A 144,179-nucleotide genomic window follows, 5' to 3' on the forward strand; every position below is an offset into this window, starting at 1 on the left:
GTATCCTGTATCTTGCTGGACCTCTAGGGGATCAGTCGCTGCTCTGTGAGGTTTTATGATTGCTTTATATGTTTTAGCGGCCGGCCCCTGTGGTTGTAGGCCCATACTTGTAATGATATTGGTATTGCACAATAAAGTTTTAAAAAAAAACAAAAAAAAACAATGTGTTCACATGTATGTTGTCACATTGTACATGTTTTCATACAGACTACATGACTGTGTACATTGTGGCTGTTTGGGAGGAGCTGCCTATGTGATGGGGGATAGTGGACATTTCAACAACATAACGGATGTGTGTTTGTAATTGTACATTATCAACTCACATTTCCATGCAATGCCAAATATGATTTGCAAGTTTCTACACACAAGCGGCACCAGTTGTGTCCAGTGTTCTGTTGTGGATGTGTTGCTGTTTGTACCACATTGTTGTCAATGTTGATGTGGTCTGCATGTTATGTGTGCTGCATTTCAGGGGAGTCGCCCCTGCAGCTCTTATTTTGCTTATCCCTTTCATGCAGTGTGCCTTTGACTTCTTTGCTTCTACAGTGCTGAGATGTTGCAGACTTGGGTACAGTGGTCTCTTGGTGGGATTTGGGGGTCTGGGGCATGGTTTGTCCGCAGATGTGCTCTACTTCATTGTGCATGTGTGCCATTGTGCTCATTTCCCCCGGCCCTCCAGTCCCTGGTCGTTACCCACCCTGGTGCTGTTGTGTCTGGTCAAGTTGAGCAGTGTCGGGACCCCCAACTCCTGCCACCGTCTTCCCACTGATGACTGTTGACACCATTTCGTCCAGGTCCTCCTGTTGCACAGAACTCCCACCTCCAGTCTGCATTGCTGCTTTCCGGTTGTTTGCGAGTTTCTGCTTGGTTTTGCACTAGACATCATTCTAGCGCTTCTTGACCTCTTCCATTGTCCTCTTCAGGACTCCAACTGCATTCACCTTGTTCACGATGGACTGCGATAGTCCATTTTTTGTTGCTAATGACACAGTGGAGGTGACAAACAGTTGTTGATGGTGTTCTACCACCTCCATTATCAGGATTCTGTTTTCCTGTGGACTTAACCTCTTCTTCCTACTCTTTTTCTCCTTTCCCTTCCCTGGCCCCAAGGTCCCTGGCTGGTCCTACGGGGGGCTTGTCGGGTTCTGGTTGTCCTCCGTACTTGCTCCGGCAACATCCTTTGTGGTTCCCTCTTGTTTGCCATTCGTTTGTCTACTTTTTCTTCTTTTATGGTGATTTTTCTCGCCTGACGTGTGTGAATTTCAGGCCTGTCACTGGTTTTCACTGATTTTTGTATCGCGATTGTCCTTGTCACAATGTTTTTGTGTTTGTGTTTCGTAGTCTTTGCAGCGTCACGTTGACTTTATCGCGGACATTTGATGCATTGTCGTAGGCCTATCGCATGGTACCTCCGTGTTGTGAACACATGAGGCTGCCCTTGCTAATGTAGTAACATGAAAGAACAAGCATTGATACACAAACATCAGATTTCATAATGACAACAATTTCTAAATGGAGAATCTCTTCCAATTGAATATGTTGTCATTGATTTCACTGCAGTGATCACATTCAAAAAGTGTTAGAAAGATCCTGCTTCACGCCCCGTATCTTGCATCTATGGTACCAAGTGGGTGCTAAGAAAATTACTATCAATTGTATGGCTACCTATCTAAAGTCAACAACTATTTCATTTGTATTTGCAAGGAGTGACTCAAAGAGAAGCATTGTTAAGTGGCATTCAATGAATGCTGGCAAGGGAACAACCCCAGTGTTAGACCTGACATCATTGGCTTGAGTCTCTCCTCCATTTTTTCTGTTTGCCTCCACTGTTTTACGATGTTTTGCTGGTATATGCTTTGGGCGCTGTGCCACCGCTGATCCGTGCCACAGCGCAAGTGCTCCCTATGTTAAATTGATGTATCTATTGTATCCATGTTAGGCTTATTTGGTTTACTGTCAGTCCCTAGTCTAGTGCACCAGGAGTGCCGGGGCTTGTAAATACAAATGCCGCTCGAGGGCTTGCAGCACGTGTTGTGCCACCCACAGGAGCGGCCTCGTAAAAGAATGTCTACGGGTCGGTCATTGCGAGACCCACGTGCAGCCTAGTGCTGTCACGCAGGCTGCGCAAGTATACCTACTTGCCAGCCCCTCAAACCTTCCCTTGACTTCATGTTAGTCACCCCTATGGTAGGCCCACGGGCAGGGTGCATTGTAAGTATAAGGTAGGACACGCCTGACCAAGTTGGCATGTCCTGATAGTGAAGTACCGCCATCTTCGTTCTTCACTATTGCGAGGTAGCCTGCTCTCCATTAGTTAGAATGGGCCGCCGGGATTATTAATGCTATGATCCTAGCTGGCTCGGGGAGCATGGTGCAATGTCGAGTTTGGTATCCCTGAACTCGGGGTTTAATTACGCATCCGTTGGTGTGGATGGTTTTTGGACTCTCGGTTCGAAAATAGCACTTTTAGAAAGTGTCTATTTTCTTGTCTAACCATATCTGGTTTCTGCTGGTCTTGCGTGTGTGTGACAGGAGCTGGGTGGCTCCACAGGTCTGGATGAGTCAGTGTGGGATGAGTGGGACATTTGCGTTGAGAGTAGGGGGAGAGTAGTTGTTGATAGCCTGCCCTGCCTGGTACAATGCTGGCTCCACCTCCTGCCAAGCGGCTGATGGCTCTAAGACCTGCCGTGGACGATCCTAGCCCCACCTCCTGCCAGGAGGCCGATAGCTCTGCTCCTGCCAGTGTCAATGCTGGCTCCACCTCCTGCTGGGCGTCTGAGGACCCAGCCCTGCTCAGTGAATAGGCCAGGTGCTTCTGCCTGGCTCCACCCACAACAGACCCAGGATGTTGGGAAATCCCCGGCATGAACAAAGGGATCAAAGCCGGAAAGGGGTATAAGAGAAGGACCCCTGAACGAAGAATTTAGATCACTTCTGACAAGGAACCCTGTAACCAAGGACAAGAGGCCTGCTGATCTAAGGACTGCCTACCCCTTCTGCCAGTGTGCTGTTGTTGGGGGAATCCTGCAGTGCTTCTTTATTTTTGCCAAGGAAACCAGGAGAGAGGAACTAGGTGTGTACTCTCACGCTTGCTAAGAAAATCTCCAAGGATTGGAAGAGGGCCAGTCTCCTGCTGAAGTCACAGGGCTAAAGGACTTCATCTGCTAAAGTGCTATTTGCTGGAATCGTGAATCCAGCACCTCTGAAAGAACCAGCAATCTCGACGCCGACGGATGTCACTGAATCCAGCTCGACGCAGTGGGTAACGGCCCCAGTGTCCCGCTTCCTCGACGACCGGCCGCCGGGCCCGACCGACGCCAGCAGTAACGCCAGTGAGTGGGAGTACGGCTCTAGCTCCAGAGGACCTCGTGTCTGCACTGCTGCTGATCGCATCAACTGTGTGCCCCTTCGATGCCGTGAGCGCTGCTCACTCTGTGCAACCGCATCATCGACGACGCCTGCTGAGGCCTGATCGACACCGAAGACGCGATGCCGGATTGCTCGACGCCGCTGATCATCGTGTGCTTCATTTTCCTAAAGGTACTGTGTTGTTGGGGGTCCGTGTGACTCCGGGCTCGACGTAGCGCTCCTCGCGGTCGACGCCGAACCTTTGGAATAACTGTGCCTCGACATCGTGTAGCCCCCGGGTGGGTTACCCTGTTGCTAAGAACTGTATTGCCAAGAAGAAGATTGCTTGATACTAAAGACTTTTGTGCTAAAAAGAAGAACTTACCTTTGAATTATCCCTTTTCCCTTCCCAGAGTATTTATTACGATTGTGTACAGTTTTGCCGTTATTTGGTCTTGTGCTAAGCCTTATATAAAAATACTTATTTTTATAATACTACTGTGTCGTGTCCATTTGTAGTGTATTCACTTTATTACTGTATGTGGTCATAATTGCTTAACACACAGCCTCTGAGATAAGCCTGTTCTGCTCTGCCAAGCTACCGAGGGGGTGAGCAGGGGTTATCGAAGGGTGTGATCCCCTTGCCCTGACTAGAAAAGGTGTGTCCCTATTTGTCAGAAGTGTATACCTCTGCCAACTAGAGACAGCCGGTTCTAACATTGGATGCAGCGGTGAGGATTTGGACCTTGCATTTATGACCCATGTACAGTGATTAGTGTGCGCTACATAGCGAAAGCAGACCATAACGCAGTCACAATCTAATTTGGAAGGATCCTATTTTTTGTTCTCCGCTTTTCTGAAGCTTGATTTTCTGAACACTGCCAGTTTTGACCATGAGTGACAACGGAGTCACTGCCCCTGTTGTCGCTGTTGTGGAGGAGTTTGATAGGAAGAAAATGAAGAAATACAGGAAGAAGCAGCTGCAACACTTTTGCGAGCAGTTTCAAGTTCCTACAACAGGCCTCGAAAGGAAAGAAGATTTTCGCAAAGCTTTGGAGGCCTGGTTGGAGTCCAGAGATCCCTCTGATGCGGTGGTGGTACCCACAGAGGAAGGGGATGAGGAGGTGCCAGTGAATGGGCCTGTGTCCTCTCCCGGTAGCAGTGTTTCCTCCAAAGGTCTTTCCCCTGAAGAAAGAGAAGAAAGGGCAAAAGAGCGAGCTTACAACATGGAAATGGCAAGGCTAAAGATTAATGGGCAGTTGGAGTTAGAAAATGCAAGAGGTAGAAGAGAAGCTGATTTGGAGATCAAAAAGTTAGAGTTTGAAAGAGAGAAGTTAGCTTTGGAGCGTGAAGCCAGGTTGAGGGAGCTGGATATCCAAGCTACGAAGTTAGAATTGAATCCCTCTGGTGGCAGCATTCCATCTGGGCCTGCAGAAAGTAAGTTTTACTTTCCCAAAGATTTGCTAAAGGATTATCACAGAAACGAAGATATTGGTCAGTGGTTTAAGGCATATGAGCTAGCATTGTTGGCCCACCAGGTCCCTGAGAAGAATTGGGGAGCGGGGTTGTGGGGTCGCTTTGTGAATGAGGGGAGAGATACCCTGTTAGACCTGCCTGTTGCAGATAGGATGTCGTATGCTCATATGAAAGATGCTTTAATGTTGCGGTATGGCTTAACCCCCGAGAAGTACAGACAAGCTTTTAGAGAATGTAAGAAGTTGCCTGGTACGACGTGGGTCGAATATGTGTCTTATTTTTGCAGAGCCATGGATGGTTGGGTAAAGGCCAGCAAAGTGGAAAGTTATGAAGCTCTTTATGATTTGTTTGCTTGGGAGCATTTGTCGAATAACTGTTTTCCAGAGCTGCGCCAGCACCTGATTGATAGCAAGATATCTAACCCTAGAAAACTTGCTGAGGAGGCGGACCGCTGGGTCAGTACCAGGGTCCACAAGGGTCCAGTGGGAGGCTCAGCCAAAGGTGGGCAGGGTCCCCAGCAGAAGAGTGGGGGGGACAAGGGTAAACAGAAGGAGTCTCAGAAAGGGCCCCAAAGTAATCCCCAAGGGAACCAAGGGAAAGGTTCCCAGCCTCCCCCTGAGAAGAAGCCAGGGGCCCCGACGGGTAAACCTGTTCATAGGGGCCCCCTAACCTGCTACGGTTGTGGGCAGGTGGGACACCGGTTTTATGACCCCCAGTGTCCCAAAAAGGATTCGAATGCACCGCCGCGTGCACCCCCCGTCAGTTGGCGAGTGTAGCCTTGGGAGGGGAGGAGATGGTTGTCCATGGTGGGAGGGGTCCCGCAGAAATGTCCCTGGTCTCGCTAGGAGACATGCAAATGGTCCCTCCACCCCCTCTGCCTAGTAACACTAGTAAATATAGGCAGTGGGTGGCCATTAATGGCCATAGAGTGGAAGCTCTCAGAGACACCGGAACGAGTGTGACAGCTGTCAAGTGTCACTTGGTGTCCAGAGAGCAGGTGGTTCCCCACGCATTCTACCCTGTGATAGCTGCCGACAACTCCCAGAAAGAGTGTGAGGTAGCTCAGGTTTCCTTTGAATGGGGGGGAGTTTCAGGTACTCTTCAGGTTGCTGTGAGGCCCGCCATGCCTGTCGATTGTCTCCTGGGCAACGATTTAGAAGACTCCCCTTGGGCTAAGGTGGAGAGAGAGGCGCACTTGAAAATGTTGGGCGTGCCAGAGTGGGTGTGTGCAACCACTCGTTCGATGACAGCGAGTAAGGGTGTTGATGGGGTCCCGGAGCCTGAAAGTACGGCCCAGGACCCAGCTGTGAAGAGAAGAGGCAGGAGGCGCGGGAAACCGGCCTCCGTAGTTCCCGTGGTCCAGAAGGAGGGAGACCCTGAGGGGGATGCCCTGGAGCCCCCAGGGGAACAAATTGCCGAACTGGGAGATCTGCCCGAGCTGACCCATTGGCAGCAGGATGGTGGTCCCTCCAGGGAGGAATTCTGTGCGGAACAGAAAGTGTGCCCTTCTCTTGTGGGCATGAGGCAGCAGGCCTTAGCCCAATCCTCAGGTGATCAGTCAGGGTCGCATTTTGTGTACTGAGAGAACGACCTCCTGTATAGCGAGCCTAAGGCTGCTGAGCCTGGGTCAGCCCGTGTGCTGGTGGTACCCCAGCGCTTCAGAGCCTACCTACTGGGTTTGGCTCATGACGTTCCGTTAGCTGGACATCTGGGGCAGGACAAGACCTATGACAGGCTTGTCACCCATTTTTATTGGCCTCAGATGCGAAGGGGTGTAGACATCCATTGCAAGACTTGTCGCACTTGCCAGGCAAGTGGGAAAAGCGGAAGGAAGCAGAAGGCTCCCCTCCAACCTTTTCCAGTGGTCAGTACCCCCTTTGACCGGGTGGGCATTGACATTGTTGGGCCCCTGGACCCCAAGACAGCCCTAGGCAACAGGTTCATCCTGGTCTTGGTGGACCACGCCACACGGTACCCGGAAGCCATCCCTCTCAGAACAGTGACGGCCCCCGTGGTGGGACGGGCACTGATGGGTGTTTTCTCCCGGATGGGGTTCCCCAGAGAGGTGGTGTCCGACCGAGGCACCAACTTCATTTCGAACTATATGAAGTCTCTGTGGAAGGAGTGTGGGGTAACCTACAAGTTCACCACTCCTTACCACCCTCAAGGAAATGGGCTGGTTGAAAGATTCAACCGGACCCTGAAAGGCATGATAATGGGTCTTGAAGAACCGATGAGGCGGAAATGGGACGTCCTCTTGCCATGCCTGTTGTTTGCTTACCGAGAGGTGCCGCAGAAGTCTCTAGGGTTCAGCCCCTTTGAGCTCTTATACGGTCACCCGGTAAGAGGGCCTTTGAGTCTGGTCAAGGAAGGCTGGGAGCAATCTCCCAGGAAACCTCCCCAGGATGTATACAGCTACATGCTGGCCTTTCGGAACCAGACTCGGCGCTTCAGAGAACTTGCTCAGGCAAATCTGGAGGCCAGCCAGGAGGAGATGAAGCGTTGGTACGACCGGAATGCCACTCTGGTAGAGCTTCAGCCTGGACAGGAAGTGTGGGTCATGTCCCCTGTGGAACCTTGTGCGCTCAAGGACAGGTGGACTGGACCGTTTAAGGTTGTAGAGAAGAAGAGCGATGTCACCTACTTGGTGGACTTGAAATCTCCCAGGAACCCCTTGCGGGTCCTGCATGTCAACCGTTTGAAGCCCCACTTAGAAAGGTCCGAAGTGGGCATGCTCCTAGCTACAGATGATGGAACGGAAGAGGAGAGTGAGCCTCTTCCTGACCTCCTGTGTGCTAAAGAGCAAGACGGGTCAGTGGATGGTGTGGTCCTCTCTGACACACTGACCCTTGAACAGAAACAGGATTGTCGCCAACTGTTGGGACAATTCCCGGATCTGTTTTCCTTGGTTCCGGGTGTCACTCATTGGGGTGTCCATGACGTTGACACCGGAGACAGCCCTCCTGTGAAGCACAAGGCTTACAGGGTGACTGACAAGGTCAAAGCATACATTAAGGAGGAGGTCTCCAAAATGTTTGCGTTAGGGGTGGTTGAGTCCTCTAGCAGTCCTTGGGCCAGCCCAGTGGTCTTGGTCCCGAAGGCTGCAGCGCCTGGTGCTTCACCGGAACTCCGGTTCTGTGTGGATTACCGAGGACTCAATTCGGTCACGAAGACTGACGCGCACCCCATCCCCAGAGCTGATGAGCTCATCGATCGGTTGGGGGCTGCCCGGTACCTTAGTACGTTTGATCTGACGTCTGGGTACTGGCAGATCGCCTTGACTGAGGGGGCAAAGGAGAGGTCCGCATTCTCCACACCAGATGGGCTATACCAGTTCCGGGTGATGCCATTTGGGATGAAGAATGCCCCTGCCACCTTCCAGAGGTTGGTCAACCAGGTCTTGGCTGGACTGGAGGATTTCAGTGCCGCCTACCTGGACGACATCGCAGTGTTCAGCGCCAGCTGGGAGGAACACTTGCGCCACCTCCAGGAAGTGTTGTTGGCCCTGCGCGGAGCAGGCCTCACAATCAAAGCCAGTAAGTGCCAGATTGGGCAGGGTTCGGTGGTGTACTTGGGGCACCAAGTAGGGAGCGGCAAGGTTGCCCCCCTGCAACCCAAGATTGATACCATCCTGGCTTGGGCGCCGCCCAAAACCCAAACTCAGGTGAGAGCCTTCTTAGGACTCACGGGTTATTACAGGAGGTTTGTCAAGGATTATGGTAACATTGTGCACCCCTTGACTTCGCTGACTTCCAGGAAGCAGCCACGAAACGTGATCTGGACTGATGCCTGTCAAACGGCCTTTGACACCCTGAAAGCTGCAATGTGCACAGCACCTATACTCCAGGCACCCGACTTTTCAAAAGAATTTATTGTCCAGACGGACGCTTCAGAGCATGGCGTGGGGGCTGTTCTAGCTCAGGTGAATGAAGAGGGCCGAGACTTGCCTGTAGCCTTCATCAGTCGGAGGTTACTTCCCAGGGAAACGAGGTGGAGTGCTATAGAGAGGGAAGCATTTGCTGTGGTCTGGGCGCTGAAGAAGCTAAGACCCTACCTGTTTGGGACTCACTTCCGGGTTCAGACAGACCACAGGCCCCTCAGATGGTTGATGCAGATGAGGGGTGAGAATCCGAAACTGTTGAGGTGGTCCATTTCTCTACAGGGGATGGACTTTACGGTGGAACACCGCCCTGGTACAGATCACGCCAATGCTGATGGTCTGTCCAGATTTTTCCGCCTTAGTGAAGAGGACTCCCTAGGTCAAGGGTAGTTCTCCCCACATTTCAGCTGGAGGGGACACGTGTTAGACCTGACATCATTGGCTTGAGTCTCTCCTCCATTTTTTCTGTTTGCCTCCACTGTTTTACGATGTTTTGCTGGTATATGCTTTGGGCGCTGTGCCACGGCTGATCCGTGCCACAGCGCAAGTGCTCCCTATGTTAAATTGATGTATCTATTGTATCCATGTTTGGCTTATTTGGTTTACTGTCAGTCCCTAGTCTAGTGCACCAGGAGTGCTGGGGCTTGTAAATACAAATGCCGCTCGTTGGCTTGCAGCACGTGTTGTGCCACCCACAGGAGCGGCCTCGTAAAAGAATGTCTACGGGTCGGTCATTGCGAGACCCACGTGCAGCCTAGTGCTGTCACGCAGGCTGCGCAAGTATACCTACTTGCCAGCCCCTCAAACCTTCCCTTGACTTCATGTTAGTCACCCCTATGGTAGGCCCACGGGCAGGGTGCATTGTAAGTATAAGGTAGGACACGCCTGACCAAGTTGGCATGTCCTGATAGTGAAGTACCGCCATCTTCGTTCTTCACTATTGCGAGGTAGCCTGCTCTCCATTAGTTAGAATGGGCCGCCGGGATTATTAATGCTATGATCCTAGCTGGCTCAGGGAGCATGGTGCAATGTCGAGTTTGGTATCCCTAAACTCGGGGTTTAATTACGCATCCGTTGGTGTGGATGGTTTTTGGACTCTGGGTTCGAAAATAGCACTTTTAGAAAGTGTCTATTTTCTTGTCTAACCATATCTGGTTTCTGCTGGTCTTGCGTGTGTGTGACAGGAGCTGGGTGGCTCCACAGGTCTGGATGAGTCAGTGTGGGATGAGTGGGACATTTGCGTTGAGAGTAGGGGAGAGTAGTTGTTGATAGCCTGCCCTGCCTGGTACAATGCTGGCTCCACCTCCTGCCAAGCGGCTGATGGCTCTGTGCCTGCCATGGACGATCCTAGCCCCACCTCCTGCCAGGAGGCCGATAGCTCTGCTCCTGCCAGTGTCAATGCTGGCTCCACCTCCTGCTGGGCGTCTGAGGACCCAGCCCTGCTCAGTGAATAGGCCAGGTGCTTCTGCCTGGCTCCACCCACAACAGACTCAGGATGTTGGGAAATCCCCGGCATGGACAAAGGGATCAAAGCCGGAAAGGGGTATAAGAGAAGGACCCCTAAACGAAGAATTTAGATCACTTCTGACAAGGAACCCTGTAACCAAGGACAAGAGGCCTGCTGATCTAAGGACTGCCTACCCCTTCTGCCGGTGTGCTGTTGTTGGGGGAATCCTGCAGTGCTTCTTTATTTTTGCCAAGGAAACCAGGAGAGAGGAACTAGGTGTGTACTCTCACGCTTGCTAAGAAAATCTCCAAGGACTGGAAGAGTGCCAGTCTCCTGCTGAAGTCACAGGGCTAAAGGACTTCATCGGCTAAAGTGCTATTTGCTGGAATCGTGAATCCAGCACCTCTGAAAGAACCAGCAATCTCGACGCCGACGGACGTCGCCGAATCCAGCTCGACGCAGTGGGTAACGGCCCCAGTGTCCCGCTTCCTCGACGACCGGCCGCCGGGCCCGACCGATGCCAGCAGTAACGCCAGTGAGTGGGAGTACGGCTCTAGCTCCAGAGGACCTCGTGTCTGCACCGCTGCTGATCGCATCAACTGTGTGCCCCTTCGACGCCGTGAGCGCTGCTCACTCTGTGCAACCGCATCATCGACGACGCCTGCTGAGGCCTGATCGACACCGAAGACGCGATGCCGGATTGCTCGACGCCGCTGATCATCGTGTGCTTCATTTTCCTAAAGGTACTGTGTTGTTGGGGGTCCGTGTGACTCCGGGCTCGACGTAGCACTCCTCGCGGTCGACGCCGAACCTTTGGAATAACTTTGCCTCGACGTCGTGTAGCCCCCGGGTGGGTTACCCTGTTGCTAAGAACTGTATTGCCAAGAAGAAGATTGCTTGATACTAAAGACTTTTGTGCTAAAGAAGAACCTACCTTTGAATTATCCCTTTTCCCTTCCCAGAGTATTTATTACGATTGTGTACAGTTTTGCCGTTATTTGGTCTTGTGCTAAGCCTTATATAAAAATCCTTATTTTTATAATACTACTGTGTCGTGTCCATTTGTAGTGTATTCACTTTATTACTGTATGTGGTCATAATTGCTTAACACACAGCCTCTGAGATAAGCCTGTTCTGCTCTGCCAAGCTACCGAGGGGGTGAGCAGGGGTTATCGAAGGGTGTGATCCCCTTGCCCTGACTAGAAAAGGTGTGTCCCTATTTGTCAGAAGTGTATACCTCTGCCAACTAGAGACAGCCGGTTCTAACATTGGATGCAGCGGTGAGGATTTGGACCTTGCATTTATGACCCATGTACAGTGATTAGTGTGCGCTACATAGCGAAAGCAGACCATAACGCAGTCACAATCTAATTTGGAAGGATCCTATTTTTGGTTCTCCGCTTTTCTGAAGCTTGATTTTCTGAACACTGCCAGTTTTGACCATGAGTGACAACGGAGTCACTGCCCCTGTTGTCGCTGTTGTGGAGGAGTTTGATAGGAAGAAAATGAAGAAATACAGGAAGAAGCAGCTGCAACACTTTTGCGAGCAGTTTCAAGTTCCTACAACAGGCCTCGAAAGGAAAGAAGATTTTCGCAAAGCTTTGGAGGCCTGGTTGGAGTCCAGAGATCCCTCTGATGCGGTGGTGGTACCCACAGAGGAAGGGGATGAGGAGGTGCCAGTGAATGGGCCTGTGTCCTCTCCCGGTAGCAGTGTTTCCTCCAAAGGTCTTTCCCCTGAAGAAAGAGAAGAAAGGGCAAAAGAGCGAGCTTACAACATGGAAATGGCAAGGCTAAAGATAAATGGGCAGTTGGAGTTAGAAAATGCAAGAGGTAGAAGAGAAGCTGATTTGGAGATCAAAAAGTTAGAGTTTGAAAGAGAGAAGTTAGCTTTGGAGCGTGAAGCCAGGTTGAGGGAGCTGGATATCCAAGCTACGAAGTTAGAATTGAATCCCTCTGGTGGCAGCATTCCATCTGGGCCTGCAGAAAGTAAGTTTTACTTTCCCAAAGATTTGCTAAAGGATTATCACAGAAACGAAGATATTGGTCAGTGGTTTAAGGCATATGAGCTAGCATTGTTGGCCCACCAGGTCCCCGAGAAGAATTGGGGAGCGGGGTTGTGGGGTCGCTTTGTGAATGAGGGGAGAGATATCCTGTTAGACCTGCCTGTTGCAGATAGGATGTCGTATGCTCATATGAAAGATGCTTTAATGTTGCGGTATGGCTTAACCCCCGAGAAGTACAGACAAGCTTGTAGAGAATGTAAGAAGTTGCCTGGTACGACGTGGGTCGAATATGTGTCTTATTTTTGCAGAGCCATGGATGGTTGGGTAAAGGCCAGCAAAGTGGAAAGTTATGAAGCTCTTTATGATTTGTTTGCTTGGGAGCATTTGTCGAATAACTGTTTTCCAGAGCTGCGCCAGCACCTGATTGATAGCAAGATATCCAACCCTAGAAAACTTGCTGAGGAGGCGGACCGCTGGGTCAGTACCAGGGTCCACAAGGGTCCAGTGGGAGGCTCAGCCAAAGGTGGGCAGGGTCCCCAGCAGAAGAGTGGGGGGGACAAGGGTAAACAGAAGGAGTCTCAGAAAGGGCCCCAAAGTAATCCCCAAGGGAACCAAGGGAAAGGTTCCCAGCCTCCCCCTGAGAAGAAGCCAGGGGCCCCGACGGGTAAACCTGTTCATAGGGGCCCCCTAACCTGCTACGGTTGTGGGCAGGTGGGGCACCGGTTTTATGACCCCCAGTGTCCCAAAAAGGATTCGAATGCACCGCCGCGTGCACCCCCCGTCAGTTGGCGAGTGTAGCCTTGGGAGGGGAGGAGATGGTTGTCCATGGTGGGAGGGGTCCCGCAGAAATGTCCCTGGTCTCGCTAGGAGACATGCAAATGGTCCCTCCACCCCCTCTGCCTAGTAACACTAGTAAATATAGGCAGTGGGTGACCATTAATGGCCATAGAGTGGAAGCTCTCACAGACACCGGAGCGAGTGTGACAGCTGTCAAGTGTCACTTGGTGTCCAGAGAGCAGGTGGTTCCCCACCCATTCTACCCTGTGATAGCTGCCGACAACTCCCAGAAAGAGTGTGAGGTAGCTCAGGTTTCCTTTGAATGGGGGGGAGTTTCAGGTACTCTTCAGGTTGCTGTGAGGCCCGCCATGCCTGTTGATTGTCTCCTGGGCAACGATTTAGAAGACTCCCCTTGGGCTAAGGTGGAGAGAGAGGCGCACTTGAAAATGTTGGGCGTGCCAGAGTGGGTGTGTGCAACCACTCGTTCGATGACAGCGAGTAAGGGTGTTGATGGGGTCCCGGAGCCTGAAAGTACGGCCCAGGACCCAGCTGTGAAGAGAAGAGGCAGGAGGCGCGGGATACCGGCCTCCGTAGTTCCCGTGGTCCAGGAGGAGGGAGACCCTGAGGGGGATGCCCTGGAGCCCCCAGGGGAACAAATTGCCGAACTGGGAGATCTGCCCGAGCTGACCCATTGGCAGCAGGATGGTGGTCCCTCCAGGGAGGAATTCTGTGCGGAACAGAAAGTGTGCCCTTCTCTTGTGGGCATGAGGCAGCAGGCCTTAGCCCAATCCTCAGGTGATCAGTCAGGGTCGCATTTTGTGTACTGAGAGAACGACCTCCTGTATAGCGAGCCTAAGGCTGCTGAGCCTGGGTCAGCCCGTGTGCTGGTGGTACCCCAGCGCTTCAGAGCCTACCTACTGGGTTTGGCTCATGACGTTCCGTTAGCTGGACATCTGGGGCAGGACAAGACCTATGACAGGCTTGTCACCCATTTTTATTGGCCTCAGATGCGAAGGGGTGTAGACATCCATTGCAAGACTTGTCGCACTTGCCAGGCAAGTGGGAAAAGCGGAAGGAAGCAGAAGGCTCCCCTCCAACCTTTTCCAGTGGTCAGTACCCCCTTTGACCGGGTGGGCATTGACATTGTTGGGCCCCTGGACCCCAAGACAGCCCTAGGCAACAGGTTCATCCTGGTCTTGGTGGACCACGCCACACGGTACCCGGAAGCCATCCCTCTCAGAACAGTGACGGCCCCCGTGGTGGGACGGGCACTGATGGGTGTTTTCTCCCGGATGGGGTTCCCCAGAGAGGTGGTGTCCGACCGAGGCACCAACTTCATTTCGAACTATATGAAGTCTCTGTGGAAGGAGTGTGGGGTAACCTACACGTTCACCACTCCTTACCACCCTCAAGGAAATGGGCTGGTTGAAAGATTCAACCGGACCCTGAAAGGCATGATAATGGGTCTTGAAGAACCGATGAGGCGGAAATGGGACGTCCTCTTGCCATGCCTGTTGTTTGCTTACCGAGAGGTGCCGCAGAAGTCTCTAGGGTTCAGCCCCTTTGAGCTCTTATACGGTCACCCGGTAAGAGGGCCTTTGAGTCTGGTCAAGGAAGGCTGGGAGCAATCTCCCAGGAAACCTCCCCAGGATGTATACAGCTACATGCTGGCCTTTCGGAACCAGACTCGGCGCTTCAGAGAACTTGCTCAGGCAAATCTGGAGGCCAGCCAGGAGGAGATGAAGCGTTGGTACGACCGGAATGCCACTCTGGTAGAGCTTCAGCCTGGACAGGAAGTGTGGGTCATGTCCCCTGTGGAACCTTGTGCGCTCAAGGACAGGTGGACTGGACCGTTTAAGGTTGTAGAGAAGAAGAGCGATGTCACCTACTTGGTGGACTTGAAATCTCCCAGGAACCCCTTGCGGGTCCTGCATGTCAACCGTTTGAAGCCCCACTTAGAAAGGTCCGAAGTGGGCATGCTCCTAGCTACAGATGATGGAACGGAAGAGGAGAGTGAGCCTCTTCCTGACCTCCTGTGTGCTAAAGAGCAAGACGGGTCAGTGGATGGTGTGGTCCTCTCTGACACACTGACCCTTGAACAGAAACAGGATTGTCGCCAACTGTTGGGACAATTCCCGGATCTGTTTTCCTTGGTTCCGGGTGTCACTCATTGGGGTGTCCATGACGTTGACACCGGAGACAGCCCTCCTGTGAAGCACAAGGCTTACAGGGTGACTGACAAGGTCAAAGCATACATTAAGGAGGAGGTCTCCAAAATGTTTGCGTTAGGGGTGGTTGAGTCCTCTAGCAGTCCTTGGGCCAGCCCAGTGGTCTTGGTCCCGAAGGCTGCAGCGCCTGGTGCTTCACCGGAACTCCGGTTCTGTGTGGATTACCGAGGACTCAATTCGGTCACGAAGACTGACGCGCACCCCATCCCCAGAGCTGATGAGCTCATCGATCGGTTGGGGGCTGCCCGGTACCTTAGTACGTTTGATCTGACGTCTGGGTACTGGCAGATCGCCTTGACTGAGGGGGCAAAGGAGAGGTCCGCATTCTCCACACCAGATGGGCTATACCAGTTTCGGGTGATGCCATTTGGGATGAAGAATGCCCCTGCCACCTTCCAGAGGTTGGTCAACCAGGTCTTGGCTGGACTGGAGGATTTCAGTGCCGCCTACCTGGACGACATCGCAGTGTTCAGCGCCAGCTGGGAGGAACACTTGCGCCACCTCCAGGAAGTGTTGTTGGCCCTGCGCGGAGCAGGCCTCACAATCAAAGCCAGTAAGTGCCAGATTGGGCAGGGTTCGGTGGTGTACTTGGGGCACCAAGTAGGGAGCGGCAAGGTTGCCCCCCTGCAACCCAAGATTGATACCATCCTGGCTTGGGCGCCGCCCAAAACCCAAACTCAGGTGAGAGCCTTCTTAGGACTCACGGGTTATTACAGGAGGTTTGTCAAGGATTATGGTAACATTGTGCACCCCTTGACTTCGCTGACTTCCAGGAAGCAGCCACGAAACGTGATCTGGACTGATGCCTGTCAAACGGCCTTTGACACCCTGAAAGCTGCAATGTGCACAGCACCTATACTCCAGGCACCCGACTTTTCAAAAGAGTTTATTGTCCAGACGGACGCTTCAGAGCATGGCGTGGGGGCTGTTCTAGCTCAGGTGAATGAAGAGGGCCGAGACTTGCCTGTAGCCTTCATCAGTCGGAGGTTACTTCCCAGGGAAACGAGGTGGAGTGCTATAGAGAGGGAAGCATTTGCTGTGGTCTGGGCGCTGAAGAAGCTAAGACTCTACCTGTTTGGGACTCACTTCCGGGTTCAGACAGACCACAGGCCCCTCAGATGGTTGATGCAGATGAGGGGTGAGAATCCGAAACTGTTGAGGTGGTCCATTTCTCTACAGGGGATGGACTTTACGGTGGAACACCGCCCTGGTACAGATCACGCCAATGCTGATGGTCTGTCCAGATTTTTCCGCCTTAGTGAAGAGGACTCCCTAGGTCAAGGGTAGTTCTCCCCACATTTCAGCTGGAGGGGACACGTGTTAGACCTGACATCATTGGCTTGAGTCTCTCCTCCATTTTTTCTGTTTGCCTCCACTGTTTTACGATGTTTTGCTGGTATATGCTTTGGGCGCTGTGCCACGGCTGATCCGTGCCACAGCGCAAGTGCTCCCTATGTTAAATTGATGTATCTATTGTATCCATGTTTGGCTTATTTGGTTTACTGTCAGTCCCTAGTCTAGTGCACCAGGAGTGCTGGGGCTTGTAAATACAAATGCCGCTCGTTGGCTTGCAGCACGTGTTGTGCCACCCACAGGAGTGGCCTCGTAAAAGAATGTCTACGGGTCGGTCATTGCGAGACCCACGTGCAGCCTAGTGCTGTCACGCAGGCTGCGCAAGTATACCTACTTGCCAGCCCCTCAAACCTTCCCTTGACTTCATGTTAGTCACCCCTATGGTAGGCCCACGGGCAGGGTGCATTGTAAGTATAAGGTAGGACACGCCTGACCAAGTTGGCATGTCCTGATAGTGAAGTACCGCCATCTTCGTTCTTCACTATTGCGAGGTAGCCTGCTCTCCATTAGTTAGAATGGGCCACCGGGATTATTAATGCTATGATCCTAGCTGGCTCGGGGAGCATGGTGCAATGTCGAGTTTGGTATCCCTAAACTCGGGGTTTAATTACGCATCCGTTGGTGTGGATGGTTTTTGGACTCTGGGTTCGAAAATAGCACTTTTAGAAAGTGTCTATTTTCTTGTCTAACCATATCTGGTTTCTGCTGGTCTTGCGTGTGTGTGACAGGAGCTGGGTGGCTCCACAGGTCTGGATGAGTCAGTGTGGGATGAGTGGGACATTTGCGTTGAGAGTAGGGGAGAGTAGTTGTTGATAGCCTGCCCTGCCTGGTACAATGCTGGCTCCACCTCCTGCCAAGCGGCTGATGGCTCTGTGCCTGCCATGGACGATCCTAGCCCCACCTCCTGCCAGGAGGCCAATAGCTCTGCTCCTGCCAGTGTCAATGCTGGCTCCACCTCCTGCTGGGCGTCTGAGGACCCAGCCCTGCTCAGTGAATAGGCCAGGTGCTTCTGCCTGGCTCCACCCACAACAGACTCAGGATGTTGGGAAATCCCCGGCATGGACAAAGGGATCAAAGCCGGAAAGGGGTATAAGAGAAGGACCCCTGAACGAAGAATTTAGATCACTTCTGACAAGGAACCCTGTAACCAAGGACAAGAGGCCTGCTGATCTAAGGACTGCCTACCCCTTCTGCCGGTGTGCTGTTGTTGGGGGAATCCTGCAGTGCTTCTTTATTTTTGCCAAGGAAACCAGGAGAGAGGAACTAGGTGTGTACTCTCACGCTTGCTAAGAAAATCTCCAAGGACTGGAAGAGTGCCAGTCTCCTGCTGAAGTCACAGGGCTAAAGGACTTCATCGGCTAAAGTGCTATTTGCTGGAATCGTGAATCCAGCACCTCTGAAAGAACCAGCAATCTCGACGCCGACGGACGTCGCCGAATCCAGCTCGACGCAGTGGGTAACCGCCCCAGTGTCCCGCTTCCTCGACGACCGGCCGCCGGGCCCGACCGACGCCAGCAGTAACGCCAGTGAGTGGGAGTACGGCTCTAGCTCCAGAGGACCTCGTGTCTGCACCGCTGCTGATCGCATCAACTGTGTGCCCCTTCGACGCCGTGAGCGCTGCTCACTCTGTGCAACCGCATCATCGACGACGCCTGCTGAGGCCTGATCGACACCGAAGACGCGATGCCGGATTGCTCGACGCCGCTGATCATCGTGTGCTTCATTTTCCTAAAGGTACTGTGTTGTTGGGGGTCCGTGTGACTCCGGGCTCGACGTAGCGCTCCTCGCGGTCGACACCGAACCTTTGGAATAACTTTGCCTCAACGTCGTGTAGCCCCCGGGTGGGTTACCCTGTTGCTAAGAACTGTATTGCCAAGAAGAAGATTGCTTGATACTAAAGACTTTTGTGCTAAAGAAGAACCTACCTTTGAATTATCCCTTTTCCCTTCCTAGAGTATTTATTACGATTGTGTACAGTTTTGCCGTTATTTGGTCTTGTGCTAAGCCTTATATAAAAATACTTATTTTTATAATACTACTGTGTCGTGTCCATTTGTAGTGTATTCACTTTATTACTGTATGTGGTCATAATTGCTTAACACACAGCCTCTGAGATAAGCCTGTTCTGCTCTGCCAAGCTACCTAGGGGGTGAGCAGGGGTTATCGAAGGGTGTGATCCCCTTGCCCTGACTAGAAAAGGTGTGTCCCTATTTGTCAGAAGTGTATACCTCTGCCAACTAGAGACAGCCGGTTCTAACACCCAGTGTTTCCACTCCAAGACAAAAATAAGGAATGCATTACATTTTATTTATTTTACAGTTACAGAACTATTTAGTTGATTGGTTCTTTCCTGACAGCAGGATCAGCAGCACCTACTTTCTCTACTGACTCTTCGACTCTTCGAAATGGCAAACTATAATCTCCACTTGATGAAAAATCCATACTCCTGTATAGAATATTAAGTTAAAGTAGGCAATACATATATATATATATATATATATATATTCATTCCATCTGGTCCAAGTTCGAGGCTGCCGGGTGCTCTTGGGCGGTGCACGCGAGGCGCGGCAGGACCCGCCGCGAATAATATAAATTCAGCTTTTCTCCTTCCAGAGAAGTTGGTTCCTCGTGCACTCCCGTGTGTTTTTCAAATTACACCACACAGATTTTTAAGTCGATTGTAGGCTTTATTTTCAGCAACCAGCAACACCTTACGCGTTTCGGTCTCTACAGAGACCTTGCTCACAGGTTAACTGAGTCGACATATTTTTGCATTTAAATAAAGTGAAAAAAATGCTCCTGAAATTACATCACTTCCTGTTTATCGCACAGGCTTTGTGGGACATGCAGTTTTTAGTGATAATTTCTAAATTGCAGTACATCCTACCATATCATGAACCAACCATTATCACGCAATTCTACACATTTGTGCAAATTAATTCAATGATTTTAAACAAAAATTGAGCCCTCCAGTGGGCGTAAACAATCAACACATATGAGGCCCTCCACTCGGCTGATGTTTCTTGCTAAGTACGTAGGAATACTTCCATCTATGTTTATATGTGTCATTTTATCATGATTATTGTTGCATGTCCTTAAATTGAGGAAAAATAAAAAAAGGGGGGAAAGTTTTCTTTGTATAAATATAACAGTGCAGATTAAAAATTAATGTTTTACAGGGTTGGTATCCTTGTTACTGATCAGTTTTTAGTTAATTTTCTTCGAGTCAGTTTAAAGGTGGCAGTGTAATTCTTCATCCTGATTGTGCCCATAAGGGCTCAAAGTTCGGAAGTTCATAATGTGTTTCGATTCTTTTTGTCTCATCACTTTTTCACGGTCTCCACCTCTTTGATTGGGTCCGACACTTTCTATTCCATAAAAAGTTAGAGCTTTCCAATTTCCTTTGTGTTCCTTTTCCATATGTTTTGCCATTGCGTTGCTGCGGTCTGAGTTAATAGTAGCTCGAACATGCTCCAAAATGCGTAGTTTTAATTCTTTTTTTGTGCTTCCGATGTACTTCAAGGAGCACGGACATTCCAAAGCATATATAACAAATTGTGTTTTACAACTGATTAATTGATCAATTCTCCAAAGTTTTTTATTCGCCATCTCTAGTTCCTTGGTTGTTTTGGCAATACAACAAACTTTGCATCCAGAGCATTTGTAAAATCCTCTGGGTCTGCGCCATGCTTCTCGTTTTTTTTGTTCTTGAAAATGACTATGGATGAGTTTGTCTCTCAAGTTTTTGGCTCTTCGATAAGTCCCACAAAGCCTGTGCGATAAACAGGAAGTGATGTAATTTCAGGAGCATTTTTTCACTTTATTTAAATGCAAAAATATGTCGACTCAGTTAACCTGTGAGCAAGGTCTCCGTAGAGACCGAAACGCGTAAGGTGTTGCTGGTTGCTGAAAATAAAGCCTACAATCGACTTAAAAATCTGTGTGGTGTAATTTGAAAAACACACGGGAGTGCACGAGGAACCAACTTCTCTGGAAGGAGAAAAGCTGAATTTATATATATATATATATATATATATATATATATATATATATATATATATATATATATATATATATATATATATATATATATATATATATATATATATATATATATATATATATTGTAAGAAATGGGGGTTAACAAAATCTCCAAGGGGGTAGCATGGCATCAAGCGGGCAGGCCAAACTTCGAGGACATGTGAAGCATTCACGCAGTACCCACAGTCAACACACCAGGCACACCAAAAAAGAGGCAGGACACCAATTTGAGTTGGAAAAAGATATGTAGTTTAGTAGTGTTTCCAACCTGCAAGGCCAAAGAATGCAAAACAGTAGTGTCACAACCGGATGCCAATTGGCGCCAGAGCCAAGTGAATAAAGGGGGGAAATTATTTACATAGGAAGTAGTCCATGCTGAAAGGAAGAAAAATGATGGGATCAAAATGTCATTAGATCTAGGGCCAATCTGGCGGGGCCAACTCAGACTCTCATCCTAAAGGGAAGGCTGTAATTGCAAAATTCTACATTTGCATAGAGATACATCATGCACAATAACGCCAACCCAACTCCTGTTAGGGAAAAACATTAGGACATCACGGTACATTATAGACAGGAACAACTGTAATAAATCAGCCCGTCTGGCCCATTAACATGGGGCGTACCCCGACAATTCCTGACACAGGACTGGATATGCCAGTAAGGACCTAGGCAGGAATAAAATTACTTATACCAGGATAACACCTTTCCGTCAGTAGGAATAAGCGGTTCATTGCATGAGGACATAACACTCCTTTCAATGTAAGACATATCATTAGATGTAAACACTTTCCCAAATGACACACCTGTCAGTAGCTGCAGCATTAAGTTGGAATTACTCTTCCCTGGGTCAGGAGTAAAACATTTCAGCATTACATTCCCTTAGAGCAGAGTAAAGGGAGCAAGTCAACAATGCAACACATCTCAATAAAGAATTAGCCCTCCATTACCTTCTAATAAGTGTTTTAGTGCACAGAGACTAGCGTAGAACATTTCATCATTTACTGGTAGACACTTAACCTACATTTTACTATGGGGGAAGTAACCATCTCATTAGGCACAGGAGATAAGGCACCCGGTAAACACGTACTTCCCCTTAGGCCTATCACCCTTGGCTGTTGAATGTACAACTGTTCCTTGGGGGCCACGAGGACATCTTGTATTTCCCCCTTTCGCCTTCTTGGTAAGGAGGGGTCTCTGTAGGCAGTTCAAAAGGGCCTAACTGGAATCCTGGGATTGACTAGTCCCCCAGCAGTCACTAGCGGCTTTTACCCGGGCTCTGGGCACTCAGGCCCTTACAAGTTGACAGGGAGGGGGGCGGACACCGACCCTGTGTCCCGTTGCCCTCTCTACCCTCCCCACAGTTTGCTTGAGGCCTCACTCACCGGCTACTCCTGGTTTCTGGCTCCGGGCTCCATCCACACTGCTGGCCCCTTTGTCAAGGGGGGCCGATCAGGAGGCTCCACGCGGCCTTCTCCCGGGTCTCCCGAGATAAGGGGGGGGCAGGCACCGACAATGTGCCTCGAGGCCCCCCCTCTGTGCTCTTGCAACCAGCCGCGGGACTTGCGGCAACACTAGGGGCACTTCTTTACCGGCGGAGGCACTTGAGTTCCACCTCTGCAGGTGCCGGCTGATGGGGCTTGTGGCCTCCGTCTGGGCCCCCTCCCTGCTTCTCTCCCGGTCGCTTCCGCGAGGCTGCAGGCTCCTCAGCCGAGCGGGGCTCCCTACCCCCTCTCAGGCCTCTTCCTGCTCCGGCGGGGCTGGCACCGACAGTGTGCCCCGGCCCCGCCTCCTCCAGCGGCCCCTCACTTACGGCGGCCACAGACCGGCGGGGTGGGCTCCCGCCCCGGTCGTTCCTATCGGGGCTCCCCTTTGACCATGGGGGCCCCGCACTGATTCTTCACCTGGGTCCCCCTCCTTCACGGGGACCCAGGGATTCGGGTCGGCTCGTCCCTCCAGCGCGGGGGCACTCACCGGCGGGGTGGGCTCCCGCTCCGGTCGCTCTTGCTTCGGGGCTCCCCCTCGACCACGGGGGCCCCGCTCCGGCGCTTCACCCGGGTCCCCCTCCTACCTCACGGGGACCCGGGGCTTCGATTCCCCTTCTCCTGGCCTTCCCGGCCGACAGCCAATCCCTGCGCAGCCTTCAAAGGTCACGGCCGCGCAGGCCACTCAGTGCGCGGCGGGGGCAGGCCGATGACGCGGCCGGGCCCCGTCATGTGATGGGGGAACCTGACGACCTCAGGGCCTAGCGTGGCCCTCCCTGCACTTCGGCGGCCCTCTCCTGGTACCGGGGGCCGCCGCGACGATGCCCACAGTGGTGGGGGTCCCTTGGCGGCGCCGGGACGCGGCGGTGACGATGGCAACAATAAGGGGTAGGCTCCCTTTTAATTATTTCTTTAGATAGCGGCAAAAGCGCGCTTCCACAAACGGCGCTATTTACAAGATGCCACAGTCTCCTCAGGAAACAGCATTTCTCACAGCGCACTGCTCCTCAGAAAGCACAGAGGGGGCAGGAATTTAGCGCTTGACAGGCGGCTTTTCAGCACTAGGGGCCACAACAGTCCCAAGGCACAGCGCTTTCACAGGGCCTCACAGCACCTCAGCCAGCAGCATTTCTTTTGGGGGCACAATCTTCCCCATGGTGCCTCAAAGGGGCAGACAATCCCACAGCAATTCCTCAGGGGCACACTCCTCACCTCCTGGGCGCTTCTTCACACAGCGCTGGCGTGGTACCCGGTCAAATAGCGTCAATGACCTGGATAGGGGCCCTCCCTTGTCAGGGGCCCATGGGGACAGCAGAGGGGGGGTTTATAGGGGTGCAGGGCCCAGCTCACAGGACCATGTGGCGGTAGCACCTCACAGCAGGTCCCCTCTCTTCCTTGTCCCAGCGCTGACTGACTCTCTGGTGGCACTTCCCCCTTACTTATACCCTCCTCCCAGGCAGTGCCAGGACCTTCTAGAATGTTGGCAAAGCTGGCCTAAACTGGCTCTAGGGGAGGGGGTGAGCACCCTGGTTGCCAGGCTTTCCCTCCAAAAGCTAGGGGTAGCTGGGTAATATTATCTAGACCGCTGACCTATGGCAGTCCAGTGGCAAAACCCATGGCCATGGCATCCATTTTAAATACAATACATTTCAGTCAGGTGCAGTTTTAAAATGGGAAATTTTACAAGTGCTCACATTATTACATGTCATTACATTTTCAACCAGGTGTCTCACACCACTCATGGCCTATACAGGTTTAATCCCTTGGGGGAGACGTCCTAGATAAGGGGGTCAAAAGCGAAAAATTTTGGGGGGAAAAGCCAAGTCCAACATATATATATATATATATATATATATATATATATATATATATATATATATATATATATATATATATATATACATGTATATATATATATATATTCCAATCCAAAAATTGCTCGTAACCAGACGGGCACTCAGAATACAATAATGCCGCTCTTGGGAGGAGGAGCTTCGCCGGCGACCAAGATGGCCGCGTGAGCTCGGAGCTCCGAAGACCTCCCGATCCTCCGCAATAATCCTGCTACCCATCCTGTCCCACGACTGTGGGAATCGATTGCTGAGCCGGTCCTGAGGCGGCGCCCGCTTTCGGAATGAAAATCCGACATTCCTGGACTTAGTTAGCCCGACGGACCTCGGAGGCTCCGCCCGTGTCATTGACGATCGCTAAGGGGTACAGCGGTGTCCTCATATGGTGCCTCCCTGCCTGTGCTTCGTTTCCCTGGTGAATGCCTTTGGTGTCTGACCACTAATGCTACGCGGCCTCAGTGACGGACCTTGGAGTCTTCACTACTCATACTGCGCGCACGCCACAAGGCTTCTTGGCCCCCTTTGACCACCAAGCCCGAGCGTGCCAACATGGCGGGCAGAGGAGATTTGGACAAAGGCAAGTCTCAGCGAGTCAGCAGAAAACCGACCCAGTCCCAATCCACCATTCCGGAGCGATTCTCCCAGTCTAAGGGATCACCGGGACTGGCGGGCCGCACTAAAGACCCGAGAAGGGATGAATCCCCGGACGACTCCGAAATAACGCTTCGAGATGTTTTGGGAGCGGTTACGGGGGTGAAGACGGAGATGCACGCTCTCCGCGAGGAACTGTCCAGCAAGGTTGACTCTCTGAAGATCGATTTAAACCTCATCAGGACCGACCTCGGGAAAACTAATGACCGGGTGAAATCGCTGGATCTCAAGACCTCGAGCCTGGTCACTGATGTGTCCGACATCCAGACGGAGGTGCGCAACCTGAAGATGGCGAATGGGCTGCTGGCTCGCCGACTGGACGAGTTCGAAGGTCGTGCGCGGCGCCAAAACGTCCGCATCACCGGGGTACCGGAGAAGGCCGAGGAGGACTCAGCTGAACTCTTTGTCGAGGACCTGGTGGTTAAGAACTTGGCGCCGGGGGGCCTGAGTAAGTTCTTCTCAGTGGAAAGGGCCCACAGGGTACCGGGAGGGCCGCCGAAGTCGGGCGCTTCCCCTCGCCCTATCATCGCAAGACTTTTCAACTATAGGGACAGGGACGCTATCCTGCAGGCGTCGAGGACCGCAGGCCCGCTGCGCTTCCAGAATTCGGATGTGAACTTCTTCCCGCACTTCACTCAGGCAGTACAGAAAAGACGCCAGAGCTTTGCTGGGGTGAAAAGGAGATTAAGAGACTTGGGCCTGCGTTACTCTATGCTCTCTCCGGCCAAACTTCGCATCGAACATAACCACCGGACTTTGTTCTTCGACTTTCCGGACGAGGCAGGGCACTGGCTTGATACCCTGCCCCAAGAACGACATGAACCGACTGACCAGACGGAGGAGACCACCGGAGGCGCGGAAGCACAGGAATGATTGTTCAGTCAACTGACTTTCTGAAAGCTGAGTTGCCGCGAAGGGCATCGACTTAGGACATTGCTGCCATCGGTTTGAATCTTTTGTCAGTAATATGGAGGGTGACGGGGGGGGATAGGATGCCTCCTTTCTCCTCTGTGGGCTTCTTGTAGATTAGTTAAGGGGCGACAGGCACACTGCTCGTTGGGGTGGCTTATAGTCTAATGCAGGGGTGCAGGGTGGTGGGCAGTTGGGGTGTGTTTTTTCTATTTCTTTACTTGTTTCATTCTTTGTTCTGGCTGAGGATTCATTGGAACGCTATGATATCATTGTGGGCGCCATTGCGGGCGGGGGGGAGGGGGCGGAACGTCCTTGATGATGGGGGGTAAATCTCTTAACTTGTTGAGCTGGAACGTGAACGGGTTAGGGGACCGCATTAAAAGGGGGATTGTGTTGCAACTGCTTAAACGGTGTTCGCCAGATGTAGTTTTCCTGCAGGAGACCCATCTAGTGGGACAAGCGTGTAAAGCTTTGAATAGACGTGGGTACAAAATGGTGGCGCATTCGGGGTTCTCCTCGGGATCCAGGGGGGTGGGCATCATGGTGCGCATGTCCCTCCCGTTGGAGGTGGAGTCTATGCTTGTTGACGAGAGGGGCAGATATGTGGCGGTGGTGAGTAAATGGGAGGGCCGCACGTTAGTTTTGGTTTCGGTTTACATTCCCCCGGGGCTGCAGGAGACTACTTTCAGGGATCTGGGTGGCGCCATCTTAGGTCTCCCCGAGGGATTGTTAATCGTGGGTGGTGACTTCAATTCCGTAGTTTCAGGGGACTTGGACCGCTTCCCATCCAGAGACCTGCGTACTTCTCAGTCCTGGCTCCCAGATTTCCTGAGCTCCATGGGGATGGTTGATTGCTGGCGTTTGATGCACCCCACCCAGCGGCAGTACACCTTCCTCTCGGTTGCCCACGGCAGCCTTTCTCGAATAGACTACGTTCTCACCCCGGCGGCCCAGGCACAGTCTGTTTCCACCGCTCGTATCTTAGCCAGGGGCATTTCGGATCATTCCCCGGTTTGAGTTTCCTTCGACTTTCAGATACCCGCGACCTCGCGGGTGGCTCCCATAAATCCATGGTACTTTCGTGACCCGAAGACCAGGGCACTCCTGGCTAAAGCTATAGAACGGTACTTTGCTGAGAATACTGGCTCTGTTGACTCTGCCGTTTCCCTCTGGGAGGCTTTTAAAACCGTGCTTCGCGGTGAGGCCTTCTCTCTGATCGCTGAGGCCCGCCGACGGCGGGACGAGGACGTGGTGCGGCTGGAGTCCGACCTCGCCGACTTAAATTCTCAGCTAGCACTGGGTCCGTCTCCCGAATTACTGCACGCCCTCTCCCTTAAACAGTCTGAACTCCGGGCAACTGCCACTGACGCTGCAAAGGCCTTGAGCAGGGAGCAACAGGGCAGGATATACGACTCGGGAGACAAAGCTGGCAAGCTTTTGGCATGGCTGGACAGATGGGAGCTCGCGTCCCGGGTAGTCCCGGAGGTAATGAGTGAGGACGGTCTGTCTCTAACTGACCCGGCAGCCATAGTTGGGTCCTTTGCGGAGTACTTTGAGGAGGTCTACACCTCCGCCAATCCTCTACCGGAGTCTGCTTCGGCTTCCCTTCTAGAGGACATCGCACTTCCCTGCCTCTCAGATATCGAGCGGGATGACATGGATCGGGACTTGACCGTCGACGAGGTGGCATTGGCGATCCGATCGTTGCGCTCCGGCAAGGCGCCGGGGCCCAATGGCATTCCGGTGGAGCTTTATAAACTCAAGGCTGACACGCTTGCCGCACCCTTGCTGAGTATGTTCCTTGAGGCCCGCGAGGCCGGAGAGCTCCCTCTCGACCAACGACTCGCCACCATTGTGGTGATACATAAGGAGGGGAAACCACGTGATCTTTGCCGGTCGTACCGACCCATCTCACTTTTGAACGCCGAACCCAAGATTCTGGCCAAATTGTTGGCCAACCGGCTGGTGGGAGTGATCTCGGACTTGGTTCACCCGGACCAGTCTGGCTTCATACCGCACCGCAATACGGCGCTCAACTTGAGACGGCTTCACGCGGTCATGGCACGGGCTCACCTTCTTAGTGAACCCACAGTTCTCGCCTCGCTTGACGCCACTATGGCCTTCGACTCGTTGGAGTGGAATTACCTATGGGCTGCCCTGGCCAAGTTGGGGTTTGGACCCGCTTACATCGGCTGGGTCCAGCTCCTGTACTCTGCCCTGCTGGCTAACGTGGCTGTTAATGGTCGGTTGTCGGCTTCCTTTGCGTTACACAGAGGCACTAGACAGGGATGCCCACTTTCGCCGCTCCTGTTCGCCCTGGCACTTGAGCCCCTGGCGGCTTGGGTCAGGACGCACCCTGATATCACCGGGATAACGTGGTCTCCAGGATTCGAGGACCGCGTGTCGCTCTATGCGGACGATATCCTTCTGTACCTTACCTCCCCCTGTCGCTCGCTCATAGTAGTCTTTGACCTGTTGAGATCCTTCGGTGCCCACTCGGGCCTGGTGATCAACTGGTCCAAGTCCTCATTGTACACGCTGTGCGGAGACACTCCGCGCCTTCCCCGTGGGTGCTCAATACAGATTGCCCAACTGGGCTTTCGGTACTTGGGCATTTACGTGTCGCGGGACTCCCGAGCCCGATATTCACATAACTTGCTTCCGCCTCTGGCGCGGTTGCGCCGAGACGTTGAGGGCTGGAAAAAGCTACCGATCTCCCTGATGGGCAGGGCCGCGCTGTTCAAAATGATGGCGTTGCCACGCTTCCTTTATGCTTTACAGAATACCCAGGACCCTGTACCAGCTAAATACTTTGGGGAGATCGAATCCTTGCAGCGTGCGTTGTTGTGGGATGGTAGACCACGGATCTCGCTGGTCAAGTTGACCATACCGTGCTATGATGGGGGTATCGCCTTGCCTGATATACGGCGCTACTATTGGGCGTCTCAGCTCGCGGCGATCAACCATGGCCTCTATGGCCCGGCGATCAGCCCAGGCTATGCCATGGATCGGTGGCTCCTGGGTGACGGGAATTACTATAGAGCGCTCTATTCCAGGTCTCTGGATCGGAAGCTGACAGGTCCCACTAAGACGGTGGTACACTTATGGTGGGCAGTCACTAAAACTTTGGGCTGGCAAGATAAGGTTACCATGGCCACTCCACTGTATGACTCAGACATATTGGGGAAACTGTGGCATACCAAGGGCTTCGACAGATGGGACACTATTGGTATATCTAAGGTTGGGGACATGGTGGCCGGGGGAAGGATCAAGTCTTTTGAGGCATTACAATCTGAGTTCCAACTGGGGGCGACGGAATACTTCCGGCATGCCCAGCTTAGACATGCCCTCTCTTCCCACATTTCGGAGGGGGAGACGGTTCCTGAGTCATCGCCCCTGGAGGATCGGGTACTGGACGGTCACATGCCGGACAGCGCTATCTCCCTAACATACAAGAAGCTCATTAATGTGCGTGCTGATTTGCTGGTGCGATTGAGGGAGCTCTGGGTGACTGATGGCATAGAGGTGGACGATGAGGAGTGGCAGTCGGCAGTCTCCTCCCACCGGGAGGTGGCCATATCGGCGCGGCTCCGCCTAGTCCAGCTGAAGATACTGCACAGAGTGTATGTCACGGGCCCCAAACTTATACATATGGGGCTCTCATTGGATGGTATGTGCCGGAGAGGATGTGGTATGATTGCGACCTTCATGCACATTATATGGGAATGTCCTGGGGTCACTCGTTACTGGGCACGTGTGCATGACGTGATGAGGGAGGTGACTGGAGTGGCCCTACCAGCGGAGGCCCGGCGATGCCTCCTCAACATCTGGGGCCCAAATGATTACAGTGTTGCCCAGACCCGTTGGGTCACCCTGGGCAACATGGTGGCCAAGAGAGACATCGCTCAGAAGTGGGGTGCGCCGGCTCCTCCCTCGCTTAGCTTATGGGAAACCAACATGGACTGGTGCATGCTGCGGGAGAAGACGGTGTATGCAGCCAGGGGTAGACCTAGAATGTGGAGGTCTGTGTGGGGAGCTTGGAACTCGTATCGAGGTGATATTTGCGCACCCCCTGTGGAGATTGACTCTGATGCCCAGCTGTCCCCGTAGTGCCCCTTACCCGTGGTTCCGAACTGGTTATCCTGTTGCGACACTCCCCACACGGCCCACTGTTGCTGTTAGTATTGTGAGCTGCCTAGGGTGTGTAGCCCTCGACCTCTCCCCGCGACACAAGTCCACTGTCTCTGAACCGTCCTCAGCCTACTCTCTTCCTCTTTTCCTTTCCTTTCTTGTTTTACACGCATTTCTTTTTCTAGCCTTAGAGGCTTTCTTATTCCTTGGTTTATTTATTTCTAAGTTTTGCACTATTTGAAAATTAAACCTGATCGCTTCTGCAGACAGTTTTGTACACGAATTTACCTGCTGCCTCAATGCTGCCTGGCCTCCGGGATGTATGGCTGAACAGCGGTGTACTTTTTCTATAAATAAAGGTTTTCCAAAAAAAACCAAAAAAAAATAGTGATAGAATTAATTTTTTCAGGACGATCCAGGGAAATGGGATTATCAGTACCTGGTCTCAAACTATTTTAAATTTTCCCTGGTCTTTCCAACCTAGGATTTTATAACCTTTTTTAGAAACATAAATTTTAGTATCAATAGTTCTATCTTCAAAGGTAATGTTATCTAAAAAATATCCCATCATTTCAATTTCAATATCATTGAAGGCAACAGTGTGTATATCAGTTGGTAACAAATCAATCCCAACCCATTCTTTAAAGAAAAATACATCTGGTATAATGGTAACTGGAGAACCAGAATCAACTGTAACTTTGAGAGAAACTTTTCCTATGATGATATCACATACAGGATCACCACTATCTGAATCTTCTTGTGAATTAATCATTTCTACAGATAATAATATTTTGTTTACAGATTTGTCCTTAGTTATTAAATTTACTTCAGTGGTGGGATTATCTGTTATTACACACATGGTTTTAGCTTTAAACTTACAAACTGAATTAAAGTGACCAATTTTCTTACAATTAGTGCATTGTTTTTTTAAAGCTGGACAAGTTGGTGAATTAGCAAGATGAAATTTCGAACCACATCTAAAGCATTGAAGGGATTTATCAGATTTTTTCCATTCCGTCTTATTAGGGAGCTTATCTTTTTCATTTTGTGAAGAAGGTTGTGAACCTTGTTGAGAAATTGTATTAACTGTCTCTGAAATAGAGGGTTTGTTATTGCCAAGTTGTTTGGAAGCTGAAACAGATCTTTCTATACCTCTTGCAATTTCCAAAGTCTCAGTGAGTGAAGGATTTCTACAACAGAGGATTCTTTTTTGGACTTCGTTAGAATGACAATTGACAACTAGTTGATCTCTCAAATATTGGTCAATGGGACCTTCAAATTCACAGGAAGCTGCTAATACTCTCAATTCTGCTAAAAAGGTATCAATACTCTCATGTTCCCTTTGTTTCCGAGTGTAAAATTTGTGTCTTTCAACAATAATGCTTGGTTCATCAATAAAATATTTTTCCAACCTGAAAAAAAAAAAAATAATAATAATAATGCCGCTCTTTCTAGTGGTGTTTTCAATTTGCAAACCCAATACCTTCCCCGCCTGTGTTGGGCAGTTCCTGATGCAGTTTGTGATATTTCCCTGATCAGTGCATACACGGTTTCCAGACAGTTGTTGATATTTCTAATACCAATTGCTCGTATCTAATATTCTGTCCGTCCTGCTTCAGGCCTTCCCCTCAGTAAAACCCAATCTCCGGGATCCACCGCCCTCAAGAGAGAACCGGCGCACTACTGCACCGGCGTCTCCCCTGAGAAACAGTGGCTTTAAACGAAGAAGGTCTTACTGTCAGGGGTGAAGGCGGCGCACGTTTCCTGGTTTCTTCAGATTGTTTCTGCTATTCACACGACGGCGGGCACTTGATCCCTCTAAGTTCATTTTCAAGCCAGGAAGGGTCCTTCCGGGATCATCTCCCTCATCAGGTGGCACGTTGTTCGGCGGACCACATTGCAGATAAAGTTTAATTCCAGTCCAAAAACTGCTCGTAAGCAGACGCGCACTCAGAAGTTGGTTTTGCTGGAAGTATTTATTCTTGGGTAACGCTATGCGTTTCGACACTGACTTGTGTCTTGATCACACGATAACCACTCCGGCAGTGCCGGCATGTTAAATAAACAAACATAAACGAGGCAGAATGGTTTGAAGGTCACATGACCAGACGGATAGAATTGTCCGCCATTACTAAGTGGTAAAACAATGAACATAAAGTTACTACCAGGCTATATACATAGTTCATGTATTATTTAGACGAGGAATTAGCAACTCACCTACATGAATATTAGTAGCAAAATAGCTGGGTATTTGAACTAGAGATCTGATAATTGTAAAGAACTGGATACAAGTATCTGTAGAATGTATACTATTATTATTTTTCTGTTTTCCTTATGTTAGTTTTCGAAGTACTGCAACTATGTAAATAGGTTTCTACATTTTTATCTAAGGTTGATTTTAACAGTTTGTTTATATGTTGCTTTCAGGAGGAAAGGAAGGGAGACTTCAATTTTTTTGTGCACTTCACTGGTTCCCTACCCTTTTCTTCATTTGGATTAAAGACACCACCTCTCTGTAGTAAGATAAGAAATTTCCCTTTTTTGCAATAGTCTCCAACAGTTGCCGGCATATATACGAACGATATGGACATACCTCACAGGTTTTTTTCAGACAATGGCCTATGGTTTTCTACCGGTTACCACAGTGGCATGACTGAAGATGTTGTTGGTACATGAAGTTGTTATGGGTAGAAATAGAAGGATCGACTGAATCACTTTGAATTGTATCCGTTGACCCTTAACTTTTCATTTTTTTTGATCTACCTCATCTGCAACACTGGACACAGATGAACTATCTGTGGTCAAGACAGTTGCAATGGCTAATCGGGTACTAGACCAAGTGGATCTTTACCATGAGTTGTTTTTTCAACAATAGGGATTCTTATTTTACCCATTGACCAATATTTAAGTAACCGTCTACACTTTCACAAAGTGTTTGTTAATGCACGCAGAGAAACAGATTTTTTCTGATCAGTGACCCTGGGTTCTATCATTGTATATAACGGGGGTACCGAAGATAGAAGTGAAACACTGTTTTACAATATACACTGCGGTATAGGGCATCATTTTAAATTTGATCAATATGAAATTTATGTTGAAGTGCATGAACTGTGTATGTAGCCTGGTAGTAACTTTATGTTCATTGTTTTACCACTTAGTAATGGCGGACAATTCCATCCGTCTGGTCATGTGACCTTCAAACCATTCTGCCTCGTTTATGTGTGTTTATTCGACATGCCGGCACTGCAGGAGTGGTTATCGTGTGATCAAGACAAAGGTTAGTGTCGAAACGCGTAGCGTTACCAAAGAATAAATGCTTGCAGCAAAACCAACTTGTGAGTGCGTGTCTGCTTACGAGCAATTTTTTGATTGGAATTAAACTTTATCGGCAATGGGGTCCGCCGAACAACGTGCCACCTGACGACGGAGATGATCCCGGAAGGACCCTTCCTGGTTTGAAAAAAAAAAATACACACACACACACACATATATATATATATATATATATATATATTACCTACTGGCGGTCGCCAGTAGGTAGTTATAGTTAGGATAATTTTCAATGTTAAATCTCAACATTCTATTTTGAATAACTTTGGCGCCGGTTGACGAATCTGCCTGAAATTTTCAGGAAAATGGTCTCATGGCGGTCCGGTCCTTCCCTGAAAGTTTGGGGGGGATTCGTCAAGCGGGGGCCGAGATAAAAGGGGGGTCCCAAAACGCGTTTTCCCCATGTTAATTTCCATAGGGCGGTCGATTTCACTTTTAGCCCGAACGGCTGAATGGATTTCCACCAAACTTGGCAAAATTGTAGGGACTGGTAGCCCGATGTGCCTTTGCTATGTCTCAAGATATGTGCTCCAGTGGATTTTGAGTAATTTAGGTTCAAAAAAATATATATATCTATAGGCGCTCTCCCGTGCGCGCACCGGAGTGCGCTCCAGGCGCGACACGCGACTTGCGCGCAGGAAGCTGATTGGATCTCAGTTGTCTGTAAACATTCTAAACAGTGCGGAGCGGCCGCCATCTTGTGTCTCGGTAAAATCGAGACACAAGGGGTTTGAAAAAAAAAGGGGCAAATGACCATAAGGGGGAAGAGTAGACCCCCTCTGACCCCCTAGGTTTGATGTAGGGACTAAAATAGGGTCCTGCAGGGCATTAAAAATTTTTTTTCGTTTTGCGCGGGGGAAGCGCATGGTACGCGCACCGGCGAAGCACGGGGAAAATCCAGGACCATATTTATGAAGGCCTTGCGCTGTTAGTTTTGCGCTTCCTGTGCGTCAATTTTTGTGACGCACCAGCGGTGTAAAAAAATGCGCATTGTTATGCAATATTTAAAAAGTGACGCATCTATCTAGATGCGTCACTTTTTAAATATAGTGCAACGAGGTACATTTTATTACACTGCTGGTGTTATGCGTCACTTTTCTGTGCGCACTCCTTATGACATTCCAGATGTGTCATATTTAATGTATGACGAATCATGTTGCAGATACAATATGGCGCAGAGTTTTAAAAAGTGACCCATGTACCTAGATGCGTCACTTTTTAAAAATAGCGTCAGGTATAATGCATGCAGAGGGGGTGTTCTCCCGCAAAAAGCTTTGTAATAGCGACGCAGTGAAATCTTTGAGATTTCACTGCGTCAGTTTTAGGATGCTGTTGCGTCAAAATCTTGTGCCTGCTTTACAGCAGGTGTTAGACTGAGGCAAGACCTTTCATATGCTGCTTTCCCCATTTGAAAGGACACATTACTGGAGTTGCGTCACTTTTGTGACGCACTCCAGCAATGCGTTACTTGGAATGTCATAAGGAGTGCGCACAGAAAAGTGACGCATTGCACCAGTAGTGTAAAAAAATGTGTTGCGTTGCGTTATATTTAAAAAGTGAGGTATCTAGGTAGATGGGTCACTTTTTAAAATCAAGCGCCACATTATATCTGCGTGAGGTATAATGCATGCAGAGGGGGTGTTCTCCCACTAAAAGCTTTGTAATAGCGACGCAGTGAAATGTTTGAGATTTCACTGCGTCACTTTTAGGATGCTGTTGCATCCTTTAAATATAGTGCAACGAGGCACATTTTATTACACTGCTGGTGTGATGCGTCACTTTTCTGTCCACAGTCCTTATGACATTCCAGATGTGTCATATTTAATGTATGACGAATCATGTTGCAAGGAGTTACAGATACGTCAGTATTTCTGACATATGTGTAAACATAAAAGTGATGCGAGGCCGGCGCAAAATTTTGACGCAATAGCATCCTAAAAGTGACGCAGGGAAATCTCATAGATTTCAGTACGTTGTTATTACCAAGCTTTTTGCGAGGGATTGCCCCCTCTGCATACATTATACCTGATGCAGATACAATATGGCGCAGAGTTTTAAAAAGTGACCCATGTACCTAGATGCGTCACTTTTTAAAAAATAGTGTCAGGTATAATGCATGCAGAGGGGGTGTTCCTTGCAAAAAGCTTGGTAATAATGACGCAGTGCGTCACTTTTAGGATGCAGTTGCGCCAAAATCTTGCGCCTGCTTCACAGCAAACCTTTCACATGGTGCTTTTTCCATGTGAAAGGACACATTATTGGAGTTGCGTCACTTTTGTGACGCACTCCTGCAATGCGTTACTTTTGTGTTTACAGATATGTCAGAAATACTGACATATCTGTAACTCCTTGCGAATTGATTAGTCATATATTAAATATGACATATCTGGAATGTCATAAGGAGTGCGTCCAGAAAAGTGACGCATCGCTATTTTCACGTAGCGATGCGTCACTTTTCAGAAATGAGGCCTCCAGTTTATTCACTGTGTCATAACTTTCTTTTCTAACACTCACCTTCTTTCAGTCCTCCTACTTCACTTCCTTTCACCTCTCATACCTTTCTGTTCTTTCTTACTCATTCTCCTTTCAATTATCAATGCACTATATTTCACTTACTCTTCATTTTTTAAGATTATAGCTCTTTGATGAGAATTGGAGGTAGTTCTGAAAAGAACTTTTGGTTTTCTTCTTTTAACTGAAGAGGAACAAAAACAGGGAATAGAAACTGCTCAACAGGAGCAAAAAGAAAAGAAAAAAATTAGGGGTGGGAAGGGCAGTGATGGTTCTCCAATGCCCGAACCATGAGCAGGACACTTTGCTCCCCATAGGTGAGGAGTTGATTGCAGTATCTGCATTTGACGACCCCATGGTTAAATGCAGGTTGTATGTTTGCCACCTGCTCCTGCGATTGCTCTCTCCCAGAAGAAGTTGCTCCTCCTGTTGATGTAGAGGCCCCATCTCTGGGAACCTCCTGTGCCAGAGCCCTGACACTTTCCCGGGCAAAATTCTGGGGGTGCCTCCTCTCCACATGGCGAATCATGGTGAAGTTGCCAAAAGAGTATTTTTTTTGGGGGTTACCCCGTGACAGGACCTGTTTGCAGATCCTGCACTCTACTTTTGGTGCATTCACCTTCTTCTGGCCTTCTGGAAACTTAAAAAATTTCCAGATGAAATGTTCCTTCACCTTTGGGGTAGGAGGCTCTTCATCAATGAAATCATCTTCACTGCTGGATAGTCTGGCAGCCATGATGAATCCAGGAATATGGAGCAGCAAAAAAGGCAGGTCTTTCAGTCACAAAAGTGAAAGAAGAAGTGAAGGAAATGGGTGGGGATTTCATTCATTGTAAAAAAAACTGTTAGCAACCAATGAAAAGTGTTATTTTAGGGTCACATGACCCGATGCGTTTACGCTGCGCGCTCCGGAGCACTTCCGGGTGCGTTTACGCAGCGCGATCGTAGGCGCTTCCGGGTCGCAAACGTGGCGCGATCGTAGGCGCTTTTCCGTGCGTTTATGCGCCGCGCACGTATGCGCTTCCGAGGGCACTTACGTTGCGCGCCGAAGTGACGTCATCAATCTTTTATAGAAATGCATAATCATTTTCCATATTAAAAAAAACAAATTTTATTTGTATGGTACGAAATGTTTTGCATTATTATTAACTTTTCATTCATATTTTTTTTTCACGAACGACAGTTGCGCTCTGGGTGCGCTTTCAGATGAGCTCTCGGAGAAGCTTACAGGAGAGCTTAGCTGAAAGCTTCCCGGAGCGCGCACCCAGAGCGCAAAAGAAAAAAAATATAAAAAAAAATAAATACTTAAAAAAAAACAGCAAATTGTAAAAAAAAAAAAGGTTAGAAACTCGATATACAAAGGAATTAGCATTTAAAAAACTATGAAATTCACTGAAAAAACCATAGGTTTCACACCAGTTATAGTTAGGAATTAGCATTTAAAAAACCTATGAAATTCACTGAAAAAACCATAGGTTTCACACCAGTTATAGTTAGGAATTAGCATTTAAAAAACCTATTAAATTCACTGAAAAAACCATAGGTTTCACACCAGTTATAGTTAGCTGGAAATTTTACTGATATAAAACCATTGAAATTCCCACGTTATAGTTAGTTGGACTCACTATAACTTGCGCGCCTGCAATGCACTGCTGATGACGTCACATATTACATCACTCATGACATGGTCAGTGACATCACTCATGACATCACTGATGACACCATCCCTGTGACAGAGTGACTGACCTCCTTTCAGTGTAATGTAACCCCTGAAACACATATTCAAAAATAGAAACTAACATTTACAAAAAAGTGGCGATACCTATACCAGTTACAACAACCAATTCAGTAATTCAACCATTTATATACACATTTACTCATTCACCAACAGTTCTATATAGTCATTCATACATATACTCACTTATCATATGTAGTGAAACACCTTTACATCCGTTAACACACCGACAGTCTTCCAAAAGTTACTCACACATATACTCACACATGCAAAAAAACTATTGAACATCCATTTATTTGCATATACAGCTATACACACACTACCACCTTATTCCTAAGGAAACTTACACATACTTACTCTCTTAAACAATCACTTATAGAATCACATACTTATTTAAACAGGAACTCTTACAATCTCTCACTCTCACATTTACTCACTTATATAAATCAATACTCCATATACTAGAATAAAACATATGTATACACACTCATATATAAAACATATTTATTTTTTCAGAAAGACACACATTCTTTGGATGGTGTCATCAGTGATGTCATGAGTGATGTCACTGACCATGTCATGAGTGATGTAATATGTGACGTCATCAGCAGTGCATTGCAGGCGCGCAAGTTATAGTGAGTCCAACTAACTATAACGTGGGAATTTCAATGGTTTTATATCAGTAAAATTTCCAGCTAACTATAACTGGTGTGAAACCTATGGTTTTTTCAGTGAATTTAATAGGTTTTTTAAATGCTAATTCCTAACTATAACTGGTGTGAAACCTATGGTTTTTTCAGTGAATATATATATATATATATATATATATATATATATATATATATATATATATATATATATATATATATATATATATTTATCCAAGACTGCCTCTAATTCAAGGACGCTACTCCATTGGAAGGAGATTTACAAAACCTTTATTTTCTAAAGCTGCAAATCACGGCTGCCTTTTAAGTTCCCCAACGCGTTTCGGAGTCTCAAACTCCTTCCTCATGGGGCAGCAGATGGCAAAAAAATGGAAACGGCCACACCTTTAATTGTCCCATGCTGCATGCCTTCTCCAGTGAATCATGCTGGGAGATGTAGTCCCAATTCTCCGCGAAGGTCGGGTCCGTATTTGCCCAAATAAAGTTCAATTTCTGCATGTTTTTTTTACAGCCCTCCAGTGGGCCCCAGACGTGATGTGCAGCTTTCCAATGTGAAATCCTTCCTGCGCCGCTTTACGATTGTGCGATCACAACCATGCAGTCCTACCACCATATTTCAAGTAGGTGGTGCATCCTCCGCGGCTGAGGCCGCCGCGATTATATTTACCCAAATCACTGCATGCCTTCTCCAATGAATCATGCTGGGAGATGTAGTCCCAATTCTCCCCGAAGGTGGGGTCCGTATTTGCCCAAATAAACTGGGGAGACTACATCTCCCAGCATGATTCACTGGAGAAGGCATGCAGCATGGGACAATTAAAGGTGTGGCCGTTTCCGGTTTTTTGCCATCTGCTGCCCCATGAGGAAGGAGTTTGAGACTCCAAAACGCGTTGGGGAACTTAAAAGGCAGCCGTGATTTGCAGCTTTAGAAAATAAAGGTTTTGTAAATCTCCTTCCAATGGAGTAGCGTCCTTGAATTAGAGGCAGTCTTGGGTAAATATAATCGCGGCGGCCTCAGCCGCGGAGGATGCACCACCTACTTGAAATATGGTGGTAGGACTGCATGGTTGTGATCGCACAATCGTAAAGCGGCGCAGGAAGGATTTCACATTGGAAAGCTGCACATCACGTCTGGGGCCCACTGGAGGGCTGTAAAAAAACATGCAGAAATTGAACTTTATTTGGGCAAATACGGACCCGACCTTCGGGGAGAATTGGGACTACATCTCCCAGCATGATTCACTGGAGAAGGCATGCAGCATGGGACAATTAAGGGTGTGGCCGTTTCCGGTTTTTTGCCATCTGCTGCCCCATGAGGAAGGAGTTTGAGACTCCGAAACGCGTTGGGGAACTTAAAAGGCAGCCGTGATTTGCAGCTTTAGAAAATAAAGGTTTTGTAAATCTCCTTCCAATGGAGTAGCGTCCTTGAATTAGAGGCAGTCTTGGTTAAATATAATCGCGGCGGCCTCAGCCGCGGAGGATGCACTACCTAATTAAAATATGGTGGTAGGACTGCATGGTTGTGATCGCACAATCGTAAAGCGGCGCAGGAAGGATTTCACATTGGAAAGCTGCACATCACGTCTGGGGCCAACGGGAGGGCTGTAAAAAAACATGCAGAAATTGAACTTTATTTGGGCAAATTCGGACCCGACCTTCGGGGAGAATTGGGACTACATCTCCCAGCATGATTCACTGGAGAAGGCATGCAGCATGGGACAATTAAAGGTGTGGCCGTTTCCGTTTTTTTGCCATCTGCTGCCCCATGAGGAAGGAGTTTGAGACTCCGAAACGCGTTGGGGAACTTAAAAGGCAGCCGTGATTTGCAGCTTTAGAAAATAAAGGTTTTGTAAATCTCCTTCCAATGGAGTAGCGCCCTTGAATTAGAGGCAGTCTTGGGTAAATATAATCGCGGCGGCCTCAGCCGTGGAGGATGCACCACCTACTTGAAATAGGGTGGTAGGACTGCATGGTTGTGATCGCACAATCGTAAAGCGGCGCAGGAAGGATTTCACATTGGAAAGCTGCACATCACATCTGGGGCCCACTGGAGGGCTGTAAAAAAACATGCAGAAATTGAACTTTATTTGGGCAAATACGGACCCGACCTTCGTGGAGAATTGGGACTACATCTCCCAGCATGATTCACTGGAGAAGGCATGCAGCATGGGACAATTAAAGGTGTGGCCGTTTCCGTTTTTTTGCCATCTGCTGCCCCATGAGGAAGGAGTTTGAGACTCCGAAACGCGTTGGGGAACTTAAAAGGCAGCCGTGATTTGCAGCTTTAGAAAATAAAGGTTTTGTAAATCTCCTTCCAATGGAGTAGCGTCCTTGAATTAGAGGCAGTCTTGGGTAAATATATATATATATATATATATATATATATATATATATATATATATATATATATATATATATATATATATATATATGTATATACAAATCCGACTTGCCGAAAAGGTGTGCTTGTTTGCACAGACAGGTACGCAGACTCCAATAAACAGCCCGAGTCAGTCTTGGGTATATTCGTGAATTTTTTATTTTGTTGCGGTGCAAGCCATCAGACTCGTTTCGGACTTTACCTCCTTGCTCACATACATATATATATATATATATCTATATATATATATATATATATATATATATATATATATATATATATATTCACTAAAAAAACATAGGCTTCAGTGGCATTACAGTTAGTTGGACATTTTACTTGTACAAAACTATAGAAATTTCCTCGTTATAGTTAGTTCAGCTAACTATAACTTGCGCACCCGCAATGCACTGCTGATGACATAACATATTACATCACTCATGACATGGTCAGTGACATCACTCATGCCATCACTCATAACATCTCAAATGACATCACTGATGACATCATCCAGTGAATGTGTGTTTTTCTGAAAATTAAATATGTTTTATATATTAATATCTTAAGTTCTTTTGAAGAATAAATGGGTATACAAGTGATTTTTTTTTGTAAAATTGATTGTATAACTGACTGATTAAGTGTATCTTAGGGAATACATGGGTTAGCGAATAATGTTTAAATATGTAAATATCTGTATCAGTCTCTCACTTTGTGTATAAATGACTGCATGGCTTGGTGAGTAGCTACATGAGTGTCGATATGGGTTATTAGTTGTTTTTTTGAGTATCAGTATGAGTGTGTGAGTGTCTGTGTGGTTTGCTGGGGGGTATTACTTAGTGCATAGATGCATGAATGAGTGAGTCACTGTTTGTATGCGTTGAAGACAGTATGTATGCAGGACTGGATGGGTGGATGAGTGTGTGTATGGGTGTGTTTGTGAGTGGATGACTGTTTTAGTAGTGTCTTTATGAGTAACTACATATGTTTTAAACTAGTATATGTCAGTATTTGTGTATATAAGTGAGTATATGTGAGAGTGAGAGATTGGAAGAGTTCATGTATAAATAAGTTTGTGTTTTCATAAGTGATGGTTTAAGAGAGTAAGTATGTCTAAGTTTCTGTAGAAGTAAGTGTGGTGGTGTGTGTATAACTGTATATGCAAGTAAATGAATGTTTGATACTTTGTTTGCATGTGTGCCCATGTGTGTGACTAACTCTATGGAAGTGTCGGTGTGTAACAGGATGTATAAGTGTATGAGTACATATGATGAGTGAGTACATGTATGAGTGACTCTATATGACTGTTGGTGAATGAATTGATGTGTGTGTAGATCTTGGAATTACTGAATAGATGTGTTGTAACTGGTATTGGTATGTTCATTGTTTTGAAAATGTTAGTTTGTATTTTTAAGTGTGTGTATCAAAGGTTATATTAGGGTGACAGGAGGTCTGCCACTCTGTCACAAGGATGATGTCATCAGTGATGTCATCAGTGATGTCATTTGAGATCTCATCAGTGATGTCATGAGTGATGTCTCTAACCATGTCATGAGTGATGTAATATGTGATGTCATCAGCAGTGCATTGCGGGCGCGCGAGTTATAGACAGCTGAACTAACTATACCGGGGGAATTTCTATGGTTTTGTACGAGTGAAATATCCAACTAACTATAATGCCCCTGAAACCTATGGTTTTTTGAGTGAATTTCTTTTTTTGTTTTTCACAACCAATTTTATTGAGCAAATGAGCAATAAAAACGTGGCATCCCCAAGACCTAAGATCACCACGACAATATCGGTACAGTAGATCACATAGGCAGCAAATGTTTAAGCAGGTCTTAAGAATAGGCTCAGTATGAAAAACCCCCTCTAACCCACCCTACCCCTCAACCCCGACCCCTCCAACCCCAAACTCCCCCCCTACCCCCCCAACCACACGTGTACATATAGCAATAGAATAAAATGTGTAGGTGCAGCGCAACTGGAGCGTCGCTGCTTCGGGCCAACAAAGTCACTGCCTTCAAATGTCCTCCTCTCGCTCCGCTGGGGGATCCAGGGACAGACCCCGGTAGTCGGCCCATCGCTTCCAAATTTTGTAGTGTTTGCGCGGGCAACCCCTCGCCTCAAAGATCGGCCTTTCCAGGCCCATGAAATAATCCAGCCCAGCTTTCCACGCAGACAGGGGGGGGGGGCCCTCACCGCTTTCCACGCCCGGGCCAGATCCCGCTTGGCAACAACAAGCCCCAAGAGCAACAAATGGCGCTTATATATGTTCCCCCCAATCCCATCCATGATGTGCAATAATCCCAGCCGATGGGTACGGGGAAGGTCCCAGCCCAGGACCTCGGACAGGCAACTCCACACACCCCTCCAGAACCCAGACAACCGACCACACAGTATGTATCAGAGACCCAGGCACCGCCCCACAGCGCAAGCATTCCGGGGATGCAATCAACCCAGCTCTCCACAGCCGTTCACGAGTATAGTAGGCTCGATGCAAGTATTTAAATTGGATGAGTCGGAGCCGGACAGCGATGGCGGTTCCACGCGGGGATTCTAGCGCCTCCCTCCAATCGTCCTCATCGAGAGGGCCAACGTCCACCTCCCATGCCGCCCGAAGAGAGTGTAGGGTAGAGGAGCAATGAATGACCAGCGTCTGGTATATCCGGGAAACCTTTCTGTCCCCCAGATCCCCCATAAACACTTTTGCTTCAACCGGGCTGAATTCCGACAGGGAGTCTAGGTTAGCGATGCTCGGGGTGAGGGCATGGCGCAGCTGCAAGTAACGGAAAAACTGGGACTGAGGCATTTGGAACTCTGTACGGAGTTCCTCAAATGACTTAAGGGTGGCGCTGGACATGACCTGGCCCAGTAGCGTGATACCTATGGCTTCCCAGCCCTCAAAACCGGTCAGGGCCGCCAGCTCCGGGAGCAAACCATTGTGCCAAAGCGGCGTCTCGGCCGTTAACTTGCCCCACCAGCCCATGCGTCGTAGGGCCTGCCTCCACACAGCAAAGACCACTCTGGTAACCGACGGCAATACGCGGCGCAGGCGAGCTAAATACAGAAGGGTGTGGAGTGTATGATCACCCATGAGCGGCCGTTCCAAGGCATAAGCCGGATCCCCCCTATCACTGTACCACCATTCATTAAGAATAAGCAGTTGGGAAGCCTGGTAGTAGGAGAGGAGGTCCGAGGTGGCTAGGCCACCACAATACGTAGACAAAAAGCACGTCTTCAACGCCACCCTGGCCGCACCGCCAGCCCATAGGAATCGACCCAGCACAGAGTTAACTTGACGAAACCACTGTGGGCCACGAGCCCAAGCCACGACGCGTGACTCCGATAGGAAGATGCCTAGATACTTCAGACCATCCGTCGCCACCCGCAGTCCCTCAGCCCAGGGGCCAGTCACAACTCCGCCGCCCAGCATCCACAGGGTCGACTTATGAAGGTTGAGTCGAAGACCAGAGATCTCGCCAAAGACGCGCATGACCTCCAGAACCCGGGGACCCAAGCGTTGTAAGTCGGTGAGAAAGAAGAGGACATCGTCCGCATACAGTGCGATCCTATCCACCAGGCCGTCGTTCCAGACAAATCCGCGTAGCTGAGCATCCGCCCGCACCCGGGACGCCAGCGGCTCCATAGCAAGGGCGAACAGGTACGGGGATAGAGGGCAACCCTGCCGAGTGCCCCGACCAATGCGAAAGCGCCCGGAGGTGGACCCGGCCACTCGGACTGAGGCCGTGACGTTAGTGTAGAGCAAGCGTAGGTACGACAAGAACACTGGACCTAGGTTAAGGCGGGTCAATAGGGTAAACAGGTATGCCCAGCTCACAGAGTCAAAGGCCCTGTCCATATCTGCCAGTAGGAGTGCCGCCTGCTCATCTCGAGCGCCCATGGCGTCAACCGCCGCTTGCGCCCGCCGAATATTATGACGAGTGGCCCTACGGGGCATGAATCCGGCCTGGTCAGGATGGACCAGGTCAGTAATAGGGGGCAGCAGTCGGTTCGCCAAGGCCTTAGCCGGAATTTTGGCCTCGATATTTAAAAGAGAAATGGGCCGGTACGAGTCGTGTCTGTCCGGCGCCCTGCCCGGCTTCAAGAAAACCACGATTTCGGCATGGCGCCAGTCGGGCGGCAGTTCCCCTCTGGTCCGCGCTGCCTCCAGCGCGCGCCTATACTGAGGCCCCAGCTGGAGGTGGAACTTTTTATAGAATTCGCATGGGTAGCTGCTTGGGCCCGGCGCCTTCCCTGTATTTAGTTGTCCCAGGGCCTCCCCGAGTTCCTCAGCCGTGAGCGGGGCGTCTAGTGCAGCTCTGGTCTCATCTGAGACGGCCTGTGGCAGCAGGTTGTCAAGATAGGCGGAGATCTCCTCCGTCTCTAGGTGGTCTGGGGAGGCGTACTGCATCTCATAATAATGGGCAAAGCTAGCCGCGAGCATGTCTGGGTCTGTTATAACCGAACCGTCATCCGCCGTAAGACCCGGCAACGCGAGAGGCTGGAAGGTCGCCTGGCACAACCTGTGAAGCATTGTACAGGACTTGTCGCCCCACTGAAAAATCCTGATACGCGTGGCGAGCCACGCCTGTCTGGCCTCGTCATATAGGACCGAGGCGTACAATTGCTGGGCCTACAGGAGCTGCCGTATCGTGCCCTCGTCGCCCCCATCTCGGCCACGCTGTTCCAACTCCTCCACGCTGGTGGCGGCGGTCGCAATGGCCTCCCGATGCTTCCGCCGTGCAGCCACACACCAAGCAATATCAACACCCCGTATCGTGGGCTTCAGCGCTTCCCACACCACCATCGCATCCACATCCCCCACTAGGTTATCTCTCCAATAATTATCAATCGCCTCACGCAAGTGATGCACATACTCGGGCTGCTGCAAATGCCACGACGACATCCGCCATCGAAACGGCAGTCTCTTCGAGGGGAGGCCTATAGTAGCCACAACTGGGGAGTGATCAGACAGACCTCTGGGGAGTATCGCAGCGTCCCTGACACGGCTCAGACAGGCACCAGGCACAAACAGATAGTCAAGTCTCGAGAAGGAACCATGCACCGCCGACACATACGTGAATTCACGCGCAGCAGGATGAAAGTGGCGCCAAAAATCAACCCAGCCCAAGCTATCCACCGTTGCACGCAATCTAGTGTGGGCGGCTGCAGGGGGAGGATCCACAGCAACAGGCACCCGTCTCTGGCGGTCCAAGCCCACATCCATAACCTCGTTCCAATCACCCCCAACAACAGTCAACATATCCGGAATTTCGTCCCATAACGCAAACAGTCTCTCAGACAGGGCCCACTGCATGGGAGGGGGGGCATACACGCTACCAAAAACCACCTGCTCGGCGCCCAGCAGGCCCTTGATGAAGACATATCGGCCCTGAGGGTCAATCCATTGCTTTCCATGTACATACGCCACCCTGCGATGGACCAAGATAGCCACCCCTCGTGAGCCCCTCGTGAAGCCTGCATGGTACACTTGCTGGAAGCCGAATCTCTGGAGGCTAAGGACCTTGGAGCCCAACATATGGGTCTCCTGAAGCAACAGCACATCCACAGACTCCCTTTTCCCCCAGCGTAACACCGCCCCACGTTTGATTTTATCAAGGATCCCCCTCACATTCCACGTCACAACGCAAATGGCCTTATGAGGAGACACAGTCTTATGATCAGCCATCATCAAAACAGTTCCCTCCACCGGGCCCTCCGCGCCACCCCAGTGCACCCCACCATCCAATTGATCCAGCAGTAGTATACACGTGTGGTCCCACCCCCCCAGCCCTAATGCCCAGCAGTCCACCCCAGGCCCAAACCCCCCCAAACACCAACAACAGAACAACGCCCCCCCTCGCCCCACTCCCCCACCCCAATACCTCATAGAACATTGAAGTATCTGTCGCGGCATGGAGAGACCCGGGTCCAGAACAGAGGACCCAGGGCCCGCCATACCAATGGATCCCAACACCCCGATCATCACACACTCACCACCCTCCAATAACACCCACAACTCGTGAGGGTCTGAGGCCCATAGAAGCCGCCTCCCGAGCCCCACAGCGTTCCCACCCATAGTCTCAGAGTGTCTCAGACGTATACTGACTGGCATGAATAAAGTCTCAATAGAACAGTCTCACCAGCCGATCCACCGCGATGTAGGGCAACACATCACCCGGCAGAAATAAGGTCCAGTCTCCATCAGATTTCAGCTGCCATCATCGGAATGTTCCGAATCCCTTGCGCCCTCGGTCTGTGTTGCACTAGCGGAGGCTGACCGTTTCCGCGATCTAGACCTCCGGTGTCATCCTTTTCGGTTTGGGCGGTTCGTCCGCTCCGGCGACGATCCCTGGGACCTTCCTGGGTCCAGCCCCGGTTGGGCATGCGGCCTGAGTCTCACTGCTTCATCGGTCCAACGAAATACCTCCTCGGGCGTATCAAAGAAATGCGTACGGGACTGGTACACCACTCGCAGGCCGGCCGGGTACAGGAGGGAGTACTGGAGCTTCAGGCCCCGCAACTTGGCTTTGGCGGCTACAAAGGATTGTCTCTGCTGCTGCACCATTTTCGTATAATCCGGGAAGATCATGATGGAATGGTTTTCATAGGTGAGCGAGCCCTTGTTCCTCGCCTCCCGCAGTATGACATCGCGGTCGTGGTAGTTCAACAGCCGGGCAATAACAGGCCGAGGATGCTCACCCTCCGGCGGCTGCTGAGTCAGGGCCCTGTGCGCTCTCTCGATCACAAAGCACGCGGACAGTGTCCCTTAGGGGGGGCCAGCTCTCCAGCCACTGGGTCAGAAACTGCTCCATGCTATCCTTCTCGCACCGCTCCGGAAAACCGATGAAGCGGAGGTTGTTCCTCCGTGCGCGCCCTTCGGCATCCTCCACTCGGGCCGCGAGAGTCTTCTGGACACACTCCACCTCCGCCATTCTCTTCTTCAGTGCACCAATGTCCGTTTCGGTCACCGAGATTCGAGATTCGGTCTCGGTGATCCGCTCCACCGCATTGCGGAGGTCCTGGCGTAGCAGTGTAACGTCCGCTCCCACTGCCCCGATTTTAGCATCAAGCATGTCCCGAGATTGGGTGATGGCAGCAAGGATCGTTGCATTGTCCGGCCCAGACCCGCTACCGCCGCCAGATGCCCCGGAGCCACCGCTGGGCCCCGTAAATTTATCAATAGGGCCATGCTTAGGCGGGCCTCCTCCACCGGCCCTGGTCATGGCCGATCTCAGGCGCGACGGGACCTCACTCTGGACGGGGCGGGCACCACCCGCGACGAGTCTCGGTACCAAGTCCGCTGCTATGAGCACCGGAGGCCTCTGGCCCTGGAACAGGATGCCGGCGTTGGTGCCCTCTAAGGAAGAAGGGGCAGGCCAGTACAGTCCCGGTGTCGCGAAACTCGAGGCCCCGGCTTCACAAGGGCGGGACAGGCCTCCACCACGCCTCGTCGCCTGCAAATGTCCTCTCAAGGCGCAGGAATAAATGGCACCTCTGCGATCCGTGAGCAACTGAAGCTGCAGAGCCGGGTCGAGATCTGCGCCGTTGATGCCACCTCCAGCAGCGCGCTTGCAACCGTCACTGGGCGTCTCGAAACTCGAGGTCCCCGGTTCACAGCCAGTCACTAGGCCGCACGTCGTCGCCGCCGCCTCTGGGTCCCAGAAGAGATGAAATCGCAGGATCAAGACACCGGAGAAAGCAGGGCACTCTACTGAACCGATGCCACTCACCAGGTACCAACTGCGTGCTCGGGGGGCCAGGATAAATGAGCGGATTAAGTCCGGGCCGGCGGGAGCTCTACAAGGCTGCGACCGCCATCTTTGCCCGCCAAGCCACGCCCCCCCTTTGAGTGAATTTCTAAGATTTTTTAAATGCTAATTTCTAACTATAACATGCCTGAAACCTATATTTTTTTCAGCGAATTTCTAAGGTTTTTTAAATGCTAATTTCTAACTATAACGTGCTTGAAACCTATGGTTTTTTCAGTGAATTTCAAAGGTTTTTTAAATGCTAGTTTCTAACTATACCTACAGAGGTAGGACCTGTGAGGAAAGAAAAAACAGCGCACAGAAAGAAAAAAAAGAAATGCAGAAAGAAGCAACAGAAGTCCACAAAGACGATGAAAAGTGCAGGAAGAAGAAGAGATGTGCAGAAAGAACCAACAGAGGAGCAGAAAGTCCACCTGTGCCCACAACTTTTTCAGACGGGTACTGGTGGTAACTGAATCTGACCAACCAGGCCTAGAGCCAGTGCAATGCAAAAAGACACTTAGAAAACCGTGAAAACACCTACATACACTAGGGAACACTATGAGTTGGGGTACTCCTGTGATTAGCATGACCTCCTCTGTAAGACCCTAGTACATAATAGGGCAGGGGGATTAAAACTACCTCTTAAAACGCACCACAGGATGCGTTTGCACACTGATAAAGGGAGGGGGGCCTGAGGTGACATGTGTGCAAACACACCCTGTTGTCGTTTTAGGTTGGGGGATAAAGTCCCCTTGAACCCTGAGGGTCCCTTGGGTCCAACTATCCCACCAGGTATATACAGTAAGTGCACCAGAGCTGCGTTGCAGAGAGGTGTAAAAAGGGGCTAGTTGGACCCAAGGGGCCCTTAGGATTGAAGGGGACTTTATACCCCAACTGTGGATACATCGGGCGGCGTGGATGCAGAATTAGTATATTTCGAACTGAGGAAAAGGCGCAATTTGCAGCTTACATATCGGCACCACAAACTTTGAAGACTGCACTCTGCTGTTAAAGGATTATTATCATCATATGACATCATGTATTAAGAATTCTTGATTGTACATCGATCCGCCCTGAGTAGTTCAAGAAGATACTTATCATACCAATCTCGACCCAACAACAATTAAGTTATTGGTCCCCTGGTATTTGAAAGTGTGGAGTGGGTATCAGGATAGGTCCTGAGGAAGGTGGTTGTTATACTTCAATCCCACCGAAACACGCGTCGACCCTGCGTGGAACCTTGTGGAACATTCTGTGGTTCTAGTTGTGGCAGAAGTTCTCCCTGTCATACAATATACTCTACTGTGTACAGATACTGGATGTATTTGGTTGGTGTGAAAGTGAATGAATTAGAGTGATTGTAGTATGGAGGTATTTATTGTATTCCAAACCAGGGGCTTGTGTGTTTCCTTTTGAAAAATTATCTTGTTTTGCTATGTATTTTTTGTATTAAAAAAGTAGTAATGAATTAATGAATAGTTTATGTATCATTTGAAACTGAGATGAACCATGTACTAAATGCCAATATGAAGAATATGTTACATTTATAAAAAAACGAAAAGAAAAAAATAGTTTGCATAAAGAGATGAAAGAAAATGAAAAATAACAATCAGGTAGTCACATGTGTCACTGTTGTGTTTTGAAAGTTTATGAAATGGATATGAACAATGTTCAAATGTAAAAGTCATATAGGTTATGAGGGAATTATTTAGCGTTGCACTTACTGGAAGTACCTGGTGGGCTAGTTGGCCCCCAGGGACCTCCAGTATTCAATGGGAATTAGTTCCCCATCTTACAATGCGCCAGGGGGCACGTTTGCAGCGTATTGCAGGGAGGGGGCAGGGCCTCCAGCGCGATGCCGGTCTTTTAAAAAATATATATTTTAAGAAGGAGGGCTGTGCGGCCCCCCTTCCTTAACTTTTTTATTGGCCCTGGGGACCCCATCCCCCAGGGCCTGACCCCTCATTTTTTTTTTTTATAAAATGGAAGGAGTCCATCCCCCGGGGCATGGCCAGGTTTTTTTAATTTAATTATTGGAGGCGGGCTGTGTGGCCCCCCTCCTCAGGCCATCCCCCGGGGCCAGCCTTTCAGTTTTTTCTTTTTTAATACATTTTTTCATAATGGGGAGAGGGGCCACGTGGCCTCCCTCCATGGTCACTAATGGCCCGGGGACCCAATCTCCCGGGGCCTAGCCTTTTCTTAGGGACCGTGGGGGTCCCCAATTCCCCCACGGTCCCTCCGGCTCCCTGCCTCCTGCCGGAGCTGGCATTGCTTTTCCACACTGGGAGCTGCTAAGATGCCGGGGAAGTGGTGGTCCCCGGGGCTCAGGGGTCCGTAACCATCCCTCAAATTTGCATACTTAGTGCACCGGGGAGGTGGCTGTCCCCAGGGTGTGTGGTGAGGGCTCGAGCCTCCCACACAGGTTAGTTATTCTTTTTAAAAAACAAGCCCCGGGGGGTGGTGGTCCCCGGGGCTGTAGGGGGTCTTGGAGGCACCCACCTATTTAAAAAACAAGCCTCGGGTGGCAGTCTCCGGGGCTGCGGGGTCCCCCTGGGCCACCGTACATATATTTTTGAGATGCCCCCGGGACTAGGCCCACCCGGGGGCTAATTAATAACAAAGCTTGGGAGCCCGCGCTTTCTTTTTTTCATTTTTGTGGCTGGATCTGCGGATCCAGCGCGCATCCCGTGATTTAAAAAAAATAATGCTTTTTTTGGCCGTGGGGGACCTTGTGGAACCCCCTGAGCAGGCCTAGGGGGTCAGGGTGTTTCTACCCTGCCCATTTTTTGTGTTTTGCATCTTTGTTTTTCGCAAGGCACAAGATGGCTGCCAACACTTCCTTGTTTGAAGTGTTAACAGCCAATTAGCATGCAACTCGTGATCGTCAGGGTGTGCGGATCCTGCATGGCGCTATATATTGATATTTTTTTAATTTTGATTTTCTCAGCAACTTCTGAACGGATTTACACCGTTTAACAAAAAGAGTTCTTTCTGAACCAAGGGCTACCTTTTTGCCAAATTTGGTGTAATTCCGTTCAGCAGTTCGGGCTGTAGCCATGTCTAAATTTTCATATGGAAAGTAACATGGAGAAAACACGTTTGGAACCCCCTTGTTTCTCGGCCCCCGCTTGCCGAATAACCCCGAAACATTTAAGATAGGAGCAGACCGGAGCGCCCCACGAGTTATGAAAATTTCGCGAAGATTCGTTATTGGGAATAGAATGTTGCGATTTTCCTACGGTAACTAGGTCCTAACTATAACTACCTACTGGCGACTGCCAGTAGGTAATATAAATATAAATATATATATATATATATGTATAGATATATATATATTCACAGAAAAAAAACATAGGTTTCAGGGTTGTTATAGTTAGCTGGACATTTCACTCGTACAAAACCATAGAAATTCCTCTGTTATTGTTAGTTCTGCTAGCTATAACTTGCGCACCCGCAATGCACTGCTGATGTTGTCACATATTGCATCTTTCATGACATGGTCACTGACATCACTGATGACATCTCAAATGATATGTATGTAAGTGATATGTATGTGTCTTTAATATACATATTGGGGCAAGAGATTATCTAAGATATTCATAAAAATGATGTATTTGTACTTATAATTAACTTATATTATTTTTAGGTTTAAAGTATTTTTATTGGTGCAACACAATAAAACAAGCATCCATAGCATATAAAGTGTCAAGTCACCGCGGCTAGCGCCGCACTTCTGGTGTTAGATTCTCCAGAGGGCACCTCCACTGAGGGCTAGGCCGCCGCGACACATAAAAGTAGGCAGTGTTGCAATTAACATAACAATCCCCCCTCCAAACTTCCCCCCCAACACCCCAACCCCCTATCCCCTCCCCCCTCCCTCCCCATTGTCCAGTGCGCAGGTCTATCCCTTGCCATCTACCTCGGCCGCCCTTTAGTGTAGGAGTGTAGCCCAGCGTCCATTCAGGAAGTCGGTTCTGCGGGCGTCGTAAGCCTTAGGAGGCGAAGGTATCTTGGGCAGGTGATTTCTTTGAATTCAGTGAGTAGCAAGGACCGGAACGGCTGCCACAGGTCATCAAATTGTTCTATATCCCCTGCCACAGTGAGTGACAGTTTCTCCATTCCTAACACATGCCACAGTCTATGGAGCCAGCTGGTGATAGAGGGAAGCGTGGCAGTGCGCCTGTGTAGGAGAATGTTCTGTGTTGCTGAGCCCAATGCAATGGCTATCTGTCTGCCTCTGCGAGATCTAAGGGGATATCTCAGCCCATTCGGGAGCTCTAATAATGTGTATGCTGGGAAGCGTGGCAGTTCGGTGTCGAGGTTCTTTAAATTTAATTATTGGAGGCGGGCTGTGTGGCCCCCCTCCTCAGGCCATCCCCCGGGGCCAGCCTTTCTTTTTCTTTTTTAATACATTTTTTCATAATGGGGAGGGGGGCCACGTGGCCTCCCTCCATGGTCACTAATGGCCCGGGGACCCCATCTCCCGGGGCCTAGCCTTTTCTTAGGGACCGTGGGGGTTCCCAATTCCCCCACGGTCCCTCCGGCTCCCTGCCTCCTGCCGGAGCTGGCATTGCTTTTCCACACTGGGAGCTGCTAAGATGCAGCTCCCCGTGTGCAAAAGCAATCAGCTTTGGTTTTTGGAAGAGAGAGCAGGGTTCCTGTTCTCTCTTCCAAACACCAAAGCAGAGTTTGCAGTGACAGGGTGGAAGCCGCGAGGCTCCCACCCTGTCATTTCCAACAGCAGTGTCCCGGGTTGGGCCCCCCGGGACACTGCACGAGCTGGCCCTGGGAGTTGGTGGTCCCCAGGGCTATCACTGGCTCCAGGAGGGGGCCGCGTGGCCTCCCTCCCAACATTAGCAAAGCCCCCGGGGAAGTGGTGGTCCCCGGGGCTCAGGGGTCCGTAACCATCCCTCAAATTTGCATACTTAGTGCACCGGGGAGGTGGCGGTCCCCAGGGTGTGTGGTGAGGGCTCGAGCCTCCCACACAGGTTAGTTATTCTTTTTAAAAAACAAGCCCCGGGGGGTGGTGGTCCCCGGGGCTGTAGGGGGCCTTGGAGGCACCCACCTATTTAAAAAACAAGCCTCGGGGTGGCAGTCTCCGGGGCTGCGGGGTCCCCCTGGGCCACCGTACATATATTTTTGAGATGCCCCCGGGACTAGGCCCACCCGGGGGCTAATTAATAACAAAGCTTGGGAGCCCGCGCTTTCTTTTTTCATTTTTTTTTTAAATCACGGGATGCGCGCTGGATCCGCAGATCCAGCGCACATCCCGTGATTTAAAAAAAAATGCTTTTTTTGGCCCTGGGGGACCTTGTGGAACCCCCTGAGCAGGCCTAGGGGGTCAGGGTGTTTCTACCCTGCCCATTTTTTGTGTTTTGCATCTTTGTTTTTCGCAAGGCACAAGATGGCTGCCAACACTTCCTGGTTTGAAGTGTTAACAGCCAATTAGCATGCAACTCGTGATCGTCAGGGTGTGCAGTTCCTGCATGGCGCTATATATTGATATTTTTTTAATTTTGATTTTCTCAGCAACTTCTGAACGGATTTACACCGTTTAACAAAAAGAGTTCTTTCTGAACCAAGGGCTACCTTTTTGCCAAATTTGGTGTAATTCCGTTCAGCAGTTCGGGCTGTAGCCATGTCTAAATTTTCATATGGAAAGTAACATGGAGAAAACACGTTTGGGACCCCCTTGTTTCTCGGCCCCCGCTTGCCGAATAACCCCGAAACATTTAAGATAGGAGCAGACCGGAGCGCCCCACGAGTTATGAAAATTTCGCGAAGATTCGTTATTGGGAATAGAATGTTGCGATTTTCCTACGGTAACTAGGTCCTAACTATAACTACCTACTGGCGACTGCCAGTAGGTAATATAAATATAAATATATATATATATATATGTATAGATCACGTTCTCACTGCTGCTTGAACGACCCTCAACCAGGCAACGCTGATGCCGTCGGTAGCAGCAGCCGCTACCTGAATGCTGAAAGTACTGGGTCCCCCCAAATAGAAGGAAGCAGAGACGGCACACCAGGAAACCTTGCACAAAATCCCTTTATTGTGCACTCGTTAACCCAAGACTGGGTTAACGAGTGCACAATAAAGGGATTTTGTGCAAGGTTTCCTGGTGTGCCGTCTCTGCTTCCTTCTATTTGGGGGGACCCAGTACTTTCAATATATGTATAGATATATATATATTCACCTAAAAAAAACATAGGTTTCAGGGTTGTTATAGTTAGCTGGACATATCACTCGTACAAAACCATAGAAATTCCTCTGTTATTGTTAGTTCTGCTAGCTATAACTTGCGCACCCGCAATGCACTGCTGATGTTGTCACATATTGCATCTTTCATGACATGGTCACTGACATCACTGATGACATCTCAAATGATATGTATGTAAGTGATATGTATGTGTCTTTAATATACATATTGGGGCAAGAGATTATCTAAGATATTCATAAAAATGATGTATTTGTACTTATAATTAACTTATATTATTTTTAGGTTTAAAGTATTTTTATTGGTGCAACACAATTAAACAAGCATCCATAGCATATAAAGTGTCAAGTCACCGCGGCTAGCGCCGCACTTCTGGTGTTAGATTCTCCAGAGGGCACCTCCACTGAGGGCTAGGCCGCAGCGACACATAAAAGTAGGCAGTGTTGCAATTAACATAACAATCCCCCCTCCAAACTTCCCCCCCAACACCCCAACCCCCTATCCCCTCCCCCCTCCCTCCCCATTGTCCAGTGCGCAGGTCTATCCCTTGCCATCTACCTCGGCCGCCCTTTGGTGTAGGAGTGTAGCCCAGCGTCCATTCAGGAAGTCGGTTCTGCGGGCGTCGTAAGCCTTAGGAGGCGAAGGTATGTTGGGCAGGTGATTTCTTTGAATTCAGTGAGTAGCAAGGACCGGAACGGCTGCCACAGGTCATCAAATTGTTCTATATCCCCTGCCACAGTGAGTGACAGTTTCTCCATTCCTAACACATGCCACAGTCTATGGAGCCAGCTGGTGATAGAGGGAAGCGTGGCAGTGCGCCTGTGTAGGAGAATGTTCTGTGTTGCTGAGCCCAATGCAATGGCTATCTGTCTGCCTCTGCGAGATCTAAGGGGATATCTCAGCCCATTCGGGAGCTCTAATAATGTGTATGCTGGGAAGCGTGGCAGTTCGGTGTCGAAATGTGAGTCAATGTCATCTATCACTGCTTTCCAGTAAGATTCTAGGAGCGGACAGTCCCATAGAATATGTGTCAGTGTGCCCACCTGCCCGCATCCCCTCCAATAATTGCCATCCTTATTGTGGTCCATTTCATGTACACGTTCTGGGGTGTAATACCAGTAGGTTGAAAACTTGGTTAATGTTTCGGTGAATCCCACATGGTATGCCGAGTGCCTTGCCCTGTATGATATCTGCTCCCATTCCTCATGGCTCAGTGTCCTGCCTAACTCCCTCTCCCAACGCTCCCTTCCGGGATTGTAGAAGTGTGAAGAAGGCGGTTGCAATAGTGTATAAACGTCGGTAATCAGTTTCGCATCCGACGAGCGGGATAAGAGCCATCTCTCATATGGGAGCAGTCGCCTCTCGGCCGCCTCCCGCACCTGTGGGTGCAACCTGCATGTAGCGGAGCCTCTCGTCTCTGGGAATGAGTACTTCTGTTGAAAGCGTGGAAAGGGAATAACACCCTCCGTGTCATACACATGGCACAATGCCTGACACCCTGCCGCTCGCCAGTGGGCAAAGGCCCCTCTCTCCATCCCCGGAGTAAAATCCGGATTGTCGACCAGCGGTGTGAGTGGTGAGGGGAATGTAGTAAGGTTATGAACGGTGTTGGTGCCATCCCAAACCCTTAGGGGCACTCTGGTGACAAAAGAAGCATATAAATTCGTGGGGCGATGAGCTCGGCGCAGGAATGGCACCTCCTGCCCGCCACCGCCTGGTCCTGGAAGAGCCAGTGCTTGTCCGATTCCCACCTACTCCATTCCCACAGGTAAAGCAGCTGTGCTGCTTGAAAGTACTTGCGGAGATCCGGTATCCCCAGTCCCCCAGCCTCTGGGGCAAGCATAGAGAGCGTCCTCTTCATTCTGAGCTTCTTCCCTTGCCATATAAAACACGCGAGATCTGCCTGCATTTGTTGAATCCACCCCGTGGGCGGCTGGAGCGGCAAGGCCCCGAATAGGTACAAAATCTGGGGTACGACCGTCATTTTGACTGCAGCTATTCTACCCAACCAGGAAAGGGTGCTGCGAGTCCACCGTCCGATTTCCTCCCGGATCTTTTTGCTTAAGGTGGTGTAGTTAGCTGCCACCATAGCCGGCAGGGTGGGAGCCAGCTGGATCCCCAAATAGGGAACCAGGTCCGACGACCAGAGCATAGGGAACTAACCCTGTAGGTAAGATCTAGTGGCTGGCGCAAGTGACAAGTCTAAAGCCACCGATTTCCCCACGTTCATCTTAAAGCCTGCCACAGCGGTAAAGGAGTCTAGTTCCTCAATGCACGCCGGAAGGGAAGTCCTGGGGCCATCCAGCGACAATATAACGTCGTCCGCATAGAGGCTTATAGTGTGAGTGAAGCCCCCGAGTCTCACCCCTGTTGCTGCCGTGCTAGTACGTATCCGCTGGGCAAAGGGCTCCATATAAAGGGCGAATAGCAGGGGTGAAAGCGGGCAACCCTGCCTAGTGCCCCTTTCGATGACAAAACTCCGTGAGCTGCATCCATTCATGCGTACTATCGCCGTCAGGAACTTATAGCAATTAAAAATCATGGATCGGAACTTCTCGACTATACCCACTTTCAGCAGGACCTGTTCTAGATAAGGCCAGTGAACACGGTCGAACGCCTTTTCGGCATCCACCGCCAACATCATTCTCTCTCCGGGGATTCGGGAGGCCTTCTCTATGAGGTGGACGATCCTCTTAGTGTTATCCACCGTCTGCCGCCCGGGGACGAATCCCGCCTGATCCGGTTCCATAAGGCCCGGTAAATGGGGGGCCAATCGGGCCGCAAGAATCCCTGTGTACAGCTTAAGATCTACATTCAAGAGAGATATCGGCCTGTACGAGCCGCATTGAGTCGGGTCCTTCCCTGGTTTGAGAATGACCGTGAGAGAGGCCCACAAGAGGTCAGGGGGGATGGCACCGGGGTTAGCGAACGAGTTGAACAGACGGGTGAGGAGCGGAGCCAGCGACGTGCAAAATGTTTTATATAAAAGAGACGTGTACCCGTCCGGTCCCGGAGCCTTACCATGCTTAAGTTTGGCAATGGCGGCAATCACCTCCTCGACCCGGATATCTTTGTCCAGGTATTCTGCCTGCGAGGGAGCCAAAGAGGGGAGGGTGACCGAGGCCATGTACGCCGCCGTTGCCTGTTCATCCGGGGGATCCCCAGCGTAAAGGTCCGCATAAAATTTGCGAAAGGTTTCAGCAATGTGGGCATCCTACGTGACCAACGTCCCCGTGGGATCGGAGACCCCCTTCACCATCTGTCGTTGGTGCATCACCCTGAGCCGATTCGCCAACAGTCAGCCACAGTGGTCCCCCGTGTAGTAGGTATGGCACAGACGCAGTGCAGCGTACTCCGCGCGGTCCATATCCAGGGCCATCAGGAGTTTCCTCGCCCCTGTGAGCTGCCTCCAGATTCGAGGAGCCCCCGTCCGACGGTGTATGTGTTCAAGTTTGCGGACCCGTTGGGTGAGTTCATCCCTCTTACTCTTTCGTTCTTTATTTTCGTGGGAGTAATATGAATACCCCCTTTCATTGTGGTGCTCGCACCGCCAGAGATCATGGAGGTCCACCTCTGCCAGCTGTGCCTTACACCCGGCTGAGAACTCCCCGGCGTGCGTAAACCATTGTGCAGACCTGTCGAGGGACGAGTCAAAGACCATGTTGAAGTCACCACCAATGACAACATGTCGGTCCTGCGCGGCCATGATGTCTACTAGCGCCGACCGTCAGAAGCATTCCTGCTGTTCATTAGGGCTATACAGGGACCCAATCGTAAAGGCAATACCCCCAATCCTAAACCTATAAACCAGCAGCCTGCCTTTGTGTTCTGCGTGTTTGTGGAGGACCTCCCCCCTTAAATGCCGGGCCACCAGAATCGCCACCCGACAGTCTTAGTGTTGCTGGAAGAGAAAAAGTGTGTCGGGAATTTATGAGAGCGAAGCCTATGACAGTCGCGGGGCAGTAAGTGGTTTTCCTGAAGGAGACAAATATCCGCCTGGGTGCTCTCTAATAGGGACAACACCGCCCGTCTCTTGATCAGGTTATTGAGGCCCCTGACATTAAGAGTTACAATCCTAAGGGTTGTGGGTGGCATGTGGGATGGTGGAGATAAATACATAGAATTCCCACTTGAGCGGAGCAAGGCATGTGGGTGCTTCTCGGGTGGTTGAGACCTGTTTCGTGCACTGGACGACTCACTCTCCCCTCCCAGTTCCCCTGTCCCCAACCAGAACTCCCCGGCTTCCCCCCCAACCCTTCCCCTCCTGACCAAAACTCAGAACCACCCCAACACCCCCCCTCCCTCCCCCGAACCCTCAACAAGTTCCAGAACCTCATAGTCCCAGTCCGGTCCTCAGAGGACAAGTCTGTGGTAAGTTACTGAAGTGGACGTCCAGCCACTACGCTCCCGCCCCCCAGAACCCCCAAACCTGCATTGTGAAAAAAGGCTGTGTCGATCTCCCCCGGAGCCATCTTAGGCTGTCAGCGCGACGTCACTCGAGGCTGTGTTCCTGCCCGCCTCCCGCACAGCATCGTCCATTCCGGCTCGGATGGTAGGCGAATCCGGTGGTGCGGGAGAAGCAGAGGACCGGCATTCCGAGATCCTCTGCCAGCTGTCTCTGGTGGTGCGCCTTCGACGTGGTGTGGGCGTCTCTTCATCCGTCGCAGTGATTCCCAGCACCCCGCAGGTGTCCTGGAGGGAGCGAAGCTGGTGCAGGGTGCCGTTCCACCGGAAGATGAGATGGAAAGGGTGGCCCCAGGAGTATTGCGTTCCATGGTCTCTCAAAAAGTCAGTCGCTATTTTGAATGCTTTGCGTTTCTGGAGCGTGATTGCTGACAGATCCTGGAAGAGAGCAACTGGGTGCCCCCAGAAGCGCAACGACTGATGCTTTCGTGCCTCACGGATCCGTTCCTTCAACGGAAAGTCAGGCAGGAAGGCCAGGATATCAGGCGGTGGCGCTGAAGCCCGATGTGTCAGGCCCACTCTATGCGCTCTGTCAATTCTGATAGGGAAGTCCTCTGGCTCTCCTAGTACCTCCCTGAATAGGGCCTGCAGGTACCCACCAGTGTCCTCCCCTTCTTCTTTGGAAGGTACCCCCCGGACCCGGATATTGTTCCGGCGGGACCGGTTTTCGAGGTCTTCATTGTGCGCCTGAAGGTCAAGTTGTTGATCTCTTAAGCGTAGCACCTCCTGCTGCAGCTGCACGATTTCCTCATCCCTCGTATGCCCTGTCTCAGGCTCCACCTCTATCTCTTCGGAGCTGTGTTGCAAGACCTCTACCTCCCCTCGAAGAACCACCTCTACGTCCGAAATATACACAGACCATAAAAGCAATTCCCCCAGGGAAGGAAAGGAAGGGAGCAGCGGGAGGGAGAGCTGAAACGAGAAAGGAACAAACCATTAGAGGAGAAGCCCCCCCTTTCACCCACTGTTTTCGCACTCTTCTATCTAGACATGTAGGGTACTTGATTATCCTTCTTTCCTACCTGGAGAGGGGAAAGGTTGGGGATTATATGCAAGGAGACGAGACGTGAGGGAATACCAGGGCTACTGTTTTGCTGTAGGAAAAGGTAAAAAAAGGAACCAATATGAATCCCTGCACTTGAATACCAACACAATGCTCATTCACACCTAATTAGTAGGTAGTGTCCAAAACGGCTCACCTATCAGCACAGAACCCTTGCTTAATGTATCTCTCTCTCTGATTCTCCTGCACAGAAAATAAAGCAAACCAGGGTTGTGGAAATAAACAGGAAAGAACAGCAGTCAATGTTAATACGCCTTAACGTTTTCTGCTTTGCATTTCATCCCCAGTTCTTATTGTAAATATACAATGGTTCAAACAGGCTGTGGCTCCGCATACACTTTAGTTCTCAATGATTCTTGCAACCCACATCATAGTTCAACAGAGCCAAATGTTCGTGAACCCATAAAGTCCTTTCTCTCTCTTGAGAGATAAATGTCACAGAAGTGTTCACACGCAGTCCGCGCGTACACACAAAGCAAGATCAAAAGATAGTTGCAGCTCTTTCCAACACGCTGCTTGCGCGTCCTTTCCAACACGCTTAATCAAGAACAGAACAACACGCAGCTTGCGTGTTCTATACCAAGCACAAGACTCCGTCAAACACAATGAAGGATCCAGACCTCCTAGAACGGCTTACCGCTACCCATACGCCAGCAACAGACACTCCGTGTTCAGCTGAATAATCGGCACCGCCGCAGGTCTCCGACGTCTTTTTGTTTCCGGGTGTGCGCTTGCCTCTGCGTCACATGTGTGCCGCGCAACACGGCTTGCCGGGATGTGTAGTTCATTCCAAGCCGCTTCGGGACTCCGTAGTTCTGGTTTCTGCACCTACGGAGACGGTGACAGAGAGGAAGAAGGGGGAAAGGGGTTCGTGATCTGACAGTACTTCCCCCCTCCAAAAGGGTCCCGGACTCACACAGGACTATCCGGGTGAGCCGCATGGAATTTGGCCACCAGCCTAGGGGCATGCACCGCATCAGCAGGTTCCCATGAGTGTTCCTCCGGACCAAATCCTTTCCAAGCCAACAAGTAGTACAAACGCCCCCTCACCCGTTTGGAGTCCAAGACACTGTGCACTTCATACTCCTGGTCTTGCTGCACCCAAACAGGCAAGGGCGCCCGACGGCGGGGGCACAAGGATGGTTTCAACAAGGAAACATGAAACACCGGGTGAATCCTAAGGTGCTTCGGAAGGCACAAACGCACCGCCACCGGATTGACATGTTTCACAACCTTGTAGGGGCCTATGAATTTAGGATTAAACACGCTATGCTTTCGAAACCTGATGTGTTTCGTGGACAACCATACCAAATCACCACACTTATACACAGGGCTCGGTCTACGGTGTTTATCGGCATGTTTTTTGTACACCGATTTGGCCCGAATCAGATTCCTGCGGGTGGCGAGCAAGACCTTGCGTAGCCGCAACAGCCTGTGTTTTACCTCCGGAAGTGTGTTGCACGTACTGGGCAGTAGCAAAGGAGTGAACCTGGGGTGATGCCCATAGGTGCAGAAGAAAGGGGTATGTTGTGTGGATGAATGTACAGTGTTATTGTAGGCGATCTCTGCTACCCACAACCAGTCCACCCATGCATCCGAGTTGTTCCGTACATAACAACGCAAATACTGCTTAAGTGTCTGATTAAGCCTCTCTGTCTGCCCATCAGTTTGCGGATGGAAACTGGTGGACAGAGAGGACTTAATTTGCAGTTCTGCACACCAGGTCTTCCAGAAACGGGCCGTAAATTGGGCCCCTCTGTCGGACACTATATCGCGTGGGAGACCGTGTAGCCTTATAACATGAACCAAAAGAAGGTGAGCCAACTGACCAGCCGTAGGGACCTGCTTACATGCCACGAAGTGACCCATCTTCGTCAGGTAATCTATGACAACGATAATAACTGTGTTTCCTTGATCCTTGGGGAGCCCCACTATGAAGTCCACTGAAAACCGCTCCCAAGGTTGTTCCGGCGTGGGCATAGGCTGGAGTAGACCCTGAGGTTGTTGTCTGTCAGATTTCATTTGTGCACACGTCCTGCACTCACTCACCCACTTACGAACATCAGGTCTCACCGAAGGCCACCAGAACTGTCTCAACACCTTCTCCAGAGTCTTTACATATCCCATGTGTCCCGCACAAGGGGTGTCATGACACCAGGAATACGCCAGTTTTCGTAACGGAATCGTTGGGATTAATACCTGATTCCCTTTTACGGGCACTCCATCTTTCATTCTCCATTCAGGGTGATGGTGTAGCCAAGTCCTCCACACACACGTCTGTACTCCTTTACTCACTCCTGTGAGAAAGGCCTGTGATTCTGTTGCGCCGATCACTTGAGCAGGATGGATTATTGCTCGCTCAGGGGGTAAGGACTGTTGATTGGGAAGTTCTTGGCGAGTAAGCGCATCGGCTTTTTTGTTGCTTGAGCCTGGCCGAAAAGTTACCACAAACCTGTATTCTTCAAAAAACAACATCCATCGAAGTTGTCGTGGGGTAAGATGTCTTGCGTCCCGCATGAACTGCAGATTTCTGTGATCTGTATAAACAGTAACCAGCTGTTTAGCACCCAGCAACCAGTGTCTCCATTCCAGGAAGGCATCACGAATCGCCAACAGTTCCTTTTCGGCGATGGTATAGTTACCCTCAGCCACACTCAATTTCCGTGACATAAAAGCAATAGGGTGTAGCACACCAGTGTCTTCTCTCCGTTGTGAAAGGACGGCGCCAATAGCGTACTCTGAGGCGTCGGCTTCAACAACAAACGGTAATTCGGGGTTGGCATGTATCAAAATAGGCGCAGAGGAGAAAGAGGCTTTTAGCTGTGCAAACGACTGCTGTGCTTCCTGGTCCCACTCAAAGGGAACATCTTTTCTCGTCAGGCGGGTTAACGGGGTCACCAGTTTGGATAAATTTCTGATGAATCTCCTATAAAAATTGGCAAATCCCAGCAGGCACTGTATGTCCTTTACATTACAAGGTCGAGGCCAGTTCGCAATAGCCTTGACTTTCCTCTCAGCCATCACTTGTCCCGATGGAGTGAGCATGACACCGAGAAACTCCACTGTGGACACATGGAAGTCGCATTTTGTAATTTTACAGTATAAGTGGTGTGCTAGCAGTGCTCCCAACACTTGTTTTACATGTTCCTCATGTTCTTCCATGGAGTCGGAATAAATCAATATGTCGTCGATGTAGACTACTACATGGCGATCCAGGTATTCTCGTAGTACTTCATTTAAGAAGAATTGAAACGCCGTCGGGGCATTACATAATCCGAAGGGCATTACGAGGTATTCGTATAGCCCATACCTCGTTTTAAATGCGGTTTTCCACTCGTCCCCATGTCGGATTCTGACGAGGTGATATGCCCCTCTCAGGTCCAGTTTTGTGTACACAGTGGCTGAACGGACTTGTTCCAACAGGACCGGTATCAAGGGCAAGGGGTATTGGTTTTTCACTGTGATGGCATTTAAAGCACGGTAGTCTATACAACATCTTTTCTCACCGTTCACCTTCGGAATGAAAAATAGAGGCGACGCTGCTGGGGACCTGTAAGGCCTGATGAACCCAAGGTCCAAATATTTATCCAGGTAGGCACGTAGTACCTCGTTTTCCGGCAGTGTGAGGGCGTAAATCCTGCTATTGGGCACCACAGACCCGGGAAGAAGGTCGATCCGGCAATCATATGATCTATGGGGAGGGAGATTTTCCGCCTTCACATCGCTAAATACTTCCTCGTATGCCTTGTAGCAAGAGGGAAGAGTGACTTCTTTTTCTGCTGCGGTAGCAACATGTCTCACCAAAGCCAAGGCACATGAGGGGTTCAGCCTTTCCTGAAAACAATGTTCCTTACAGAAGATGGATCGGAAGGACACCTCGCCTGACGTCCAATGGATTTGAGGTTCATGCTTCTTCAACCACGGGAGTCCCAATATGATGCCGTATTGAGGCGCTTCGATAATGTTAAATGAAATCTCCTCATGATGACTTCCTTGATAGGACAAAACATAGTCCGGAGTGTGATACCGTATGGGTCCTGCTTCCAGCTCCTTGCCATCTACTGCATAAACCGTTTCTGGATGTTCTTTTGTGATCAACAGCACCCCGAGGTGCTCTGCTTCGGAGTAGTCCATAAAACATCCGGTAGCACCTGAGTCGATCATTGCTCTGATGCTCCGTTCCCTAGACGCAATCACCATAGACATATGCAGAAATAGATGCGTGTGGTCTGAGTTAGTTTCTGGGGTAATGGAAGGGATGGATATTTTGCTTGATGGTTCCCCTTCGCCCACCTTCAAGCTTTGCAGTTTTCCGGTTCCGTGTTAGAGGTTCCTGCTGCTACCGGTCCACCTCTTCCCCTGCCTGGTTTGGGTTTCACTGGACATTCCCTCAAAAAATGACCTTTTTTCCCGCAGTACAGGCAAAGACCCTGTTTCCGACGATAGTTCTTCTCACTAAGCGTTAATGAAGCACGGACTGCTCCAATATCCATTGCTTCCGAGGATGAGGCCGGTTTATCTCCATGCCCTGCATGTTCATAAGGTAACACGGTTTTGTCTTTGGTTTTATGTTCCCCTTTACGTTCTTTCAACCTGTGATCCAGGCGTAAGGTAAGTTCAATCAGGGAGGAGCATGTTCTAGGCTGGGGGTCTATTTGCGCCAAGACGTCTTTAAGGTCGTCATTCAGGCCTTGATAGAACAGGGCGGATTGTTTGTTTTCAGGCCACTCTGTTTCGGCCACAAGCCGGCGGAAGTTGTTCAGATAGGTCACTAGATCTGAACCGCCTTGTTTCAATTTAAGCAGGTCCCTATCAGCCGAAAAGGTCTCAGCCCTCCTATCAAAGGTTTTCTCAAATGCCTCACGGAAGTCATCCCATGCGTATAGTAATGGGTCATCCCTTCGTACTATGGGGACTGCCCATTGAGCGGCTTCACCCCCTAGATGTGAGATCAAAAACGCGACTCTCGCTTGGTTTGTGGCAAACATCTTCGGTTTGCACATGAAGTGTAACAACACTTGTGTAAGAAACACCTGTACCTTGCTGTTATCCCCGTGGAATCGCTCTTGTGGGGGCTAAGGGGAGTTGAGCCGGCATTTCTACTGTGACATTGGTTGACGGACCTTGACTCCCTCCTCCCACGGCCTGGGGTGTCAGGGTCCGATCCATTCTAGCTTTTAATTGGGCGTTCTCGGCTCGGGCAGCCGCCACCTCTCTATTAGAAGCTGTGAGTTCAGTTTGAACCTGCACTAGTGCAGCCATGACATCATCCAATGTTGTCATGGTGTCTTCCAACACAGCCGAGAAGAGAGAAACTACTTGGGCCGATTATTCTTTCAGGCTCCGCCTCTATCTCTTCGGAGCTGTGTTGCAAGACCTCTACCTCCCCTCGAAGAACCACCTCTACGTCCAAAATATACACAGACCATAAAAGCAATTCCCCCAGGGAAGGAAAGGAAGGGAGCAGCGGGGAGGGAGAGCTGAAACGAGAAAGGAACAAACCATTAGAGGAGAAGCCCCCCCCTTTCACCCACTGTTTTCGCACTCTTCTATCTAGACATGTAGGGTACTTGATTATCCTTCTTTCCTACCTGGAGAGGGGAAAGGTTGGGGATTATATGCAAGGAGACGAGACGTGAGGGAATACCAGGGCTACTGTTTTGCTGTAGGAAAAGTTAAAAAAAGGAACCAATATGAATCCCTGCACTTGAATTCCAACACAATGCTCATTCACACCTAATTAGTAGGTAGTGTCCAAAACGGCTCACCTATCAGCACAGAACCCTTGCTTAATGTATCTCTCTCTCTGATTCTCCTGCACAGAAAATAAAGCAAACCAGGGTTGTGGAAATAAACAGGAAAGAACAGCAGTCAATGTTAATACGCCTTAACGTTTTCTGCTTTGCATTTCATCCCCAGTTCTTATTGTAAATATACAATGGTTCAAACAGGCTGTGGCTCCGCATACACTTTAGTTGTCAATGATTCTTGCAACCCACATCATAGTTCAACAGAGCCAAATGTTCGTGAACCCATAAAGTCCTTTCTCTCTCTTGAGAGATAAATGTCACAGAAGTGTTCACACGCAGTCCGCACGTACACACAAAGCAAGATCAAAAGATAGTTGCAGCTCTTTCCAACACGCTGCTTGCGCGTCCTTTCCAACACGCTTAATCAAGAACAGAACAACACGCAGCTTGCATGTTCTATACCAAGCACAAGACTCCCTCAAACACAATGAAGGATCCAGACCTCCTAGAACGGCTTACCGCTACCCATACGCCAGCAACAGACACTCCGTGTTCAGCTGAATAATCGGCACCGCCGCAGGTCTCCGACGTCTTTTTGTTTCCGGGTGTGCGCTTGCCTCTGCGTCACATGTGCGCCGCGCAACACGGCTTGCCGGGATGTGTAGTTCATTCCAAGCCGCTTCGGGACTCCGTAGTTCTGGTTTCTGCACCTACGGAGACGGTGACAGAGAGGAAGAAGGGGGAAAGGGGTTCGAGATCTGACACCCTGCTCCGTGCATGGTAGCCACCCTTTCGCCAAGGCAATCGACTTCTCTCCGCACCTCCCGAACCTCTCCCCAGCCACCTCCTGCTTCAGCGTCTGGAAGTCATCCCGAAGAGAACTGAAAAGAGATACCAGGAAGGATCTGGTGACCGGTGGCTCCCCACCGCTCGCTTCCAGCGAGCCTCTCGAGGGGCCCGGTGATTGCTGCCCCTTGTCCTGTTTCGCTGGACCTCTATTCAGCATTTCCGGCAGCGTCCCTTCCCCTATAAGCGGGGATCTCTTGGCCAGAGTCCTGTTGCGCTATCAGCCAGCTTCAGTGGTCAGCAAATGTTCAGGGACAGCTACCTGTCCGGGGAGTCCACCCCTTATATCGCTAGGGCTTGGCCTACCTCCTTCGATGGGCAGTACTCTCCCCGTTCCCAATCACAGTTCGGTGGCTGGCACCAGCCCCAGGGTGGTCGCAGTAGAGCTCGTCCGGTTAGTGCGTACGTGTCTCACCACCGCTCTCCTAACAACTACCGCTGTCACTGTCTCATCGGGTACCGGGGACACCGGGTGTCTACCACTGTCGGGCAAGTTCCTTTCTGGCTCCAAAGGACTCACTGGCCCAACCACGATCTTTCTCTGGTCGTCCTTGCGGCCAATAGATCGTTAGGTGCCTAGTGGGTGTTTGGCGTTGTGGGCGTAAGAACCTCTTTTCTTTGACCAGCAGGCATCATTCCAACCAGCGCTAAGCTAAGTAACCTGTATCCCATTCCATTTGCTTAGTAGGTTTCTGTTCCTTTATTTACTTCCTTAGGGTGTGCCATTGTCGCCACCACCCCCCTCCCGATACCCATGAAGTGTGGATCTTTTAACATACAAGTGAGAATCTCGCCATTTTTACTTTATTTTAAGTTAATTTATTTGCTAAACATTCGGTTTGAACCATTAGGGTTCAACATAAACACTGGCCCTCCATTTGGGCACATTGATCACAACAGCACGAGTGGCATGACATCTAACTAGCGATCGCCTCATCTTCTCTAATATGCATGCCCCGAGACAGCCTGGCTCTCATCCACACAGTTCCAGGCTTAAAATACCTTTATTTTCCACCACGGGCACGCGACTTTTTCTTAGTCCAAGCACAGAACTTTGAGATCAGTGTTTGCAAAATACGCTCCAGTCCAATCATTAACATTATTTGTGTTGTCTTCCATGTGTGTTTGTCATTCCCTTTCAGACCACAGGTTCTCCATAATTGTTCAAACCATTTTTTCTGGTTTGTTTTTTTGCACCTACTTTTACACTTAATCTTTTTAACTGTCACGTCCTCAGGCAAGGGTGGGCCTTAGCGCGCCCATACCACCGAGGTACACAACCACATGGTCCTGACGAATGCCCAGTAATATCCATACACTTAAGGGCAGAAACATGTTGACCCCACTCTAAAGGGGAAAACACCCAACACATTAGTTGGTAAATTTCCCTGCACATACCTTTTAATCAATACCCAGCTAACCACGGAATAAAGTTTTTTGTTTGGTATAGCTGTTTGGTATTTTTTAACTCACTTTTTTTCGCACACTACTGTCACAAAAAATCCAGCTCCGCAGTAATCTGGCGTTGCAGCACACCAGGGAGGCATTCGGCTTCTCCTGGTGGGCCCGATGATGAAGCATGTCACCACCCAGGGTGGTGAGTGAGGGCTTCCTAAGAAATCCCTGATTGATTCTCGCTCAGGTTGATCTTACTTTCTTTTCAATTCTGTGCTGGATACAACTATCCCTATGTGGACACTCTTTTGTTGTTTATAACAATAGATTTGTAGGCCACCCTGGTCTGATCCGGGCCGCGGCCCCTCGGTTGGTAATGTCCGGTGTGCTCTCTCCAGGGCCTCAGGCTGCTTCGACAGACCTCCGTCGCACCCGTCCTCGACCAGGGGTTCTAGTCGGCTGTGTGGTGGCTCGGACTACACCCGGGCTCTTTGCTGCGAGGGCCGATCGCCCCCCGGGCCGTTTGCCGAAGGGGTCGTGTTCTCCCGGCAAGGCCGGTCCGGGCCCAATACCACTCTCCGGCGGTGCAGCGGTGCAGCGGTGCTTTCCCATAGATCTTACCCTCCGTTGCCGTCTCCCTTGTCGTTGGCGATTTGTCTTCACTTTTGCCCTCAGCGGGGCCCGCTGCCACTCAGCCCCCCGTCGGGACGTGGGCCGTTCTGCCGGTAGGCCGTGTCCCCGGCCTCGCGTAGGGGCACAATGCCACGTCACGTGCTCCAGCACCGCTACCCCTTCACTGCTCGGCCCTGCTTGGAGTTTCGGCAGGGCCTCACTTCTACTGCCGGGCGGTCTGCCCTGCACTATTCTGCCCCCGGCCCGGACTCGATGTCTCCGTCCTCTGTGTGGGCCCCGGTCCCGGCCTCACCTCTGCGCCGCTACTGTTTCTGGCCGCTTTCCCTGGGCCTGCCGCTGCGTATTCCGGGATCGTTCAATGTTCCAATATGGTCCGCTGGATGCTCCTATGCCTCCGATGCAAATCTCTGGCAGGCTGGGGGGAGATCTGCAAAAGTTCATGGGTCAGGGCCCCGTCGGCAGGCCGCATCCCCGGCCTTGCGTAGGGGCTCAATGCCGAGTCACGTGCTCCGACACCGCCGCCTCCTGTCTCCGGGTGCCCCCTCACTGCTGGGCTCCGCTTGGGATTTCGGCAGGGTCCCCCTCCCACTGCTAAGTGGTCTGCACTGCACTGTTCCGCACCAGGCCCGGACTTAATGTCTCCGTCTCCTTCGCAGGCCCTGGTTCCCGGCCTCTCCTCTGCGCCACCTCCGCCCTCGGCCGCTTTCCCGGGGCTTTGTCGCTGCGTATTCCGGGATCGTGCATTGCTTCGAGGTGGTCCGTCGGATGCTCCCCGACCCCCGATGTCAATATTCAGCAGGCTGGGGGGAGATCTGCAGGAATTTGTGCTTCAGGGACCTAGATTCGCTGGAGCTCGCGGAGAGTGCGACCGCTCACCTCACAATCTTGGCCACGCCCCCTTATATTATTTTTAAATATTTTTTCGCAAAGTTGTGTAGGGTGCGTACTTCGTGAGCGCAGAGTGTGCGGATCCCATGTGACCTAAAAAAAAAGATTTAATTGGTTCATAACATTTCCCACTGTAACCATTGAAGGACCCCACCTATTTTAACCCCTCCCCTGCTGATGACGGAACCGCTCCGTCATCAGCTACGGTTGGGCTGTGCTGATGACGGAGCGGTTCCGTCATGGCCCGGCCGCCGCACCTGCGCGGCGCTGATTTCGCGCCTGCGCGGCAGTTGTATTGAGCGGGGCGGGTCATGACGGAACCGCTCCATCACCAGCAAAGCTCAACCACGGCTGGTGACAGAGCGGTTCTGTCACCAGCATGCGGCTGCCGCGCGGCCGCCCTGCCCCGTTAGTGCTGCGGCGGAATAGCCGCCGCAGCGAAAGGGTTAAACATTCTTGTTGAAGCATCTTTAGAGAGCCATCTCTTTTCCTACAAGAACCCTTTTTGTTGCTTTTTTTGGTGTTTTTCAAAAAATATCAAACAAAATGGCATCTGGACAGCAGCAGCCACAGGAGGAAGTATATTCTGAAGAAGAATTCTTGCATGAGGCACCACGTCCACAGAGGCTGGAATCTGTTGTGTGGAAATTCTTCACTTTTCCACTTGGAGAGAAGAAAGTAAATGCGAGAAAGGTGACGTGCATAATTTGTGACCGAGTCCTGTCTAGAGGAAGTGAAAAAAATACTCTTGTGTCACTGCTTCTATGTACAAGCATCTCCAGACCACACATCCTCTCAATCTTGTTCGGGAGGAAATGAGGCGAGCTGCTTTGAACCCCTCACCTGCTGTGGCAAGTACGTCTGGAGCGTCCTCAGGAACACCTGCCCTGGACAATAGGCCAGAATTCGCCTTTCTCAAGCAACACAGTGTGAAGTGTAAGAAACAGATGCTTCGGGGAGCAGTCGGTGGATGCATTTTGTGCTGCACAACGCAACCATAGTTGTTAATTTTTTTGTTTGTTTGTTTTTGGAATGATAAGTAATTCGAAAAAGTTTCCGGTTTATTTGTTTTTTTATGTTAATTTTTTGAAAAAACACAAAAAAAGACAAAATTGTTCAAAAAAATAAAGAGCAAATACAAAAGAAAAAAGAAGAAAAAAAATTCTTATCAGAACTACCATATCTGGTTAAAGAAAGAACTATAATTGCAAGGTAATGTGTGAAAGTTTGGTTGAATATATGTATACAGCATGATTGACTGAAAGAATGCATTAGTAGAGTATGGTGAATTTATAGGTGAAGATTTATGAGGAAGAACTGCAGTGTGACACTGCAAGCTCTTTAGCTGCACTGCACTGTGGCACTTCCGAAGCACAGGGATGTGACATATGTACATGAATTTGTTGCAACTCTATGCTTTTCTCTGCACTGCTGCACAAACTGCAGCCATGCCGTGACACAGGCACCCTCGCACCATGGTGCAAGGATGTCTCTGTCATGCAGAGATTGTTCTTATTCAGGAAGAGACACCTTCCTGCACAAAAACAATCAGTTAAGGCATTTTTCTCTTTCAATGTATGCTGTGGAATGCAGGATGCATTGGAAGAGGGAAAAATTAGGAGAAATGAAAACAATTCTCCTCTGTGCGCCTTGTTGCACCAACTCTAGGATGGCGCAGCATTCACACACATCTCCAGATTTACGATTTCTCATAAATCTGGAGATGTGTCTTGTTCTATGGGTGTTCCGTGGGAACACCCACAGCAACACCTATGGAACGCTCCTTCAACGCAAAGTTCTGTGTATGAAGGAGTCGTATTTACAAGGAGAGGAAAAGCCACTCAGGGTGGCTTTTCCTCTCTTTGTAAATATGAAGGAGTGCCTGGTGCCATCACTACGTTACAAAAAGTGACGTAGTTGTGGTGCAGGGTGCTTGTAAATCTGCCCCATAAGTGCTTAGGTATTGGAAGACTGATACAATAAGAACATTGTACTGGATGGGTGATTGAAGAATTGCATGAGACTGACGCTGCAAGGGTACTACTTCAGTATTTAATGGAGTGGACCGATAGTATGTATCTGCATAGAGATTTGTAGGGATTATGCACAGACTATTTTATGTGTACTTGTGTTGATGCCTAGGTCCTTTTATAAGAATGCCACTAATAACTGGAATGATGACAGTGCTACAAACAGAGTGAACACTTAATGTATAAGTGCTTAAGTATTGGTGGAGTGATAGGCTAAGTAGATAGTGTAGATACGTGATTAAAGAAGTGCATGGGACAGAATGGAAGATTCATACACTGCATGAGTACTAACTGGGTATTTAGAAGAGTGTATCAATAGTTTTTAGCTAGTTACAGGTCTGCTTGGATAGTGCACAAAATATTATAGCTGTACTTGTTTTAGTAGCTAGGCCATTCCATAAGTCCATGACTAGTAACTAGAATAATTACAGTATTACAAACAGAGTGTATAGTGAATTTATATGTGCTTAGGTACTGGTGCAGTAATAGGATAAGTAGATAGTGCTGGATGGGTGATTGGAGAAATGCATGGGACAGAGAGGATTCCTACACTGCACAGGTACTAACTGGATATTAATAAAAGAGTGTATCAATACTATGTAGCTGTTAAAGGTCTGCATGCATATTGTACAAAATATTGTACCTGCACTTGTATTAGTGGCTAGGCCATTCTTTAAGTATATGACTAATAACTGGAGTAATTTTAGTGCTGCAAAGACAGTGCATTGCTCAATTTATAAATGCTTAAGTACTGGTGAAGTGATAGGATACGTAGATAGTGCTGGATGGATGAATGGAGAACTGCATGGGACAGACAGAAGGATTCCTAGACTGTACTAACTGAGTATTTAAAAGACTGCATCAATGCTATGTAGCTGATTAGAGGTCTGCATGCATAGTGCACAGAATATTGTAGCTGTACTAGTTTTTCTGACTAGGCTATTCCTTAGGTACATGACTAGTAAGTAGAATACTTTCAGTGTTGCAAAGAGAGTACATGTTGAATTTATAAGTGCTTAGGTATTGGCGGAGTGATAGGATATGTAGATAGTGCAAACAAGTGTTAATATGCACACAATGTCGTTTCAGCATATTTTGACCCGCGACAGCCATACCTGTATGTTCGTCAACTTGACTTATTCATAATAAACATACTTAGGATTGCAAACATCAACATAAACAATGGACTACACATTACTTTACAGTGAAAGGCTATTGGCCATATTAATCTGGGCACGTTGCGCATTATGATGGTTCTTACACGAAAGAAAAGAAAAAAAGGGGTGTTAATATACACACACCATCCCTAAATAAAGTTCTAGTGATTATAATTCCATTCCATTCACAGCTCATTTGAGATGTCATGAGTGATGTCATGAGTGATGTAACTGACCATGTCATGAATGATGTCTGAGGTTATTAGCAGTACATTGCGGGGCGTAAGTTATAGTTAGCTCAGGTACCTATAACTGCTGAATTTCACTGGTTGTGTATGAGTGAAATCTGAGTCTACCTATACCATCCCTGTAATCTTTGTTTTTTCAGTAAATTTCTAGTTTTTTTTAACGTTAGGAAAGATGCATATCACAATGGATGGTGGGGGGTTGGAAGCAGGGCCTGGCATTATGCTGCCCCACCCAAGCTTGCTGCTCCTGCCTTCCCTCCTCCTAGCCATCCATTGGTCAAGTCCATGTCCCTGCTCCCTTATTACAGCCCTGTGCAGCCTTGTGTGGCCGTTGTTCTGCCACTGGCCTTCCCGCCTTCTCTGAATAGTTAGCTTGCTGCCCCATCCACCTCGTCCCTATCCTCTGTTGTCTGAATCTATGGACTAGCCTTCTCCCTCCTGCCAAGCATGGTCTGATGTGCTGCCACTGCCCTCCATCTAGCCTGATGTCCCAGTCCACTCCTCCTGCCCTCCATTGCCCAATTCTATACCCCATCATTGACTTCCTGCTTAGCCTGTGTGCTTAGCTTGCTGCCCCTATTCTCCTTCCCCCTGCCCTCCGATGTCTGTGTGCATGCCCCTGCTCCATCCTTTTTGCCCACCATGTTCCATAGACCTGCCACTCCTATCTACTCTGAGTATTCTGTTGAGTTGCCACTCCCCTCCCACCTGCCTAGCATTGTCAGATGACTGTAACCTGTCCCTGCCACCTCCACCCTGCCTGTCCACATTCCATGCCCCTATCCCCTTCCTCCTGTCCTTATTGGTCCATTTTACTGCCACACCCTTCTGCCGTCCCTGGTCTGTTGTGCTACAACTGCTCCTCCTGCCTGCCCCACGTGGTCTGTTGTGAAGCCACTTTTCCCTAAACTCTCTTGTCTGTGCCCAGGTCCTGACCCTCCCTTCTGTCCTCCATGGTAATTTGTGCATGCCCTGGCACCCTCCTTCTTGCCCATCATAGCCATTGTGCTGCCTCTAACACTCCCGCTTGCCATGCATTGGTCTTCTTTGCTGCAACAGTCCCTCCCGCCTTCCCTGTGTGGTCAGCTAGCTGCCCCTGACTCCCTCCCACCTTCCCTCCATGGTCTGTGTGTATGTCATTATAGTCTCACTGTTGCTCTCCATGGTGTATCTTGCTTCTAGTGCCCATCCTGCCTGACCTCCATGGTCATCTTGCTTCTCCTGCACTGCCCCCTTGCCCTCAGCCCTCGGTTTCCATGTGCAGACCCTTATTCCTTCCCTCCTGGCTTGTCTGCTCCATTTTAATACCCCTGATCCGTCCCTCCTGCCCTTTATGGTCCGTTATGCTTTCTCTCCTGTCTGTCCATTATGGTCAGCTAGCTACCACTGCCTCTTCCCCTCTGTTCTCGGTTGTCCATGTGCATGGTCCTGTCCCCTCCCTATTGCTTTCTATGGATTGTTGTGCTGCACTCCTGTCCCGCATGCCCTGTGTGGTGTATTGTGCTGCTGCAAACCCTGATGCCTGCCCTGTAGGGTCAGTTTGGTGCACCTCTCCATCTCCCTCCTATTCTCTGTTATCCGAGCCCATGTCCCAACCCCAATTCCTCCTGTCTTCCATGATCCAATGTACCAAACTTGCTAACATTTTGAACGGTAAACAACCTTTACAATGCAACTTTTACAACACACTACCATTACAACGAAACTTTTACAACGTAAGTGGATTTACAACGCATGCTTTTACAACGCATCCTTTTACAACGTAAGTACCTTTACAACGCAAGTACCTTTACAACGCAACTATTATGTATTATATGTATTTTATTATTTTTATTTTAAATCAAAAATTTATAAGTTATGTTAGTGATTTAATTTATGTTTTGTTGTTAAAAATATTTTTATTAACTGAAGTTGTTTAATTAATTAAAAAACAAAAAAATGCTAAAAATACTCCAGTATTTAAAAATAATATGTTCGTATTAATAATTTATAAGAGTATTAATAATATTTTTATTAAAAGAAGTTGTTTAATTAAAATTTTAAATTATTAAATTAAAAAAAACTCCAGTATTTTAAATTAATACTTTTGTATTTTTAATATAAAATAGAGTATTTATATTGTCATGTGAATAGAAAGTGTTATCTTTTTGAAACATATAGTTTTAAGAGTGAGGAAATAATATTTTTATTAAACTCAGGTATTAAATATAATTAAATGGTAGAAATATTCCAGTATATTGAATTACTACTTTAGTATTATTATTTAATAAAAGAGTATTAATATTGAAAAAAATAATAAAAGTGGTAATAATAAAGTAAAAAAACTCAGGTATTAAATACTATTATTATGCTAGAAATACTCAAGTATAATGAATTAATAATTTAGTATTACTATTTATTAAAACAGTATTTATTTTGATAATTTTATGAAAAGTTTTTTTGGCGTTGCAAATTGTTTTAAGAGTGAGTAAAAATATATTAAGTTATTTAAAAAAAAAATAGGTAATTAAAAATATATAAATAGACTTTTTAAAAAAAAAAAATTTTGCAGAAACTAATAAATTTGATAATTGATACTCCTGTATTTTTGATAAAATGTATATTGTTTTTTTTAAAATTTATTAAACATTTTGGATTATTTAATTATTGTATATGTAAATTAAAAAGATTGTAGTGTAAAGGTATTATTTAGATACTAAAAATTAAAATTTATTTCAAAAAACAATTATAAAATGAATTAAATTTGTATAAAAAATGTTAAAAATTATTGAAAGTGAAAATTAATATATATTTATTTTTAAATTATTTAATTGTTGATAATTTTATTTTTACTAATTTAATTAAAAAAGTTCCCACGGTTTTGCATTGTTTCCAATGGCTAAAATTGTCCTTCATTTATTTCCATAGTTAAAGCTGGTTGTCCCGCGGAACTGAAAAGGAAGGTGTTAAAGAAGAAGAAAGGGGATCTATAGAAAGGAAATGGAATAAGCATACAGGTAAGGATAATATTACATAATTTAACAAGTAATTACTTTTTTAAAAGATGTATAGATTAAATAAATACATTTATAAAAATAAAGATAACATTGTTTCGTTTCATTTTTTTATTATTTCAAAAATATATAAAAAAAGCATTTTTTTATTAGAAATTTTAACATATTTTACTGTATTTTATTGAAAAATAATATTAATTTAAATAAATAAATCTTTAATATAATAATGTAAATAAATAGTCCTTTTTCAATCTTTGAAGCTTTCGATGACGTAAGGACGTAAACGTGAACGTAAGCGGACATTTTGAAGAGCTTCAATGGAGGAAGCAGCTGGAAGCTGATCTACGTCCAGGTAGGAAACAATTTCATTTTAATTTATACATGTAAAGTTAAAAAAGTATACATATATTGTAAAGAAAGGATAAGGAGATGTTGCGGTTTAAGTATGTAATGTTTATATTGTTAAACAGCATGTCGCCGATCATGTTATTAGAGTATGCCTATGTCGGGTCGCAAAAAGTAAAAGAGAAAAGTTATTTGTGATTACAATTTATTTCTTTAAAAAAGGGAAAGGAATGTGAAATAAATGTTATATTGAATGATTTTGTTTTCTGAAAGCTGAATTTAAAAATGCATTAATTTGAAAATATCTTCCCGTTTTTGTAAAAAAAAAAATCTGAAATGTTGTTAATCATCTTTCGAAAAAAGCTTCTTTTATTTATTACTGTTATTTTGGTTATAAACACTTCTTGGATAAATAATTTTGTTTGTTTGCGTTATTTGTAAAAGTAATTTATATGATATAGTGAGATTATGATTTGGTAGGAGGGAATAATTGTTTATTTTGGTTTGGTAGAGGTTGACATAGGGAGAATATGCTTAATTTGTCGGTTGGTTTGAATCTATTTAAAACATTTTGAAACTGATTATAGCATTAAATTGGTTAATAGCTAGGGTGACATAGTGAGAAAATGTTCTGCTAGGAGGTAGTACTTTATTTTGGACCCCTCCGAATCTAGTTTCTGGAGGAAATTAAAAACGTACCTCTTTTCAAAATAAGTGGGCTCCTCCCCTACTTCTCATTCAGAGTGCTTCAGTTCAGCGCGGGGACACGCATTCTGCGTAACCAGGCGCTCTATAAATGCCCCTTAATAATAATAATAATAATTTTGGTAGCAAAAATAGTACTGTCATATTTTTTGGTGATAATTTTTGTTACAAAAAGAAATGGAGATGAAAAATTTCAAGGGATGAGTAACAAATGGAATGAAAAATGGTATTGGTTATTTAGATATTTTTGGATTTTATAGAAGTTCTGCTTTTCGGAAAAATATAGTGTATATAACCAAAATTGAATTGAGAAATACATGGTTATTTTAAGAAGCTTTTTGAAGATATTATTTTTTTGAACAAAGTATAGCAGATATATATTTTTTTAATGCATTTTTTTCGAAAATAAAAATATGCTTTCAGATGGTTGCAAAATTTGAATGGATTTTCTGATTGTAAAAAAATACTATATTTTGACTCATTAACAATTTGTATTGTTTGGGGATTTTTGATGTTGCAAAAAATAGTTTAATAAAGGTGGCAAACGGTGAAGAAAAAATAATTAGGTAAAAAAAGGTAGCATGACCCGACGTAAATTTTATAAAAAATGTTTTGGAAAAATGTAATTGCCAATTGTAATTAGTGTTTGATCAGATTTAGGGCAAAGCAGGAAAGTAAGGTGAATACGTTATTCAGAGGCTTAGAATATTAGCAACATTTTCAAGGTAGTCTAGAGCCGCAGACAACGAAAACTGTTGCATTATACCCAATAGTCTCTCAGACATTTCCTTTGTTTTTTGTGTAACTCGTGGGTTTAGACTACCAGCTAATGTTTGTGAAATCTCATTTCCTGGAAACTTTGCTCCTTCTTCAAAGTTTCCAAAAGAGAGTAGAAATTGGGGTGTGGTCTTCTAATTGTTCGGTTGTAGGAGTTATGCCATCCCTCAATGGCATTATTTGTTTTAGCTTCTCCCTCTAAACAACTCGTGTAACAGTTCCACCACTCCACATGGAAGCGTGGCTTCCTCCTGCGACCTGATCTGCTTAGGTGCCCAATCCATGTGTCTTCAAAATAATTTAGAATGGGTGCCAATTTGTCTTTATTTACATTGTAATAATTTAATTCTGTAATGGCAGTGTAGTACTCATCTACACTTTAGGGAGGAACAAAACAAAGTGCTGTTAATTTTTTTAACTCAACTTGTAGTTTGCTATCTGTTGAGTATTCTGCAACCAGGGATGTTTTCTGTAACTTACGCCAGAATGCCTGGGAAAAATGGAAAAAACACCCCTGAATTTGGGTATCCGTGTACGTTTTACTGATCACATTGATCATGCTCAATTCAAAATCGACAATAATTTTCCTAGGACTTTTGGTTGTTGTATTTTTAATAACTGATAAAAGTTCAGTGTAGGTTGCAGAAGACTTATCAGGCAGTTAACTATATACTAAGGGGATCACATTATGGTTAATTTTAGCGTGTTTACTGCAAATTTGGGTGAATTGGGTGTACTTTTAAACGTCCCATCCACCATCCAAATTTCACTATTTTCTAACTTAACAAGGTTACGGGGTGTACTAAAAATTAGAATACGTTTTTGAGGGTTTTCGTTGTCATGGAGAAGGAAGGGTTCATCAGCAAAAGAAATAGTGAGTTCATGTGGAATATCAATGTCAGAAAAGGTATGAGGTGTTGTTGTTTGTGTGTCACTTGCCTGCTTTTGTCTTTGTATAATTCGCCTCAGATTAGGAATTATAGGTATATTACTAGCAACATGACTGGGGACATGCTGTGCAACCTCTCGTAAAATGGATCCTGTAGAATCATTGGAGGTGCTTGCTAGTTCTTACATCTCATTTAAGGTTTCCCTTACATCAATCTCCATTGCAGAGGCAGAGTGGTTATGATCAGTTGTTTTAATATGATATCTTCAAGGGTAACCGCTCTGCCGCTGCAATGGGATGAGTAGTATTGAACACACCTCCAATGATTTCTTGGAAAACTTATCCTTTCTTTACAATATATGTATCCTGCATGTTTAAGTAATTTGTTTCCTTTTCTGGATTTTATGTAGGAAGCTGTTTCCTGAGCACACATGATCTGTGAAGAAAACATGTTTAATTTTAATATCTAGATTAAAATGACAAATTAGAGAGAACAATAATCTACATTTTCCTAAGTGCTGCACTTTCTTCGTTTCAGAATAGTAAATGCTGGCCTTACAGTAGCCACCCTTTTCCATACTGTTTCATCTCTATTGAGTTAGAATACTAAATTCTGCCCCTACACTATCCCACACTTTCCCTTTTGCTTTTCCTTCTTGGAGTTAGAATAGTAATTTTTACCCCTACAGTATTCCACACTGTCACTACTGTTGTAAATTCCTGGAGTTAAAATAGTAATTGATACCCCTACACTATCCAACAGTTTCCATACTGCAGTACCTTCCTTGATTTTTATTTGTAATTGGTTCAATTTACATCATTTCACTCTTTTCCTGCTGCAGGTCTTTCTTGGAGTTAGAATTGGATTTGATACCTCTCTTTTATTCTACACTTTCCCTATTGTTGTACCAACCTGGTGATAGATTAGTAATTTTTAGCCCTACACTATCCATTACGTTCTGAAAAGTTGCAGTTTTCTAACATATGTTTTTTCAAGTTTTGCCTTTTGTTAAGTTTTCTACTTTGAAGTGCTAAATTGATATACCTTTTGATTTAGGTGCTTGTTTCTTTGTCTGGTTTCTGGTTGAGTTTCTTGTTATTTGCAGTTCTTTTTTGTAGTTTGTTCTTCTGGGTTATCCCCTTTGATTTGGTGTTGTGAAGATTTATGTGAGTATCTAAAAAATGAAAAAGAAAAGGAAATGTAATTTTTTATTACAATGATTGTGATACAGTCAAAAATGTCTCCATTTCAGTGCATAACTAATATTTAACTTTACAGTACTTAACAACTTGACTAGACTTCCCCTACTGCTGCACCTTCTTGGAGTTAGATTAGTTATTGTTACCCCCACAGTATACCACACTTTCAATACTGTTGCACCTTCCTGAAGTTATGATAGTGATTTTTTCCTTTACACTATTCCACACTTTCCCTACTGCTGCACCTTAATGGAGTTAGAATAGTAATTCTTACCTCTACACTATCCCACATTTTTCCCTACTACTGCACCATCATGGAGTAAGAATAGTATTTGATACCCCTACACTACCCCACACTTTCCCTACTGCTGCACCTGCATGGAGTTAGAATAGCAATGTGTACCCTAACACTATCCCACACTTTCCCTACTACTGCACCTTCATGGATAAGAATAGTAATTTTACCCCTACACTATTCCACACTTTTCCTACTGCTGCACCTTTGTGGAGTTAGAATAGTAATTGTTACCCCTACACTATCCCACACTTTCCCTACTACTGCACCTTCATGGAGTAAGAATAGTATTTGATACCCCTACACTATCCCACACTTTCCCTACTGCTGCACCTTTATGGAGTTAGAATAGTAATTTGTACCCTTACACTATCCCACACTTTCCCTACTACTGCACCTTCATGGAGTAAGAATACTAATTCTTACCCCTACACTATCCCACACTTTCCCTACTGCTGCACCTTCTTGGAGTTAGAATAGTAATTCTTACCCTAACACTATTCCACACTTTCCCTACTACTGCATCTTCATGGAGTGAGAATAGTAATTCTTACCCCTACACTATCCCACACTTTCCTTACTGCTGCACCTTTCTGGAGTTAGAATAGTAATTGTTACCCCTACACTATCCCACACTTTCCCTACTGCTGCACCTTCATGGAGTTAGAATAGTAATTCGTACCCTTACACTATCCCACACTTTCCCTACTACTGCACCTTCATGGAGTAAGAATAGTATTTTATACCCCTACATTATCCCGCACTTTCCCTATTGCTGCACCTTCATGGAGTTAGAATAGTAATTCTTACCCTTACACTATCCCACACTTTCCCTACTACTGCACCTTCATGGAGTAAGAATAGTATTTTATACCCCTACATTATCCCGCACTTTCCCTACTGCTGCACCTTCATGGAGTTAGAATAGTAATTCTTACCCTTACACTATCCCACACTTTCCCTACTACTGCATCTTCATGGAGTAAGAATAGTATTTGATACCCCTACACTATCCCACACTTTCCCTACTGCTGCACCGTTTTGGAGTTAGAATAGTAATTGTTACCCCTACACTATCCCACACTTTCCCTACTGCTGCACCTTCATGGAGTTAGAATAGTTATTCATTCACTCTACATCATTCTACACTTTTCCTGCTGCTGCTTGTTCTTGAGTTACAATAGTAAATGATACGTCTTTACCATCCTACAAGTTCCCTATTGTTGCACCAACCTGGAGCTAGATTACTAATTGTTACCCCTACACTGTCCCTCACTTTATGTATTGTTGAAGCTTCAATGAATATTTTAATAGAAGTATTTCCTAATGGGTTTTTTTCAACTTTGGAGTGCTCATTGTAAAAACCTGTTGATTTAGGTGCTTTCTTCTTGGTCTAGTTTCTGGTATGGATTTTCGTTTTTTACTGGACTTTTTTGTTGTCTGGTCTTCTGGGATTTGCCTGATGATTTGGTTTTGAGAAGATTTATGTGGGTTTCTGAAATAAATTGAAAGAAAAGGAAATGTAATTTTTATTTTTAATGTTTGTGATACTGTCAAAAATGTTTACTTTTCTGTGCATAACTTACATTTTACTTTACAGTACCTTCCAAGTTGACTACACTTTCCCTACTGCTGCACCTTCATGGAGTTATAATAGTAACCTTTTCACTCTTTATCATCCAGCACTTTTCCTGCTGCTGTTCTTTCCTAGAGTTATTATAGTAATTGATATCTAGATACCATCCTATACTTTCACTATTGTTGCACCAACCTGGAGATAGATTAGTAATTGTTACCCCTTCTCTATCCCACACTTTCTGTTCTGTTGCAGCTTTCTGGAATATGATATTTAAAGATTAGCATATTGTTATTTTTTCATTTTATTTACCTGTTTTATTTCTGTACTATCTTCTTGGTCTGCTTTCTGGTCTTGTTTCTCGTTTTTTGCTGGTCTTTTTTGTTGTCTGGTCTTCAGGGATTCGTCTTTGGATTTGGTATTGAGATGATTTATGTGAGTATCTGGAAAATAGAAAAAGAAAAGTCTTTCTATTTTAAAAATAACAGAATTGAGGCTGTAGATAATTTTTGTTATCTGGGCATTACTTTTAATAGTCTGGGCTCATGGGCACCTGAACACACTAACATAAAAGCCAGGATGGGGAAGGCCTCTTTAGGTGTCTTTCGCTTTGCCAATAAATTGGGCAGCCGCAGGATTCCTGCAATGTTAAATATTTATAGACACCGATGTTTATCTATAGCGCTCTATGGATCGGGGGTATGGGGGTACGGGTCTAACAAAGACTTGCAAATATTGGAAAATTTGTTTCTGAAACGGCTACTTTGTTTACCCCCTACGGCATCCAACTATCTGGCCCACGAGGAACTAAGGTTGGACCATATAGCCCATGGGTACTCACAAACTTTTTCTCGGGGGCCAAAATTGCAGTCTAGCTTGTGGCCGAGGGCCGCACAGATGGACCTGAGCGATGGTGTCGGTGGGAGGGGAGGGGTCAGTGGGGGCAGGGTAAAAAAAAAATCACCCCCTTTTCAAATCATTACTAGACATTCAAAATGTGATATATGTATGTATGTACCCCGAATAAATACTGTCAATATTCATATTTTTTTACTGGGATCTGTGAGTTTCTGACAATAGTTTTCCATCTTTGTCTTGTTTTGAAAAGTGTTGACATACCATGTTTGTGGGTCCCAGGGCCGTGAATCTTGTAGCACTTGTAAGTGCTCCCAATGACGGCCCTGGGTTTCATTTTTGGACACCCTCCGTGCTGAAAATGCAGCAGTGACGCACACCACCACCACAAGCTCTCGTGAGTGGAGTCAAGTCTGGGGAGTGCTGGGCCCTACACTCAATGACTCTGCGCCTAGGATCAGCTGTGACCCTATGCATTAATTCTGACTCTGCGCTCTAACTCGGACCCTACCATATGACTGTTTCATTCTTGCCATATTCCTCTACTTTACCCCCTCATCCTACCTCTACCCACTACTTTGGCCTTAATAATTCACTTTTTTCCTGACCCGTCCCACAGCTTGGGGCTCTGTCTCAACTTTACTCTTCTCCTATTGTTTTACCCTCACTGTACACCACTCATTATACCTCTCCCTTTACCCTTGGTTCTTTCCTTATCTCATAAATGCCTCTCACACTCACTGCCCCTACCCCTCTTTCTATTACTAGAATCTCAATCTGCTCCCAGTACTTCTCTGCTTTCTATGTCTGACCCAACAACCTCATTATTCCACCTCTCTTCACTCTGCTTATACTCATTTCCTGGCCCTTCTATTTCACTATGCTCATAGCCTTTCGTTTTGCACCTACTCTGGCCCCAACGGCTTAACCTGTATTCACTCTCTCCACACCTTGACTTTTTAACGCTGCTCCTGCTCTCCTTCCATCACACTTTACCCCTATCTGGTCACACCTCTTTGGTGCCACACTTGTCTATTTTATTCATCATTATTTCTCTCACTCTCCTCATACCCTATCAAACTGCCTAGCCTCTGATTGTGCCCTAACACCTCATCCTAGGCCTAACCTCTCATTGCACGCTAACGCACCACTCTAAGCCTACCCTCTTGTTGTGCCCTACTGCATCACTCAGCACCTACTCATTGTGCCTGTACACCTTCGCTCTACTGAAGGTTTACTCTACTGATCAGCCAGTCCCTTTGTCCTTCCTGCAGTTCTGCTTTACACCTTCACTTCACAGCTTCCCTTCACTCTGCTGCTAACTCATAGTTTTTGGTTCCATTATTGTTGTACCCCTCACTATTTCCTTGCCCATGTCCCTGACTTGGCACTCACCTTTCATATATCTCTCTCAATATAGTCCTTACGTGTAGAGCAGCCCACTCTTCCTGTCCTTACTCTGCTCCTGCCCCAACACGCTCTTTATAACCTGCAATACCCTTACTCTGCGCTCTTGTCACGTTGCTCCTACTCCCTCGCTCTCTTCTCTTAACCCATAACCTTTCCATACCTCCTCATTGCGCTTCTCGTTCTGCTTTTATGCTTTCTGCCAGTCCCTCTGGTTTTCTTTCTCTGCCCCTTCCCCTTACCACTACCGATTCATCCTGCCTCTGCTCTCTATGTTCACACTGAGCCCTTGTGCCCTCAGCTCTGACTCTACCTAATGTGTTCCAAAACCAATAACTATTTGCTGTTCAATTCTGCAGCATAAAAGACCTGATGCTACATCAGTTCCACGACTCAGACAGGTAGTGTTGGATGACTGAAAAGTAATACACTTTCTAAAGCAATGCAAAAAGCATGCTGAATTGGCTGTAAAGAATGTTAGAAATAATGTCCGCAACACAGGCACATACATTTTTCACTCGCATTCACACAATTTCATAAAGTAGGGAAGCTGGGATTTATCTAAAATTATCCTACTGGGCTGCTTCCGATGCATATAACTTTGTGTTTAAACTGTATCTCTCCCAATTCCACCTGTAAACCAAAGCTCCACTGTTGTGAAACGAGAGCCTGTAGCATCCAAAATGCCTAAAGTGAAGTCATACCTGAAAACAAAAGGGTATGCGCATCCCATGGATTCACGTGAGGACATTGCTGGTCCTGATTTTATTTATTCTGTTTACACTTCGTGCCTGCTCTGACACCAAGAGGAAAGAAAGTCCGGGCTCCGCCAAAGCCCTAACCAGGGGCCTTAAAAACATAAATGTAACTACAGAGACAGCGATGTTTTACCAGCACCAATTGAAAGATTAAAGAGGCCTCACTGTGAGCAGCACGTACAGGCAGCACAGCCTCAATGGCAGAGTGAGTAGGTGACGCCAGAGGGGCGAATGAGGGTGGGGGCTACGGGTGAGCATGCTGGTTGTCCGCGCATGCCCTTTTCATACTTTTACCGGCAGTGCGTCCCCGAGGAATTACAGCAGACCGAAATGGGGCCGATTTTGTGTCTGCTGATTTCCACGGGGGCCGCATGGAATGGCCTAGCGGGCCGCAATTGGCCCGCGGGCCGTACTTTGAGTACCGCCGATATAGCCGATCTAATTGAATTGAGACCCCTCCTGGTTTGGAGGTCTATTTGGCTGAAGGATGAAACAAGCTTCACAAAGTGCATTATCAAAGATAGTTTGGTTTTGGATAAATTTGCGAATATACCATGGATAAAGTATGTGACTACTACTTTTAAGGAACTCTTACATTTGGATGTACGTAAAGATCCCGAGATTGCAACTTCTTTATCCAAAAAGGGGTTGAAAGAAGAATTCATGAGGGTAAAACTCGGTAAACGGAAAGCAGATACACGTAACTATTCAACCCATGCTTTCTATTTTTCCAATGTAAATGAAGGCCTTGGTTTGCCGACCTACCTTAAAATAATCTATAGACAATCTCACCAATTCGTACTATCCAGACTTAGACTTGGTATTGCCCACAATCTTGTGGCCTTCTCAAAGATGAAAAATTATCCAACTTCTGCTTGTCCATGTGATGGACTGACCAAACAAAGTACCCTTCATTTCATGTTAATTTGCCCCCTCTATAAAGCCCTACGAATTGTTTACCTGAAACCGTTGTTTAAAAAATACTCTGTGTTCTCTACTTCAAATGCCATGAAACTGTTATTTTCGCTTGCTAGCCCGGATTTGTGTTTTTTTACTGCAACCTTTATCCTGAAATCTGTTGCTCTAAGGAAGAGTATGGTTTTTTAGTTATTTTACTGTGTTCCCCATTTACTGACTTTTGTATGTCCACGAAACAACATATGATGATATGTACTCTTCCTGCGTTATGATATTTGATATTTGTACGATTTTATCTTGTGTACTTTTATGACGTTTTTTAAAACTGTCGAATAAAGTTTATAAACTGAAACTGAACTGAAAAAGAAACGGGAATGTAATTTTTTTATTTCAATGTTTGAGATACAGTCACAATTGTCAATATGTCTGTGCTAAAGTTTTATTTTATTTTACAGTAACTACCAACTTGATTAGATTTTCACTGCCACTGCATCTTCCTGGAGTTAAAATAGTAATTGTTACCTCTACACCATCCCACACTTTCCCTACTGCTGCACCTTCCTGGAGTTAGAATAGTAATTCTTACCCCTACACTATCCCACACTTTCCTTTCTGCAGCACCTTTCTGGAGTTAGAATAGTAATTGTTACCCCTACACTATCCCACATTTTCCCTACTGCTGCACCTTCCTGGAGTTAGAATAGAAAAGCTTACCCCTACACTGTTCCACACTTTATCCACTGCTGCACCTTAGTGGAGTTAGAATAGTAAGTCTTACCCCTACACTATCCTACACTTTCCCTACTGCTGCAGCTTTATGGAGTTAGAATAGTAATTGTTACCCCTACACTATCCCACACTTTCCCTACTGCTGCAACTTCATGGACTTTGATTAGTAATTGTTAGCCTACACTATCCAACACTTTTCTTACTGCTGCACCTTCATGGAGTTAGAATAGTAACTTGTTCACTCTTTATCATCCCACACTTTTCCTGATGCTGTTCTTTCCTAGAGTTACAATAGTAATTGATATCTAGATACCATCCTACACTTTCACTATTGTTGCACCAACCTGGAGATAGATTAGTAATTGTTATCCCTACTCTATCCCACACTTTCTGTACTGTTGCAGCTTTCTGGAATATGATATTTAAAGATTAGCATATTGTTATTTTTTCATTTTATTTACCTGTTTTATTTCTGTACTATCTTCTTGGTCTGCTTTCTGGTCTTGTTTCTCGTTCTTTGCTGGTCTTTTTTGTTGTCTGGTCTTCAGGGATTCGTCTTTGGATTTGGTATTGAGATGATTTATGTGAGTATCTGGAAAATAGAAAAAGAAACAGGAATGTAATTTTTTTATTTCAATGTTTGAGATACAGTCAAAATTGTCAATATTTCTGTGCTAAAGCTTTATTTTATTTTACAGTAACTACCAACTTGATTAGATTTTCACTGCCACTGCATCTTCCTGGAGTTAAAATAGTAATTGTTACCTCTACACCATCCCACACTTTCCCTACTGCTGCACCTTCCTGGAGTTAGAATATTAATTCTTACCCCTACACTATCCCACACTTTACTTTCTGCAGCACCTTTCTGGAGTTAGAATAGTAATTGTTACCCCTACACTATCCCACATTTTCCCTAGTGCTGCACCTTCCTGGAGTTAGAGTAGTAATTCTTACCCTTACTCTATCCCACACTTTCTCTACTGCTCACCTTCATGAAGTTAGAATAGTAAATCTTTCCCTTTCACTATCCCACACTTTCCCAACTGCTGCACCTTCCTGGAGTTAGAATAGTATTTTTTACCACTACACTATCGCATACTTTTTCAACTGCTGTATCTTTATGGAGTTAGAATAGTAATTGTTACCCCTGCACTATCCCACATTTTCCCTACGAATGCACCTTCCTTGTTTTTGAATAGTAATTGTTACCCCTACACCATCCCACTTTTTCACTACTGTTGTACCTTCCTGGATTCGAACAGATATTCGTTTACTCTATCTCATTCTTCACTTTTACTGCTGCTGCTTGTTCTTGAGTTACAATAGTAAATGATACGTGTTTACCATCCTACACTTTCCCTATTTTTGCACCAACCTGGAGATAGATTACTAATTGTTACCTCTACACTATCCCTCACTTTATGTACTGTTGAAGCTTCAATGAATATTTTAATAGAAGTGTTTACTAATGGGTTTTTTTCAACTTTGGAGTGCTCATTGTAAATACCTTTTGATTTAGGTGCTTTCTTCTTGGTCTAGTTTCTGGTATGGATTTTCATTTTTTGCTTGACTTTTTTTTTGTCTGGCCTTCTCGGATTTGCCAGATGATTTGGTTTCGAGAAGATTCATGTGGGTTTCTGAAATACATTGAAAGAAAAGGAAATGTAATTTTTATTTGTAATGTTTGTGATGCAGTCAAAAATGTTTTCTTTTCTGTGCATAACTTACATTTTACTTTACAGTACCTTCCAAGTTGACTACACTTTCCCTACTGCTGCACCTTCCTGGAGTTAGAATAGAAAAGCTTACCCCTACACTATTCCACACTTTATCCACTGCTGCGCCTTATTGGAGTTAGAATAGTAATTCTTACCCCTACACTATCCCACACTTTCCCTACTGCTGCACCTTCATGGAGTTAGAATAGTATTTCTTACCCTAACACTATCCCACACTTTCCCTACTACTGCATCTTCATGGAGTAAGAATAGTAATTCTTACCCCTACACTATCCCACCCTTTCCTTACTGCTGCACCTTTCTGGAGTTTGAATAGTAATTCTTATCCCTACACTATTCCACACTTTCCCTACTGCTGCACCTTTCTGGAGTTAGAATAGTAATTTCTACCCTTACACTATCCCACACTTTCCCTACTACTGCATCTTCATGGAGTAAGAATAGTAATTCTTACCCGTACACTATCCCACACTTTTCCTACTGCTGCACCTTTCTGGAGTTAGAATAGTAATTCTTACCCTTACACTATCCCACACTTACCCTACTACTGCACCTTCATGGAGTAAGAATAGTATTTGATACCCCTACACTATCCCACACTTTACCTACTACTGCATCTTCATGGAGTAAGAATAGTAATTCTTACCCGTACACTATCCCACACTTTTCCTACTGCTGCACCTTTATGGAGTTAGAATAGTAATTCTTACCCTTACACTATCCCACACTTACCCTACTACTGCACCTTCATGGAGTAAGAATAGTATTTGATACCCCTACACTATCCCACACTTTACCTACTGCTGCACCTTTCTGGAGTTAGATTAGTAATTGTTACCCCTACACTATCCCACACTCTCTCTACTGCTGCACCTTCATGGAGTTAGAATAGTAATTCTTACCCTTACAATATCCCACACTTTCCCTACTACTGCACCTTCATGGAGTAAGAATAGTATTTGATACCCCTACACTATTCCACACTTTTCCTACTGTTGCCCCTTCCTGGAGGTAGAATAGTTAAAATTTCCCCTACACTATCCCACACTTTCACTAATGCTGCTTAATCATTAACTTAGAATAGTAATTGTTACCCCTACACTATCTCATACTTTCCTTACTACTGCACCTTCAAGGAATTTGAATAGTCATTGATACCTCTACAGTTTACCACATGTTCCCTTCTATTGCACCTTTTTGGAGATTAAATAGTAAATGATACTCCTTTACCATACTACACTTTTCCTACTGCTGCAACTTGTTTGTGTTGGAATAGTAATTGATATCTCTACACCATCCTACACTTTCCCTGCTGCTGCACCTTCCTTGAGTTAGAATAGTAATAGATACCTCTACAGTTTACCACATGTTCCCTTCTATTGCACCTTTTTGGAGATTAAATAGTAAATGATACTCCTTTACCATACTACACTTTTCCTACTGCTGCAACTTGTTTGTGTTGGAATAGTAATTGATATCTCTACACCATCCTACACTTTCCCTGCTGCTGCACCCTCCTTGAGTTAGAATAGTAATAGATATCTCTACAGTTTCCCATATTTTCCCTACTGCTGCACCTTCATGGAGTTCAGTAAAATATTTTTATCTCTTCCCTTTCTTAATCTATAACATTCTTTTCTTTATTAATGAAGACAGTTTAAAAATGCTGTTATGTTAATAATAAAATATTTACCTTCTTTAAAGGTCGACTTTTCAATTTTCAATGAAGAAAGTATTTATTTATTTTTCGTTTTTGAATTTCTCTGTAAAAATCAGATTAAATATGTGTGGATTAGAAAATGTTATTCTGTTTCATTTATTTAGAATTGTGGTGTCTAAAATTTAGAAAAGTACCTTTAAATTATTCTTGAAGAGAAGTGTGGCTTTTGTAGCAAAATCCAATTTTTTTAAACTTGGGTTTTTCGTCACACTTTATAGGAGTTCGACTATAGAAAATTTTTTTACATTTTGTGATGTTTGTAAAATAATATATGGTTATTTTATTGAAAATAATTTTAATTAATAAACAATTTTAATTAGATTTTAGTCTGCTTTTAATATGTTGGGCTTTATATTTTTTGATATATGTATCCATAATTTTAGTAATATCTTGGTGCTATATTATTTCCTTTAAATTGAAAAATCAAAGTTATTAGGGCAGCGTTTTAAATGTTTCTAGAAAACATTTCTGTCATTAGTTTTAGTAACTCACTTGTATTACGAAAAATAATGCTTCTTAAATCGATTCGGGTGTTATCTTGATGAAGAGGTCAGGTGGTCAGCTTTTAGCGTCTGGTCGCTCTGGGAGTTGAGAATCAACTGATTTAAAAATGGTGTCTTGCTCGTATTTATAAGTTTTAGTCAGTGTCATTGTTATTTTTAAGAAACAAGCGTTGGTTTTATTTTTTTAAATACGACTCATTACTGTGGAAAGTTATAATTTAAAAAATCATGTAAAGATGTGTTGTTTCACTTTTTCGTTCCGGTTTGGCATCCATTTTGAAAGTAGTGTTGTGGTATTATTTTCATGGAAAGAGTTGTAGGACTTATTTAGGAATTACACAGTTTAAAATGGTGACTATGTGTATGTATAATGTTTGTATTTACGAATAATTATTATCTTTCATACTAATATATTGTACGTTTATTATATTTTATAATTCGCTGCCTGTGTTAAATTTTCAACAGTTACGATTACATGAGTATTTATTTTTAATACTCGGGTATTAATTTTAATACTCAAGTATTAATTTTAATAACTTATTTGCATTTCTTTTCATTAACGTTCCACTTTTCTCCACATTTAAAAACACTTCCCCACCCAAAAACCCCTAATTTCCCTACATCCCGTGCCAGGTTTTATTTTACAAAAAAAAACAAAAACGTTATTTTTGCGTTGTGAAAGTATGCGTTGCAAATGATTTAGTTGTAATAGCACTTTACTATTAATAACACTATCTCGCGTTGTAACAGTATTTGTTGTAAAAACATGCGTTGTAAAAGTATCTGCGTTGTAAAAAATGCGTTGTAAAGCCATGCGTTGTAATAGTATGCGTTGTAACGTCATAAATCCATTTTGAACTTGGTAAGAGGGAGATTTTGAAAAAAAAACTGGGGAATTGATTTTCCCCTTTGACTTACATTGAAAAGACGAGATTGTAGAGAGGTGACAGATCAAATAAAGCCCATTTCGACTTAAAAACATTGTACGTTTCCTGGCTGAATCGGGTTTGTTGGCATTTATGGTTGTACTACCACTGCCTCTTCCTTCTGCCCACAATGGTCTATTATATTGCCACAGCCTCCCTTGCCAGTCCTGTATTGTTGGTTTGTTTCCCCTGCCCCTCTTTCCACTGCCCTCCATAGTCTTTTGTGCTGCCACTGCCCTTCCTGCCTGCCCAGTGTGGTCAAATTGTTGCCCATGCACCCTCCGACCTGACTTCAATTTTCAGAGTCCGTGCCCCTGGCCTCTGCCTCTCAACAGTATCCTAATGAACAACTAGATTGCTAACATTCTATATTTATTACAAAAGTGTGGAACGTCTGACATCATATTGATGTAATAAAAACTGTAATACCTAGAGAAATTTCTTTAGAAATTACATATGTGAGAGGGTCTTATTTGCATAAAAATGATGGTTAGTACTCTAAAAAACTAAAATGAGGACATTTTTTCAGAGTTTTCAAATAGCGACAAAGCACTTTTAAATTATTTGTTATCTTTATGTTTTTGAATCCAGTTGACCACTTGATTAAATGTTGCACTTAGGGGAGCGGATGTGGTGTTACTTCCAGAGCTGCAGACTTTGCAACTGGGGAACCAGGTTGGAGTTTTTGCTTCAGCTTGGCATTATGTGATTCTGGTCAAATCACTTAATCTCCCCATGTCTACAACCAAAATGAATTTGTTCTTGTGTGATGTAAACAATGCTCATGTAAAGCACTCCAATACCTGACAAGTCTGCACTATATAAAACTGCAAAAAAACTAAAAATAAAATGTGTTTTGCACACTTCTGTCATTGGGCTACATGTGGGCTACATCTGGGTGATATTGTGCTACATTTGGGGTCTTTTGTCTCTGGTGGCCATATTGAGAGATTTATTTGTTATGAAGTTTCCTAATTTCCTCATTTACTGTAGTCTCCTCAGTAGGAAATGCTTTCAGTTTTTTACTTTGATTCCATCAAGAAGGTATACAGATATGTCACACATTTGCCATAAATTCATAATGTTAGCACCTTGTTGCTCATTAAATCACTGTATTAAAGCTACTGCTTACCACAGAAGTCTGCTGCTGGTATTAAAAGTGCATGTTCCAGCCTGCATGTCAGACTTTTTTAATGAAATAGAAGAGGATTTGAGAAGTCACTCAAAATGTGCCCTAATTTTTATTTCTGCAGCACTAATCATAATTTCTATGGCAAAATGAACCCCCTCATTGTGTTCCTTTTTAAATTAAATGTTTCAAGTGTTACCAGTTTATTCAATCAAGATGGCTTCAGGTGTGCCATACTTTTGTCATAAGTAAGACTGATAGCGCTCTAGTTGTTCTTTACAACACTCTGGGACATTCTATCATTGAGCTATAAGTGGGCTACATCTGGATGATACTTGTGCTACATTTGGGCTCTTTTGTCTCTGGTGGCCATCTTGGGAGACTTATTTGTTCTGAAGTTTCCTAATTTCCTCATTTACCGCAGTCTCCTCAGTAGGAAATACTTTCAGTTTTGTACTTTGGTTCCATCAATAAGGCATTCAAATGTGTCACACATTTGCCATAAATTCTAAATGTTAGCACTCTAGTTGCTCATTAGATCACTGCAGTAAAGCTACTGCTCACAAGGGCGTGGCCAGCGGCAACAAGATGGAGGTCGCACTTTGACAGTGCTCTGGGACCCCCTCCATCATCTGCCTGCCATCTGCCCTGAATAACCTACCTGACGGACATTCACCGACCATGCGAAGAGACCCTGGTGTTGCCGGCTGTCCCTCGGGGTAATCGGGGGCCGCTCCTGCCCGCCTTCAGATGGCTTTCCCCCGGGCCGCGGACGGCCCGTTCTTCGCAAAATGGTGGCCCCCATGTAGCGCGGGACGAGCCTCCGCGAGCGGTCCTCCTGGGATCCACGGCGCTCTTCCCCCAGCACTGAGAGACTGGGGCCGCTATTGATCCTTCCCTGGGTATCGCGAAGAGTGGAGCTGCCGGGTGCGGGTGAGCGCAGATGTCACCTGTGGTCCCCGCGGGCCGAGCCCGGCTGGCGGTGATGACCTGAGCCTGCTGGAGGTGGTGGTGGCGACCGCCGGGAGAAGGCATTGGAGGCCCCGGGGAGCTGCGGCCGACGCCGCCTGTTGGATCACCACTAGAGCTCCCACTAAGGTGAGGGCCCCGGGGGTGGGGTGCAAGGGCCTGCGCTTGCTGCCTGGGGTCTGGGCCTCTGCTGGCTCCCTGTGCCTTGCCTGATCGGACCCCGGGGCCCCCTGCGGAGGACTGTGGCCTGCCGGGGGTCTGCGAGGTGCGGCCCTGAGACTCGCCGCACCTGCATGGCGATACCTCTGTCCCCCTGGCTCCCCGTGCGGGGCTGACAGCATCCGGGGAGGCGGTGACTGACCCCCCCTGCACCGCCTGAGGGACGGCAACGCTGCTGCTCGAAGTCGGAGGTGAGGATCCTCCTATTTAGCCTACGCCTGTTGTCTGGAGGTGCCACACTTGCTGGGGTGGCCTCAGGGGGTGAGGCTGGTCCTCTGCTTCTTATTGGACTCTGCATCTCGCGCTGACTGCCCCGTTTCGCCCCCCTGGCTCAGGCGTGGGCTGGGCTCTGGGGCCACCCCCCTTGTGGAGGTGCGGACATCCGGGAGACCGTGAATGGAGGTCCCTCGATCAGTCCTTCCCATATGAGGCGTACCCACGTACACCCTGCAACCTGGCGATGCCACAGGGGGCCTGGAGTGGAGGGGGCCTTCCGGGGGGGATTCCCTGGGGCCCTGTCTGGCCTGGAGTCACGCACCGGCGGTGAAGCTTGTACCCGCCATTGTCCCTGAGCCGTCCTGGTCCTGCAGCCTCCCGGCCTGGGGCCCGTCGCAGAGTGACGCCACACCTGGAGTGGATTGTCGGGCTGCTGTCTGACCCCGGGTGGTCGGCCTGGTGCCTTGAACGCTACTTCCTCCCTCCCGGACACCCCGTCTGGAGCACTCTGCGTTAAAATAGCCGGGGGCTAGAGTAAGGCTCTACCACCGTATCGGGTGGCTACAACACAGCTTCGACTCCCACCCGCTCCTTCCCGGCATCTGCCAGTTGATTGTCAGTGGCTATGGGCAAACCCTGCGGCCCCCCGGCATCCGGCCCCACAGCCCAAATGAAGATGGACCAGTTTGTGACATCAGCTCGGGGGCCCGGTGCGGAGGTGGTGGCCAGCCCACACCCGGCCGGAGGAGACCTCTCGACCATTTTATAGGCGATCAACGCGTCCCAGGTATCTGTGGAGAATAAGATTGGGGAGGTCCGGATTGACATGGCCTGATTCGGCAAGACCTTTGTAAGGCCACGGAGCGCATCACGGAGGCTGAATCCCGACTCTCTACCGTGGAGGACGACGTCAACACCCTCAAGTCGCCGATGGCCCGTCTTCATTCACAGACCTAGGAACTCCATCTTTGGGTAGAGGATGCTGGAAACGGGGTGTGCCGCAACAACCTACGCCTCCTTCGCTTTCCGGAGGGGGTAGAGAAGGACAACACCGCCACCTTCATAGAAACCTGGATCCGCTCCTGGATGCCCGAGGGCAAACTCTCGCCTTGGTTCGCGGTGGAGCGGGCTCACCACTCCCTCGCCCCTAAACCACCGCCTGGCGCCCCACGTCCCATCATCCTCTGTGTCCTCAACTTCTGTGACAGGGACACCGTGCTGGGGGAGGCCAGAGAACTGGGACCGCTGCACTACCAAGCCTCCAAAATAATGGTGTTTCCGGACTACTCGAGGGAGGTCCTGTCGCAGCGATGATCGTACGATGAAGTCAAGCAAAAACTAAGGACACTAGGCCTGCGCTACGGACTCCTCTTCCCGGCCCGACTGAAGGTGATTTTCCATCATAAGGGCCAGATGTAGGTAAGTATATTTTACCGACTCATAAATACCGGATTTTACCGATTCGGTATTTATGAATCGGTAAAATTGAAGGAGGGAGATTTAGGTAAATTCGGTAATTGAATTACAGAATCTGTAAAAATCGGTATTTACCGAATTGGTAAATACCGATAATACCGATTCGGTAATGCCCATTGATTCCTATGGGCCTTGAAGCCCTTAGGAATCAATGAGCATTACCGAATCGGTATTTACCGATTCGGTAAATACCAAATCCTGCAAGGGTGCAGGGGGTGTCACTTTGACACCATCTAGCACCCCAAATACAGGCATGTGTGCCATGTGGCACACAGACATGCCCAAAGGGCATGTCTGTCTGTCACATGGCATAGGTGTGCATGCACACATGTGCATGCACACCTGGATTCGGTATTTTACCACCCGATTGGATTGGGTGGTAAAATACCAAATCTGTAAGGCCTTTGGGACAAAGAAGAGTCCCACCTACATCTGGCAGTTACCAAATCAGTAAAAATACCGATTCTGCATTTTACCGATTCGGTAAATTTACCGATTTGGTAAATTGACCGAATCGGTAAAATTGGCCAACTACATCACAAATACCCATTTACAGGTCGGTAAATGGCCTCCTACATCTTGCCCTAAGACCTTCTTCTTTGACTCCCCTCCAAGCTGCTTGGACTTAGCTCACGGAAGAATGACCCCTCCTGCCGAGGACTTCCCCTCCGCCTTCCCAGCGGGCCCCGGAGCGACTGAGCCAGACCGCATCACGACACAGGAGACGTAGGACCGGATCCCGCAGGAGGGCCACCCATCGGGGAGGGGGCTCCCAGTCACCGACGTCACGGCCTCAGCACTCCCCGTCTCAGTCCCAGGAACGGGGGCCTGCTCCCCCACCATTGGCCTCCTCCCTGATTGACATGGGCAGCGTCCATGGCCCTGGTGAGACTCCGAGGCGGGCCGTGTCCGACTCGGACCTATCTGGAAACCCTGTGATCCGAGGTTTCGATGTGGACACCGGGCCATGATCCGCGATGCCACCGAAGCCCGCCGCTCCATCATGGAACTCTCGTCTGATGCTTACGCCTCTGACTTCACGCATAGACTCCCTCGGAGCTTGTCGAACTGGTTTGTTGGGGTATCTCTAACGCTGCAATCCAGAGCTCAAACACATTGGTCCTCAGATAATTGTCTATTTTCCTTCCTATAACTTGCTGTTAACATTATATCCGAACATATGGAGGGGGTCTGACTCAGCCACGTCCCGATCTCGTGGTTGCTAACCGTTTTAGTTTAGCTGTTCGCCTACTTGCACAGCATTAGTGACTTGGTTTAGGGCGACAGATGCTTCCCGTTCTGAAGTATAGGGTGGGGGGAGTTGGGGGCGAGGGTGGGGGGAGAGACCGTTGTCTCTCGAGACCTGGTTGTTGGTGACCATCTACGGGCCGTCCTGTTTTGTTCTCATGAGTAGTCACAGGTTCTGCTTTTATCAACAGCTGTCACCTACACCCCAGTCCTCCTTGAGAGACCGTTGTCTCTCGGGGCTTGGCTGTTGTTGGCCGCCCACGGGCTGCCTTGTTTTCGTTCTTAGGAGTGGTCACATGTCCTACTACCCTCTTCAGATGTTGCACACACCCCTGTCTTCCTTCACTAGACCCCAAAGCCCAGGATCTAACAGGGTCTCCCCTCTTGACGGGGTGGGCTCCTCTTTCCCCACGCTCCGCACGTAGACACCATTTCCATCCATGACCCGTGCCTATGACATACCCCTCCACATCCTTTCCAGGAACGTGAACGGCCTCCTCGACCGTATTAAACGGACTGCTGTGCTGCGGGCAGCCCGCCGACACATGCCCGATGCCCTTCTCCTCCAGGAGACGCATCTTTTGGGCACTCAGTGCCAATTCCTGGCCCGACACGGGTTCGGCCGTGTCTGGCACTCCGGCTTTACCAGAGGCTCTCGGGGGGTAGCCATTCTTCTGCAGCGAGAGCTTCCCTTCAACGTAACTGACACCGTCATAGACACCCATCCTGATGACGGCATTCATAGAGATCTCACCAGCAACTACAGCTAATGGTGAGGTACGTGGAACAACAGACACACAGGTACTATCTACTGCGAACATTGCTAATGCGAATGACGCTGACAGCGATGCTTCTCATCTGTGCATAACTGATCTACTTAATGAAGTAGTTCCACTTTCACCTACTATGGTAGACAATTTCTTTGCCAGCCTAGACGATTTGATGTTTTCTCCTGACACTGAGAATAACTTTTGAAATCTGCACACAGCGTTCCATGAACTCTGAATTCGGCCTTCGTATTTCAAAAACAAAGCTTCTAACTTGGGAACTCTATTTTTTCTACTCTTTTGATTTGACTTTTTCCAAAATTGCACTTTTTTGGGCACAAAGTAATCTGCTTAAAGTAGAACTATTCTTAGAGAACAGGAAATACTTTTTCGAACACTTCCTAGAGACAATATTTGACCTTGTCCTCAAAAACAATAACAGTCTATATATTCTGCTATGGAATGGTCTTGACCTTTTTCTTCTGTAAACCTAGAACCATTTCATAAAAATGTAAACTCATGATTCATTCAGTTAGCATTGCCAATTTCATACTATATGCTTAGGATGAAATCATTCCTTTTATATGCGTACTGTACAAATGCTAATTTTTCGTGTGCAACCATGTTGAAATGCATTTTTGTGTATTTTGGGTGAGATTATAAACACATGCTTTAGATATGTTTTAGTGCTTATAATTTAGTAATGTTAAACATAATAAAGTGGAGTGGGTGTTGTATATGAATTTAGGACCCTAGTGTAATTTTCCAGATTCATGCCCATTTATAGGTATAAATCACCCTATCCTTATATAGGCATAGAAATCAAAAGCATATTTAGACTTAGCCTCCTATGCAGTCCAAATACGGCATGGCTACTTCCACTAGATCAGAAAATCCACAACGATTTCTTGGAAAAACCCGCCTTCAGCAGTCAGGGACCTCCCCATGCTTGAATATTGATTTAACCAAGAACTCATGGAGTTTTCAAAGAACTGAGTCTTTGATGACATTATTATGTTCAACCTTACGTCAAACTCGGCACCTTCAAGGTAAAAATATGCCCACACTTGCCTAGGCAAACACACAGTGGTTTGGAGCAGTTCGACTATCTACCTACACGACACAGCTCGCTGAAGCAAGTGCCGAAGGAAGCCGACCCTCCAGCAGACGCACTGAGAGAGACTCTGTCTTTTCTCTTGCCGAGAAATCCAGCTCCAGTGTTTCCAAGCTACCCTTGCGGGTTGTTGGGAAATCTAGTCCTGAGAGAGAGATACTAGACCTCCTTCATTCTAAACCAAGGTACGGAGCTGATTAGACCCTTAGAGAATTCTTGGATAGGTGCTTGGCAAAAGAATACTAAAACTAAGCTACACCCTTGTATTAGACCTAGGTTTGGTACACTGGGGTAGGCGCATTTTAGAAGCACCAGTTGAGTACTTTTAGTCTTTATTTATTAATGTATGTATTTCATGTATTTTAGGGCTTAGAAACCATAACATGCTTTTACAGTATTATTTTATAATACTCTTCGTACTGTACTCATTGTACTTTGCAACCAGTATTACGATTGTAGCAGTTCATTTCTCCTGCATGAGACAGAAGACTTTTCAATAAATACTTTTTATTGAAAACGCTCGTCTCTCTATTTCTCTGCACCTCTGGTGAAACGAAGCATGCACGATTGACTGAGTGAAATATTTATCTATTATTTCCGTGACTCTAGAGATACATTTCTTATTCTTGGGAAACAAAGTTGTCATGTTTATGCGGTTGTCAGAAACTAATCCCTTCTTGTTCATTCGAAAAAGTTTCCAGTGACCTCTGAGCTAGCTGGCACTCACAATTAAGTCTAATATAATCGATAGAGACCTAGTAGACCTCAGTCCTACGTCAAATCTACAGTATATATTATTCCAATGCACAGAGCCTATTGGGAATATAGGAACTACACTACAGTATCCCGAACAAAAGAAGAAAACATGAAGTTCAGACTCCTCTCCCAAGCTAGTCGCTGGACACCCCAATGTGGCACCACTGGACCATTTGTTGGTGAAGGAACGCAGGGGAAGGCAGCTATGCCGAAACTGCACATACAGTTTCCTGGCTGATGCCAGTCGAATTTCATCTAGGCATGGCTCAATATTATACGTAACCTTCACGTCCAGAAAGTTTGATGTTAGAGATCCAGTGGTAGAATCTTCTTAAAGTTTATCAAGTTTGCCCACTCTATAGCTGCTAACTAGTTGTTTACGCGGGATTCTCAAACAGGCTGAATCAGGATTATACCATAAATCGTCTCTGCCGATAGAACGGACACCTTCCAGAATATGCGGAAACCATGACAGCTTACCTATGGCGGGGAGTCTCAAACTTTCTAAGAGCTCAGATCTGTATTCGGCCAGTTCAGGTGTCACCCAGAAGCACCACCAAAAGAGTAGAGGTCTGCAGCTAATTTCCTCTGCGATGGGTCTCACCCCTAGATCCATACGCCAATGGAACCAGAGGGGAACTCACTGGTGTGCCAAGAAGCTCCCTGTTTTAAAAATAGGGCTAAGGTGAGAGTGCCCTCTAAGTTCAGCCTTGTATAGGGTAGCACTCCTAAGCTGGGTTTTATACATCTTCATTACTAAACTTACTGGCTTGTGAAACGACTTTCTATAAAACTTAGCCAGGCCTCTTGCAGTCTCAAATAGATAAGTCAAATCTTAAACTGTTAAGATTGGACTTATCTATTTGAGGGCGACCCAGGCCATATTTTCGGTAAGTGTAAGGCCCAGGCAGTCAAATATAGATATCCGCTCCAGGGGAATACCGTTCATGCATGGGTTAGAGCGGGTTGATCTATTGGGGTTGAAGACCATAAGTTTATTTTTTTGGATGTTGATCTCCAACCCCCTGGACCTACAGAACTCACAAAACCCATCTAAAACTCTCTGGATGCCCATAGGAGATTTGTATAGGAGTAGAGTGTAGTCTGCAAACATCATGGCCAGAATTGGGTTGTGCGCTAGTTTTGAGGCATCTATGTCCTTCAGTTCACTCAGCGCACTTGCCAGTCCGTTAATGTAGATGCAGAACAAAGAAGTGGCACGCACGCATCCCTGTCTAACTCCTCTGTTTATGGGGATGGACAACGTGAGTTCCCCATTCTTCCCATACCTGATATGGGCGTAATTACCAGAATGTAGCCTTCTCTGTATAGCTAAAAGAAAGTAGGGTAGTCCTAATTCATTAAAAAACCTAAACAAAGCATCTCTGGGTACCAGGTCGAATGCACTCTTGTGGTCCACAAAGACCTAGATACAGGCTAATTCCTTCTTGATGTACTGATTTCCCAAAAAGAAGTTGGACCCTGAAAATCTGATCTAATGTTGATATGTTTTCTCTGAAACCGGCTTGCACAGGAGTCATGATCTTGTGTTCCTCCAGCCAGGATTGCAGGCGAACTAATAAAATCCTGGCAAATACTTTTTGTGATACATCGATCAAACTGATCGGTCTATAATTTGTTGGTCAACATATTTCTCCATTTATAAAGGTGATGGAGCACCTGTTCCCTTTTTTCTTGAGGGGCTCAGCTTTTGGCCATTACACAGAAATTTTACATTGAGTCCACAAATCTGCTGGAACCACAATGTCAAAGAATGTATCCAAGTATTTCCACAACACCTTTGACATTTTAATAAACCTTTCCACTTGATCATACCACTGCACTGGTTTGTGTCTCAGCTTTTGAAAATTGTTTGTAAATGGAGTCAGATCTCCTCTATTCCATGGACCATGTACATACCTGCCCCAAACTACTTCTCTCAATGGATACTCTGCCACCTCTTCCTCTTAGTTCTGCCTCGCTTCTGTTTCCCTCCTTTTCTTTTCATGCTTCTTTGCCCACCTAAGTTCTAGTTCCTCCATATCCATCTGCGGATACATTTAATTAATTCTATAACGTGAGTTCTTGTTTCAGGAGATCTCAAATTCTCAATAGCCTGTTCATCCCATTCAATTCGGTTTCGGGTTCTGGGGTATGGCCAGCCATGTGTCCCTTGCTCACTTTGCCACTGTATTCAAGATAGCATGGCTGATGAGGGGTATGAACCCGAAACCGGTCCCAGGATGCTTGTTTCCGGTCCAGGGAAGACATGGCTAGGCAGGGCGGGCTGGACTGTTCCCATGAGGCACAGGATCAGACTGATTTGCATATGGCCATGTCTGAACTGGGGTAGTGCAGTGAGCTAAAGAATGATGATGGATTAAACCCAGATCAGTTGACTGGGGGTGAGTGTTTGATTTGCTCAAGAGCTCCATACATCATCCCCTTTGGTATCACTTTGTTCACCCTAAGTTGGCAGGGTATGCCCAGACGTGGGTCCCTTGCTCACTTTGCCACTGGATTCAAGATAGCCTGGCTGATAAGGGTTATGAACCCGAAACCGGTCCCTGAATGCTTCTTTCTGGTCCAGGGAAGACATGGCTTGGCAGTTTCGGCTGGGCTGTTCCCATGAGGTACTGGGTCAGACTGATTTGCATATGGCCATATCTGAACTGGGGTGGTGGAGGGAGCTAAAGAATGATGATGGATTAAACCCAGATCAGTTGACTGGGGGTGAGTGTTTGATTTGCTCAAGCGCTCCATCCATCATCCCCTTTGGTATCGCTTTGTTCGACCATATAGGGCAGGCAGCAGTGGTAGTGGCAGCCCAATAGACCACACAGGGCAGGCAAGAGGGCACTAGCAGCACAATGGACTATGGACAGCAAGAGGGAGGGGGCAGGAGCAGCCAGCTAACCACGAAAGACAGGTGGGAGGCCACGAAGAGGAAGAAAGAGGGGCCAGGGGCATAGACATGGACAAGGGAGGGCAGGGGCGAGGGATTCAAGGGTAGCAAGCTTACCACACAGGGCGGACAGGAGAAGCAGTGGTGGCATAATAGACCATGGAGGGCAGGAGGGAGGTGACAGGAGCACACCAATTAACCATGAAGGGAGAAGTGAAGGAATAGGGGCATGGACTCCCTCAAAGAGGGCAAGGGGAAGGGTGGAAAGGGCAACAGATTGACCATGCAGGTCAGGCAGGATGGGAAATGGCTGCTCAGCAAACCATGAAAGGCAGACGTGAGGGGTAGTGGCAACACATTAGATCATGAAAGGCATAAGGGAGGGGGTAGGAGTGCAAACTCAGACAATTGAGGATAGGGGACAGGGTCAGCAAACTGACCATACAAGCAGAAGGGAGGGGCAGCGGAAGCACACAGATAACGCATGGCAGGCAAGAGTGGCAGAGTCAGTTCATTTGAACATGGAGGACAGGAGGGAGAGGCAGAGGTATTTACAAAGACATCTGCGGGCACAGAGAGGGATGCAGGCACAGGAGCAGCAAGCTGATCATCCAGGGGATATGGGCTATGGAAGCACAACGGACCATGGAGGGCAGAAGGGTGAGGATGGGAGAATGCACATGTACAACAAAGGGAAAGTGGGAGGTGGTTGGGTGCAGCGGTAGCAATCTGACCACTCAAGGTAGTTAGGAGGGACAGTAGCAGCACAACAGACCATGTATGGCAAACAGAAGGGTTAGTGGCAGCACAACAGACCATGGTGGGCAAGAGGGAAGGGGCTGGGACTTGCACAAAGGAGCATTAATGAAGGGGATGGGGACTGGGCTCAAATGATGGAAGGCAGGGTGGAAGGGGCAGGGATGAGGCAACAAGCTGATCATGCTGGGGAGGCAGGAGTGGCAGCTCAATAGACAATGGAGGCCAGGAGGGAGAGGGCAGGGTTATGCACACAGACAATTGAGTGCAGGAAGGAGGGGCGCAGGAAGCAGGGGCAGCTAGTTAACCATGTAGTACAAGCTGGCCATGAGCAAGGGTTGCAAGCTGTCCACAGAGGTGGGTAGGGGCATGCAGATGGTGATCAGAGGCCAGGTAGAAGGTGGGGCAAGTCAACAACCTGACCACTGCAAGCAAGCCTGGATGTTCAGGGTCAGTACAATGGACCATGGAGGACAGGATAGAGTGGCAAGGGCATGTACGTGCAGAACGTAGAGCAGGGAGTGAGGGGCAGAGGAAGTGAGCTGACCACTGATGGTAGGCTGGCATGGGCAGAGTCATCACAATGGACCAAAGAGGGCAGTTGATGGGGGCATGAGCACGCACATGGAGAATGGAAAGAAGTAGGGTGGAGGCAAAAGCAGCAAGCTGACCACAGAGGGCAGGTTGTGGAGAATGGTGGGCAAGCAGGAGGGGAGCAGGGGCAGTGGCAGCAGCAGGCTGATCACAGAGAGCACGCTAAGGTGGGTCAGTCACCAGCAGAGGGTGTGCCTATGTCGACCCCCAGTTGCGAATGGCAGAAGGCTGTGCACAGTGCACATGTTGGCTGAATATGTTATGTTGAAATTCACAGTTATAAAAAGGTTAAATAGATATTATAGTCAGGCATGGCAATATGATCTTCCCTAACATTAAAAACCCTAGAAATTGCAACAACAAAAAAGTGAAAGTAGCATTAGGTATGGTAATAAGATGTTAGCCTACATTTTTAAAAAAAAACTAGATATTTACTGAAAAACAAAAGTAAGATTATACTTAGCTGTTAGAATGAGTGAAAGTTATAGTGCAACGAGCTAACTATAACTTTTGCCCCCACTATGCACTGCTTAAGATCTCCCATATTACATCACTCATGACGTTAAAGTACATAATTGATTACATCACTGATGGCATCTCAAATTATATAATTGATTAAATCACTGATGACATTGCCCAAGCTACTGTTCTTAAAATTACTCTATAAACCACTCAATCATTTTAGAAAATAAAGTAATTAGGAAAGGGCTCGCAAACTTTAATAGCATACATTGACTGTATGTCCATGTGTGCATCCATAAAATACAAACAGTGAAGTCCTCAGTATAGTAACATTTATGGGGTATACAGTTTTACCACTGGCAAAAGCAGTACTTCATGTAAACTAAGTAGACACAGTGTGCAACTAGTGTGAGGTGCTAACGTATGGTACAAATAGGTTGTGGCTTAACTCAAAGTTATGTTGCCGAAGTATGTGAGAAAAATTAAAGCTTATTTTTACAATGCCTTATTCAAACACAAGGAGATGATGGACGGAGCGCTGACATTTTCAGATACTCACCCCCAGTCACAGATCTGGGTTGAATCCATCAACGTTCTTTAGCTCACTTCACCACCCCAGTTCAGACACAGCTATCTACAAAGCAGTCTTGACCCTGTGCCTCATGGGAACAGTCCAGCCCGTCTAGCCAAACCATGTCTTCCCTGGACCCGGCACAAGCATCCTGGGACTGGTTTTAGGTTAACAGCCCTCATCAGCCAGGCTAGCTTGAATCCAGTGGTAAAGTGAGCAAGGGACCCACGTCTTGGCATACCATACCAACTTAGGGCAAACAAAAAAAACACAAGGAGATGAGACCGGAGCCATGAAACTTTTCAGACACTCACCCCTAGTCATAATCCAGGTTGAATCCACCATCGTTCTTTAGCTCACTTTCCCACCCCAGTTCAGACAAAGCTATATGCAAATTAGTCTTAAACCAGTGCCTCATGGGAACAGGCCAGCCCGAACTGCCAAGCCATGACTTCCCTGGACCGGAAATAAGCATCCTGGGACCGGTTTCGGGCTAACAGCTCTCATCAGCCAGGCTAGTTTGAATCCAGTGACAAAGTGAGGAAGGGGCCCACGTCTGTGCATACCCTGCCAATTTAGGGCGAATAAAGCAAACAAAAGGAGATGATGGACGGAGCGATTAAACTTTTCAGACACTCACCCCCAGTCACAGATCTGGGTTGAATCCATCATCATTCTTTAGCTCACTTCCCCACCCCAGTTCAGACACAGCTATATGCAAAGCAGTCTTGACTCTGTGCCTCATCGGAACAGTCAAGCCCGACCTGCCAAGCCATGTCTTCCCTGGACTGGAAACAAGCATTCTGGGACCAGTTTCAGGCTAACAGCCCCCATCAGCCAGGCTAGCTTGAATCCAGAGACAAAGTGAGCAAGGGACAGACATCTTCGCATACCCTGCCAATTTAGGGTGAATAAAGCAAACAAAAGGAGATGAGACCGGAGCAAAGAAACTTTTCATAAACTCACCTCCAGTCACAGAGCTGGGTTGAATCCACCATCGTTCTTCAGCTCACTTTGCCACCCCAGTTCAGACACTGCTATATGCAAATCAGTCTTGACCCTGTGCCTCATGGGAACAGGCCAGCCTAAACTGCCAAGCCATGTCTTCCCTGGACTGGAAACAAGCATCCTGGGACCGGTTTCAGGCTAACAGCCCTCATCAGCCATGGTAGATTTAATCCAGTAACAAAGTGAGCAAGGGACCCACGTCTTGGCATACTATGCCAACTTAGGGCGAACAAAGCAAACACAAGGAGATGATGGACGGAGCACTGAAATTTTTCAGATACTCACACCCAGTCACAGATCTGGGTTGAATCCATCATCATTCTTTAGCTCACTGCGCCACCCCAGTTCAGACACAGCTATATGCAAAGCAGTCTTGAATCTGTGCCTAATACGAACAGTCCGGCCCGAGCTGCCAAGCCATGTCTTCCTTGAACCGGAAACAAGCATCCTGGGACTGGTTTCAGGCTAACAGCCCTCATTAGCCGGGCTAGCTTGAATCCAGTGACAAAGTGAGCAAGGGACCCACGTCTTGGCATACCCTGCCAACATAGGGCGAATAAAGCAAACACAAGGAGATGATAGACAGAGCACTGACACTTTTTAGACACTCACCCCCAGTCACAGATGTGGGTTGAATCCATCATCATTCTTTAGCTCACTTCTCCACCCCAGTTCACACACTGCTATATAAATGTGGGGTATTTGTAAAGCGCACTGTTACTCTAACCGAGTGTCCTGGCGCTGCAGACCGCTGGGGAACCCGTCCTGGTTTTCCCTGTGAGATGGTCTCTTTCTGGGTATCTCCAGGGTGAAACCAGGCATCCCCGGCGTCTGTGGGGGGCCGTTGTAGAGATGAGGCAAGCTTAATGCCCAGAGTTACCGAGTGTGTTCCCTGGTTAGAGTAGGCACTGAGGCAAGAATTATCGAGGCCGTTGACCCCTGGTCCACGACCCTGCCGCGTCAGGAATTGAACCCTGGTCCCAGGCCGTTCTCTGCTTACAGGTCTGCCACCTCTAACCGTTGAGCCACATCTCTCCACTGCAAATCAATCTTGACCTTGTGCCTCATGGGAACAGGCGGGCCGAATTCCCAAGCCATGTCTTCCCTGGACCGGAAACAAGCATCCTGGGACCAGTTTCAGGCTAACAGCCCTCATCAGCCAGGCTAGCTTGAATCCAGTGGCAAAGTGAGCAAGGGACCCACTTCAGGGTTTACCCTGCCTACTTAGGCCAAACAAAGCAAACATAATGAGATGATGGGCGGAGCGCTGAAACTTTTCAGACACTCACCTGCAGTCAAAGATCTGGGTTGAATCCATCATCGTTCTTTAGCTCACCTCGACACCCAGTTCAGACACAGCTATATGCAAATCAGTCTTGACCCTGTGCCTCATGGGAACAGTCCAGCCATACCCCTACAGTGATTTCATTTTCCTAGGCAAATGCCTAGAGCACACCCAGCTTTAAACAGATCAACACTCCCAGTCCCTTTGCAACCATGACCCCATCACCTTGACGCTCTGCTGGGTTTGTGGCAGAACATGGCAGCAGCTGGTACCTCAACTATTCCTTCCTTGGTCACCCAGTCATGACAGCAACATAGCGAAAGTCTCTTACTGAATATTTGACACACAACGATACAGGTAATATGGATAAACGGGTTGCTGGGGTCACACATAAGGCAGTCACTAGAGGCCATTTCCTTCGGGAAGTGGCCAGACTTAAATGCTTATGTGTTTGACTTAGCTGGATCCCAATTGACTGAGGAGCTGATGACACTTGAGCAACAACAAAAGCCCTGGCCATCTGACAAACTTTGGCGTAAAAGTCTAGTGGTGGGAGGCAAGCTAGGCACCTTAGCGCTAGATAAAGCTCATTATATCCTTATCCATGCAGTTGCACACTTTCACGAAGGGGTAATAAACATGATACCTTATGGCTCACAAACTGCGAGACATGCAGACATATGGTGAAATCAAGGTGGTCGATGCCATTTATACCTCAACAGAAGGCAAGCTTCAGGCCATTCAGTCTTTTTACCAATTCCTATACTCGGCTGAAACGCTGGATGTCTGTTGAAGGGAGGTGTTTTTGAACTCAGTCAGCCTCCCAAAGTCTTCGACAGCCGTGGCTGCAGAACTAGACGCTTCCACAAGTGTGCTGCAATTCTCACAGCCATAGATCAACTCAAAGTCTCTCTTGCCCCAGGTCCAGATGGTTTTACCCCATTATTCTACAAATGTGTTGCCCCTCAACTTCTCCTGATCTTCACCTCTCTTTTCAACTTTTTTTGGATGGAAGGTTGTCCCAAGCATGTCTCAGGAAGCTACTGCACTCATAGCCAAACCGAGCGATGACCCCACTCTCTGCCTCTCCTACTGTCCAATCTCCTTCCAGAATGTTGATGTAAAACTCTTTGCAAAGGTTCTTGCTAATCATCTCGAGGCATTGATGCTGCACTTGATCCATTAAGGGGGATTTGTTATAGGTCACTCCACTAGCGACAAAACTAAGCTCGATATTGTCAAGTGGCCAAGAGGAAAGGGATAGCGGCGGTCCTCCTGTCTTTACACAGGGAGAAGGTATTTGACAGGATGGACTGGGGCTTGCTCTTCACTATGCTTGAACACTTTGGCTTTGGCAACAGGGTGAGGAGCTGAATCACGGCGCAGTACGGTACACCTCAGGCGAACGCGATGGTCCATGGCCACCCATCAACCTTGATCTATATAGGATGGTGAATCCGCCATGGCTGTCCCCTGTCTCTCCTCCTATCTAATCTCATCTTGGAACCCCTCAACCAGGGCATCAGAGACAATTCCCCAATACACAAAATCTCCTTCTGCTGTAGTAACATCTTTAAAATTTCTGCATTTGCAGATGACATCCTATTAATGATCACTGAAACCAGACACTCTTTTCAAGCTTAATCGCCCTTGTGGAGGAATATCAGGGTAAAGACTGCCTTTGGATCAATATGAAAAAGGGGGCTTGGTTCTGGTGAGGGGAGGCAGTATGGTGGCGACCTTCATTACAGCGACACCTTTCCAGTGGACGACCCAACACATCAGATACTTGGGGATCCGCCTGGCGCTGGTTCTCTCCACCTAACTCCCCCTCAATTTTGGCTCCCTCCTGCATGATACCAAGGTATCCTTACTCTCTTGCTGAAATAATTTGCTACCATCAAGCATTCCAACTACATTACATGACTGAATGGCTTACAGTGTAAACTGATAAACCTATATGCTTTATAGACGGTAACCTTGCGTTTAAACCCCTGGGCTAGGTCCCATGGTGTCCCACGACCTCAAGAAGCTGGCTCCTGTACCTTTTCCCAGTCACTAGAGCTACTAAGTGGGACTTTATAGACACTAGGCAGTATATCAGCTCCTTCCCATCCTCACTCACTCCCATTCTGGACAATCCAGAGTTCTCCCCGGGGCAGTAAACTTGAGTCTTCCACATACGGCAGCAGAAGGCTGCCTCTGAGATTTCCTCATGGAGGGCCAAGTATAGCCCTATGAGTATCTTAAACTTGATTATGGGATACAGGAAATTGAGTTATTCCCCTATGTTCAACTTCTCCATTGGCTTTCCCAACCTAGCACCAAACCGAGGCCACCGGACAGCTCATCTCTTACAAAAATTCCTCCAACACCTGACCTTCAATATTTACTGCATTATCAATAACCAGACAGTGTTGCTTAAGGCACCATATGAGCTACTCTGGGAGAGGGACAAACAGTTTGCTCTGGATACCAAACAATGGTCAAAACTTTTCCACCGCAAAACAAATTTTTCTACACACATGCACAACACGGAAATCCTATACCAATTCTGTACCCCTAGTATCTCACACCCCACCACCTGCATGCCATCAACATGGAGTACCCCACAAAATGCCGGTGTGGCTGCGGTGGAACAGGTTCACTTCCACACATCCTATGGTCCTGCCCCCTCCTGGAGTCCTTCTGGGATGCTATGTTACAGGCAATCTCTCAGATTCAAGGCTGCAACCTTGATAAACTCCCTAAATTTGCCATCTTGGGCAGACCAGCGCAGGGCTTTTACCCTCTCTACTCCACAGCGGGCAACCTTATCTCCCATCTATTTATGGCCTCGAAACTTGCACTCCTTTCCTTCTGGGGGAAACTCATCACCCTCACATACGAACACTGGTTAAAAAAACGGTGGCTTTTATTCGGCCATGAGAGAATCACCCATGATATACCGCACTAACCCCATCTGTATCACAAACGCTGGGGCTCTCCTTCTCTACATGAACTCAGCTGCGGTTCCTCCGCTATGGTTGGAGCGTTGCTCCCCCAAAAATGGCAGGAAAGGAGAAAAAAACTACACTTGTTTTATTTCACCTGTCCTGCCGAGTCTTGGGGGTGGGGCCTGGGTGGTGACAGCACTGAAGGGAGTGGTAGTTCATTCCCTTCACTGCACATGAAGGTTGGGCTGCCGTCTCAGGCCAGCCAAACTATCAGGCTCAGTGAACCTCTCTCTAACCCCAGCTGCATTGCTAGGGTTGGAGAGAGCAGGTACAGACTCCCAGTCTGTCCTGGAGCACCAATTGAGGGAGAGAGCAGCTTCAGGATTGGCCGCAGGGCAGGCTGGGAGCCTGTGCCTGAAGAAGAGGATGAAGCAGAGGAGCGGGACACAGACTGCTGAAGGTACGTGTTTTTTAAAATAACTTTTTAATTTACCCTCTCCCTTTGTGACCCCTAGGCCCCCCTTACTTCCCCATGCCACTCTTCCCAAACATGGCCGCTACTGCCTGAGCTTCAACTTCCAGGGTAAGACATGCACCCAGAGGCTCCACGTCTTAGGCTTAATGGAAGTAACACAACTACCGCATTATGGTTTGGCCCTCCTAGCTGATTCCGACAGATAGGCTGCAATAACCTAACGTTCACACTCTTGATGTGGATGTGGGCCGGGAGAGGGGAGGGAAGTGGAGTGGTACTGACCACGCTTGTCGGTTGTTATTGCACAAATTGTTTGTATACTGCTGTATATCAAACTCCAATAAAAACGATTGAAACAAACTGGGGATTAAAAAGGTATAGATTTTTTATTTCCATTATGAAAAATTCTGATACATTATTCATTGTTGAAGAATGTATAATTTAAAGGTGACTCAGAAATGGTTTTAGACGCAGAACAATTGTAAGTGTTGTTGTAATGGTGTGCCCCATTCTGCTCATTTCAAGAAAATGTAACCCATTTTAAAAAAAAACATGCCTTTCCAGTAACTAATTTGCCAGAAACCGGTCCCCGGGAGCTTGTTTCCTTCCCAGTGTAAGAATTGGCTTTTGTAGTTTGGTTTGCCCTGTTCCCATCATGCACTGGGACAGGAACAGACTAATTTGCATACAGCCAGGTTCTGAAACGGGGATGGTGCAGTGAGCTAAAAAACGGTGTTGGATCTAGCCCTGATCTCTTGACTGGGTGAGAGCTTTCTGCTTAATTCAGAGACTCTGTCCCTCACCACCCCTTGTTGTAAATATTTCCAGTAACTAAAGCACAGATGTGAGGCCATCAAATTCAAATTCAAATTTATTTATGCTAGATAATTAAAACCATTGCATAAAACACAAATTTGAAAAAGATTTCATAAGCATAGAATCTAAAAGACACTGTACACCCTTAAATGATGAATTTGGTACATTCTTTACCATAGTTTCCCAACAAAATTCATGAATTTTATAAAACGAGCGATTAAGCGAATGTTTGTAACTTGAATTGCAGCTACTCCGTTTCTGCCGAAATGAACAAAGTCTCATAAGAGTAGCAATTGTATTAGTCAAGCAATCTAGCTGCGGTCACTACATGACAACTGTCAAAATTTGCTCCCTGCACTCTTGTGCCCACCACCAAAGGAATGCATAGTGTGACTTTCTTGTGTTCTAATAAGCTTCCAGATACTCCTGTGCATGCATATCCTGACTTCCATTCATTTGGTCACTATTTGAGAATCGACATCCATTCCACATCCATGCCAGGTTTTGTGAAAGCCAGCTTGCTCATGCTTGAAGCCAGCCTGCTAATGTTTGACACTCCGTTACCTAGAATTCCCTGCTCACTGCTTCGTCTCCACCTCTGCAGGCCAAGGATGGGTGGAGGAATGCAGCTCACCTGTCCCTGGCTGCTGCTAGCCTGCTCACACCAGCTGCATGTGATTACTGTGAGCTCTTTTAAGCCCTAGCTCCCTTCAGGCCATGGTTGGTCATTGTAGCTGTGTACTGGTGAGACCGTCCCTTGTTTCCAGTGTTTCCTGAGCTTTTGTTATCCTTGTTTCCAGTGTTTCCTGAGTTTTCGATATCTTTGTTTCCTGAGCCTTAGCATTCCTTGTTCCTGAACTGCAGCAGTTTCCCTTGTTCCTGAACTGGCACTGCCTGCAGTGCTAGGTTGACTCCTGAGCCTTAGCGTTCCTTGTTCCTGACCTGCGGCAGTTTCCCTTGTTCCTGAACAAGCACTGCCTGCAGTGCTACATTGACTCCTGAGCTTTTACTCGATTCTAGTTCCTAGTCCAGCACTAACTTCAGTGCTACTTTGTTTTCCTGATTCCTGAACCAGAATTTTTCTAGTATACCCTTGCAGCCTCTCCTTCTGTATATCCTTTTCGAGTCCCTGCTTTTCGTCCCATTTCCTTGGTTCCAGTTCCTAGTTCACTGTCTTTCTCTTCCTACTGTCTTGCTTCTATTACCTTGTATGTTTGTTACTTGTTTTCTGCCAAGTTTGCCCTGTGATTTCCTTCCTTTCCTGTTAAGCACTCCTCCCTGCTAGCTCCTTGTCTATTGTGCTTGTATTTAGTTCTATCCCCTTGCTTTTACTGCCTTGCAGGTTCCTGTTTGATCACCAGGATCCGTGGTCATAGCTGACAACCTAGGTGGTGTTTCTTGTTCACTGTGAGTATTGTCTTTGAGTTACATTTATAACATCACCATAGGTATCAGCTCCATAGACCATGCCCTTGCATGCATATCCTATATGTGGGTCAGTATCTGTAACAGCAATTGTGGGTGAGGAACTTACTGAGCTTCAGTCTTACCGTGTGGAGCTCCAGAGTGCTTTACCCCACATTCCCTTTATTGTTAATGTTGTTGTGTGTGTATATATATATGTCTTGTACGTCCGTTCGCCTGTAGTTATTATGAATGCTAATTCGCCTCATGAGTGCCTGTCCTTTCTGAGTTTTGTTCCTTTGTGCAGGCTTCCCCTTTGGATCCCTTTTTCTCCTCTGACTTTCTGTGTGATCCTGGGCATCTCTGTACTACTCTTTGTGTGTATGTTTTCTACCCAGTTCCCAGTCTTTACCCAAGTACCTGTGTTCCTGAAATAGTCCAGGACAGTCCCTGACAAAAGACACACAAAGGGGCAGATTTACAAGCCCCATGCGACACTGTTGCACTACCATTGCCATTGCATCACTTTTTGTGATGGAGCGGTGGCGTAAACAATGCACTATATTGCGGCCCATTGACAATGTAATGCATCTAAGGAGATGCATCACGTTGTACAGCCCTGCGTCACATTATACCTGCGTCAGGTATAATATATGCAGGGTGGGATTTCCCACAAAGGAAAGCCTCGTAGAAGTGACGCAGTGAACTCTACAAGATTTCACTGCTCCACTTCTAGGATGCCATTACGTCAAAACCTTTCGCCTGCTTGAAGCAGGCATAAGGTGTGACGCTGTACAATAAGTATGCACCTCCCATACATTGCTGGAGTTGCGTCGTGCTTGTGACACAACTCCAGCAATGCGTGACTTTTGCACCAACAGATGCATCAATTTCTGGTGCATCTGTCAATCCTTGCGCCATGGTGCGCCTTATTGTAAATACGGCGCGTCCATGGTGGTGCAAGGGTATGGGAGGCTGGTGCAGGGAAATTGACACATCTCTACAGATGTGTCAGGTTCTTGTAAATCTGCCTCAGATTGTGCTCGATGGATTCCTTGAAATAGCCACAGAGTCTACAATGCTGCAAGTCAAGGAAGTTACTCCACCTGTACAATAAGTTCAAGGCTGGGTGTCCTCCCAAGCAGCATAAAAAAAGTTTATGCTTTATAATTTTTCCAAGGTGAGTTCTTAAATAAGGTTGGCTGGAGAGGACTGGATAGCTTATAATATCTGTCCAAGCATGGGCACATTTTCACAGTACCTGCTTGTCTTTCAACAGTGACAATAAACGGATGTTCCTGTTTTTTGAAAGGGTCAGACGTGAATAGGGTGTTCCATAGCCCACACAAGGAGATGATGGCTGGAGCGCTGAAACTTTTCAGACAATCACCCCCAGTCACAGATCTGGGTTGAATCCATCATTATTTTTTTGCTCACTTTGCCACGTCAGTTCAGACCCAGATATATGCTAATCAGTCTTGACCCTGGCCTTATGGGAACAGTCGAACCTGAACTGCCAAGCCAGGTCTTCATTGAACCGGAAACAAGCATCCTGGGGCCGGTTTCTGAGTAACACCCTTCAAAAGCCAGACTAGCTTGAATCCAGTGGCAAAGTGAGCAAGGGACCCACGTCTGGGCATACCCTGCCAACTTAGGGTGAACAAAGCAGACACAAGGAGATGATGGATGGAGCGCTAAAACTTTTCAGACACTCACCCCCAGTCACAGATCTGGGTTGAATCCATCATCATCATTCTTTAGCTAACTTCACCACCTCAGTTTAGACCCAGCTATATGTTACTCACCCACAGTCACAGATCTGAGGTGACGAAGTGAGCTGAAGAATAATGATGGATTCAACGCAGATCTGTGACTGGGGGTGAGTGTCTGAAAAGTTTCAGCGCTCCATCCATTGTCTCCTTGTGTTTCCTTTGTTCGCCCTAAGTTGGCAGGTAATGCCCAGACATGGGTCCCTTGCTCTCTTTGCCACTGAATGCATGCTAGCGTGGCAGATGATGGGTGATACCCAGAAACCGGTCCCAGGATGCTTGTTTCCGGTTCAGGAAAGGCCTGGCTTGGCAGTTTGAGCTGGACTGTTCGCATGAGGCACAGGGTCAAGACAGATTTGCATTTAGCTGGGTCTGAACTGAGGTGGCGAAGTGAGCTAAAGAATGATGATGGATTCAACCCAGATCTGTGACTGGGGGCGAGTGTCTGAAAAGCAAGACCTGCAAAACCAGGTCCTCCCTGCACTAGAAACAAGCATTCTAGGACCGGATTTGTGGTTTTACCCCATGTCAGCCATGGAGAGCATGGGAGCCACGTCTGCGCATACCGTTCCCACTTGGGGTGACAAATGCAAAAACAACAGTTGGCGGACAGAATGCAGAACAGTGTCATACATTCACCCCAGTACAGAGATCTGGGCCTAAATCCATCGTTTTTTTGATCACCATGCCATTCCAGTTTGAACCCAGCCATACGCAAACCAGTCTTGACTCTGTGCCCCATGGGAACAGTTCAGCCCGAACTGCCAAGCCAGGTCCTCCCTGGACTGGAAAGCAGCATCCTAGGACCGGTTTCGGGCTTTTAGCCCTCATCAACCAGGATAGCTTGATTCCAGTGGCATGGAGAGCACGGGACTCACGTCTGAGCATACCCGTCCCACTCGGGGTGACAAATGCAAAAACAACAGTTGATGGATAGAATGCAGAACAATGTCATATATTCAACCCAGTACAGAGATCTGGGCCTAAATCCATAGTTTTTTTGCTCACCATGCAACACAAGTTTGGACCCAGCCATATGCAAATCAGTCTGGAACCTACACCCAATGTCAGCAGTCCAGCCCGAACTGCCACGCTAAGTCCTCCCTGGACTGGAAACAAGCATCCTAGGACCAGTTTCGGGGTTTCACCCCTCATCAGTCAGGATAGCTTGACACCAGTGGCATGGAGAGCATGGTACATGCGTCTGGGCATATCCGTCCCACTCAGGGTGACAAATGCAAAAAGAACAATTGATGGACAGAATGCAGGGCAATGTCATATATTCACCCCAGTACAGAGACCTGGGCCTAAATCCATTGTGTGTTTGCTCACCATGCCATGCCAGTTTTGCATATGCCGCCCTAAGTGGGAAGGGTATACCCAGACTTGGGTCCTGTGCTCACTACACCACTGGATTCAAACTAGCCTGGCTGATAAAGAGTGATGCCCTGAAACCGGTCCCAGGATGCTTCTTTCCTGGTCCAGGGAGGACCTGGCTTGGCAGTTCGGCCAGGACATAAGAAACAGTATCAAGACTGATTTGCATATGGCTGGGTCCAAACTGGGGTGGTGTGGTGAGAAAATGAATGATGGATTAAACCCAGATCCTTGTGACTTGGGGTGAGTGTTTGCAATGCCCAACATTCCGTCCATCGATTGTTTCTTTTGCATATGTCACCCTAAGTGGGAAGGGTATGTCCAGACATGGGTCCCATGCATACTACACCACTGGATTTAAGTTAGCCTGGCTGATGAAGGGTGATGCCCTGAAACCGGCCCCAGGATGCTTGTTTCAGGTCCAGGGAGGACCTGGCTTGGCAGTTCGGGCTGCACTGTTCCCATAAGGAACAGGGTCAAGACCGATTTGCATATGGCTGGGTCCAAACTGGGGTGGTGTGGTGAGCAAAAGAATGATGGATTAAACCCAAATCCTTGTGACTGGGGGTGAATATATGCATTGTCCAGCATTCCGTCCATCAATTGTTTCTTTTGCATATATTGATTGTCAATAAGCAGGTCTGAGTATTTTTACTCGGCTTTCCTTTGTACTTTACTACCATTCAGGCCCCAGTTTCTTGATTTTTTTTCCACAGGATCATGAATATGGTTTTTTCGAGGTTTAGTTTAAGCTTATTAGGTAGTGAGTAGCTATGAAGACTATTCGTCAAACCCTGTAAACCGATCTTTGTCTTACTCATTAACAGGACATCCTCCACCTAAAATAGACTTGTGCGTGACCACCGCTGAGCTTGGAAGGATAGGCATTTGTATTGGCCAGCGCTGTTGCCAAGTCTGGGAAGAAGATATGAAGCAGCAAGGAAACACAATCCTTACTATCACTACCTAGTGGCGGTGATAGTATATATATTAATTTATTTAAAAATAAGATCCTGGTAGACAACTGACTGTCAGGCCTTCTGAGATTCTTGCATGAAGTATTAAATCATTACAGTGCAAATCTTCTGTCTCTATTACTTGTCAGAGTGTAATGAGCACCAAGATCCTTGCCTACTAAGATAAGCTGTGAGATTCTATGTACCAAAATACATGACTGCAAGCTTTTACCTACTACAGTAACAATTCATTCTTGTTGTCTTTTACATATGCAATTCATATTAAAATAAATCAGGCTTGCTGCCTTGAATATAAGGTTTAAAAATGAACAGATCGATCAGACCTATGGTATCTGAAATAACGTTCTCAATAAACCAACCTGACCTAGAGCCTATAGAGATGACTTGTCATGATAACCAGCTCAGACCCCGAGTACTGAGTGCAACTCTTTCAGTGGGCAACCATCAGGTATACAGTAATAAAATTAGAAATATGTTAAAAACTGCAATTGTCGAAACAATATAAAATCTATCCTAAAAGAGCATAATGAGGATGAACATATTGCAGATCTTTTGCCCCTACAGTTGGTTCGTGCGGGTCACCAAAATCAAAACACATGCATTCTGCAGGAATCTGTGAATTTCTATGTAACAAACTTTATCACTGTTTAAAACCTCTTCCATGCTCATGACAAGGTCAGCTCGTCATGGGTTTTACCTGCCCTGTGCTCATGACGAGTTGACCTTGTCATGAACAATGGTAAATCTGGGAATCCAGCACCGGAGGGGGAAAACCCCTTAGCAGCCAACAATTCCCGTTGGACACTTACTGCCTTTAACACATGGTTGTCACAATAGGTATGTCAGGCCTAATGCCATTGTCATAGCTTATCATAACAAAAAGATCAAACATATGGACCCAGACATAACTTTTCTTAATGAACGAACACGGCCTATAGTTCCAACCATTGACTTCACACCACAAACAACACGGGCCAACTGAAGTGCATGTCAGCTGGCAACCAGCAAGCATACAATTATACATTTATAAAGATGTATGAAATTACAATTGGCCAAACAATTTACATCCCCTCTCAGAAGGGCCTATTGGGGATTATCATATTGAAAATCTTCCACTGCCAGGATTTGTCAGAGGGATTGAGCAACATGAAACCTCTTATCTACCACAGTAATCTGTGAGCTTTAATGTAACAAAATACTTGTCTACAGAATTGTTACACACAGTGTGATAACAATCCATTAATAAAGGCTTAATAGCATTAACAAATGCTCACAATAAATAAGCCGGGTCTGCTACCCTTGTCATAATGTTTCATAACAAAACACATCAGTTTTGTTTCATGGAACATAAGTCTTCTCAGTGAACCAATGAAGCTTACAGCCTTCATCATGTGCTTGTCACCATAACCAATTCAGATCTCCTGTGTTGAGCATAAGCTTTCCCACAAGGCAACCATCAGGCACACAGTCATAGAACTAAACAAATGTATACAAAATGTCAGTTGGCAAAACCAAACGCTATCTTTCGTAAGACAGCCTACAAAAGGTTATCACAGTGCATATCTTTTATCCCAACGGTTTATCAGAGGTGTTAGCCAACACCAAAACTCTTCCCTATCACACTAACCTATGAAATTCAATGTTACAAAATATCCCTCTGCACAGTTTAATTTTGAGAAATAACAAACCTCCTTTAAATGGCTACTACATACTTAGGCATGTGACAATACATGCATCAGTCCGGCAGCCTTTATTGTAACTATTCATAATAAGCAGTGCAGGCCTGCCACTATAATAACCAACTAATTCCTGATGTAGGGCACAAAAGCTTTCCCACGTGGAAAAAGGTGCAACACAAGCACTCTTTTTCAGTGTCGGAATGCAATTTATTCCCAATCAAATTATTGGTCAAAGGAGTGAATATGAGGACGGCATCTGAACCCATGTCCCAGGAATACCTCAGAAAGTTATTTTTCTGTTGATTACAATATGACAAGCGAGACCTGGGCACTGATTTGCGGAATTGGTAGCAGCAATTTGTTTCAGAGAAATATATATTTTTGCATTCCATGTAGCCAGTCTGTACGCTTTTCAATTGATCAATAATTAGGTTCGTTTTGTTGTCAGTCATTAAGAGGGATCTGGGCATTTACTCCGGAAATGTCTTCGTCTGGTCTTCAAGTATTTTTGGGTTCCATTGTACCGTGCATTAGATGTTCTTTGTGATTTTCTCTTAATTAGTGATTAAACTGCCACCCTGCTTGTATGCATAGAGAATTGAAGTTATAGAAATTGGTCTTATTAGCCAAAACCAAGGGTATGGGTGGGGTTGTGAGAAAAGTTGCTCCTTGGGTTTCAAGCATTTTGAAAAGAAGAGGGCATTGCAGCCTGGACCTACCGCCTGCCACATATGTGATACATCAATTAGTGCATCGTCTACTTACTGGCGGGAACTTGGAGTTTATTCAATAGCCCTATTTTTGCTGAATGTGTGTTCGTGGACGAATCTTCTGCACGAGGGGTGTTGTGAAGGGAATAATCGACTGCCCATAATTTAAAATGTCTCAGGCTTATATGTGTCGCTAATTAGCGGAATGACCAGGTCGATCATTTACTCTTTAAGGGCCTTTTGTGTCCCTGGGGGCCTTTAATCCAAAGGAAGGGGCAGGGTTTTTTTGGGGGGGAAGGCCGCATTTCGCAGTCTAGGCGCTCTAAATTGGTGGGAAGTGGTTGATTGTGGAAAAATATGACTTGTCAATCGAGCTAACAGCTTTAAAGATATTTTTATTATTAATTGTGAAATTTCGTTTCATATTATTTTTGTGCACGATGTTACCTCTAACCAAGTGTTGCTTAAGGGCTGTAAACTTACAATTTAGATATACAATCTTGGTGCTTATGTCTGCAATATGTACAGTGGTTAGAAATGGGGGTTATTTAGAACCTGGAGACGGAAAAGCGAAAAGTCCAGTGACTCACATTACAACATTCGTGGTAACACCGTACAGTAATTACTATCAAAGATATATAGCAGCTTCAGCCATTCATAATTTATTAGTAGTAAGGTCATTTATTTATTTATAAAGTTTTATATAGCTTTGGTTTGCTAAATATTGTCTTAATGTCCCATGGAAATGATATTTATGACATGGGCCCCTATTGCTGAATTTGCCAGAGTGTTCTACATGCCCCTTTGTGTTTAATGGTACATTTTTACAGTGTTGAATGTTGGCCAAGCATAAGGTATGAGAGGCAGTTCGGAAGTTGTGTAACAGAGGTGACTTTTTAATTTTAGATAATGTTTCCATAGAGTGAGCACCATCACTTCAGCATCGCCCTTGCTCGCCTTAGTCCTTACTACATGTGGTTGTGCAATTTATTGGCTCAGAACGTCTCCTTTTTTTTTTAAAACTCTTTATTCGTGACTGTTACAGGATGTCAAATGCTGAGTTGCGCTATCCCAAACGTGGGTAGCGGCACCGGATGCACACAGAAAAGAAAATTTCCAGCGAGGTAGGTTGTACGTTTGAAATTATTTTATTGCGAATCAAATTTTATCTTCATTCAAAATGTTGTATTCACATGATGAAATTAATACATCAATCTTCATTTCTTTATTGATTCAAAAGATTCCCCATGAATTCCCAATGCATTTCGGGCGCAGGGCCCTTCATCAGGGGATTTAATTTTACTGTTGGCAAAAAGAAAAATGATACACATATATTAATACGCCATCTAGTATGCATAATGCAGATCAAAACATTTCAAAAATCCATAAATTGTCTCTTAAGCATGAATCTAGTTAATGGCATCTGAAATCTGAAATTCACCCGGTTTAAATAAATGAATACAGTACACATTTAACCCCTAATTGTTGTCGGGTGTGAATGAAAGTCAAACAACACAAAAAAAGCGCGTGTCTGTGTGTTTAAGTAAAAGAGCTGAAATGTCTGAGACCGTAAGATTGTCTGGGTACTAACTGAGGTCCGTTCGGTAGAAGGAGGGTAATAACGAGTGGAAGAGATGAATTTCGACCACTAGAAACACGTAAGCAAAGAAACCCGTCTAAATTAATAAAACCATCAGGCACCTGGTGTATAGGAAAGTTCTCAACCCGGGTGGGGAGATGGCGGGATTGGCAAAGGGCTGTTGGATGGATTCTAACAATCGGTACCCGAGGGGTACCGGCTGTAATTTAAACTAAAATAGGATAGCTTACCGATATCAGTGCGGAGCACTGGAAACAATGTCACCCTCCATGTGCGTCGGCGGGATGGAATGCGGAAGTTCCGTTTCGATCTTTACGTGAACGTCGTGTGACGTGTACGGTCATGTGATGGAAGGGGGTGGAAAACAGACTGCCCGGGGTCTGAGATGTTCGTGTACCGTGATTGAAAGAATCGTAAAAAACAAAGGTGAATACCAGAGTTTTATAACGTCAGGCGCAGCTGTACAGGGCCAAAAAAGCACAGAGGCTGTAAGCGGTCTTGTATGAAAAAATGTAGAAATTAACACACAAATGTCAAAAAAAAATTAATAAACATCACCACAATAGGGAAATAGTATACACATGTCTATTGCACGGTGAGGAAACTAGGTAATTTTATGCAACTGCGGTGAGACTGGGTACAAGAGAAATACAATATCAGGGTATCTTATTACAGAAAGCAATGAAAGTCCATACGATCATTTAATCCTTTAGGATGGGTCGTGGTAAGACGATTTATCCAATATATTTCCCGTCTCAATAAATACTGGCTATTGTCTCTACCCGGTAAAATGCTCGGTTGTTCCAATACTAGAAATCTTAGTTGACTGGGAGTATGATTGTGAAGATCAAAATGTACTGCCAAAGGGGATTTGGAATTCTTAGTTCGAATGTTACTCTTGTGTTCTGTGAGCCTGGTTTTTATTTTTCGCTCGGTCTTGCCAACATAGGCCAAGCCACATGGGCATTTCAACATATAAATTACATTGCGGCTGTCACAGGTGGCAGATACTTTCAATTTAATCACTGTTCCTTGACTGGGATGTCTTACTTGATTTCCTTTGATGATAGCGTTGCAATTACCGCAATTGTGGCATGGTAGTGTGCCTTTGTGAACTGCTGTTTTTCTTTCAGTTTTGGTGTTCAATATTTCTTTGATGTTTCTGGTTCGCTGGTATGCGAACCTGGGTGGACTCGAGAAAATGCCATTGAAATCTTCTTCAAGTGCCAATAATGGCCAGTGTTTGAGAATGATCTTTTTGATCCGATAACTTTCTGTGGAATATTTCGAAGTGAATGCTGTTCTCTCTTGCTGGGTGGTGATCACCTTGTCTTTCAATAGTGTGGTTCTGGAGATGTTAGATACCTTAGTTTTTGCTTCCTCGAGGATTGCCGTGGGATAACCTCGCTTCTGGAATTTATCCATGAGTTTGGGAAAGTTTTCATTGTAAATTTGTTCAGATGAAGATATTCTTTTTACTCTTAATAGCTGAGAGTACGGGAGATGTTGTTTCAAAGAAGGTTGGTGAAAACTTTGAAAATGTAGCAAATTATTTCTGTCCGTGGATTTAGTAAAGATCGTCGTTTCCAATTGACCCTGTTTGTTTTCAATCATTACATCCAGGAAAGATATTTTGTCTTTCTGTATGTTGTAAGTAAATTGGATTCTTTCATTTACCTCATTCAAGTTTTTGATGGCATTCGTCAGGGTTTCCCTCGTTCCTTTCCACAAAATGAAGATATCATCTATATATCTTTTGTATAGAATTAAGTTGTTTGTCCATGTGTGGTTGTTCAAAATGTGGTCGAGTTCGTACCTGTACATGAAAAGATTCGCGTACGCCGGTGCGGCGCAATTTCCCATGGCGGTACCGGAGGATTGGATGTAGTACTCATCGTTCCATTGAAAATAGCTGTGGTATAAGGTGAAATTTAATAGTTCCATGAGGAATATCATGAAATTTTCCTCCATTTCTGATAACACCAGGAAGGATGCCACTGCTTCTGTTCCTAAGTTGTGAGGAATTGAGGTGTACAAAGATTGTACATCAATCGTACATAGTAACATTTCTTTGGTATGTGTCAGTGCCTCTTCCTTCAGAATGTTTACAAAATTCGTGGTGTCCTTAATGTATGTGGACATTTTTTGTACGATGGGTTGCAGGTGTTTATCAAGATATCTTCCTACCGGTTCATGGATAGAATTAACCGTTGAAACAATGGGCCGACATGGTGGATGGGTGGGATGTTTATGAACCTTGGGGATCATATATATGTACGGCACTGATGGATTATCTTTGATGAGATAGTTCTTCTCCTTGGTTCCAATAATGTCGAGGTCAATAGCTTTATCAATGATGGTGGTCAGTATCACAATGAACTGTTTTGTGGGGTCATTGGAAATCTTGTGGTATATTTGGGTGTCTTTAACATGGTTGTCCAGTTGTTGTTGGTAGTATTCAGTATCCAGGATGACGAGGGCACCGCCCTTGTCAGCCTGTCGAATGGTTATCTCCGTGGTCTCTGCCAATTTCTTAAGAGCCTGATACTCTTGTTTTGACATGTTGGTTGATTTAGATGGAGGTTTTTTGTATATTGCTTCAATTTCCTTAGAGATCACCTTCTCATAAGCGTCTAGTACTTTGTGACTTGTCGGAGGCGTGAATTTGCTTTTGTTACGTAAACCCATCAGAGTATCTTTGGTAGGTTCAGTGGGTTTGGGAATGACATTCGAAAAAAAGTGTCTCAATCGCAAAAGTCTCATAAACTTGTATATACAAACTTGGGTATCCAATGAATTAGAGTGATATGTAGAGACAAACGTGGTTCCCTTTTGTAAAACTTGTTCTTGCTTGGTGGAGATTTTGTATTTGGACAAGTTGATGACTACATTTTCTGACTCCTCGTGTTTTTTGCCACTATGTCTTCTTTGTGTTCCTCCCTTTGCCCCTCCGGGTTCTTCTTGGATGCTTGGGCCTTTCTCTAAAAAAGGATCGGTTGTTTTGTTGCTTTGTCCTTCACTCAATGTGGTACTTGGTCCTTCACTCAATGTTGTGGGCCTTTCCATTGTTTTGCTTGCTGTGGTTTTGTTGGGTGGATATCTCCTCCGTTGTGATTCGTCGGAGGATGAAGTTTCATCTGTTGATCTGTTGGTATTTGTTTTTTGTTGTCTGCGTTTAGCGTAAATGTCAGCCCAAGTGTATACTTCTCCTAACTTATAGTCTAGAGAATCTCGTTTGAATTTTCTGATTTTTCGTTCATTTATTTCTTTAGTGTAAATATCCAGCTGTTTATTGATGTCATTGATAATGTCATCCATTTCCTCTGTTGTAAGCATTTGATTTAGTTCTGATTTTAGTTGTGAAGTTTCTTTGTTGAGATCTTGAATTAATTTAGCCAATTCCTCTATGATGAGAAGGATCAAATCTAAAGAACATTTGTTCAATATCGCTTGCCATTTCTCTGTGAATTTTGAGTTGTTCTTGCATAGTGTGGATTTCAAAGAGATGCGAAGTCCACGCGGAATCCTCTGCACTTTATGATATTTTATTAAGGTACTTGCATGCAATTTTTGGTTTACTATTTTTTTGGACATGTATAGCAGTTGCCTGACGTTACTCTCCTTTGATCCTGCGTTGGTAGTGGAATCGTCGGTATCTTGAATTAGCGCATATATCCGTTGTGTATCATCCTCTGTATATCTAAAAGTTTCAGCACGTTGATCAGTGATATTGATGTCGTCTTCATCCATAGTGTGAGGTGGGTGCGGAGTCCTGGGTTAGCCCCAAGGCGAATGATGAACTGGTGTGGTTTTAGGACAACCGCACTCCTGGGTGTATAAAACGTCAAAGTATGGTCTTTAAACGTTAAGTTGGTGCTATCCGGTAATCCGTTAGGGACTGTGGGACCAAGTAAAATGCTGAGTTGCGCTATCCCAAACGTGGGTAGCGGCACCGGATGCACACAGAAAAGAAAATTTCCAGCGAGGTAGGTTGTACGTTTGAAATTATTTTATTGCGAATCAAATTTTATCTTCATTCAAAATGTTGTATTCACATGATGAAATTAATACATCAATCTTCATTTCTTTATTGATTCAAAAGATTCCCCATGAATTCCCAATGCATTTCGGGCGCAGGGCCCTTAATCAGGGGATTTAATTTTACTGTTGGCAAAAAGAAAAATGATACACATATATTAATACGCCATCTAGTATGCATAATGCAGATCAAAACATTTCAAAAATCCATAAATTGTCTCTTAAGCATGAATCTAGTTAATGGCATCTGAAATCTGAAATTCACCCGGTTTAAATAAATGAATACAGTACACATTTAACCCCTAATTGTTGTCGGGTGTGAATGAAAGTCAAACAACACAAAAAAAGCGCGTGTCTGTGTGTTTAAGTAAAAGAGCTGAAATGTCTGAGACCGTAAGATTGTCTGGGTACTAACTGAGGTCCGTTCGGTAGAAGGAGGGTAATAACGAGTGGAAGAGATGAATTTCGACCACTAGAAACACGTAAGCAAAGAAACCCGTCTAAATTAATAAAACCATCAGGCACCTGGTGTATAGGAAAGTTCTCAACCCGGGTGGGGAGATGGTGGGATTGGCAAAGGGCTGTTGGATGGATTCTAACAATCGGTACCCGAGGGGTACCGGCTGTAATTTAAACTAAAATAGGATAGCTTACCGATATCAGTGCGGAGCACTGGAAACAATGTCACCCTCCATGTGCGTCGGCGGGATGGAATGCGGAAGTTCCGTTTCGATCTTTACGTGAACGTCGTGTGACGTGTACGGTCATGTGATGGAAGGGGGTGGAAAACAGACTGCCCGGGGTCTGAGATGTTCGTGTACCGTGATTGAAAGAATCGTAAAAAACAAAGGTGAATACCAGAGTTTTATAACGTCAGGCGCAGCTGTACAGGGCCAAAAAAGCACAGAGGCTGTAAGCGGTCTTGTATGAAAAAATGTAGAAATTAACACACAAATGTCAAAAAAAAAAAATTAATAAACATCACCACAATAGGGAAATAGTATACACATGTCTATTGCACGGTGAGGAAACTAGGTAATTTTATGCAACTGCGGTGAGACTGGGTACAAGAGAAATACAATATCAGGGTATCTTATTACAGAAAGCAATGAAAGTCCATACGATCATTTAATCCTTTAGGATGGGTCGTGGTAAGACGATTTATCCAATATATTTCCCGTCTCAATAAATACTGGCTATTGTCTCTACCCGGTAAAATGCTCGGTTGTTCCAATACTAGAAATCTTAGTTGACTGGGAGTATGATTGTGAAGATCAAAATGTACTGCCAAAGGGGATTTGGAATTCTTAGTTCGAATGTTACTCTTGTGTTCTGTGAGCCTGGTTTTTATTTTTCGCTCGGTCTTGCCAACATAGGCCAAGCCACATGGGCATTTCAACATATAAATTACATTGCGGCTGTCACAGGTGGCAGATACTTTCAATTTAATCACTGTTCCTTGACTGGGATGTCTTACTTGATTTCCTTTGATGATAGCGTTGCAATTACCGCAATTGTGGCATGGTAGTGTGCCTTTGTGAACTGCTGTTTTTCTTTCAGTTTTGGTGTTCAATATTTCTTTGATGTTTCTGGTTCGCTGGTATGCGAACCTGGGTGGACTCGAGAAAATGCCATTGAAATCTTCTTCAAGTGCCAATAATGGCCAGTGTTTGAGAATGATCTTTTTGATCCGATAACTTTCTGTGGAATATTTCGAAGTGAATGCTGTTCTCTCTTGCTGGGTGGTGATCACCTTGTCTTTCAATAGTGTGGTTCTGGAGATGTTAGATACCTTAGTTTTTGCTTCCTCGAGGATTGCCGTGGGATAACCTCGCTTCTGGAATTTATCCATGAGTTTGGGAAAGTTTTCATTGTAAATTTGTTCAGATGAAGATATTCTTTTTACTCTTAATAGCTGAGAGTACGGGAGATGTTGTTTCAAAGAAGGTTGGTGAAAACTTTGAAAATGTAGCAAATTATTTCTGTCCGTGGATTTAGTAAAGATCGTCGTTTCCAATTGACCCTGTTTGTTTTCAATCATTACATCCAGGAAAGATATTTTGTCTTTCTGTATGTTGTAAGTAAATTGGATTCTTTCATTTACCTCATTCAAGTTTTTGATGGCATTCATCAGGGTTTCCCTCGTTCCTTTCCACAAAATGAAGATATCATCTATATATCTTTTGTATAGAATTAAGTTGTTTGTCCATGTGTGGTTGTTCAAAATGTGGTCGAGTTCGTACCTGTACATGAAAAGATTCGCGTACGCCGGTGCGGCGCAATTTCCCATGGCGGTACCGGAGGATTGTATGTAGTACTCATCGTTCCATTGAAAATAGCTGTGGTATAAGGTGAAATTTAATAGTTCCATGAGGAATATCATGAAATTTTCCTCCATTTCTGATAACACCAGGAAGGATGCCACTGCTTCTGTTCCTAAGTTGTGAGGAATTGAGGTGTACAAAGATTGTACATCAATCGTACATAGTAACATTTCTTTGGTATGTGTCAGTGCCTCTTCCTTCAGAATGTTTAAAAAATTCGTGGTACAGGATGTCATACATTACTGTACGTTTTCTTATCGTAGCATACATCAGTCTTTTCCGTTTTCATAACCATTAATTTGTGGGAGCAGTACATTTCAGTTATGAGTTGCTTGTCAGAGCATTCCCTGGATGTTTCCCATATATAGTCTGTAAACTCCAGGATCGTGTCATACATAAGTATCACGCCCCAACTGTCCCCCCCTTCCCATCCGCCCGCCCATCCCCTGTCTCCTGGTTGTTCTCACTTGTACACTCCACTACCCGGGTCAGGTGGCTCTATCTATTTGGAATTTGGTAAAAGCCCTAGGTCTGGTCTAGCCCTTGTGAGTCGCAGTGGTGCCCGTGAGCCTCGGCCTCCTCCCGCTACATAAGTGAGTTCACCCCACCGGGTCTCTCGAACTGTCCAGGTCTATCTCCTCCAGTTCTATCAACATTAGGTCACATTCCTGAGCTATAGGATATTTGCGCAGGCCCTTGCTCTCCCCATCTCGCAGTGCCGCAGATTCTGCTTTGCCCCATTTCAGCAAGTCGCTGCACCACATTTCTACCTGCGGGCCCTGGGTGACTTCCATCTCATGGTGAGCGCCCTGATCGCCAGCACTAGTGCCAGATCCATAAATCTCAGCTGTGCCTTGCATGTCTTGGGTCGTTTCCTGTTCCCCAGTAGGCATGGCAATGCTCCCTCAGGGATCTGGAGTGTTGTTATGGAGTGTAGCGTATGTTTGATCGTTCCCCAGTAAGTGTGTAACTTCGGGCATGTCCATAGCATGTGGAGAATATGCGCTTCGTCCTGGTGACATCTCGGGCAGCGGTGTGCGGTGGCAGGGAACATCCGATGTAGCCTCTGGGGTGTAAGGTATGCTCCATGGAGAACCATGGCCTGTATGAACTGAAACTTAACATTCCTGGACACCTGTCTATGATGGCCTAGAATGATTTTCCACTCCCCGTCCGTTATGTTTTCGCCCGAGTCTTCAGTCCAGGTCTCCCTGAGTGTAGCAATCGGCGAAGGTACATGTTCCCTGATGCCAACGTATAACCATTTCACTAGGTGTCCCCCCGTGCCCATGTAGTATAAGAGGTGTACTAATTCATGTTGCTCTGGTTTCGTTCGTTGTGGGGCCCAGGCCCGTCGCACGTAGTGCGTCACCGAGGCGTGTAATAGGTATAAGCGTGAAGGTGCTCCCGTGGCTTGTACAAACGAGGTGTGGTCCAGCATGGTGTCGTCGCCGAACAGGTCTCCCACCCTGTCCACCCCAGTCTCCGTCCAGGGTCGTAATCTGCGCTGTGTTAGAGTCCCCTGTGGTGTCGGGAGTCCCAGTAGTGGTATATTGTCCGCGTATGGGGAGGTCCCAGTCGAGTATGCCAGTGCTTTCTTCCAGCCGGTCAGGGCCACGTGCAGGAGGGGGTGGCAATCTCTAGGGATCCTAGCATTGGGCAAGAGGAGGGAGTGCAGGTCACCACGCGCTAATTTGTCTGCCGTGTAAGCGATCTCATGCAAGTCCCTGCCCACCACCCATCGGGTCAGCCACTGGAGTTGGCTGGCATAGTAGTAGCTTCGCAGGTCCGGCACTCCCAGGCCGCCCTGTCTGGTGTTCAATTGCAGTTTTTTAAGGCTGATCCGTCTTCTCCCCGAACCCCATATGAGGTTGACCAGTAATGTATTTAGCGTGGTAAATATCTGACGCGGGAGCATAACCGGCAGGTTCACAAAATAATACAGTATGCGGGGAAGCAGGACCATCTTCGAGACCGCCACTCGTCCCATTACCGATAGGGGTAAGGATGTCCAGAAGCCTACGCTGCCTCGGAGGCCAGTAATGGCCTTACGGATATTACCGTCAATCTGGGCCCCCGGGTCCCGGTAGACCTGTATTCCTAGATATTTAAACGTGGTCGGCGCCACTTGGATTTCGTAGGTCCCGAACTGTATGAGGGGGGCTGTTGGCCATCTCAAAAGAAGAAACCCAGGGACTTCCCTGGATTTATAGCCAGCCCAGATATGACCTCAAATCGTCTGAAGATATTCGCCAGGAGCGAGTGGTCTCCTCGCAGGTTCCGGAGGAACACCAAGATGTCGTCGGCGTATATTGAGAGCATGTGGTCGGTGCCTTCCACCGGTATGCCGTCCTCCGCAACTCTATTGCGAAGCGCAATAGCCAGGGGTTCCAGCGTCAGCACAAACAGTAGTGGCGACAGTGGGCAGCCCTGTCGGGTGCCCCTATGGACTTCATAACTGTCCGATGTGTGTCTCCCCGTGCAGGCCCTAGCCGTCGGACCTGTGTATAATAAGCGGATCCACTTTATAAGGGCCTCCGGGAAACCAAAGCGATGCAGGACTTCGAACATGAAATTCCACGTCAGGGAATCAAACGCCTGACGGAGGTCTAGGGCTATACAGCCAGCGTGTGGCAGGTCGTGAGGTGTAGTTGTCATGAGGGCGTGGAGTCGCCTCGAGTTCTGGAAGGTACTCCTCTCTGGGAGGAAGCCACATTGATCCGTATGGATCAGGCCAGGGAGGTGGTGTTGGATCCTCATGGCAATAGCTTTACTAAGGATCTTATACTCCGTGGAGAGCATGGAGAGGGGCCTGTAGTTACCTACATCCTGAGTGTCCCTACCGGGTTTCGGGATAGAAATCACCAAGGCCTGCATGGTGGTATCCGGGAGATGGCCAGTCTCGTACGCAGTGATGTATATTTTCTCCAGGACAGGGGCCAGCACATCAGCATATGCTTGATAAAACTCCCCCGGTAGGCCATCCATGCCCGGGGTTTTGCCCCGGTTAAGTGAGTGAATTGCTATCTTTATTTCCTGCTGTGTTATAGGCCCGGCCAGAGCCGCTTGGATTCCAGGGGTCAGCACTGGGAGCGCCAGTTCTCCCAGGAATTCCGTCATTTCGTCCCTGTCCTCTACAGAGGGGGGAGCATAGAGGTTCTCTAGGCGAGTCTTAAACACAGTGTTGATTCCCAGTTGAGTGTGTACCAAGTCACCCGCTGCGTTCCGGATAGACGTTATTGTAGGGCTCTCAGTGGCATCCCGGACCATCCGGGCAAGCAGAGCACCGGATCTATCCGCCTCTGACTGTTGTCGTTTCAAATAGGCCCCGTAATCCATCACTCTCAGGGTCTCTAGTAGTTCAGCATGTTCGATATTACACTGCTGTAGATCAGTTTGTCGGCCAGGGTCCAGCCCTACCGCATTTTCAAGGTCACGCAGGCGCTTCTCCACTTCGCATATTTTACTATGGATCTCCTGTCTGGCTTCCACCAGGCGGCCTATAGCCGCCCCCCGTATTACAGTTTTCATTGCGTCCCATACCACTAGGTTCGAGGACGCAGAGTCCCAGTTTGTATCGAAGTAGTCAGTTAAGGCTTCAACTATATGTGATCGAAACGGGCCATCCGCGAGCAACGCAGGGTTAAGCCTCCAGGTAGGGATAGGTGAGGGCCCTCTACCCCAGTGTAGGTCAAGTGCTAGCGGCCGGTGGTCTGAGAACGTTTTAGCAAGGTAATCTGCTGTGTCGCATCTAGTCACGACTGAGTTAGAGCACACAAATCTATCTAGTCTGGTATGCAGGTTGTGTACAGGGGAGTAGCATGAGTATTCTTTATATGTCGGGTGCAGTGTGCACCAGATGTCAGCCGACCCCCAGCCCCGAAGCCATGTCCCAAACAATTCAGACAGTTTATGTATTCCCGCCGCCTGAAGGGGGGGTGCGATCTGTCAAGGGTCACGTCTAAGATCATGTTCCAGTCACCTCCCAAGATCCAGGGGACGTCCACCCAGTCCGTCAATGCCCGGCCCACTGCAGTTAGGAACTTATCTTGGTCGAAATTCGGGGCATATATGCTGCCCAGCACTACCACCTCCCCATCCAGGGTGCCCCTCACCAACACATAGCGCCCTTGCTCGTCAGTCTGTCTCTCCAGTTCCACAAATGGAGTGCCGTGACGCACCCATATCGTGGCCCCTCTGGAGAAGGCAGAGTATGTGGTAGAGAATACAGTACCCCTCCATTTCTTCCGCAGCAGGAGTGCTTCGGAGTGTGTCATGTGTGACTCCTGTAGGAACACTATATGTGCCTTTTGTCGTAGCAGGAAAGCATGCACCCTGTGTCTCTTCTGCACTGCCCCCAGCCCTCTCACATTTCAGGTGACCAGCCTATACTTGCCTTGTACTTCAGCCATAACCCCGTGTTGGTGTCGCAAGGAGTGTTCCCATATGTCCTAGTGAGTGATTCGCCCGTGTCAACCAGGAGACAGTACCCTCCCTAACCCAAACCCCAACTGTGGAGGCGCAGCCTCTGAACTCCGCTGTGCCGAACCATAAACTTTGTAACGTAAGTAAACAGGTAACGTTGCATACGCTAGTGGGGGGTCGGCCAAGCGCTGGCCGTGTCCATAGAGCCATGCCTGGTCAAGTCGCCGGCTCAACGGCGCCGCCGGGAGAGTTCTTTCGGGATTGTTCGGTATATGTAGCTACGTCTTGTGGAAGGGGGGGAGAGGAAGGGGCAGGGGAGGAGGGGGGGAAACAAGGGTGGCCCCATACTGGTACAGACAGCAAACAGCGGCCAAGTGCCGTAGGATCACAGGAGATGCAGGAGTCACATCTCGCGGTCCCCGCATCTAAGTCTCCTTCTCCACCCATGATTAGGTCACGTAGTGTTCGCCAGCAAAGAAGGGCCACATACACTTTCCGAGCAAACACATCCCGCCCCTCTCTCCCTCCCCCACCACCCCCTTAGTTCACACATAAAAAGGATATTGTGGTGTACTCAAGCTTCAGGTCTGGTCCATAGGAGGTATTACTCTTGGGCATTGTCTATAAGTTCGTCCGCGGCTCTCGGTGTCACCGTCGGGAACAGGACCATACTGTTGTCCGAGCCCGAGTGGACTGTGCTATCCTCAGTGTCTGTGCTAATTGTCTCTCGGTCGTCTCTGAAGGTGCCCACTGCTGCCACTGCCTCCACCTGTCCCTGCTTTTGCTGGTGGGCAGTCGGTTTACACTGTTTTGGGTGATTGCGTCGGGCGCCGTTCCTGTTTTCCCCCCGAGTTTGGCTTTCCTTGGACCCACCGTCCGTCGAGTCCTGTGTCAGGTCCAGTCGTTCCTCAATGTCCATCACCTCCCTCCATTCCTCCACATCTGTGGGGCTTTCAAAAAAGTGAGTCTTCTTGTCATGGATTACCTTCAGGCGCGCAGGGAACAGTAAGGCGTAGCGTAATTTCGCCTTTTGGAGTTTCTGTTTCACCTCATAGTATGATGATCGTTGTTTTTGCACTTGAGTGGTGTAATCCGGGTACAGTGAAATTCTTTTATTCTCCCACGGTATGACCGATTATATTCTGGCCTGATTTAGCAGCATGTCTCTGTCCCGGTAATTTAGGATCCGGACAATGAGCGGTTGTGGCGTCTGTCCCGGTTTAGGCTGGCCAGTTGGAATCCTATGGGCCCTCTCAACACAAAAGAACGGTGATAGACCTTCAGGGGCAACGTTATCTCGGAACCATTGTTCCATGAACTCCGCCGGACGGGATCCCTCGCTTCTTTCCGGCAGGCCAATAACGCAAATGTTATTGCGTCGATTGCGCCCTTCTGCATCCTCCACGCGTTCCATCAGGGTTTTGACTTGACGCAAAATCAGTTGGATGGAGTCCGTGTGTTCCGCCACTGCCGGGGCAATTTCAGTCAGCGATAGACCTTGATCCTTAACTTTGTCCGCTAGTTTCTCATGGTCCGCCTTAAGCAAGGAGAGGTTAGTGGTGAGGGTGCCCATCTGCGTCTCCATCACAGCTCTGGAGTCTCTGATCTCTTTAAGTATAAGGTCCAATTTATCGCCCTGCTGACTCTCTGAGAGGGTGGAGGTCAACGTCAGCGGCGCAGAGCCCCCAGGGTCCGCATCCTGAGTGGGGCCCATGACCGGTCCTTCCTTGCCCTCCGTGTTCTTCACGCCTTTGCGCACCATGGTAAGCGCCAGGTGTCCAGTTGGCGGTAGGGGCGCGTCCCTGGGCGAATACCAGCCACCCGCGGCGCGTCTGCTGTCCCAATAGCCCCCTCGGCGGCCTCTCCCAGCACCCACAGCCTGGGGTAGCCGCGGAAGGCCACCGTGACTCCGCTGGGGAGGGGGGCGCTCCCGGTCCTGCTCAGTTTATAGGGGCATTGGGGCCTCCCGCGGCGCCGTCCACCTCAAGGCGCTGTGCCTTTCTCCCTATCCGGCTTACTTCAGGGGCCAAGAACGGTGACAGGATCCAGTGGGTGCCACCCCGCCTGAGTTTCCAGCAATGTATAGGTGAAGCCCCCCCGCTTCAGGCCTCTCCGGCGCCCCGGTCTCCAGCCCGCCTCGTGGGGTAGACCCATACACCCTCAGCTCCACCGCTTCGTAGCTGGGCAGTCAGGGCATCTCAGCCGGGCCCGGCCTCCAGCCCAGGGGTCTCCGCCTACCTTAGTCCGCTCTCTCCAGGATGTGGGGCATCAGCGCTTCTCAAGGCCCCGGTCCTCCGCCCAGCGCAGGGCCTCCAGGGGCCCCTTCTCACTCCTTCGGGCCTCTCACCATCAGTCCTCGCGGGCAGGGGGTAGGCCAGGCGGTGGGGCACCTCATCCAGTGATCGCCACCATCGGCGGGAGCACTCGGACCACAGCGTCCGCGTTCCGGCGCCCTAGCTCCCTGCACAGGTCCGTCGGCAGTCTCCGTCTCTCTACCCGGCACCCGGGGTCACAGGGTGTCGTCCGCTCCTCTCGGCCGTCGCTGAGTAGGGGTCTCTGCTCCGGGGGTCCACCTCCGATCTCGGAGCCTCCGGCGTGCCGTCACTTCTCGGCCCTCGCCCCCTGGGTACTGCTGCCATTCGAGGCCCCGGTCTACATCGTGACACCAGGCCTCACACTCAGCCACGGCGTAACTCCGGGGTCTCCGCCACCAGAGATTCAGGATTTTCAGCGGGGCAGGCGGGGGTGAGGAGCTTCAGGATGCAGTCGTTTTCAGGTGGAAACAGCCCCTCGGCGTGGGTTACAGGATCGTTCCTCCCCCAGCGGCACCGGAGCACTAGCAAACTCCATCCGCCATGTTGGCCTGCTAGCCACACCCCCCCTCAGAACGTCTCCTGCTAAAGCAGAGCAGCACTTTCTTATCTTTTGCCCTCCACATCCCTAGGGGTGACTTTAAGGCATCCCCATCCTCTCACAATCCTCATGGATTGTTTTCTGTCTTCCACGAGACAAGAGCTGTGGCTGCTGAACTCCTAATTGTTTGGAAAATGAAATGAACCCCTATGAGCCTGCAACGGAAAAGGTGATTCAGTGTTTTTTATGGGTAAAATGATGGCAGTCATTGTGGGGATCAGGTTAAATATGGAACAGATATAATACTGCCTGAGAGTGGAGCGAATTCTCAACTGTTAGGAGGAAGGTTAAATGCTGGTCATGCCTAGAAGGAGAACTCCCGTGCTCTCCATGCCACTGAAATCAAGATATCATGGCTGATGAGGGCTGAAAGCCCGAAACCGGTCCTAGGATGCTTGTTTCCAGTCCAGGGAGGACCTGGCTTGGCAGTTCAGGCTGGACTATTCCCATGGGGCACAGGGTCAAGTCTGATTTGCATATGGCTGGGTTCAAACTGGAATGGCATGGTGAGCAAAAAAGCAATGGATTTAGGCCCAGATCGCTGTACTGGGGTGAATGTATGACATTTTTCTGCATTCTGTCCATCAACTGTTATTTTTGTATTTGTCACCCCGAGCGGGACGGGTATGCTCAGACATGAGTCCTGTGCTCTCCATGCCACTGGAATCAAGCTATCCTGGCTGATGAGGGCTGAAAGCCCGAAACCGGTCCTAGGATGCTTGTTTCCAATCCAGGGAGGACCTGGCTTGGCAGTTCGGGCTGGACTGTTCCCATGGGGCACAGGGTCAAGTCTGATTTGCATATGGCTGGGTTCAAACTGGAATGGCATGGTGAGCAAAAAAGACGACGGATCTAGGCCCAGATCTCTGTACTGAGGTGAATGTATGACATTGTTCTGCATTCTGTCCATCAACTGTTGTTTTTGAAGTAGAAGGAGAACTCGGCATGGTATCAATGACATTCCCTGGTGATCAACTCCAAGCAAGCAACACCAGTGCAAAAATTGAGATCCTAAATGTTCTAGGTGAAAAAATGCAATGGTGCCCAGGATCAGGAAGCACAATGCATGCTGTGCGATGCAGGAGTTGTGGTGTCTGTTGCTTGGCACATGCACAGACAGAAAGAGAAAGTTTGCACAACAGATTCTTCTCTTCATCATTTAAAACCAGGTACTTGTAGTACTTGTAGCAGGCCAACGACAATGATGGAGTACAAAGCAAAAATGTACCAATAAATTCTTCAGTGCAAGTTGTAGTGACCACAAATGGAAGTGAATTAGGTTGGGTTGTAGTAGGTAATCAAGAATCAAATCAGGGGCCTTTGTCCACAGAGCAGCGAGAGCTTTCCTCCATATGAAAAAACAAGCAGAAGTGTTTTGGGTATTTCCAGTTTTCTGAATGTGGTTACATTTAGCATGGACACTTTATTAACCCTAGCGTGTTTGAACCATTAGACTAGAGCAATGAAACGTAAACATGGGCAGTGGACCTGAGCACAAATACAGCGCCCGCATCGTTATTCCCCTATATTTAAATCTATTATTGGATAATGTTTTTTTATCCTTGTATGCACTTCTATGTTTACACCTTCTGCCCAAAGGGAAATATGATACACAAAAGAAAGATTAGAGCTGCACCAGAAAGATCAGAGCTACACCAGCAGCTCTGACCATGCTTTTGTGTACTGTCTTTGAACCAATATGTAGGTCAGGTTATCACCTCTTGTTCTGCCTTACAGTCTGCATTTGTAGGCAGAGGAGCACTTCCCTTTTCTTTAAGCAGTACATATTTGGCAAATAGATAAAATGTAGGTCGGCAATTTCAGCAAAGCAGTCCCACTTTCTCAATTTCTGGCTATGAGTCGACTAATGTTTGGGAAGTTGTACCAATGGCTTGGAGAAGCAAACTGTAGCAAATAAAGTTCTTGAATCCAGTAAGTAAAGTAGGTATGATTTATTGTAGGTAATCCAAGTTAAGTTAACAATTAAATGATCAATAGATGTAATAATAAAAACCCCACCAGGAGCAGTTCTTCTCTCGCTCAGCCTGTCTGCTATCAACTGCCTCTACTCAGAGCAGTCAGGTACCAAACATTCTGAGGTGTCATCATACATTCCACCAGATACAGTGGCTAGGCAATGGGGAAATCTAAGCAAGGGAAATGCAAGACATAAGCAAGATGTAACACAATCATTTACCCTATTTGTTTCTTTCAGAGAGCAAAGCTAGTGAGGTTACACAAATTAATATCACATCCATGTCATACTCAGAAGGCCAGGCATATAGTCTTCTGCCATATCAAATGGTCGTCAAAATACAAGTGAAAGCAAACAGCAGAAGACAGAGGAGGTGTGTGAGGTACCTTTTTGGATGGGCAGGTGGTGTTGCTTAAAGGTGTTGTTTAGGTGGTAATAGCTCAGACCATTCTGTTACCTCTGGAGAAATCCAGGATGTAACTCACTGGTGAGGGGCGGCTGTTTCAGTACCTGAAAAGTCTCATACCGTTATCACGCAGAATCCTCCTTTGGTTGTCAATTGAATGAAAGGGTATGAAAGGAGCTAGCATCGGCAATACATTTCAATTTCACTGAAACCAATTTGGCTCTGCAATAATGGCGGAGAGGATGGTGCCTAGAACGAAGGGGTTTATTAGCATAATTTCAACAGTTACAAATTACCATCAATTTTTGAAAACTATGTATCCAAAAGCAGTACATGTCCATAAAATTAAGCAGTCTGCATTTGTATATTATAAGGAAAAAGATGCAAAATATAACGATACAAAGCACAGAGTATAAAGTAGATAGGCTCTATAAAGGAATGTCCCTAATCAAAGCTCCAATGGTAATTCAGAGAGGAAGGTGTCGGCATCAGAGCAAGGTTTCCATGGGTGGAACAGGCATTCAAGCATTCAAGCATAAAGCTTAATGCCTTTAGCAAAGGGAATCTGCAGAGCTGCCAAGGTCTTCTCACAGTGAAATCAGAACTGGATCTGCTAACTATTCTAAGAAAACATATAATAATACACAGTAGAAAGTTCTGGAAGCTCTGTCGCACCGACTCCATCTGGGCGGTCCAATCAGAAAACAAAGTTCTCTGAGAGCAGGTAGACTCCCCAGGTTCCCAGCATCGAAAAATGAATGTCCAGCTGTGAGGCTTTGATATTGGTCGCAGTCAATCTATTCTGATACAGGAAATCCAGAAAGTAAAATGTAGACTTTCAGCCTATACACTGTTTTGAATGGCGAGCAAACATTTTCACTTCAAGAACTCTAAAGGTCTTTTTCGTCTTGTCAAATGCCGGTGCTTCATTGGACTGACAATTGTTTTGTAAAAATTGATCACTTATGAGTAATACATTTTTCTCCTAGTTCCACTCTTCATCATCTCGGTCCTGTCATACCTTCCATCCAGCAGGAGGTGAATGGAATGGAATGGTCCCATTCCTCATTGTGGAGAGTGTAATGTCAACAGAACAGCCGGCAGCAAACTACTGAGGACCATGGGAGAAGAAATATGAGTAAGTAAAACATGCAGATCACCACTATGCCACCAGACCGATGAAATGAGTCAAGCATCACATCAGTGCCTTACTTTTTGTCTGTGCTGAATGCAGTATACAGCCCTGGTACCAAGTAGGCACCATCTATGGGGCTTATTTACAAGCCCTGTGCGTTGCCAGAATGTCACTTATTTTTGGTTCCGGTGGTGCATGGTACAGAGGCATGTCTACAAGGCCATGAAAAGCCACCCCGCGTGGCTTTTCATGGCGTCATAAATATGGTGTAAGGCAAAGCAGCGCAAGTCGCTGTGTTGCCTCACACTGTGTTGGGGAGGCGTGCCGTGTTTCCATTCAACGCCCATGGTATTTGACACATTCCAAGATTTACAACACAGCATAAATCTGGGAATGCGTCAAAACTGTGCTCCTCCACAGGTGCCCCTCCCTGCACGAAAACAATCATGCCAACAATGCAGACACCATTGCGCCATGGTCTTAGAGTGCCTGCATTGGCGCTAGGCAGCCATTGGTGCGACAGCGCAGTGGAAGAGGACAGGAATGCACCTTATCTCATAGGTAGGGTGCATTCCTGCCCTTTTCTTTTGATGCAGGGCAGCTCAGCAAAGTGATGTGCAGTGCAGCACTGAGTCAAATTGTTTTAAATGTGGGCCTAATCTGCTGTGCTAATTTAATGGGAACATTAAATGGGAATCTTGCTTGTACAAGAACCTAAGGTGTGCCCACACCTACAGGGATGTCACCAAGGCTTTATGGTGACACTTAACTGAATACATTTCTGTAGTGTCATATGCATTCAGCAGACCACGGATTGGACTCCTTATCCCAGAGAAGATAGATTAATAAGAATTGAAACGCAGCTGTTATTTCTGGGACTTACTTCGGCCAAGCGGGACATAGCTCAACAGTGGAAGTCCTCTTCCTCCCCCCGGGGGTGGCGGCCTGGAAATATGCTTTAGACAAATGTATGTCAGCCGAAGTGTCGGTGTTTCAAGCCCAAGGATGCCCGCAGAAGCATGAGAAGATCTGGAAAGCATGGGCTACTTATCGGGGTATAGTCCTCTCCCTCTTATCACCATAAGCAGATTCAGACCCTATAGACAGACTTACTATTTAGTGGATCCTCACTTCAAGACGCGGTTGGCCCAACGTGGAGATATGCTTACATGTTTTTATTCCTGTACAATGTTTTTAGTGGAAAATGCGGTGCAGGGGCGGGGGTTGGTGGGTGGTGGGGGTTGTTGGTTTAACTGTGATACTGCTCCTCAAATGCTACCCACATCAGCAGTTTCTATATCAGTAATTTGTGACTTGCATGACCGTTATTTGCCGGGAGAACTCCCTGTTAGTTGTAAAATTTCAATAACATTTATTGTAAAAAAAAAAAAGAATTAAAACGGAGACACCTAAACCCCAAAGTGTTAATCATTTTCATGTGCAACTTAATACAAGACAGATAAATCACATACACATAAATAATCAACATGTTAATTGTCAAATATAAAATGCAAAGAATAAGCAATTTGAAATTGTAGGCTGAAAATTAAGTGGGTATCCTTAGCTCGATTTGTGGGAGCAGCTCAACTACAGAAAACAGAAGTAGGGACTTTAAGTGTCTGTAACTAAAATACCAGTAAGCGCCGACAAAAAGGATGTATTAAGAGCAAAAAGGACAAGTTAATACACTATAGTCTATCATATCTCTTTGTCTTTTAGAAATAAGACACCATTTTCAAAAGCTCCAACCTTCTCAATATAATTTGATTTTTGTATTTTTTCCAAGATTTGGAAAACAAAATATTACATACTTTGTATATTAGTTTGATGTATGCATGATTCTATAGTTTGTGTATTTTTAGGTCTTGTGCTGTTGCTGCAAAAGATATTGTATACAGTAAAGGGCTTGGAGCCCATCCAATACTACCCATTTGCGGGCCTGATTATCATTCTTTGTTGCTTGCTCCTAATTTACCACCATGTGCCTCATATCACTTCATTTTATTTCTCAGGCGCATGGGCCAAACACTTATTGATTACATTTGATTACTGTCCTTCCGCTGCTTTCACTGTGATTAATTTTTCTTTATTTTTCTAACCATCATTCCCACATCGATGCTACACCTTTGGGTTGATTTTAACTTCTGTCCTACAGGTTTGTTTGTTGTTACCTTAATTTGTTTTGCAATTCTGTGGTTCTTTTACAGCACCAAACAAATGTCACTGACTAATAAAGCAGTTCGTGACTGTGGTTTGCAGTTAAAAGCTTCTTTTTATTACACCAACCAAATGGCACTGAATATTAAAGCAGTCCATGTGAATGTATGTGCTTATGGGTAGCGCCTCTTCTCTGCGACTACAAAATCTCTTTAAAGAATACACTAGTCTCAAACTATACCTCCATAGTGTTTCTTGGCAAGCAGTCCTGTCACCTTCTTCAGGCCAGGCTGCTACTATGTAACATAAACATTTTGGACACATCTGTGCCTTTTCAAACACAAAGTATGTTTCTTTTTAATGCGCCTCAGTTTTGGGCAGTGCTGAAGTTAATGCATTTTCCTTAAAATTGCGACCTCAGCCTTATATGCATTACACCTCTTCTCTGCACATATAAAGTATGTGTCTGTTTCAATTGCTTCAGTTTTGTGCACTGCAGCAACTACTCCATTTTTCTTGAACACCTGCGCCTAAGACCTTATTCTCATATGTATACTACCAAAAGCACTTTCAGGCCTCCTATATTCATATGCACTCAGGAGCAAGAGATATAGCTTGATGGCCAGAGCTACACACAATTCTACTCTAACCTATCACACTCAAGACCATTCTACCCAACTCCACTCCGCTCCAATCTACCCCACTCCATTCTAATCTACCCAACTCAACCCCATTCCACTCAGATCTACCCCAGTCTACCTCACTCTACAGCACTCCAATCTACCCCACCACAAGCTATGCCACTCCACTCCAATCTACCCCACTCACTCCAATCTATCCCACTCCACTCAATATAGCCCAATCTACCTCACTCCACTCTTCTGCGATCCACCCCAATCTCCCCACACCACTCCACTGCACTCCAGTTCTTCTCATTCCACTAAAATCTCCACAATCCACCCCAATCTACCTGACAGCACTCCACTCTACCCCAATCTTCCCCATCCACTGCAATTTACGACACTCCAATCCAATCTACCCCAAACTACCCCACTCCAATCTAAACTACTCTTCTTCAACCCCACTCTAATCTACCCACTCCAATCTACCCCAAGTGACTCCACTCAAATCTTCCCCTCTCCAATGCAATATACCTAACTCCAATCCAATCCACTCCAATCTAATCCAAGATAGCCCACTCCACTCCACTCTACCCCAATCTACCCTACTCCACACCATTCCAATCTACCAGACTCATTTCTTATCCACCCAACTCTATTCCAATCTACCCACTTCACACCAATGTACCCCTACTCACCGCAATCTACCCCAAACCACCCAATGCACCCCACTCCAATCTACCCCATCCTACTCTACCCTACTCCAAACTACCCCCACTTAAATTTACCCCACCCCAATATGCACCAATTCACTCCAACCTACCCCGCTCTATTCCACTCCAATCTATCCAACATCACTCTCATCTACCCCATTCCTCTGCAGTCTACCCAACTCCACTCAATTCTACCATATTTTACTCCAATCTACCCCACTCCACTCCAATCTACCCCACTCCACTCTAATCTACCCGGATTTACCCCATTCTAATCTACCCCAATCTGCCCACTCAAATCTACCTTACTCCACTCCACCTAAATCTACCCCACTCCATCTCACTCTACCCACTCCACTCCAATGTACCCCACTCCACACCACTTCACACCATCCACTCAACTCCAATCTGCCCCGCTCCACTTCATTCTGCCCCACTATGCTCCGATCTACCCCAATCTGCACTACTCCCCTTTAATCTACATCACTCAACTCCAGTTCATGCACCCCAATCTACCCCACTCCACTCCGATCTACCCAATTCTATTCCACTCCACTCCAATCTACTCACACCCAACCCAATATACACCAATTTACCCCACTCCACTCTACTGCAATCCACCCCAAACAACCCCACACCACTCCACTGAACTCCAGTCCTCCTCACTCCACGCATATCTCCCCAGTCCACCCCACTTCACCCCCATCTACCTGATACCACTCCTATCTACCCCAATCTACCCCACTCATCTCCAGTCTATCCCACTCCACTCCAATCTACCCCATTTCACTGCAATCCACACCACACCTCCCCAATCTACCCAGCTCCACTCTAATCTACCTCACTCCACGTCAATCTACCCCACTCCATTCCACTCCAATCTACCCCACTCAAATCTACCCCACTCCAGTGCAATCTACCCCACAACACTTCAATCTAAGCCATTCTACCTCACTCCACTCCAATCTACGCCACTACACTCCAATCTCCAATCTACCCCACTGCTCTCCACTCCAATCCACCCTACTCCACTTCAGTCTTCCCCAATCAACTCTACCCTAATCTACCACAATCTACCCAACTCCTACTAACCCATTGTACCCTACCCCACTATACTCCACCCCACTCTACTCTGCTACATTCTACCCCCTTACACCCCACCCAAATCTACCCCATTCCAATCTACCGCACCCCACTCTACTCGACTCCATTTTGCCGTACTCCAATTTAACCCATTCCAATATACCACACTCCAATCTACCGCACTCAAATCGACCCCACTCCACCCCATCAATCAAATTTACCAAACTCCAATCCAGCCCATCTACCCCATCCTACTCACTCTACCCCTTTCTATCCCACTACACCCACCCCCTCCACTAAACTCAACTCCACTCTACCTCACTCCAATGTTCTCCAATCTACCCCACTACACTCCAATCTACCCCAATACACTTCAATCCACACTAGTATAACCTACTCCACTCCACTCGAATCCACTCGAATCCACTCAAATCTACCTCACTGCTCTCTACTCCACCCTAATCTCCCCAACCCACTCTACCCCAATCTACCACACCCCACTCCAATTTATGCTACACTCCAATCTGCCAATTTTACCCCAATCCACCCACTCCAATTTACCTCTCTCCACCCCACTCCAATCTACCCCATTCCAATCTACCACACTCCCTACACAACTCCTATCTACCCCAATCCAGTCTACCCCATTCTAATATACCACACTTTGTTCAACCCCATTCCACTCACATTTACACCAGTCTTCCTCACTCCACGCAAATACACCCAATCTACCCCACTCCACTCAATCTGCCCCAATTTACCTCACTACACTCTAGCCCACTCCACTCCACTCTACCCTCTCCCGTCTACTCCACTCCACCCCAATCTACTCTACTCCACTCAATTCTACCCCAATCTATATCAATCCACCGCAAATCACCATAGTCCAATCTACCCCACTCCATCTACCCCACTCCAATCCACCCCAAATTAGCCATATCCAATCAACTCAACTTGTCTATTCCATTCTAATCTACTGCAAACCACTTTAATACACCCACTCCCCTCCTCTCTACCCCACTCTACTCTACCCCAATTTACCCAACTCCACTCCAATCTATCCCATTCGACTCCAACTGACCCCTCTCGACTCAAATCTACCCCACTCCATTCACCCCAATTTACACCACTCCACCAAGTTAATCTACCTCACTCAACCCAATCCACCCACTCCATTCAACTCCAATCTACCCCACCCAACTCCACCCCAATCTACCTACTTCCCTCCAATCTACCCTACTCCACTCCAATCTACCCAACTCCACTCCCCTCCAATCTACCTCAATGTACCTCACTTTAGTCTATTAGTCTACCCTGCTCTACTCCTATCCAATCTACCCTAGTACAACCCAACTCCAATCAAATCTACCCCAATCTGCTCCACTCTACTCTGATCAACCCCACTCTGCTCCAATCTACCTCACTCCATTCCAATGATCCCCACTTCACTCCAATCTGCCCTACTCCAATCTACCCCAATGGAAGCTACCCCACTCCTCTACATTCCAGTTTACAATACTCTACCTTAATCTAGCCCACTCGACCCCACTCTACCCCAACCTACCCTACTCTACTCCATTCAACCCAATCTATCCCATTATACCCTATTATTGCATACTCTACCCCACTCTAGCACACTCTACCCCACTCCACTCTATCCGACTCTTCCACACTCCAATCTATCCCACTCCACCCAACCTCACCCCACCCAATACAACTCTCCCACTCCACCCCGTCACTTTTAACTCCATGCTACTAATTTTTTGCCACGCACTTCAATCTACCCTACATCACTCTACCCAAATCTACTTCACTCCTCACTTCTGTGCCACAAAATCCCTCACTAATTCTCTTGTATTTCATTATTCGTCTATTTGATTGTTTTAGACAGTACCAGCTTGTCACCTTTTATCACTGTGCAGTGCTGAGGAATCCTGTGGTATAGGATTCTCACCAGTTGTCAGAAAGCACTTTCCTGTACTCTGGATCCAACAAGACCAATGCACTTTTTTACTTTTCACTGCCTCCACCAGTGAATACATACAAGGAGGATATAAGGATCATTGGTAAAAATGGGAACAGGAAATGGGATAAGTGAGAAAATAGAAACACTAGATACCACTACTTCAAAATGTGGGGGGTGGTGGATTATGACATTTACCCGCAGTGCCTCTTGGGAGG

The sequence above is a fragment of the Lissotriton vulgaris genome, chromosome 2_1, assembly GCF_964263255.1.
Source record: "Lissotriton vulgaris chromosome 2_1, aLisVul1.2, whole genome shotgun sequence".
In the NCBI taxonomy this organism is placed as follows: domain Eukaryota; kingdom Metazoa; phylum Chordata; class Amphibia; order Caudata; family Salamandridae; genus Lissotriton; species Lissotriton vulgaris.